Source organism: Capra hircus, chromosome 6, assembly GCF_001704415.2.
Source record: "Capra hircus breed San Clemente chromosome 6, ASM170441v1, whole genome shotgun sequence".
NCBI classification, from domain to species: Eukaryota; Metazoa; Chordata; class Mammalia; order Artiodactyla; family Bovidae; genus Capra; species Capra hircus.
The window spans coordinates 109,025,580-109,169,758 of NC_030813.1; the positions used below are offsets into that span (position 1 = coordinate 109,025,580).

Consider the following 144,179-nt stretch of genomic DNA (forward strand, 5'->3'; position numbering starts at 1 on the left):
CAGCACCGGTGCGTAATGCTATGCTTGTCCGTGCGTAAAAATCCCAACCGCCCAGCTCCACCACGCCGCCGAGGGAGGCCTCGGAGCACACAAGGGAAACCATTCAAAAATGTTAATAAGCTTATTAAAATAAGCGGCTTTACTGGCTCTTGTTTTACAGCGTGCCGCCCACCCTTGCTTTCTGGTGGACCACGGCAGAGAAAACACTTGTGCCATTAATTTTTTTTTTCTTCTTAACACCTTGCGTTTTCCACCCAAGGATACGGGACTCGCTGGAGCTCAGCGCAGCCACAGAAGCAGAACGGCCTCAGACCTCCTCTCTCCCAAGCTTGGTGGGTGGGGAGAAGTCCTCGCAGCAGAAAAGGCTGGACTTTTCAAAACAGCTGACCACCCAGGCCAGGACAGCAGATAAAGGAGGCCCCAAGATAATGACCTTGGGGAGGCCCAGATTCTTCAAACTCCCTCCCGGAGGGGAAGAAACCCTGCTCCCAAAGGGGGTGGCAGTTATTTACAGTAAAATATAGAAAGGCTTTGTCCTTCCTTCTACTTCTAGCTGTGGGTGAGTGTAGACCCTAAAGGCTATCCGGAAGCCTGAAGGAGCATCTCACAACTTTCTTTTCTCTATTTAATTTTTGAAATAGAAAGTCAGAAAAGAAATGAATTTCCTAAGACTCAAGGGAGCGGCAGAGCAGCTTCTCACCTGTGGACTCCAGGTCGGAAGGGCAATCACTTTAGACCTCTATGAGGCCACTGAGCACTTAACACCCTCTAGTGCGCGGCCGAAGAGAGAAGCCCTCACCTTGTGCATCCCACACCTCCAGGACCCGGGTTGCCCTAGGTGCTGGGCGTGGGTCCAAGTCCTAGGGAGCGAGGCTCAGCCCGAGGCCTGAAAATGTGGCTGCGGGAGGCACCCGGCCTGGACTCACCGACAAGCCCCGAGGCCTGGAGCAGCCCCTAAGCTGGATCCTCACGCCAGAAACTAAAGCTGCAATTGCAGAAACGGCAGGGAAGGCTGCAGGCGCTCGCTGGAGACGTGAGGCCTGTGCAGAGACCACGAGCTCTTGGCTCCGAGGGCGCATTAACGGTCGGGCTGCGGGCCGCACCCCGGACTGCGGGCGGGGCGCGGAACGAGAGAACCCCGGCGCCTGTAGTGGGGCGCGTGGGCCAGATCGCGGGCCTCGCGCGGGGGAGTGTGTCACGCTCACCCACTCAGACTTGGAGGGAACGTGGAGCCCAGCACCGAGCTTACCTCTCCAGAGGCCCCGGGGCGACGCCCCTGGTCCCGCAGCTACCGAATGTTCCCTTTGAACTTGACATTCCAGCAGGAACAGAGAGGTGCTGTTCGCCACTGCCGAGGTGCCGGGTCAGCTCCGGGCCGGTCCGAAGCCACGCTCTGGCCTTTCCCTGCCCGACTCCAAGCCAGAAAACTGCAACGGGAGCTGCTGCTTCGGGAGGGGTGCGGGGCGGCGGAATCAGCTGCCCAGTTCTTACGAATTGCCTTAAAAATGCGCTTTTTGATGCTTCCTTCCTTACTAGGAGGCACAACTTCAGATACATCTAACAGGTTTGAAATAAGTTCATCGTTCTCCTTAACCTGGATCCCACACCAGACTACCCGGATTGTAATTTTAAGAAAATAAATGAATACTCTAATAATTTGAACAACCCAATTTGTGTTAAATAACTTATATATGTGACTACAGGGGGAAAAACCCTAATTTATTACATGATGTAACCATTTACAATATAACACTTCTTTTTTGCAATCCTGTTTTGGCGTTTCTTCCTTGCAAAAACATATTTATCAGGAGACTCCAAAACTGGAGGAGGTCCAGAGTCTCTACCCCTCTGTGGGCCCCTTCCCTGAGCACTGCAGAGCACTTGGAACCCTGTGGAGGGTGCAGGAGTTCAAGTAAGATTGTTGCAGATCAGCCAACTCAGCATTGCCCAGAAGTTCATAAAAATATAATAATGGCAACAATAATAGCAGGTCCACACCAGCTGCACAGTGCTTAATGGATTTCAAAGCGCACCCACCCTCTTGTGAGCCAACCACATCCGAGGCCAAACCTGGGGGGTGCTGGCTCTGACTGCTGCAGGACAATTCACCCTGCTGCCTTGAATTCTAAAATATGCTTCTGAGCTTTGAATGACGCTGATTTGGCCTCTTGACATCTGTGACTTTGGGAGGGGCACTTTCCCCTCTGAGCCTCAGTTTCCCCATCTGCAAAATGGGGAGGTGATGTCCACCCAGCTAAAAGGCAGCCTCGGGGAACCACTAGTGGAGGGCAGGATGCAGGAAGCACTTACTCAATAATGATGCCCTGGACAAAAGGACTAGAATTAGAGGAATTGTTACTATGATTGTTGCTGCTGGTGGTATGACTGTTTGGCCGCTCCTCCCGCCGCTACTCTTGCTTCTTTAGTGGCTCTGGGTGTGGCCTGACTTCTTCAGCAGCCTTGCAACACCCACGGGCGCCTGAATCTGCCCTGCCTGCCCTCAGCGCTTTCAAGCATTTGCTGTGTCCAGGGAGCTTGGTGTGGTTCCTAATGAAGCCTGTTAGCAGAGGGGAGCTGGTGGCCCGCAAGCCTGAAGCCCTGGAGTGCCTGCAGAGGCCTGAGCCCCAGCTCAGGTCTGTCTCCCTCCCCTCCTCATCCTCTGAGCCCAAGGGTTTCTCCGCCACTTCACTGGTTGCCAGGAATGTGTGATTCTCCCAGCTTTCCCCAAGGCAGGAGCCTTTCTATAAGGCAAGGTGAACTCCGTGGAAGGCCAGATTCCAGCTTTCTTCTGGTGATGAAAGGTGAGTGGAGGCCATTGAAGTCCTCGCCCCGTGGACGTCTGCAGGCCTGGGACGAGGTCCTGCCCCGGTGGAATGCTAGGGTGACTCTATCACACTCAGCCAGTTTCCTGCTCCCCCAAACGCCACTCCTCCAGCCCAGCCGCTTGGGGTTCAGGCATGACTACCATGACTCTCCGAGACATTTGGTCATCGCATTTGAACTCTCCTGATCTTCTCCAGTGAAGTCAGATTCCCCGTCCTTTGCTAAAGTGGAGAAGTGGGGATTCTCTGAGGCCTGGGAACCCTTTACTTTCTGAAAGGCAATCCATCCCCAAACTTTCTCTACTGTTTGGAGATACTCTTGGGAGTCTGGGAACCCCGCAAATCAATCAGTTGTCTGAGTGAGATGTTGCTTGGGACTGCCATAGTCGTCAACAGGTCCCGGAGTTCAGGTTAAACACACATGTACACATTCACCAGTGACATCTGGTAGCCTATCATCCCAAATTTGCAGCCCTGAGCAAGATTTGTAGACTCAGCCTGATCCCTTGGGACTGATTTCAGCACAGGTCACAGCATGTTCTGCCTGCTTACCCAGCCACAGCTCCCATCTAAGTGTGTGGGTCGAACCCAGTGATCTTTTCACCAGCTCTGAAATTCACTAATGGCCGAAAAGGACTGAGAAAGGTGAAGTCAAAAGGCTCCAGAACTCCAGCGACAGCTACTCTTGATGACCAGGCCCTGGCGAGGCCCAGAGGGTTCGGTAGGGCCCAGGGTCACAGGGAGTGGATGAGGGAAGATCCGCTTGGACAGGAAGTAGGGCAGGCAGAAAGCAAGACTGACTTTCTCGCCTTTAAAGAAAGGGCCGGGGTGGGAGTTGAGAAGGAAAAGGAAATAAAGTAATTCCGAAAATCTCCAACAGAAAAGCCACGTCTGCGGCCTGGGGCCCAGGTAAAGACATCCATCTTGGGTCGTGAAATGTGGTGGGAAATCGTCGGAGGGCGGGCTGGACCCGGAGGCCGCCTCCGGCTCCTGGAATCAGATCTTACGGCCTCGCGCCAACGCCAGCGGCGGGGCAGCTGACTGAAACTGCAACAATTCGGGTCAAACTGAATTCGTTTGAGTCAGGTTTCCCGGGCGACTCGAGCCAGCCCAGTAGAACCGGCCCAGGCCAGGAGCCCCAAGAGCCTCATGGAAGGGAAGGGGGCGACCCCGCCTGCCTAAGAAACTCCCCAGTCCTCTGGACTCCAAGTTCGCCAGGATGCAGAACAACTACAGTCTCAGGACGTGGCCACAAACTACTGAGGTTTTCAGAGGGAGGGGGAAAAAACCTCCCCTCCTCTCCCAAGATCTCTGGAGAGCAGAGAGGAGGTTCTAGCATTATCGGAAATGTTCTACTTTTATGTAAGGAAAAGGCATTCAGGATTAATGACGCGATTAAAATGGAATTTTTTAAGGTATCAAAAAGAAACCAAATGACCGCAGGAACCCTTTGGAAGGGAGCCAGACTTGGGGGCCAGGGCGTGCATATGCTGAGGCCCTTTGCTTTTTCCTTGGCGTTTCCCTGTTTCCAGAAGCAGGAATCGTTTTTTGTAAAACCTTCCTTCGAATCGCTGGCACTGCCGGAGGAGGGGTGGCAGAAGCCGAGGCGTGTGGGTGCCTAGGTCGGAGGGTCAGAGGCTGGGAAAGACCGCGGGCAGGGGAGGAGAGTGCGCTGGCCTACCCGCTCCGGGTGAAATTGAAAGCTAGCCTGGCCTGGGTTTCAGCGTTTTCCCAGCTGGGCCGCGGACTGAAGGCCTTGGCGCTTGCAATGTGGCATTAACTCTTCCTGGCTCGCCCCGGCGTGAGGGGCGCGTAGTGGTGAGCGGTTGGCACCGGTGAGTCCTTGGCATCTGGAGTTATTCTGGGGAACGCTGGCTGGGCGCAGTTCATCTCTAAAATGCAGCAATAAATAAGCGTTGCCCTGCCCATCCTCTGCTCCCTTGGTGGGCTTCTTCGCACATCAAATGAAGATGTGTCCTTGGGGAAGTAAGTTTTGGAGCAAGGTGCAGAGTCATTTGCACCCGGCAGGGGTCTAAGTGCAGGAGACACCTTTTTAGCTCTTCCTTCGCCCCTAATCAGTTCAGATTTCCAGCGAGAGTTTTTGCTAGCCTAGTCTGGAAATGAAATAATAATAGGATCACTTGGAGCAAACTCTCAGAAAATCGAAAGCAGACAGGATACCGGCAGGTGGACAAGTGAACAGGTTGGATTGGGGCAGGCATGGAATTTGGCAGCGGGTTCAGCTCTGGAGAAGCTGGCAGCCCACTCCAGTATTCTTTCCTGGAGACTTCCATGGACAGAGGAGCCTGGCGGGCTACAGTCCCTGGGGTCGCCCAGAGTCGGACAGGACTGAGTGGCTTTCATTCAACTCTGGACGCTTCCTAGGCTCTGACACACTAGTGCCCATGGGGGCGGGGGTAAGGGGAATCAGGCATTTGCTCTGGATTCACTGGGATTCCTCTGTGACTCCTGCAAAGTCCCAGAAATAGCGATTCCCTGAGCCGTGTGGGTTTAAACCCTTCCTGGAGGTGAGGAGCCAGGTGGCTTCCGTGGTGGGGGAGAGGACTTCTGGAAAGGACTGAATGGGAGACTGAGCCCATGTTACCGGTTCCCCCAAAGCCGGACCGAGAGAGGCTCAGAGAACACACGGCGTCCAGGAGGGCATGTTAAACTAAACGTTTATAAATTAAAAGGGGAAAAAAATACAACGAATAGAGTTTCCAAATTTCACAAATCTTTTTAAAGTTAATACTCTAGTTGAGTGCACAATGCCCTTAAGGAGGCGACAAGCGGCGAGGTTGACAGGGTCACCTGTCTGAGGGACAGGGATGGGAGAACCCGGATCGGAGGCAGGAGTCGCAGAGGGTGGAGAGGATATTCACATTGAATACAAAAATAACCGTCATTTGAATACAAACAACTGCAAAGTGCTACAAGTTTTAACCTCCTTAAAAAAGAGAGAGAAAGAAAAAGAAAGGAAAGTTCTCTGAAGGACTCCTGGTTTGCTCTTTCTCCTGGTTCAGGGGCTTCCAGGAGCTGCCGGGGTTGGTCATAGCCCCGGGACTCCGAGAGGGAAGACACCAGGCCGGTGCCCTGCCCAGTGCCCAGAGGCTCCCTTCCATACATTCAGCACCCAATCAGGCGCCCCCACCCGAGCTGCGACAGCGGGGAGGGATGGGGCAGAGGGCCCGAAAACCAAGCACTTCACGGTTCAATGAACCCCTAGCCTGGGGCTCCTTGGGGACTGCCCGTGTTCTGTACCCCTTTGTAACAAATGCGATTTCCAAAAATAATAGATATGTAGATATACATAGATCGGTAGCATGGATACCATGAACTAGTGTGGCCTAGCGTACGAAGCTCCCGCAGGCCTGACATGCTGGGATTCAGGCTTCCGTGTTTTCCAGGAGCTCTCTCCGCTCTGGGAAACGCCATCCCCACGCAGACACAACCCAAATCCAACAGTGCGGTGGTAATAAATAGTGTCCGAGGGCTTCCCAGCAGGTGGGGACGAGGGGACGCTGGGTCCCTAGGCCATAGGATGCCTCTGTTCCAACTAGAAAAAAAGGCGACCCCCTCTGGGTAGACCCAGTCCCCGCGGCCAGGGCTCACGTCCTAGAGAGAGGAGCCGGGCTGGATTTCATCCTCCACCTGCCGCCCCCTCGGCGGGGCGCCCCTGTACCGGGCACAACCCTGCAGGGCCATCGGCGCCCGTCCGGAGCTGGGGCACTGGGATCCTTCGCGGCCTCACCGCAGGCCGGCTCACTGGGTGCCCGCGGCGGCCGCGCACGTGGAGAGCGCCCAGCCGGGGAGGCAGTAATAAGGATAATAGTAGGAAGGCTGCAGGGGCAACAGCGAGGGCGGCCGCAGCACCTCTCCGGGCAGGTACTGTCTCTGATCGTCGCGGACCAGCACCTTCACCGCCACCTTCTTGGCGGCGGGCGCCGAGGCCAGCAGGTCGGCAGCCATCTGCCGGCGCTTGGTCTTGTAGCGACGGTTCTGGAACCAGATCTTCACCTGCGTCTCAGTGAGCTTCAGCGACGCGGCCAGGTCTGCGCGCTCCGGCCCGGACAGGTAGCGCTGGTGGTTGAAGCGGCGCTCCAGCTCGAAGACCTGCGCGTGCGAGAAGGCGGCGCGCGAACGCTTCTTGCGGGGCTTGGGCGCTACGGGCCCTTCCTCCTCCTCCGCGCCGCCCGCCGGCCTGCCGCCGCCGCCGCCGCCGCACAGCGTGGGCACGCGTGCGCCTCCCGGGCCAACCCCGTCGTCCTCGGCCCTCGGGCTGCGGTCGCCTGCGGACCCGGTGGGAACAGAAACAAGAGTGTCAGCGCCGCCGAGGAGTGAGGTCTGGCCTCAACCGCTGGCGTGGGGGTTGGGGGTTGGGTTGGGAGGCGGATATACACTTTGATCCCGCCGGAGTGGTGGGGTGGGCCTGGAAGCCGCGGTCCGGGAGGCGAGTCTTACAGCTCTGCCCCAGTCTCTTCCCGCCTCTTTCTAGTCTTGTGAGCCGGCAAGGAACTCAGCCGCTGTATCAACGCTGTGCGGCCAAGATCCAGCTCCCTGCCTTCTCTGAGCTCCTCCGGGCGCTTCTCAGCAAATGGGGACATCGGGCCTGAGCGTCCCCCAAAACCTTATCCGCTCTCAACCCTAGAACCCTGGGACTCTCTCCCTGGGTTCACCCGCCACCTCGCGCGCGCACACGCATTTCAACAACACACACGCGGGCTGTGGCAACAGGCTACTGCCCAGGCCGTGGATAGGTTTCTCCCTCGCCCTTCGAAAAGGGATAAAAGGAAGGCTGGGGATTGAGGGGTGTCCCTGCTTCGAATCCTTAGACTCTAATCCGATGCCTGCTCCTGGGTCCCTTCCTTGTTCCCCCGGCTGCACCCTAGCAGAGGTCCAGCCCTCTGGCCTGGAGCAGGTACTGTTCGATTGGAGCCAACGCTGAGGCCTACACCGTCCAACCGAAAGGGAAGGCACGGGGGTCTTTCTGACCAAAGGGCGTGCCAGCTCGTGGCTGAGGAGGGCCCTCCCCCTTCTCGGTCTGGGATGACCTAAATCGAGCCCGGCTGCCTTCTGCTGGCTTCGGCGTTACTCCAGCTCTTGGGTCTTCAGCCCAGCACAGCTCTCTCTAGCCTGGGGTCTGAGAAAGCTACATAAACCCTCTTCCCAAAGCTCTGGCTTGGTTGGCTTCTGGCCCACTTGAATGTTATCCCTTGCTACCTATCTTTGAGCTGCCCATCCAGGCTCTGGGACCTCAGGCTGGGAGCATCTCTGATCTCTGGGCCTTGGAGAAGGAAATGGCAACCCACTCCAGTATTCTTGCCTGGAGGATCCCATGGACAGAGGAGCCTGGCGGGCTACAGTCCATGGGGTCATAACGAGTCGAACAGGACTTAAAGGAATAAACAATAACTGTTCTCTGGGCTGCTGCCTCTTCTCTTTCCTTGATTTTAGGGATTTGGAGACAGACTCAACCTAAGGCACTGGCGATGGACTCAAAGCTAGGATGCAGTGGTTCCCTCCCACCCGGTTCTAAAGCACACTGCCCGAGGTCTTCCTCTGAGACTTCACCCCATCCGCCCTCTCTATGGCTCAGTGGCCGGAGGGTTAGAGCAGCCCTCGCCAGCGCTCAGAGCTAAGGGTTTTGGCTAACGCGGGGGGCCCAGGGCGCGGGGTGCTCACAGCGCGCCCACCTCGCTCTGCACGGTTGCCCTCCTTGCCCAGCCCCTCAGCCCAGCCCCCTTTCCCAGAGAAGTCTTGCCCGAACCTGAGACGCTGGCCGACATCTCACTGTCGCTCCGGCCTGCGGCTTCCTCCTCCAGGTCCTTGGCGGCGGGCAGCTCGCAGACCGGCTGGCCGAGGCCCAGGGTCGCCCCTGCACGGCAGGCGCCGCTGGCCCCCGGCGGGTCCGCGCAGCGCCGGCCGCCCTCGTTCTCCTCGCTCAGCGCCGAGTCCGAGTCCCAGCCGCCCGGGCTCTCCGCGGTCCGTCCCGCAGCCGTTCTGGTCCCCGCAGGCGACGCCAGCAGAGAGTCCTCGGCGCCCCCCAGCGCGCCCGCGTCTGTCTCCGCAAAGAGCCGCCAGCAACAGACAGCGGGCGCCGAAGCCACTGACACCGCTGTGCCCCCGGGTGCCGAGCGCCCCTCGGTCGCGGGCAGCCCGCCGCGCTCCTCTTTCTTGTTGAGGATCGCCTGGATGGAGAAGGGCGTCAAGGTGTTGGCGCCGCGCACAGCCATCAGCGCCGCGGGCCGGAGCGGCCGGCCGGGCGGGCGGCTGGGGCGCGCGGGCAGCTCCGAGCTGGATGGAGCGCGCGGGGGCCGCTGCAGCGCGAGTGAGCCCGGCGCGCGCGCGAGGCCCTTGCAGCCCACTCCTGCGCTGCCTAGCAGCCTCCTCCCCCCCACGGGCCCCGGATCAGCGCCGACCCTCACCCCCACTTCCGAGGCCCACCCCACCCAGAGACCCCCCTCCCCCTAAATCCAGCGCCAGAAGTTCTCCTTTTCGCAGCTCGGCTGGATTAATCTCCCTTAGGGGTGGGCCGGGGTCTGGCCCTCGGAGGACTTGGGGTGGGGAGGGGAGGATCGGCGAGGCCCCCCTCCGCGACTGCAGTCCCCTCTCCAGCGCCTCCGGGACGCACGGCCCGAGTCACTTTTTCTTTGCGCCTCTGGTCTCTTCCTTCCCCGCCTGCAGGATTTCGCTCCTTGGATCGTCGTCTCCAAGCTCTGCTGGGCCGGCTCTTCCGGAGCCCACCCCCGGCGGCGGCGGCGGCGGCGGCGACGGCCGCAGGATTCCGAGAGGCGCGGGGCACCTTGTTACCCCCTGTCCTGGTTTTATCTGTTTCTTCTCTCTTTCCTTCCCCAGCGTTCCACCGTCCACCCCCCCTCCCGCCCGGGTGTCATTCCTCACTACTGAGTGACAGCATCAGGCCACGCCCCTTCGGGGGGCGGTCCCGAGCCTTCCCGGCCTCCCATTGGTTGGCTCCTCCTGGGCGACGTTGACTTGAACCGACAAAACTGGGCACGTTGCTCGGAGAAAGTCAGGGTCTGACTTAACCCCTTTTCTCCCAAGTCTGGTCCTCGAAGCATCATACTCTAGCCGCAGGGGCGCTCAGCCACCTAGACCAAGGCTTCTTACCTATTCTGGCACTTTTATGGAACGCGATGTTTAATTGAGTCCGATCTGGGAGGGAAACCCAAGTTAACGCAGTTCCTTAAATCGTGCGCTTAGTTTCTGTTCTCTAGGGAGGTTTATAGATTCGAAGAATAAATTGCTGCTTCTTTTCCCCTTCCAGTTTCGCGGCTTCCTCACGGCTCATTCTTTTCTCTGAAATAATGAATGAACCAAAAGTCACTCTAGAAATAGTTTTCTTTCCTCACCGGATTGTATTTGATTCAGTTTCTGGAGAGGCATGAAAAAAGAAAAGATGGGTCAGATAGAGCTAAAGTCAGACAAGAAATTGGAGGGCATCTTTGGGAGTTTCTGGAAATTCAGCGATCATTTCCCTGGGCGGTCAATACTGAATGTACTAGTAGTTTGTACAATTTTACACGAGGAAGAAAATTGAAGTTTTCTGTTCGTTCTTGAAATATTCTGCTACTTGTGAGTTGAAAAACATTTTTGTTTAAAAGAATATCTGGGAATTGCCAAAGTTCAGGATCCTGAACTGATGACTTTAATGCTCTTTTAAAAAATGAGTAGTGAATTGCTTTATGTAGTAGAAGCCAGGCTAAGAAACACAAATATTGTGGGTATGTCAAAACATTTGTCACTGTTTTCATTATTAATTTTAAAATAAATACTTTACTCAAGGAACACACTTCATTGTCTGCTATAAATTTTTGCGGGAGGTTTAAAACCAAATACACAATTTGAACCATTAAATAAGCTTAAAGAGCTATAATTTTATTTCAGTGATTTTAATTTAATTGAAATTGCTGGGATTGGTATTTTGGGTACTCTTAAAACAAATAACATTCGCCCTTGTTAGCTTTCTTTTTTTGTGGTTCTTGTTCTGCACCGCAGGATGAAATCCTCACACTGGTAGTTTGCAGGGCCAGTGGAGGGCTTCCCAGCATCTATACTTTCCAGCATTTCAGCCACGTGATGCTCTTTCGAATCCCAAGCACACTCCAGTGCAGATCCTGTGGTGTTTGGGGAGGGAAGGAGGAAGAAAACCTTACCCTTGGAGAGGTCATTGCCCTTTAGTAGTTCTATACGACTACTTCAGTTTTCTGGGAAAGGTGTTTCAATTTGGTGTCCATTGGCGGCAAGTGTAAGGAACAGGACGCTCTTCAGGGCCGGAGGGGCACAGAACAGAAGGCACAGGATGTTTCAAAAGAAAACCATTCTTTCCTTCCTCTCGCTGACCTTGATTTACCCTTTAAGTTACGCCCCCCTCCCACCACCTTAGACAATTTGTTGTTCCTCTCTGGGGGCAAGTTGAGGAGGAGATGGACAAGAGTGGCCCAGAAGGAGAGAAGCGAGCAGGTGTGAACTGTGTCTCGCAGACAATCATCCCTTTGTGGGGTTAGGACTTGATGGAGACAAACACGCAAAGATGCTGGGGGGTTGAATGACCGAGTGTTATAGTGAGTTTGGGAGCTATACAAAGACTTACTTGAATATATAACCACCACTTAGTTCCCCCCTCCCAATGTTTTTTTAAAGAATCCCAAATCAAAGTAGCCTATACTCCGTGCTACAGGCTTGGGTAGAGATTTTTCAAAGCTTAGAAAGATGTAGTTCGGTGACTTTGAGCTCTCTGGTTTTTTGTTTTGTTTTGTTTGTTTGTTTGTTTTTTGGTGTGTGCCCGGGGTATAAGAGTCTTCAGGAAGCGCACAGCGAGGGATGGAGTCATCTCGGGCCACTGCGGCGGCCAGTTAACCTTTAGGTCCAGGGAATGCCTGCAGACAGGGCCGGGAGTGTTGGCGGAGAGGTCTGGAAGCTCGCAGGTCTGGAACTACAAATAGAAGCTGATGGTGGGTTTGGGTGGGAACGAGGAGGCTTTGGGGGCCGGTGAGCTGAGGTGGACGGATACATAGAGGTTTCCCGGGTACATGCCCTGCAGAATCAAGGCCGGCGAGAGAGGAGGAATGTGTGTGGCGAGGGCGCAGCAAGTCAGCGCTTGTCGCTGGGCTGGAGATTGGGGGACCGGGGTGCGTCGGCGCGGGCTCACGGGGGCCCCGCTCGCAGCCCAGAGAGGGCGATTTGCTGAGCGCTTGACCGTGAGCTCCGGGGAATCCACGGCTGCCCGACCGCGCCCGAGGTTTGATCAGTTCCGAGCTCCGGCCCGGGCCGACCCTGGGAATCTGCGGAGCCCGGGAGCCCCCGGCAGTCGTCGGCCGGGCTTCGGGGAGGCGCTTGGCTTGCTCTGCGCCCTCCCGGGCCCCTCGCCCAGCTCTGTCTTCGTCTTCTCTCTCTCCTTTCCATCCTCATCCTCCACCACCCTTCCTCCTTTGCAGTTTGGTTCCGGCACGCCGCGTGCGTGCCGTACCCTCCAACCCCGAGCCACCGAAGCGCCGTCGGAGGGTGAGGCTTCCGTGGGCCCAGGCGCCGTGCGCAGTGAGGGTAGGAGAGCCGTGGGGTCGGCGATGGGGGAGAAACCCCAGCTCTCGGACGGGCACGCGTCGCGAGCTGCCGCTCACGCCCCCGCGCTCCCCCGGGCCAGCGTCCGCCGGGATGTTCCCGCTGTACCCCGCGCGCCGCGCCCCTGCCGCCTTCCACCTGCGCCCCGGGCAGGATGCGGGGAGACGCGGCAGGCGCGATGGCCAGCGCGGGAGGCTGCTTCGCAGTGGGAGACCACGCGGGTCTCTCAGACGCAGTGGCCATGGCCGGATTCACCTGCCGTCTCTGGGCCAGGGTTTCCACTCCTTTAACCCTGAGGGTTTGTACCAGGTTCTCTTCGAGGCCGATGCTAAGTTGCGCGGGCTGACGCGCCGGGAAAGGGCTCCGCGCAGGACTGCCTCGTTGGAGCCAGATTCAGGCAGCCTGAACCTGGGAATTACCCCCCTTTCCCCGTCCGCAGGCTCTGGAGGTTACTCCACGCGACCGAGGCACCCTGGGCATCAAACGACAGGCCACTTGCCGGCCAGCAGACCCTGGCTCCTGGGTTCCTAAGTCATCCTCATTCAGGCCCGCAAGGATTTTTCACGCACGTGGTCCAGGTGTATTATCAGACTATGGGCCGAGGAAGTTTCATATTTAAGCAATTGCTGCTCACCAACAATGTGCCAGGATCGCAGCTTATTGTTTAGTTTTATCTACATTTCCCTGAGGGTGGAAAACATCATTATCCCTGTTTTACAGATGAGGAAACGGAGACTCATGGAGTGAGTTTAAATGACTTCACCATCAAGATTCAGATCTGACTTTGTAATGCCAACCCAGTTGCGTTTTGATTCTAACAGCTCTCCCCTCCCCATAAACCTTCACGTTTTCTTCCCATTGTCTTCCTTATTTATCCCTGTGCTACAGTCATCAGGAAAGGAGCTTCAAACTTAAGGAAATTAAAGAATTTAGGCAGTCACATCTTAACCATATTTTTTCTGTTTGGTACTTTTGAAAATAAAGAATGCTAAGGTCTGTAGTGAGGTGAAGTATTAGTCGCTGGCTTAGGTGCTCAGTCATGTGCTCAGTTCTGTCCGACTCTGTTGAGACTCCATGGACTGTAGCCTGCCAGGCTGTAGCCTCCTCTGTCCATGGAATTTCCCAGGTAAGAATCCAGGGGATCTTCCCGACCCGGGGATTGAACCCGGGTCTCTTTCATTGCAGGCAGATCTTTACCATCTGAGCCACCAGGGAAGCCCAAGGCCTGTGGATCTGAACCTAAACCTTGTTATGAAGAAAGAAAGAAACACGCCATTATTATTCTAATCAACAAACTAAATCATGTGTTGAGGGGAGACAGCCAGGTGATGAAAGTTCACTAAGTTCAAAAATATGGGGACCTGAGTTTTGCTCGAAGCTTTGAGATGATGCGATACGGCGTCATGAAAGACGTGTTTCCTTTGGAGCTACTTTTCTTACCTGTAAAAAGCCAGAGTTAGAAATCACCTCTCAATTTTACAAAGAAATGTACGCACTCCCGACCCGGCCTGGGTACAGTGGAGGACGAGCGCCATCTAGCGGACACCTCTGATGGATGTGCGGGTACCAATGTAGAGAAGCGTGGTTGCTGCTGCTAAGTCGCTTCAGTCGTGTCCGACTCTGTGCGACCCCATAGACGTCAGCCCACCAGGCCCCCCCAATCCCTGGGATTATCCAAGCAAGAACACTGGAGTTGGTTGCCATTGCCTTCTCCTGGAGAAGCATGGTTCAGTTTAGTTCAGTTGCTCGGTGTGTCCGACTCTTTGCGACCCCATGAATCGCAGCACGCCAGGCCTCCCTGTCTATCACCAACTCCCGGAGTTCACTCAAACTCATGTCCATCGAGTCGGTGATGCCATCTAGCCATCTCATCCTCTGTCGTCCCCTCCTCCTCCTGCCCCCAATCCCTGCCAGCGTCAGAGTCTTTTCCAATGAGTCAACTCTTCGCATGAGGTGGCCAAAGTATTGGAGTTTCAGCTTCAGCATCAGTGGTTAACTAGAGCCAAAAGAATGTTGGTTTCATTAACATGGAAAGTTTTTATGTTTACGCAGTCTCATGTTATCAGAGATATAATAGCCAAGGTGTTGCATTTTAAAGCTCACCCAGACACCAGCTGGCACCCCACTGAAGACTCACACCTTCACAGGCAGGGGGAAAAGATGGGGGTGGGTCGGGTGCAGTAGGGACTGGAGACCTCCTGGTCTAACATCTGGGTTCTTCTCTGCTGCCTCTCTTGCGACCTGGACCCAAGCACCCGCTGGATGGCGATTTAAGGTACATACAGTCTATGTGATATACCGGGGTCATAGGCAGGTTTTTCTTTTTTTCCAGAACTTAACTTCTTCATAAGACTAATGGGGGTGTTTCACCCTAAACACCAGCAAGTTCAGGCATTGCAAACAAGCCTGTCTTGTCTCTCGGATTATATTTTTCTTTTGGGTTATCAGACAGTGGATGGATGGTGGTGCTGTTTGGGCAAGGGTTATGAAGGAGAAGCAGGTGATTGAATAAGAGGGATAATGCTATGTGCTGTTACTTGTACTGAGCTTGAGATACTTGTGAAATACCAAGAAACCCTTCTGAATCTGTAATTTCTCTCTAAGTAACTCTTCTGGCCGCCTTCATGGTATTGTGTCGGGTTCCCCTTACAAAATTTTCCAACCAATTTCCCTTCCTGAAGTTTCTATCATTCACTTAAGGTTAAACGAGTGTTTGCTGAGTGCTTCGTGTGTCTCAGCACTGTTCTAGGTACTGGGGCTCACCACCCCTGTAAGGTGCTACTCTTAATAGGCTAACATTTGGGTGGAGAAATACCATCAAGAAAACAGTGCTTGCATAAAGCCGGTGAGGAAACAGCAGATGTGAAATTAGAGTGATATGACAGAGGGTGATTTGGGCTATTCATTAAAATCTTTCTTTTTTTTTCTTTCTTTCCTTTTCTTTCTTTTTTAAACTTATGACTTTACATAAGTAGAGTCATTAGTTTCAGATGTATAACACAGTGCTGGTATTTGTATATACTTTATATAAAGTGATTATGAAATATTCATTCTATTTCCTGTGCTGTGCATTACATTCTTCAGTTCAGTTCAGTCGCTCAGTCGTGTCCGGCTCTTTGCGACCCCATGAACTGCAGCACGCCAGGCCTCCCCGTCCATCACCATCTCCCGAAATCCACCCAAACCCATGTCCATTGAGTCAGTGATGCATCCAACCGTCTCATCCTCTGTTGTCCTCTTCTCCTCCTGCCTTCAATCTTTCCCAGCATCAGGGTCTTTTCAAATGAGGTGGCCAAAGTGCTGAAGTTTCAGCGTCAACATCAGTCCTACTAATGAACACCCAGGACTGATCTCCTTTAGGATGGACTGGTTGGATCTCCTTGCAGTCCAAGGGACTCTCAAGAGTCTTCTCCAACACCACACTTCAAAAGCATCAATTCTTCGGCACTCAGCTTTTTTAATAGTCCTACCCTCACATCCATACATGACCACTGGAAAAACCATAGCCTTGACTAGATGGACCTTTGTTGACAAAATAATGTCTCTGCTTTTTAATATGCCGTCTAGGTTGGTCATAACTTTCCTTCCAAGGAGTAAGTGTCTTTTAATTTCATGACTGCAATCACCATGTTCAGTGATTTTGGAGCCCAGAAAAATAAAGTCTGACACTGTTTCCACTGTTTTCCCATCTATTTGCCATGAAGTGGTGGGACCAGATGCCATGATCTTAGTTTTCTGAATGTTGAGCTTTTTTTTCCTTCAATTTTTTAGAATTTATTTATTTTAATTGAAGGTTAATTTCTTTACAATATTGTATTGGTTTTGCTGTACATCAACATGAATCCGCCACAGGTATACATATGTTCCCCATCCTGAACCCCACTTCCTCCTCCCTCCCCGTACCATCCTTCTGAGTCATCTCAGTGCACCAGATCAATGGAACAAAATAGAAAGCCCAGAGATAAATCCACGCACCTATGGACACCTTTGACAAAGGAGGCAAGAATATACAATGGATTAAAGACAATCTCTTTAACAAGTGGTGCTGGGAAAACTGGTCAACCACTTGTGAAAGAATGAAACTAGAACACTTTCTAACACCATACACAAAAATAAACTCAAAATGGATTAAAGATCTAAAGACTAGAAACTATAAAACTCCTAGAGGAGAACATAGGCAAAACACTCTCCGACATACATCACAGCAGGATCCTCTATGACCCATCTCCCAGAATATTGGAAATAAAAGCAAAAATAAACAAATGGGACCTAATTAAACTTAAAAGCTTCTGCACAACAAAGGAAACTATAAGCAAGGTGAAAAGACAGCCTTCAGGATGGGAGAAAATAATAGCAAATGCAGCAACTGACAAACAACTAATCTCAAAAATATACAAGCGACTCCTGCAGCTCAATTCCAGAAAAATAAACGACCCAATGAATGTTGAGCTTTGAGCCAACTTTTTCACTCTCCTCTTTCACTTTCATCAAGAGGCTCTTTAGTTTTTCTTCACTTTCTGCTATAAGGGTGGTATCATTTGCATATCTGAGGTTATTGATATTTCTCCCAGCAATCTTGATTCCAGCTTGTGCTTCTTCCAGCCCAGTGTTTCTCATGATGTACTCTGCATATAAGTTAAATAAGCAGGGTGACAACATACAGCCTTTTCCTATTTAGAACCAGTCTGTTGTTCCATGTCCAGTTCTAACTGTTGCTTCCTGACTTGCATACAGGTTTCTCAAGAGGCAGGTCAGGTGGTCTGGTACTCCCATCTCTTTAAGAATTTTCCACAGTTTATTGTGATCCACACAGTCAAAGGCTTTGGCATAATCAATAAAGCAAAAATAGATGTTTTTCTGGAACTTTCTGGCTTTTTCCATGATCCAGCGGATGTTGGCAATTCGATCTCTGGTTCCTCTGCCTTTTCTAAATCCAGCTTGAACATTGCATTCTTGTGTCTTATTTATTCTTCACCTACTAGTTTGTACCTCTTGATGCCCTTCCCCATCTTCTCCCTTCCCCATCCCTCCCCCCACGGGTAACCACTGCTCTGTTCTCTGTATCTGTGAGTCTGTTTCTGTTCTGTTCTGCTATTTGTTTATTTTCTAGATTCCACATATAAGTGAAAACATATAGTATTTGTCTTTCTCTATCTGATTTGCTTCACTAACCACAATGCTCTCCAGGTTCATCTGTGTTGTTGCAAATGGCAAAATTTCATTCTTTTTTTATGACTGAGTGATAGTCGTGTGTTTGTGCGCAAGTGTGTATCACGTCTTCCTTATCCATTCATCTGTTGATGGACACAGATTGGTTACTTACCTATTGTAAAAATGCTGCTGTGAACATGTATCTTTTCAAATTAGGCTTTTTGTGTTCTTCATTTGTATAGCCAGGAGTGGAATTACTGGATCATATGGTAACTATTTTTATTGTACTGGCCAAAAAGTTCATTTGAGTTTTTCTATAAGATCTTATGGAAAAGATAGTTATTTGAGGACGTTTCCTGGTGGCCTAGCAGTTAAGATTCTGGGCTTTCACTTGCCATGGCCCAGGTTCAATTCTTGGTTCCATATCTGAGATCCTGTGAGCCAAAAAAAAAAAAAAAAATCAATATATTTGAAGTTATTTGAGGAGCTTCAACATAACTAATTATTTGTGCTTAGTTGCTCAGTCGTGTCCAACTCTTTGTGACCCCCATGCACTATAGCAGGTGGAGACCAGTATCTTGTTAAAATAGCACTATCAGAATCAGTCAGTTCAGTCACTCAGTTGTGTCTGACTCTTTGCGACCCCATGGACTGCAGCACGCCAGGCCTCCCTGTCCATCACCAATTCCTGGAGCTTACTCAAACTTGTGTCCATCGAGTCGGTGATGCCATCCAACCATCTCATCCTCCGTCGTCTCCTTCTCCTCCCGCCTTCAGTCTTTCCCAGCATCAGGGTCTTTTCAAATGAGTCAGTTCTTCACAGCAGGTGGCCAAAGTATTGGCGTTTCAGAATGTCAAAATGGCCAGCACCAAAAAAACAACAAATGACGAGTATTGGCAGGTATGTGCAGAAAAGGAAACCCTCATACACAATTGGTGGGAATGTAAATTGGTGTAGCCACTGTGGAAAACAGTATGGAGGGTTCTCAAAAACAAAAAAATACTGTTGCCATATGATCCAGCAGTCCCACTTTGGGACATACTCTCAGGCAAAACTATAATTTGAAAAGATACATGCACCCCAATGTTCATTGCAACACTATTTATAATAGCCAGGATGTGAAAACAACTTAAATGTCCATTGACAGATGAATGGATAAAGAAGATGTAGTACGTATATACAATAGAATATTCCTCAGCTATTAAAAAGAATGAAATAATGCCATTTGCAACAACATGGACGGAGCCAAAGATGATGGTACTAACTGCAGTAAGAAAAGGACAAATGCCATACGATATCACTTATACGTGGACTGTAAAACATAGCACAAGTGAACGAATCTACAACACAAAACAGACTTATAGACATGGTTGCCAAGGGGAAGGTAGGTGGGTGAGGGAAGGATTGGGAGTTTGGGATTAGTGGGTGCAAACTAATATCTATAAGATGGATAAGCAACAAGGTCCTACTGTATAGCACAGAGAACTATATTTCATGTCTTGCGATACACCATAATGGAAAAGAATATAAAAAAGAAGAATGTATACAAGTGTATAACTGAATCACTTTTTTGTAAGCAGAAATTAACATTGGAAATCAGCTACACTTCAATAAAAAAAATTTTTTTTAATGCTTCTTTGTTTAATTCATTCAACAACTGTGAGGCAAGCTGATCACAGAATGGGGCCAGGACGATTCAGGAGACAGAGGGAAGGTGTGAAAAGCCACTGTTCCCCCGCAACAATGGGCGGGGAAGAAATCAGGGTAGCGATATGGAGCAGCTGAGCAGGAGTGAGGGTGTGTTTGAGGTTCATGTCTGTGACCTTAAAGCGTGACTGGTCAGCGCAGGTGTGTGCATTTCTCCAGCGATATCCCCCTGCTCAGGGAAACACAGACACACACACACAACCCCAGCATAGGGTGGGCAGACACTTGAGCTACTCCGTGTCCAACATTATGGACCATTAACAACAACAGCCTGGGAGTTAAGGCTGTTGGCAGGAGAGGGTTTAGCATCATGGAACCTAAGCTGAATCAGGGCAAAAATAATGACTCAAGGAAAGTGATTGATCAGTTTAGGATCAATGGGGTTAGAAGTTGTAAAGAGTACAACATTTGCTGGAATCTGTCCCGGATGTGAGTTGGAAGGAGGCGTGGTCAGTGATTTGGGTCAAATTCCAAGAGGCCCTCAGGTTATCAGTGACACTGAGGTGAAGGATGATGGCAGAGGCAGTGACTTCTGGAGGTGTCGAGTGACTCCCTGATGTTCCTCTGAAACTTCTCAAAACTTTTGCTCCTGTTCTTCTTGCCTGCATGCTGTTCTATTCCTCATTGTCAAGACCCTACTGACCCACCAGGTCCAGCAAGGAAAATGGAAACAAGAAAATGTGCTATTTTTAACACAATACTGTTCTCCACCTGCCTAGCTCAGCTCGAACATTCCTTTTGTCCTAAGTCCTTCTGGGAGTTTCCCATTCCCTACCTGTTGTGACCTGTTTCTTCTCAAAATGAGGAAATCCACTATTTTTTTTTAAATTTTTATATGGCCAAGAATCTGCCTACAATGCAAGAGACCCACGTTTGATCCCTGGATTGGGAAGATCCCCTGGAGAAGGGAACGGCAACCCACTCCAGTATTCTTGTCTGGGGAATCCCACAGACAGAGGAGCCTGGAGGGCTACAGTCCATGGGATCTCAAAGAGTCAGACATGACTGAGTGGCTCGCACACACACAGATAGCTGATTAACAATGTGTTAGTTTCAGGTGTACAGCAGTGATTCAGTTATACATATATCTAATCTTTTTCAAATTCTTTCCCCATTTAGATTGTTATGTAATATTGAGCAGAGAAAGAGTGGAAACCCACTATTTTAGAATGATATATCTGTGTCCCCAACTTGAGCACTTGTCTTTAACTAAACTGACTCATCTAGGCAAGTTGCCACTCAGTGATGATTAAAAAATAAGTGTGTAATTCAAAAGAGTGACTTTTTTAGAGTAGCATTTCTTAAATTGCAACCCTTTGCAAACTCTTTTCACATTTTTGTCCTCTGCACATATCCATCTATAATCTGTATTTCTTTAGTGTGTGTGCATGTAAAGTTTTCTTTAGTCATGTCCAACTCTTTGCAGCCCTATGGACTGCAGCCCACCAGGCTCCTCTGTCCATGGGATACTCCAGGCAAGAATACTGGAGTGGGTTGCCATGCCCTCCTCCAGGGGATCTTCCCAATCCAGGGACTGAACCCAAGTCTCTTATTTCTTCTGCATTGGGAGGTGGGTTCTTTACCACTAGCGCCACTTGGGAAGGCTTTATTTATTTAATATCTTTATTTAAATGACTACTTTTTAAAAAAAATGACTACTTTCTTTTTAAAATCAAGTACAGTTGATTTAAAATGTTGTGTTAATTTCTGCTGTACAGAAAAATGATTAGTTATACATACATATGCATTTTTATATTATTTCCATTATGGCTAATCACAGGATATTGAGTATAGATCTCAGTGCTATATAGTAGGATCTCATTGTTTATCCACTCCATATATACTAGTTTGCACCTGCTAACCCCAAACTTCCACTCCATTCTTCCCCTATCTCCCCTCCCCCTTGGCAACCACAAGCCTGTTCTGTAGTCTGAGTCTGAGTCTGAGTCTGAGTCTGAGTCTGATTTTGTAGACAGGTTCATTTGTGTCCAAATGACGACTTTTTAAACTTTAAAAACAACTCATTTAAAAAAAATTAAGTTTGTATAAGTAACAAATAAATAGGTTTATATATAAATACATACATACATGGTGCATTGATAATCTCTTACCAAATATAATCTTTCAAAAATATGCGTATGCAATGCCAATAAAATGATGTTGGTAAACTGACTCGATATAATAGGATGCTGAAGGCTCTGGGCCTGGGCTTGGCAATCTGTCATAATGACAGATGGGCCAGAACTAGGGAGACATTACAGCACACCAGCACCAGCCTGAGACTTTCCCTCCGACACAGTCAGGAAGACTCAAAGGGAACTGACCCAACAGAAATGTGTAGGAAATTTCCCCAAAAGATGTGTGCTAAAATGCTCGTAGCCTCATTTTCCGGTTTCCAAAAGCCCAGCAAATCTCCAGGGTTCATCAAGAGGAAGATAAGGCAGGTGTGGTACATTCACAGCATAGGATGCGAGTTAGTCATGAGCATGAGCCACTCCAAGGCAGCTGTCGGGATGAGCCTCGCGAACACTCACCCAGGCATCCCCAGGGCCTGGGATGGGCCTGGGATGGTGGGCTGTTTGTTGTTCAGTGGCTCAGTCATGTCCGACTCTTTGCAACCCCATGGAATGCAGCATGCCAGGCTCCTCTGTCCTTCATGTCTCCCAGAGTTTGTTCATTTTCACGTCCATTGCGTTTGTGATGATATCTCACCATCTTATCCTCTGCCACCCTCTTCTCCTTTTGACTTCAATCTTTCCCAGCATCAGGGTCTTTTCCAAGGAGTCGGCTCTTCCCATCAGGTGGCCAAAGTTTTGGAGCTTCAGCTTCAGCATCAGTTGTTCCAATGAATATTCAGGGTTGATTTCCTTTGGGATGGACTGGTTTGGTCTCCTTGTAGTCCAAGGAACTCTCAAGAGTCTTCTTCAGCACCACAATTTGAAAGCATGTCTTCGGCGCTCAGCCTTCCTTATGGTCCAACTCGTAGCAGGTATTTATTGAATGAGTGGTTTCCTTTTATCCTCACACAACCTGAGACCAGAGGGACAGGTATGAGAATTCCCATTTACAGATGAAGGCTCTGAGATGCAGACAGGCTGAGTGATTCACTCAAGAAGCGGCGCCTGTGCTGGGGTCCCTGCTAAGTCAGCCTGCTTGCCATCCTCCTCACTGACATAGCTGCTCCCTCAGCCTTTTAACACAAATAACATATTTCAGTTTCTTTTGTTGTTGTTAAATCATCTTCTGAGGCCTAACTTGGAGATGTTTATTTCCATCGTGGGATGTTTTGGACTGGGTTTTGAAGGGGAAAGGCCCCGAAGACTGTGCTTTCAGAGAAAGGGGGTTAGACTGGGGCGGGGGGAGATGATTTATGTCAAGGCTTTACAGTAAGTTCTGTCATTCTGTCTGAGGGAGTGTGGCAAGAGACAGGAAGAGACGAACAGGATCCGGGGGCAGCCCTTGCGCTTAATGGAACGTCGAGTGAACAGATGGGCCCGAGCGGCCCTGGCGACTGTCAAAGGGAGAAGCAGCGCCTGAGCACATGCAGGGCTGGGGCTGGGGACACATGGGGACATTCAGAAAAGGGCTCTGAGTCCAGTTTCAAAAGCCCTCTCTCTAGAATCCATCCATGTTCAGCTTGGGAGGAAGCAGGAGTCCTGGAGGTGGAGGGTGGACAGATTTATTGGACTTGAATTTCACTTAAGGGCTAGATTTTCTTTTTAATTTTATATGAATGTATTTACAAAACTCACAGAAAGAGACACAGACTTACGAAAACAAATTGATGGTTACCAAAGGGGAAAGGTGGGGAGGGGAGAAAGGATCAATTAGGAGGTTGGATTAACATATACATACTACTATTACATATATTACATATATATAATTTATATTATATATATATATAATTTTTTGGCCATGCTGCATGGTATGTGGAATCTTCCTTGCCTAACCAGGGATCAAATCTGTACCACCTAGAGGGGAAGAGTGGAGTTCCAACCATCGGGTTACCAGGGAAGTCCCTACACACTACTATATATAAAAAAGGTCATCAAGGACCTACTTGTAGCACAGGAAACTCTACTTAATATTCTGTAATAACATATATGGGAAAAGAATCTGAAAAAGAACAGATACATGTATGCTGCTGCTGCTGCTGTTTACTTACTAAGTCATGTCCAACTCTTTGAGACCCCATGGACTGTAGCCCTTCAGGCTTCTCTGTCCATGGGGTTTTTGTAGGCAAGAATACTGGAGTGGGTCACCATGCCTTTATCCAAGGGATCTTCCTGATCCAGGGATGTGTGTATGTCTAAGTAAATGACTTTGCTATCCACTTGAAACTAACACAACATTATAAATCAACTATATTCCAATATAAAATAAAAATTAAAAAAAAAAGAATCTGAAATGACCACTTATATGTCCTTTTAAATTCCAAGAATGTTTACTGGGGAAAGAATCTCTTTGAAGGACCAGAGGACCCCAAAATAACAGGGATGAAATGAATAACAGTGTTTGAGGGGAAACAGGGACACACGAGCCCAAAATAGGGAAAGGCAAATTCTTGATGAATACTTACTTTGGGATGAAACAAAAATGTTATTTGACTCTTTCAAGTAAGACTTGTTGAAGACTGACAAATTGGTTTTAGCAAATAAACAGAACTTTGAGCCTTGATGATACACTTATTTTGAAAAGATGACATTTGAAAAAAAAGCAAGGCACAGATTCTGCCCGTGGTCACAGAGACACATTTATTAAAAGCTAATGGAGAGGCTGATCCTTCAGGAGATAAAAACTGAGTGGATGAGAACATAGACGGTTTCTACAGAGAATCTGAAAAGTTAATATAGAGTTTCCACTTTAGAAAGTATGGCATATGAGGTATTTGTCAAGGCTCCAATGCAGCAAAGCATACAGATGTTAGACTAATTACAAACTTGAATTGCATCCTTGAACTGCAGTGCTGAGCTTGCTAGTGAATAAAGAAAATCCACAAGCCAGTTGTTCTTATACTGAAGCTGAAGTATGTGTAGAAGAGTGCTGGTTACTAAGCTATTGTCTGAATTCCAAACCTACCTTCTGTATTTCCCACCGTGGTGGTTGACCTGGGACTCTTGCAAACCCCACTTCTCCTTAGCCAGCTGGCCCTCTGGCTTCTTCCTGCCAATTGTAGGTACTAAGCACAGACTAGGAGGCTGGAGATAGTGAAGGGACTTGCTTCCCTTTGTCAGGTCACTCTTGTTAGCCTCCCCCCAGCAGTGGTTCTGCACTCCAGCAGTAGCAGCTGATGGCAGCCACAGTGACTTCAGTTTCCCATTTTGTCTCCCGCTCTAGGAAGAGCCGCGATGTCCTGTCTCGGGGGGCCTGGCCCCACCCTGACCACACTCCTCAGGGGTCTGCTCATCACCACTGCTTGGCTTCTCCTTCAGTTTCCTACCAAACTCAACCTTTCTGTTCCCCAAGCTGAGTGGGGATAATGGTTGCTTTCTGAAGTTACTCTGCATCATATCAGTATTGCCCTTTTGTTTTTGAGTTCTCTAACAGGTATTGAAATCAGCTGCTAGTATTAATACCAATAAATAACTGATATGGTTCCCAATAGCTGGACCATAACTTATACAGGTCTGAAATCATCTCTTGTAACATCATAAGAAGAATATGGTTTGCATCAGGCCTTCAAATCCAGCACTGAGGGGCTGCTTCTGAGAAAGACAGGTGATCTGAGGTTAAAAATTCTTATACATTTGCTAGTGATTGGACTCCAGGCAAACAGTGAATGGTGTTTGCTAGTGGGAGAGCTGGTACTTAGGAAATGCTTTCAGCAGGATGTATCTGGTCTCTCCAGGGTTGCTTATAGCCACAGCACCACACACACACAAAACCCTCTGAAACCCATTGATTTATGGGGCGTGGCTCCTGGGAAAACATCACACAAGCTGGGCAACCATCTAGGTAGAGATGCTCCATAACCAACATGGCTTTTTCCTGTGTAAGTACTGGAGGTGCAGGTGTATTTTTAGAGGCTCCATGTGTTGATCTGTGCACATTAGTGCCCGAACAAGAAAGGGAAGTACACTGGGCTGTCCTCAATCCCTATGCTTCACTGGTGCTGAACAACTACTTATGTCCTTGAAATTGCTAGCAAAGATTGGTGCTGGCTAAGATCTCTGATGGGTCTGATTTGACAGTTTGTCCTTTCTGTTAACAGAGAGGCCATTTCTCAGGATATACTACAGCTTCATCAAAATACAGCGGCAAACAAGCAAGAGAAAGATGTGAAAACGGATCTAGGAGGATCCCAAAGATGAGAGTGCAGAAGGGCATCCCCGGCACAGTGGTGAGAGGAGACCCAGGGCGAGACAGCAGCCAGCTCAGGACAGAGGAGTGACTCAGACAACTGAAAGGCTGAGAGCTGTTTTCAGCCAGATCTTTCCGGCCTCGGAGTATCTTTTACAATCGAGCAGTGACTGCGAGAGTTTGGCCTGAATTCTTTTGTAGACTTGGCTTGCCTGGGTCATGGGCTGATATAGCTCTTGCTTTCTTCTCCGTAATCTAAGCATGGGAGGCAAAAACCTCAAAACTTTTAGGAGGCTAGCTAATTGCTATTGAATCTTAAGACATCAGTTCAGTTCAGTTCAGTCACTCAGTCATGTCTGACTCTTTGCAACCTCATGAACCATAGCACGCCAGCCCTCCTGTCTGTCCATCACCAACTCCCAGAGTCCACCCAAACCCATGTCCACTGAGTTGGTGATGCCACCCAACCATCTCATCCTCTTTTGTCCCCTTCTCCTCCTGCCCTCAATCTTTCCCAGCATCAGGGTCTTTTCTAAGGAGTCAGCTCTTCGCATCAGGTGGCCAAAGTATTGGAGTTTCAGCTTCAACATCAGTCCTACCAATGAACACCCAGGACTGATCTCCTTCAGAATGGACTGGCTGGATCTCCTTGCAGTCCAAGGGACTCTCAAGAGTCTTCTCCAAGACCACAGTGCAAAAGCATCAATTCTTTAACACTCAGTTTTCTTTATGGTCAAACTCTCACATCCATACATGACTACTGGAAAAACCAAGCCTTGACTAGACGGATCTTTGTTGACAGAGTAACGTCTCTGCTTTTTAATATGCTGTCTAGGTTTGTCATAACTTTCCTTCCAAAGAGTAAGTGTCTTTTAAATTTCATGGCTGCAATCACCATCTGCAATGATTTTGGAGCCCTCCAGAATAAAGTCAGCCACTGTTTCTACTGTTTCCCCATCTATTTCCCATGAAGTGATGGGACCGGATGCCATGATCTTAGTTTTCTGAAGACATAACAAGATCTAATTACAAAATGAAATTTATACTCAATTACATTAAAATTAACCAAGAAGTATTGTAAAGAAAGTGGCAAGATAAACCCTTGTTGTGTGTGTGTGTGTGTGTGTGTGTGTGTATTTGGCAGAGTGGTATTTGCAACAGGTTTACATGAAGGTTTATTGTGCAATACATAAAGACATGGGCTTCCTTGGTGACTCAGTGGTAAAGAATCTGCCCGCCAAGGCAGGAGACGTGGGTTCAATCCCTGGGTCAGGAAGATCCCCTGGAGAGCCTGGTGGGCTACAGTCCATGGGGTTGCAGAGTCAGACACAACTTAGCGACTAAACGGTAGCAACACCAATATAAAGATATTTTCAATATATTTATAACTTTATATAAAATAGTGCATAAATATATATCTTTATATTAAATATATAAAGGGCTCCTACAAGTTGGTAGTAAAAACACAAAGAACCAATTGGGAAAATGACGTGAACAGGCCTATCACGAAAGAGGAAATAAGGATAGAAAAGAAACACATGAAAAGATGTTCATCCAATGCAACTGGTTGTAAGCAATGCAAATGAAGGCCACAGTGAGATATTTCACATCTACTCCATAGGCGAACATCAGGAAGTCCTGTCTCACCAAACATCAAGGGAGGGAAACACACTGCTCGTAGGAGTCCAACATAGTAAAAGCATTTGGGAAACAAACTGGCGTTATCTTCTAGGAGTCAGCTGTCAGGCACTGGAGCAGAAAGCTGGGTGTGTCTCAGCGCGGAAAACGGGGACATATATTAACCCTTTAGCCTCTGAAGTGGCTGAGTGGCCTCTGGTTCACAGGCTAGTGGTCGCCTCAGGCAGCCCCCGGACTGCTCTTCCTGCTTTCCTTGATGTGATAGTACATGTCATTTTCTATGTGTACAATGATGAGTTTGAGAGGTTCTGCCCACAAAATATCATAGAATATTCACAGAAGCAACCCAAAGGCCAGTAACAGGCAAATGAACAACTTAGTATATTGTGATGCAGTCTTTCAATGGAATACTATACAGCCTTGAAGATCTACTAACCGGAGCTATGCACGTTACTATGGATGAATTTCAAAGCACAGCATAGAAGAAGAAAGCAACTCAAATGACCTTTAAAATAGGATTCTATTTACATAGCTTAAAAGTGTATTCAAAGCTTATAATATTGCTTACAGATGTGTGTGTGTATATATATATATAGTAATGTGATAAGCTTGTGTTTAGAATGGTGGTAACCTTGGAGGGCTTCCCTGGTGCCTCAGAGGTTAAAGTATCTGCCTCCAACGCGGGGGACCCGGGTTCAATCTGTGGGTTGGGAAGATCCCCTGGAGAAGGAAATGGCAACCCACTCCAGTATTCTTGCCTGGATTATCCCATGGATGGAGGAGCCTGATGGGCTACAGTCCACAGGTTCGCAGAGTTGGATACGACTGAGCGACTTCACTTTCAACCTTGGAGGCACGCAGGAAACTGCCAAGGTGTTAGTTGATAATAGTATTGGCCTATGTTTTGAATGTGTTAGGGGCTGTAGCTGCTGTATTAAACTGCAAATATACAGATTACAACCTGCTGAACGAGGCAGCGTAAATTACCCCCGTGGGGTTAGCAGTAGCTCCCCCGCATCGGAGCTCCCACCCTGGGGAAGTGAGAACCCCTGGGTCCCCTTGATCGAACACGTCCTGTGGGGCCAGACAGCAGCCCAGTGCCCTACAGCTATGTGCCACATGTCTGGCCACCCTCGGGGTTGTAGCTCACACCTGTGGCCCCAGTGCTGGGCGAGGAGCAGCGCAGACGTGCATCTGCCCTCCCAGCGGGCCCAGTGGGAAGACGCTGTCTACACAACCATCTCCTTTCCCCTGAGAAAAATGCCTCTGTCAGGGTATGGTCAAAAAGTTCTTGTTCTTGATATGGCTGCACACAAATAGCTCAGCAGCAGTTTTAGGAAATGGAAGATGCTCTTGCACGTGGAATGAACAGTGCAAAAAAACCAAATGAGAATCAAACCATCGAGGGGACCTCCCTGGTGATCCAGTGGTTGATTTTGTGCTTCCAATGCAGGGGGCATGGGTTGGTTCAATCCCTGTTTGGGGAACTAAAAACCCACATGGTGTGTGGTGCATGAAAAGAAAAAAAAAGTAAAACACATACACACATTATTGGGCTGGAATCAGCTCCCACCCCCCTCAGATCAGGTAGGTTTTATCAGCGTGTTGTCTGGGAAACTTCCACTGTCTCATGGTCTGGCCATCTGTCAGTGAGCTGCTGTGGAGGTAGGAAGACCTGTCTTCCCTCCCGTGGGGCCTGGCAGAAAAGAACCCAAACCCGGGGTTAGAAGACAGGAGGGCTGTCCCAGCTTGGCCGCCACTGTGAGATCACAAGATGGCTGTTTCTAATGGGTGGCCTTGGCACTCTGGAGCTGGTAGGGTCTAGTCTTGAAGGGGTCCATGTGATGGCGGTCTAGCAGGATCACCCCAAGGAAGGAGGCCTGAAGCAGGGTGGCAAGGGCCAGCTTCTGCTGCAGGGGAATTGGCCACGTCACTTTCACTCTGGGACAAGCTGCCCCTTCGGGACGCCTCGATGGATGGGCCCAGCCTCATGTCAGCTCCTCAGATGGGCCACTGTTCAGGCTCTTTATGGAGGAGCAGGGAGGCATGGGGGTCGTCACTAAGCTGAGACCAGGGAAACGTGAGTTTGAAGTGGTGTGCCAGGGTTCTCAGGGGGCACTCAGGGGGCAGCCCCTGGCATCTCGGGCTGTGGGGTCGGGGGCTGTCCTGTGTCTTGCAGGGCGCGCGGCACTTCAGACCTCCTCCTTTCTACAGACGTGGACCAGTGTTGCCAAACATCATGATGCCAAGAGCCACCTGTGTGCTTTTCTAGAGCCGCTCAGGGTGAAACACAGGTTTCAGAACTGCTGGAGCTGAAGTGGCCCAGCTGAGTTCTCCAGCAGGCAAGTCCTTATGTAGCGCTCATGTCTGCTTTCAGCTTTATTAAAAGAGCTGCACCCACTTACCGCCCAGCTATGCCCTCTGGTAAGGCTGGGGTGGGCGGTCCTAAACTGAGTAACACATGGAGAACACCTTGGGTAAGCAATTCTGGTGAACCAACCTAGAACCATCGAGTGCAAGGATGGTTCACCTAGGAGTATGGAGTCTTGCAACCCGGTCTGGCTTCTTATCCTTAACTAACTTTAAGACAGATCACTAGAATTTTGAGCTTTGGTTAAATTCAAACATATCATGTTCCTTGTCTCTGAAGCCCCTTTCAGATATAACATTAATTCTACTGAGAGAGGCCATCGCCAACTCAAGTCTGAATGTGAAAATGGAGTAAATAAGACCAATTATTTAAAGAGATGAAACAGCTTTCACAGGGAGACATTTTAAAATAGGGGGAAAAAAAGGAAAAAAAAAATCTTAACACTCAAGTTTTGGGAAACATTTTATAATTTATATATAAAATCTCAGTAAGAAACAATGTAAAATGACAGAAATATCCACCTTACATTAAGAGTCAAAAAAAAAAAATTCACACACACTGAATGTAAATTTTAATTATAAAACAAGAATATGAACAAAACATTTTAAAATAATGTCAATTATTTGGCAACTCATCACATCATTGCTAGAGACAAATTTGATCTTAAGAAAAGTTTAATTTTATGAAAAACTTAAGTTGGACAGTTTGCTCATATGGGAGTTAAAACATGTTTAAAAAAGAATCTGGCAATAAAGCCAGGTTCTACCTTGAAATAATTGTGTATAAAACAACATATAATCCTGAAGCTCAACAGACAGGGGTGACCTAATCTTCAATGCATTACTCTTCGCTGAAAAAGACACTGTGGGAAGGATGCGGGGTAGCACAGAGAGACATGGGTACCGACGGGGTTTCTGCTACAGGTGACGGACCCAGAACCCCTGACACCAGAGGGGCTGGTAGTAAAGTCACAGATGTGAGCATCACCTACAAACAAGTTACATTCTTAAAAAACAGAGTCACAGCTGTGACAGGAAAAGCAATGGAAACCCTTTCTTGAGCTAACCTACTTTACTCGGGTACATGCGAGAAGCGTCTGTATTTCCTGCCAGATGAGATTCAGATATTTACGGGGGAGGCAGAGTCCTAGAACATCTCTACTGATGACTGCATAGCATTTAAAACCCTCCTTTTTATTAAAAAAACAATAATAACAAAATAAAATAAACAGATATATAGTAAAGTTCACAGATAAGTTTTCTCTGTAAAATAAATAGTGTTCATTGATTAGCATCATACATAGAGTAAAATACAACCTATTTTTACATGTTTATATACTGTACACAGATTACCAGTGGGCAGCCTGGTGTCTGATGGGCTGGAAGGGTTTACATGAGTGACATGTCACATCGGGAAATCCCAATTTCGAATGTTAAAATATACAACTACTTTGTTTTGAGTTCAGATACAAAGTAAACTTATTTTCCTTTATCTGAAATTAATGTACATAATACCTCTATGAACAATAGTTTATAAAGCTGTTCAGAACGTAACAAGAAAAAGCTTGCACCTAGGTACTTGGCGCACATGCACGGCCTTCCCCCGGTTAAACGCTGCGGCCCATGGCCCCGAGGTGTGTCCCTCTTCTCGGCCCCATGGCCCCGGCGGACCGGCTGGGGTGGCCACGGTCCTGTTACCGCTTTGCCTTCTTCACTGGGGTCTCCTCCACCCTCTGCTGGCCTCTGGTGCGTGCCCCGGGGGGGCTGGCTTCTCTCTTGCGCTTGGCAGAAGGGGAGAGCTGTGCCTTCCATCTGCAGGAAACAGAGGTCAAGGCTGTGATTAAGACTCGATGAAAAGGACCTGCTTCAAATAATTTGGGAATTCTTCAAACACTGGAAGGTTTTTGAACTTGAGAGCCAAGAAGAGGAAAGCTGGATAAGGGCTACATGGGAAGAGGGGACCCTGGAAGAGCCTGTGCTGACTGGCTGTCTGCCGACAGCCTCACACCTAACAGGCCATGAGGAGGAGTCAGGAAGCCCCAGCTGAGGTTCTGGGTGGGTGTTGACCTTGGTCAAGTTCACTTTCTTCTCGAGCACCTAGTGCTGGTATCTATACAGTAGAGACATCAACAACCAGCCCTGCGTTGAAACAATCATGAACACAGCAGGATGGCATGATCTGAGCACATGCACACCCGCGCTCACAGGATGCTCCCAGAAAGCTGGCAGTCTTGGAGAGGGCATGGGAACTTGAGAAGAGCTCCCCATCCAGTCTCCTGGCCAGCAGCCCAGCCCAGCCCTGCTCTCCGTCCTGCCTGCAGAATGACTTGTCGGAAATGTCAAGTTAATCACATCCATGTCATCATCTTGTTCATCTCCATCCTCAGGCTCCCTGATGCCTTCAGCGTAGGACCATCCGGAGCCCAACAGAGTCCCTTACCACCTGCCCGGGATACCGTCTCGGACTGCAGCCCTAACACAGCAGCCTCGTGCCCTAACACGCAGTGTTCTTTCACACTGTCTACTTGGGCAGGTAATTTTTTTTGGCTTCCCCGTGACTCAGCGGTAAAGAATCCGCCTGCAGTGCAGAAGACACAGTAGACACAGGTTCGATCCCTGGGTCGGGAAGATCCCCTGAAGAAGGGCATGGCAACCCACTCCAGTATTCCTGCCTGGAGAATACCCACGGACAGAGGAGCCCGGCGGGCTACATTCCATAAGGTCACAAAGAGTCGGACACAACTGAAGCACGCACGCAATTTTTAAAAATACTCCACACCTTCTATCTGGCAAACTTCATTCTGGAGCCTCAGTTGAAAAACAACTCCTTCTGGGAACAGTTTCTCATCACAGAGCAACCTGCCCTTCGGAAAACCTGCAGACAGCACTTTCTGTCTCTACCACTGCACTTCTGGTTGTTCGTTTGTCCACGGGGGTTTTTCAAATTGCAGGTTATAGCCTTTATTTTAAAACAAAGTATTAATAGAACACAATAGAAAATACCATTGTTGCCATGTCTATTCAGTTTGGGCATTAAAATTTTGTTTCAGTGACAGAGGCAGTATTGCAAAAGACATTCTTCCTATGAGCCGCCTGCTGTCAAGGGAGTTTGAAAACCAGCTACACACACGTCCCCCCAGTTAAGACAGGATGTTTCTCCAGGGCAGCTGCAGAGGTTATTCATTTTCCTTTCTCCAAGGCCTAGTACAAAGCCCAATCTGTGTATTCGAGCAATAAATGTTACACCAAAGAATGAAGAAGCCTGGATAACTAAAATGACAGGAGATGGAGAAATGGGCCGTCACTGATGTGAAGACCTGTCTGCTCGCTGCTCCTTTGACAGCAGAGGTAAATATGCTCAGACTGACTCAGATAAAGCTGAGTCAGGTACTGTTGTATACGATGCAGTTTTAGCCTAACATTACCTACGCATGTGTTGAGAACAGCTAACAAACAGTTGCTTGTCAATATCCCATTTCAAGCCATGTCCAGGGAGAGCCACCAGCCAGAGTGACCAGCTGTTTACCCAGGAGTGGGTGTGTTGCCAGCATAGTGCTGACGCCATGCAGCGGAGAACAGAAGCTTGGCGCAGTGGCTTCTGCCCATGGGCATGAGCTCGGCCCTCTCTTCCCGCCCAGAGGGTGGCCTGTGCCCAGCGGCCCTGGCAGCACCTGGGAGCTCATCAGCAATGCAGACTCTCAGGTCTTGCCCCAACACTACAGCATTGGAGCCTGGGTCTCAGCACATTTGAGTTTGAGAAATAACAAACCAGACCTTTGTGAGAGTCTTCTCAAATACACAATAAAGATAAATACTATGTTTTACTTACTGAGGAATAATGGGAGAGAATCCACGTGAAAGGTGCCTGGCATTCCAGGTTGCTTCCCTTTCTGTCATGGGGGAATAATAGTGCGCATGCACACACACACACACACACACACACACACACACACACACACACACACACACACACACACACACACACACACACACACACACACACACACCACACACACACACACACACACACACACACACACACACACACACACACACACACACACACACACACACACACACACACACACACACACACACACACACACACACACACACACGCTGTGAAGACCTAACGTGATTCAAGATACCTAAACGGCCTTTGTACATTGGGAAGTCTTATTTTTTGATGCTGAATAATAGTGCGCATGCACACACACACACACACACACACACACACACACACACACACACACACACGCTGTGAAGACCTAACGTGATTCAAGATACCTAAACGGCCTTTGTACATTGGGAAGTCTTATTTTTTGATGCTATCATGTACAGAAGGTAAGTCAAGTCCCTGACCTCAAGGAAGAAGCTCATAGACCAGGGAGGAAGACAAAACGAAAACCCCCGAAGCAACGTCACATGCCACTGCCCACGGCACAGGCTGGGTTGGAAGGGCAGAGGACGGGGATGCGGCCGGGTGGAAGCAGGCAGGGGGTGTGTGTGCAGGACGAAGGACCTGGTGATGGGGGGCTGGTGGCGAGGGTGCTCCTCAAGGAAGAACTGGCACAACCTGCAGGATGCGGGAAGGTGACTCGGGCGGCATGAAGGTGCCTGCTGGCCCGCGGCTGTGCCTCAGGCGGGTGCCCTCCTGCAACCCCATCACCTCTCCAGCGCTCTGTGAAAAAGAGCTGGCTCTGGCTGTAACCCGCCCGACCACGCTGCACTGCTTTAACCCAGCACTCAGCGCTGCGCCCACTTGAGGAGAAACAAGGTGTGCCTTTGGTCCTGGGGGGCAGGAGCTGATGGCAAGGAGCACAGGATAAAGCCGGTGCAGGAGTGCTGTGAGGCAGGGAGGACTGGCGAGGCCACTGAGACTCCCTCTGGGAGTCCCTCCCGCTCTGTCTAGGGTAGGTTTCCACTTGGGAAGCTGAGGACCCCCACAGACAGCTGTGTGGCAAGCCAAGACTCTTAAAGAAACTTAGGGAGAAAGTATCAGTGCACCACAAAAAGCTTCAGGGGGTTAAAGATGACTTCAAGTGTCAGCAGGGACTTTCCTTCCTAAGAGGGGAAAATTTATTAACTTCTTCACTGGCAGATAATTTTTCTTTTGCTAATTTTTGGTGATATCTAGTAGAAACTATTCCTGGGCTCCCAAGTTTGGATGCTGTGCATGTAGACAGCTCTCCATGCTGCTTTCTGAAACAGATGACAGAAACCCTGGGCGATGGAAGCACTGAATACCCCAGTCCCTGAGACTAGAAAGGGCAAGGCTCCTCATGGGCAGGGCAGAGGTGGGGATGAAAAGCAGGAAAATGCCTGGTTCTGTGGGTCTTGGCTGATGAGCAGAACTTCATGTCACACAAGACTAACTGCTTCCCTGACTCCAGCTTTGCTTTCACTATGTGGGATACTTGACCATGACTGAGAGAAAGATGAACCCGTGATAAACAGAAAACATACTGGCTGATGAAGCGAGATCCCACAGTGCTCACCAGAGTAGAAGGTGGGCCAAGATGGATGGAAGCACAGTGTGAAGGCCCGGGGACCGGGTCTAAGCAGCGGGGCCCGCACAAGCAGCAGGTGAGAGAGGGTGTGCCTCATGGGGACAAGGGACGTGCTGAGCTGGTACGCAGCCCAGGCTCAGGGAGCCCAGCAAGCTGGATGCAGGCTGAGCTTGGTCTCTAGGAAACAAGGCGGACAGTCCTCTTCTGGATCCGTCAGCGCACACCTGGAGTCAACATTTGCTTCGTAAAGAGAATAATCAATGGATAAACTGATGAGAACAAACAGGATGAGGAGGCGCCCAGTGCAAGAGACGACCTGGAAGCTGCCCTCCGGTGTTTAAGCCAAAGTGGTACAGGAGGCTCTGACAGCAGAAGCTATGCGGAGGCCAGTGCCCACTGCACATGGAAGAAAATCTTTCCCACCCAAGGTAACGCGCAGAAGCAGAAAGACTCTTCAGAGTGGCTGGGCACTGTGATCAAGATCCACAGAGACCGCAGGCGAGCCTGAGGACCTGGGAGACGACACAGGCGCCAGAGCCTAGAGCCAAAGCACCGGCGGGGAGGTGTCTACAGGGAGGGGCCGCGTGGAGACTGCAGGCTGCCACAGTGCCGAGGAGAAGCACCGGTGATCCGGGTGATCCCAGAACCGAAACACAATGCACCGTGGAAGAATGGATTTGGGAAGGCACACATCTCAGCTGCTGCAGACGCTCACTCGAGGCTGCCTCGGCGGCCCGCAGCGCGTCCTGCGTCGGGCCCCACTCCACTGGGTGATCTCCCGTGACGCACAGAGGGCGCGGCGGCGCTGGGGGTCTGCATCTAGACGCGCACCCACCCTCTCAGTGCACGGTGAGGTGCACCTCTCAGTCAGCAGGTATCCTGGTTTTGTGATTTCTAGTTATCCGAGCTGCCCCGCCTGGAAAACCTTACCTTTAGCCCTGTGAGCTCCGAACATCTTTTGGCTCTAAAAATCTGACCAGGGCACAGATAGCTAATGATGTCCAAGTTTAGAGAAATTAGAAATAGGCTGATTTTAAGTCTTTACATAAACACATCAGCGTCAATGTATGGCAAAAACCACTACAATAAAGTAATTAGCCTCCAATTAAAATAAATTTTAAAAAAGGCAGGCAAATAAACACATCAGAACTACTGTACTACAGTGACAGATATTAATAAATGATACTCTTGAAATCAATATTCCTCAACTTTCTAATCTTGGATAATGAAATTATAGAAGAGGGTACTAAGATTAACAGCTTGTGAATCACATTAAAAATGGAAAATATTCATGCTTCAGAAGTTATAAAACTGCAAAGTGATAAAACATTTCTCAAAATGTGCTGTGGGAAAGGTGTGCTGATTGATGCTACCAGGTATAACGACACAGGGAGAGGGGGTGGCAAAGTGGAACTGACAAAGCTGGGACAGGTTTCCCTCCTCAGGACCACGCCAAGTGCACTATAGTGGACACTGTGGCTCAGAAGAAGGGGAACTCACGGGCACTTCCCAGACTCACTGAGCCCGGCCTTCTTTTCTCCAGAGGCTTCCGGCTACGTGAGGGCGTGGGAGCACGCCCCGTGGGGAGCGTAGGACGTCCCCAGCCGTGTGCGTGGAGAACGGGGCACTCGGGTGGTCTCCTGTGAGGGACCTGTGACGCGGCACTGGGAGGGGCACCGACGATGGGGACGGGGCTGAGCCTTCTCCCTCACGGCCGCTAAGCACGCTGCGCACGTGGATCATCCTGTACGCGTCCGTTTCCACCGACCGTGCTCAGCATGGCCTCTGAGATCTAATTGTACTTGATAAGTATTCATAAAGGAACTGAATAGGTTCCACCAAACGGGCATCGAAGCCTGGCAACGATTCTAAAGGGCTCCTGGAAAATGGTTTCAGAGGGAAAACGGGTTTCCCCGGGGGAAACTGAGATGTCAGAGGGCTGGGAGCACGTGCTCTCTCTCTGCTGGGGCTTGTGTTTTATGCAAGGAGAGGGCTCACTCTGTGGCATGAGTGAGGCAAAGAGATGCAGCCCTCGCTGTGGTCTGACGGAGAGCCGGGGAAAGTTCTGGAAGCTCCCTGCGGCCCCATTACCTCTGAGCCTCTGATCTGGTGCTGGACCTTGTGGTGGCTCCGGAGGGCTCCTCGTCCTCGTCTTCCTCCTCCTCCTCCTCAGACTCCTGGTCTTTCTTGTCCTCAGTCGCTTCAGAAACTGATTTCTGACGTTTGCGCTCTGGCTCTGAGGATTCTGTTCAGACAGAAGGGAAACATCTGGACTGTACAATTCCCAAAGACACTTCCAGAGGACAGAGTCGCAGTTTAGAACAAAGGATATTAGGGACTTGGAGGCAGAAGAAGTGGTTTTCCACTTCCTTTTTGTTTCAGCACTTGCAATTCACAACTGTTTAACTTAATCTCAAACACATTTGGGATAGTTTACTTAGGCAGTTCACAGCCAGCATTTGCGAAAAATTCACATGTGCTCAGAAAAGCATCTGGAATGTGCCATTTCTGACACAGGATTACAGCCATTTCACACATATTTATGTAGCATTAATACTAGCGGGACCCCACTGGATTTTTCCTCATCCAAAGAAAAAGTCTTAAAAAGGTGACTCTGACATGATAAGACCTTGCCAGTAACATACCAGCATCATCTGACAGAGTGAGCGAACGCTTGGGCTTTCTTCCTCTCCGACGTACACTTGCCACAGATTTTTCTTCACTATCATCCTAGAAGAAATAAAGTTAAAGTGGAAAGGGTGGTCACTTGAGCATTTACTAAGTTTTATTTCTAAAGGACATGCCTTGATCATAAAGTTAACACTTACGTTGCTTCCACTTCGTTCTTGAAGGTTAGGGGTTTCTTTACTGGCTTCATCTTTAAGAAAAGAAAGATTTCTACATTAATATTTTATTAGTGTCAAATTAAACTTCAACAGTTTGTTGTCTGTGAATGCACCTAATTAGTGCTAATTACAGTATCATTACACAATTCATCATTGCTTTCTTGTATCAGCCAAACAAAGATTGAGATGGAATATCTGAGCAGAGAACACATCAGAATGAAAGTCAGGACACCAAAGTCTGCATCTCAGACCTGGCATGCCTGCCATGAATAAGCTATGTCATCTGGGCCAATCACTTACATTCCTAGAGCCTTGGTTTTTTATCAGTGAGAAGGAGTTGGGTTAGAACGCCTTCATGGTCTCTCTCTTTCAGCTCAAATATCTGAATCTGGAAAGGGAGGAGGAAGAGGGTATCTAGGGAGCCCCCAACACAGCAGGAACTACAGTTCAGGATTACAGACTTCACTCAAATCGTAACATAGCTCTCTAAATAGTTTTCCAGAGTCATGTACAGATGTAAGTTGGACCATTAAGAAGGCTGAGTGCCAAAGAATTGATGCTTTTGAATTGTGGTGTTGGAGAAGACTCTTGAGAGAACCTTGGACTGCAAGGAAATTCAACCAGTTAATCCTAAAAGAAAGCAACCCTGAATATTCATTAGAAGGACTGATGCTGAAGCTGAAACTCCAATACTTTGGCCACCTGATGGGAAGAACTGACTCATTTGAAAAGACCCTGATGCTGGGAAAGATTGAGGGCAGGAGGAGAAGGGGACCAGAGGATGAGACGGTTGGATGGTATCACTAACTCAATGGACATGAACTTGAATCAACTCTGGGAGATAGTGAAGGACAGGGAAGCTTGGAGTGCTGCAGTACATGGGGTTGCAAAGCGTCAGACATGACTTAGGGACTGAACAACAAATAGTACAAGCACCATTTGACAGGGAGGAAAATGAGGCTTGAGCAACTTGGTTAAGTACTTTGTTCAGAGTTCCATAACCAGTACATGGGGTGGGAACTGGATTCTTAGGACTCCATATACTTCCATGATGGGATCTAGAAAAGTATACTGGATAAGTCTATTTTAGGTTGTGTATACCTATTTTTTAAGTATTTGTTTCCTGTAGACGTTACCATTTTCTGAGAATGTATCTGGTAAGAAAAGTGAAATTTACTTCAATGCACTGTTAGAAGCCAAAATTATGAACATGTTGATTAGACAACTCAACAACCCAGAGGTGAACTTATCAGTAATGAAGATTGTATAGCTGCCCTTTCTGAAAGTTCACTATACGAACGATGCCAGAGTTAAAAACCAAGAAAAAGGCCCACAAAGAAGAATCTAGTCTTAAACTGGTCATCGTTACCCAGATTCAGAAAACTACTGCTGAACAATAGCATTAAAACATAATTATGCAGCTTAAAATAGAATCTTTAAAGGGCATTTAAGTTATGGAGATTTCTCCTTGTGTGGATTTAAACATACAATTATGGATAAAAAGATGGTTAAAAACAGAACATTCTTTTTTTTTGTTAAAAAGAAAACCTTAACTTTCAAAGAGATAAGAAAAAGTAAAGTATGATCATAAGATCCCACACATAGTTAAATGTGGAAAAATTCTCAAATACACATTTGCTGTTATCTTGCTGATCAGAATATATATTTCATGATATCACCATGCTATTTATTTGATCCAAAATAGCTGACATATTTTTTTTTTTCCTCATCAACACTTAAAGCCCACCAATGGCTCTTTTTGCTTGTATGTAAAAAGAAAAATTTAAACCATGAAATTAAAATATACACATGGTAAAAATTCTGGAAAATGCAGGCACTAGTGAAAATATGAAATCTTCCTATTATCTCACCAAGGTGGCTCAGAAGGTAAAGAATCCTCCTGCAATGTGGGAGACCTGGGTTCAACCCCTGGGTTGGGAAGATCCCCTGGAGGAAGGCCTGGCAACCCACTCCAGTATTCTTGCCTGGAGAATCCCTATGGACAGAGGAGCCTGGCAGGCTATAGTTCATGGGGTCACAAACAGTCAGACACGACTGAGCAACTAAGGACAGCACAGAACTAATCATTACCAACTTTTTCTCCTTGGACTGAGGACAAAAATATCTCAACAAAACAATTTTATCTCTTGCATCCTAGCTCTGTAAGCAGCACTAGCTGCTTCTGCTGAAAACAACAGGCTCTTGGGCTGAAATCTTACTTCCTGATAAGAGCTCTCAGTCCCCAGGTTCATCTGTTTTTCCCTTAAACAAGTCCAAGAAAGTAGGGTCTGGACGTGGCCATGCTGCCCCCCTCCTCTTTGAGGTTTCCTGGACTGACAAAGACAAGAACGACCCAGATCACAGGAAAAACCAGCTACTAGAATCTCTCACGGCTACAGGGGCAGCTGCTTTTACCAAGGAAGCCACTCACTTCATTGAGAAACAAGGACATCCTAAACCCTCCGCAGCCTGCGGTTCCACCCGGGCCGCCCCCCTTCCTTAGATCACACACAGAGCGATGCTTTCAGGTACACACCCGTTTGCATGACTTTCAGCTTGCCGCCAGGTGGAGATTGTTCTACCTAAGTTGAAACAAGGAGAAAAAAGAGAAGTCACTGGTTTGTGATCATCACACAGGAAGTCAATCAACAATGTGAAGAAGGTTCAGGACCTCTGTTTATTATGTAGGCAGAATATCTGTATCCCACTTCCTGAAGTGGATTAAATAGACCCGGCAAATATGGATGGCTATGAATCTGAACTCACGGGTCTTCCCACAAGGATCAGGGTGCCACATGCCTCTTCCCCAGTCGTGCTACTGCGGCTGTGAGCACTGGAGGCGACAGAGGCCTGCAGGTAGCACCCCCAAAACTGGCAAGCCATCTTCTGTGTGCTGGTAAAGGCACTCACACTTTTACACGTGGCTCTTTGGTTTAGCTGTCTTGGATGAATTCTAGTGAGAGAATGATTTCTTCGTATCCAAGGAAATGGGAATCTGGAGAGGGGCATGTGACTGGCCCCGTGTCACAGCATCTGGGAGCAAGCCATCAGTGAAGACACATCTGTTCTCTTAATAGTGCTATCACTGAAACTCATGCAATGAAGTCTTGGTGCAATGATTTTGCTGGGTACACACTTCAGGGTCAAAGATAAAGAACGGTAAAAAAGATCAAGTCTTACTACAGACTTTCCTGCACTGAAACTAGTGTCCATTCTAATAAAAAAGGAGCTCCATTGAAAGTAGTAAGACAGACACTTTGGAGGGTTCCATAAAGAAGCTGTTACCTAAAAATCATATAAAACAGCTATTTTCTATGTTTTAATCAAGGATGACAAGAAGATAAGTCCCTAGATAATTTTTATACAGCCGATCTGACAGGTGAGGACAGAGTCAAACTAAATTACAATGAATATAATTATGTTTATATGATGTTACTAGTAATTAAAATATTATCTGAATGGTTATTTGAGGTTTCATTTTAAAAAGTTTCTTTAAAGCTTTTCAAATACTTTAAAAAAAAAAGGCTATTTGAAAATGCTAATATTGCAGTGTACTCTTTCAGGTCTAGAACAGCCAGTTGAAGAGTTCTCATCTTTCGCAATTACTTACCGTGACAAGGCCAGCATCTGTTTTGCAGTCATCTTCTGAAAAACAGGAAATAAAAATCCCACTTAGAAAATCAGTTTGAAAATATCTTGTGTGTGAACTGAAAGCACACCAAATACCTACTTGTTTTTAATGTTTCTACAGGGTGTTTACGAGGTCTTCCTCTTTTCCTTTTAATAATTACTGGTTGATCTTCCTAAGGGGGAAAGGGAAAAAAAAAGGGAATAAAAAAGTCCTATCATCTATTACACAAATAGGTTGCTTTCTCAAAATGGAATTTAGAGTTCCCTCCCAAGAGCGTTCAAATCCCAGCTTTGTCTCTTAAGAAAACACGTGACCTGGAGCTCAGTGGTTCATTTTTCTCAGGGCAGTCGGTTTGAATTCACGGAGCCCCGAGGACTATGAGGTAATGAGGTAATGGGAGTGCTCAGGGTCAGCTTTTACTTCTGTAATAAATATGCACGTCCACTTCGTGTGGATTTATTCCTGGTTACTTGTGATCAAATGCCATCCCTTACAAAAAATAAAGGAGGCCCGCGAAGACAAACATAACTATTAAAAAGCTGTATCCGGACAGGCAAACTTGGCGATGGCTACCTAGAGGATCTGGCTGGGGCACAGCTTGTCTCCCTTGACTTATGGGCCTGCACCTCAGGTCACTGCGACTCTGTGTCCCACTGGGTTGTCTGCAAATCCCAAGGGGCCTGGAGCAGCAGAATTGGAGGTCTGCCTCTCCTGGAGCCTCTCAGGAGTCCCTGACCTCACCCCGTCAGGCTGGATCCTGGCTGGCCCTCGAGGCCGGCACTCCGCACAGCCTGCCACTGCTCCCGTTTCATCCCTCGGGACCCCAGGGCTCGGCAGCCCCGTTCTCCACGCTGAGCTGGAGCCTGGCTTGGCTGTGCTAAGCTTCCCTGTCAAGAAGGGACATGGACACTGAGGTACAGATCTGGGCTGAACCCATGGGGCTGACAGAAGGAGGTCTCATACAAATGTTGGGAGAAAATGAAGACACAGAGGACAAAATACATCAAAATGACACTGATAAAGTGCTCTGCGTGAAATGCTGTCCGCTGCACTAAAAAAAGAGCTACTTCAAAAGCATTTAGGAGCAACTCCGGGTAAGAGCACACTGATGCACTCTGTTTTTAGTACTTGAAAAAACCTGAACAAATAAACATGAAAAACATCTCTACCTGAGATTTTACGGTGTCATCGTCATTCTGCTCTGCCTTTTCACCGGCAGCTTCACTGCTGCTGGATTCATCTGCAGAAAGAGCAGAGCTCGTTCACTGCCGGGGCCACCCTCAGCCTCAGTGCCAGGACGCCCACCAAGGTGATCCAAGTCATTTGCGTGCACACAGACTCCATTCTCAGGTAGACACACTAAAGTGCATTAGCCAGAGTCTGGTTAACCAAGAAGCAGCACACTTAGTGTAGAACAGGACCTCAATTAAAAACAATCTCCAGGCCCTGTAACACTCAGCACGACACACTGTGCTATATGGAGGGAAGAAAGATCAGCAAACCGCAGTTTCAGCTGGCGAAGCCTGGGGAGAGAGGTGCTAACTGCTTTGAAGGATTAGTCTCTCTCAAAACAGTTTAACTGCAGAGATGTCTTACTCACCTTTTTCTTCCATGGCCCTTGAAGCAGCGCTGTCTGTCTTAGAACTTGCTTTAGATAACTCTTCCAAATCTCCAGAGTTCTCTTCCTATGGAGAAGTTGAACAAGACAAGAAGCTCCCTTCTCATACCCATTTCAATGTAATTACTTCAAAAATAATTTCCTAGCCTGTTTGTTGGACATTTTTTTTTAAAAAGTAACTATTTTGCTGCTTGGCAGACTGTACAAAAAGACTCAAATTCTGAAGGCAGAAAAACACAAGATAAGGTTATAAAGCAACAAGGCCATTATTTTTACCCCTGCAAAATAGAAACTGCTCTTTTTGCTGACCCTGGACTTTTCAAGAGAAACTCCAAAGAAAGAACTTAAAGGAATTTCCAAGAGATATTCTTCTCTTTGCTGGTGGAAGGGAGGGACCAGAAGAAAGGGATAAAGGAGAAGGAGCCAAAGAGAACTTCTGGTGTCCAACTGGGCTGATTTAGATAAATGGTCTATCAATGGTTATATTATCTGCCCTTAGTTGCAAAAAAGTTTTGAGCATGAAATAACCAGTTGTTTATACTACAGTATTAATATAATGTATACACAAAATTATACAAAATAAATTTAAAATCAGAGGCCTGTTTTATACATGGAATTTTTAAATACAAATAATTAAGTCAGAATATATTTAAACTTAACATTAAAAACCTTACATGAAGTTAAAAGTGAAGTGAAAGTCGCTCAGTCGTGTCCGACTCTTTGCGACCCCATGGACTGTAGCCCACCAGGCTCCTCCGTCCATGGAATTCTCCAAGCAAGAATACTGAAGTGGGTTGCCATTCCCTTCTCCAAGGGATCTTCCCAACCCAGGGATTGAACCCAGGTCTCCCGCACTGCAGGCGGGTCCTTTACCGTCTGAGCCACCAGGGAAGCCCTACATGAAGTTAAAGAGAAACTTAAAAGCTACCCTTTAATCTGCCTCGCTCCAAATGATGGAGTACTGTCTCGAGATTTTTGTTCTCAATAGGTCAGGGGAAGGAGTGGGCTTTTGAAAACCTGTTTCTTTCCTTGACCATGACCAGTTGAAATTCATGACAATGTATGACTTCACCTCTTTGGCTGTTAAACTTCTTTTACTACTTTTTACTTAGTATATCAGTTACTGGGGGAAAAAAGGAGACTATAAACTGGCTTCAGTGGGCTGGAAGTCAGCTGAATATATTTTTGGAAGCTGACTTAATACTTCTGTAACAAGCTGGAAAAAAATAGATTAGGAAAAGAGGGAGAAAGAGAAGATAGAGGCAGACTGGAATAGTCAATAAGTATTGAGTCTCAGGAATGTAAGAATATCTATGAAGAGGAGAAACCTGGCCTAGAACAAAAGACAGGATAAGAACAGAAATAAATATTTGTGAGTTACTTCCCCAAGGCACAAGATGAAAATGAGACCACGGGAAAAAAGGGCAATGAGTGAGGCCTCACCCTGGGACAATCTATGTATTAGGGGCTGGAGGTAAGGTAAAGAGAAGCCTGTGTGTTAAAAATTTTAAATCACATGTATCACTGTATTTCACTGTTCTGACACAACTATATCTGTAATAAAGCTTATTATACTTGGGAACAAAGGACCTGAAACTCTAAAGAAGTCAATAATACCACTGAACAAAAACCTAAGCAATGATTATATCTAAACTGTGATAGTAATACAATCTTGTAATTTATGATTATAAAGTGTAACATTTTTCTGAGAGAGTCTAAAAACTATACACCTTTTACAATAAATACACAAAATACATATACACAGTGATGTAAACAGGCTATCCCTAAAACTTAAAATTTAATATGTGGAAAAAATACCTTTGTATCTTGTGGCTCAGTTCCAGAACACTGCCTCTGTGCTGTTTCTATTTTGGAATCCAGGACATCTGGGGTATCGTCTGTAAATCAGTTTAAACAGAATCACAAAGGAATAAAAGCTAAATGAAAAATGAAACGCACAGTTCTATTTCAAGACAGTTTGAGACTTTTCTTAGGCTTATGATACAGTGAAGCCAAAGTAACCCTAAATGTATTTATAATGTCATGTGACATGAGCACTGAGCACTGGCCTGCTGCTGCTGCTGCTGCTGCTGCTGCTGCTGCTGCTGCTAAGTCGCTTCAGCCGTGCCCGACTCTGTGCGACCCCATGGACGGGAGCCCACCAGGCTCCCCCATCCCTGGGATTCTCCAGGCAAGAACACTGGAGTGGGCTGCCATTTCCTTCTTCAATGCATGAAAATGAAAAGTGAAAGTGAAATCGCTTAGTCGTGTCCGACCCTTAGTGACCCCATGGCCTGTAGCCCACCAGGCTCCTCCATCCATGGGATTTTCCAGGCAAGAGTACTGGAGTGGGGTGCCATTGCCTGGGCCTTAGCAAAGCCAAAAAATAAAATATCTACAAACGCTTAAACAACTCCAACAAAACAGGAGGTTCTGTGGAGAGGGCTTAGGGCATAGTTTCTAGACATACTTTTTAACTTCCTGAACAACTTACCATCTAAGTGGTATGGCTTAGTGATGAAGACCATAATCTTGGGAATCAGATTTACTTGGTAGAGAAAAAGTCATAATTTCTCAAAATCTTAATTTCTTTATTTATAAAACAGCAATATCTGACTCACATAGTTATTGGGGATGTGTATAAAGTACTAGAGACGGTACCTAGCTTTGGTATGAACTCAATAATTACTAAACATGTTCCAAACCAAATAAGTAAAGTATGTAGCTATCCATTTTCTTCTCACATATTATTTAACATGTTATTTACTGAGTTTGCATTTTGTGTCAGGTATTAAAACTATAAAAGTCTCTGCAGTGTCCAAAATGGGAGCCACTAGTCACAATGGCTCCTGAAATTTAAATTAATTAAATTCAAATACAACTAAAAACTCAGCCTTTCATTCACAGTGACTACATTCAAGTGCTCAATAGTTGTGTGCCTCGTAGCTGCCAGCAGACAAGGCAAACATGGAGCGTTTCCACCTCTGAGCGAGTTCTATGGGCCGGCACTGTTACGGACAGCCGCAGCATGAAGCACAGAAGGGTCACTACTGCACGCCCGTGACTAGAGTGCTTCTCTAGTTCTGTGCGGCCTCCGTTCACGACATAAAATGAGCAACTCCAGGGCACCCGGAGCCCAGGTGACAGAGGGAGCCTGGGTTTCTGTGATTTCTGAGGGCTGGGTCTTCGCCGGGAACAACCTAGCTTCTAGATCAAGTCCGGAAAGACCCTGGAGGAGTCAGGCTGGTCTGCAAACACACGAGACTCAAGATTTGTAAACGACTACTACTCTCAAGAATTTTCTATGCTACTGGCCCACTATTTGGATGTGGAAATAATAAGATTTTCAGAGACATTTAAAACAGGAACATGTATATTCTAGATACCCAGTTCATCTTCTGAAGAGAGGTACTGCTTCTTTCTTTTTCTTTTAGGTACGTGCCTTTCTTCCTCTTCAACCTGGAATTAAGAGTGACTATATTAAAGGCAGTAGAACCTGGATCCAATTCTACTTAAACAGGAGCACACTGTATTAGTTTCTAGTCCTTGAGACAAATTTTTTGAAAAATCTAGAATGATACTTCTGTCATCTACATTCAGACTAGAGTCATTCGTAAGGTTGAGTCTTTTTAAAGATTTGAATATAAACCCATAAAAAATATCCAAATCTATTTTTCACTTCATAATGTATTTCAACAATTCTAAAATGTTAAAAATATCCTCATTTTACCACTTCTGAAGTCAATCTATGTTTTATAATTGATGGCACGTCATAAATTAATTGGCAGCATTTTTCTGCTCTCTTGGTAGCTCATTAAAAGGCTGATGAAAGGAAGTATATAAGAAAACAGTGTCAGTTCAGTTCAGTTCAGTCGCTCAGTCGTGTCCAACTCTTTGCGACCCCATGAATCGCAGCACGCCAGGCCTCCCTGTCTATCACCAACTCCCGGAGTTCACTCAAACTCATGTCCACTGAGTCGGTGACGCCATCCAGCCATCTCATGCTCTGTCGTCCCCTTCTCCTCCTGCCCCCAATCCATCCCAGCATGAGAGTCTTTTCCAATGACTCAACTCTTTGCATGAGGTGGCCGAAGTACTGGAATTTCACCTTTAGTATCAGTCCTTCCAACGAACACCCAGGACTGATCTCCTTTAAGATGGACTGATTGGATCTCCTTGAAGTCCAAAGGACTCTCAAGAGTCTTCTCCAACACCACACTTCAAAAGCATCAATTCTTTGGCACTCAGCTGTCTTCACAGTCCAACTTTCACATTCATACATGACCACTGGAAAAACCATAGCCTTGACTAGAAGGACCTTTGATGGCAAAGTAATGTCTCTGCTTTTTAATATGCTCTATAGGTTGGTCATAACTTTCCTTCCGAGGAGTAAGCGTCTTTTCATTTCATGGCTGCAATCACCATCTGCAGTGATTTTGGAGCCCCCCCAAAATAAAGTCTGACATTGTTTCCACTGTTCCCCCATCTATTTCCCATAAAGTGATGGGACCAGATGCCATGATCTTAGTTTTCAGCATGTTGAGCTTCAAGCCAACTTTTTCACTCTCCACTTTCACTTTCATCAAGAGGCTTTTTAGTTCCTCTTCACTTTCTGCCATAACGGTGGTGTCATCTGCATATCTGAGGTTACTGATATGTCTCCCGGCAATCTTGATTCTAGCTTGTGCTTCTTACAGCCCAGTGTTTCTCATGATGTACTCTGCATATAAGTTAAATAAGCAGGGTGACAATATACAGCCTTGATGTACTCCTTTTCCTATTTGGAACCAGTCTGTTGTTCCATGCCCAGTTCTAACTCTTGCTTCCTGACCTGCATATAGGTTTCTCAAGAGGCAGGTCAGGTGGCCTGGTATTCCCATCTCTTTAAGAATTTTCCACAGTTTAATGTGATCCACACAGTCAAAGGCTTTGGCATAGTCAATAAAGCAGAAAGAGATGTTTTTCTGGAACTCTTTTGCTTTTTTGATGATCCAGCAGATGTTGGCAATTTGATCTCTGGTTCCTCTGCCTTTTCTAAGACCAGCTTCAACATCTGGAAGTTCATGGTTCATGCATTGCAGAAGCCTGGCTTAGAGAATTTTGAGCATTACTTTACGAGCGTGTGAGATGAGTGCAATTATGCGGTAGTCTGAGCATTCTTTGGCATTGCCTTTCTTTGGGATTGGAATGAAAACTGACCTTTTTCAGTCCTGTGGCCACTGCTGAGTTTTCCAAATTTGCTGGCATATTGAGTGCAGCACTTTCACAGCATCACCTTTCAGGATTTGAAATAGTTCAACTGGAATCCCGTCACCTCCACTAGCTTTGTTCGTAGTGATGCTTTCTAAGGCCCACTTGACTTCACATTCCAGGGTGTCTGGCTCTAGATGAGTGATCACACCATTGTGATTATCTGGGTCTTGAAGATCTTTTTAATACAGTTCTTCTGTGTATTCCCGCCACCTCTTCTTAATATCTTCTGCTTCTGTTAGGTCCATGCCATTTCTGTCCTTTATCGAGCCCATCTTTGCAAGAAATGTTCCCTTGGTATCTCTAATTTTCTTGAAGAGATCTCTAGTCTTTCCCATTCTGTTGTTTTCCTCTATTTCTTTGCACTGATCGCTGAGGGAGGCTTTCTTAACTCTCCTTGCTATTCTTTGGAACTCTGCATTCAGATGCTTATATTTTTCCTTTTCTCCTTTGCTTTTTGCTTCTCTTCTTTTCACAGCTATTTGTAAGGCCTCCTCAGACAGCCATTTTGCTTTTTTGCATTTCTTTTCCATGGGGATGGTCTTGATCCCTGTCTCCTGTACAATGTCACGAACCTTCGTCCTAGTTCATCAGGCACTCTATCTATCAGATCTAGGCCCTTAAATCTATTTCTCACTTCCACTGTATCATCATAAGGGATTTGAGTTAGCTCATACCTGAATGGTCTAGTGGTTTTCCCTACTTTCTTCAATTTAAGTCTGAATTTGGCAATAAGGAGTTCATGATCTGAGCCACAGTCAGCCCCCAGTCTTTTTTTTTTTTTTAAATTTAATTTTTTATTTTATTTTTTTACTTTACAATACTGTATTGGTTTTGCCATACATGACATGAACTGACTGTATAGAGCTTCTCCATATTTGGTTGCAAAGAATATATTCAATATGATTTCAGCATTGACCATCTGGTGATGTCCATGTGTAGAGTCTTCTCTTGTGTTGTTAGAAGAGGGTGTTTGCTATGACCAGTGCGTTCTCTTGGCAAAACTCTATTAGCTTTTGCCCTGCTTCATTCTATACTCCATGGCCAAATATGCCTGTTACGCCAGGTGTTTCTTGACTTCCCACTTTTGCATTCCAGTCTCCTATAAAGAAAAGGACATCTTTTTTGGGTGTTAGTTCTAAAAGGTCTTGTAGGTCTTCATAGAATCGTTCAACTTCAGCTTCTTCAGTTTTACTGGTTGGGGCACAGGCTTGGATTACTGTCATACTGAATGGTTTGCCTGGAAACGAACAGAGATCATTCTGTCCTTTTTTGAACTTGCATCCAAGTACTGCATTTCAGACTCTTCTGTTGACCATGATGGCTACTCCATTTCTTCTAAGGGATTCCTGCCCACAGTAGTAGATACAATGGTCATCTGAGTTAAATTCACCCATTCCAGTCCATTTTAGTTCACTGATTCCTAGAATGTTGACGTTCACTCTTGCCAACTCCTGTTTGACCACTTCCAATTTGCCTTGATTCATGGACCTGACATTCTAGGTTCCTATGCAATATTGCTCTTTACAGCATTGGACCTTGCTTCTATCACCAGTCACATCCACAGCTGGGTATTGTTTTTGCTTTGGCTCCATCCCTTCATTCTTTCTGGAGTTATTTCTCCACTGATCTCCAGTGGCATACTGGGCACCTACCAACCTAGGGAGTTCCCCTTTCAGTATCCTATCATTTTGCCTTTTCATACTGTTCATGGGGTTCTCAAGGCAAGAATACTGAAGTGGTTTGCCATTCTCTTCTCCAGTGGACCACACTCTGTCAGACCTCTCCCCCATGACCCATCCGTCTTGGGTGGCCCCACATGGCATGGCTTAGTTTCATTGAGTTAGACAAGGCTGTGGTCTGTGTGATCAGATTGACTAGTTTTCTGTGATTATGGTTTCAGTGTGTCTGCCCTCTGATGCCCTCTCGCAACACCTACCGTCTTACTTGGGTTAGAAAATAATATGGACATGTCCAAGTAATCCTGCTACCTGCTAAATTACCTAATCTTACAAAAGCATAAACAAGTAACACAGACATAGAGAACTCTTAATACCTATCAATACATTTAATTTCTCATCTATACAGAGAGCTAAAAGCCCTTAGCACAGGAGAAAGCACTATTCATAAAACACGAAGTGCTTGAGTTTCCTACGAAAACCCACCTCTTTAGGATTTGCTTCGACACTATGACATCTTATGGTTTCTGTGTTGTCTTTTCCACCATTGGATATCTCTGAGTAAGAAATACAAAAGAAAAAAGAAAAAACAAACCCCCTTAAGTATTCACTCCAATACTTACTTTAGGCACATGTGTGGAATGGGAAAGGAAAAGAGGAAGGAACTTGACAAGCAATTGTGATGTGATCCTTACACAACTACGTCAGGTTAAGTTCCATGACTTTCATTTCTAGAATGAGTGAGCAGGGTTCAAGGGGGGGACAGCCTCACTGGCATTTACACGGCAGACCTCAAGGCCACTCCCCCCTGGTTCCTGAGCAGCAGAGCATGAGCAAGTGTCCAAGGAACACAGCACACCATGCATACAGCTCTCTTTGGAACTCATGGACAAGTCACACTTGCACGCTAAATGTCCATTAACAGAAGAAGCAATACAAATAAAAAATAACTGTACAGGGCATTAAGACCCCTTTCTCCATTCTTGGAACAGGGAGTGAACAAAATCAATAGGAATAAATACAATACAATTCTGAGAACAGAATTGTTCCTCTGGAGCTGGCAGTCTCTACAGGTTGCGTGGAGTAATGCCTGACTCCCGGGCAACGAGCACATAAATGTGCCGGCCCTGCTCTGCTATCACACTGAGGCTTCTAGTCGGAAGGCAACACAGTCAACTACACAGCACAGAACCTCTCCTATGAGACAAACCACAGGGGACTATACATTCTGTACTTACACTGGACAAACCCACTGTGAGGTTCCTGGCAAACTCTAGTTGTTATTTAAGGCCAGGGACCATTTATAAGCTTCATGACCTTGAACGAGCCACTGGCCCACTCTCTATGTCTGTTACCTCAACTACAGGTGTGATGCTGTTGTGAACACACACTTTACTGGATTATATGAGTTACATGATAAAATTTTCCAAGTAATTATAATTAGCACAGGGCCTGCCACATAAAAGGCATTCAACAAATGATAATTACAACTAATATTAAAATTATACTATGAAATTCATTAACTTACCTTCTTTGCTATAAAATTTCCCATGAATTTCAGTTGCTTCTGAGCCTGCATTTTCGACCTAAACACACAATAGAAAAGGCTATTTATGGATATTCTCACAAAAATCTTGAATATCTAGAAAATAATCTGGCCATTTGTAAGAACACTTAAAGGGGCTGGTAAACATGTTCTTTTAAATTTCACCCAGTTCAAGAGTAGAGGACACTTTCTTTTTGAAGAAGTTTCATTTTAACAAATTAGCATCCTACTGGGTTTATTCTCCTTGTTGTTAAAGCAGTTATGGTAAAAGTAAGAAACAAAGAGAGAAAGAACTTTGGAAATTCTCTCCCCATCCAATGATCCTTCGTGATTTCCCTTTTAAAAAATGTTGAGGGATTTTGTCAATCTGTTATAAGGTTTCCCTCAGGCAAACCTTGCCAATTTTACTTTTTTTTTTTTTTTTGAGGGAAAGCCTCTGAATATTCCTCATGCATGCTCAGTCACTTCAGTTGTGTTCGACTCTTTGCGACCCCATAGACTGTACCCGTCAGGCTCCTCTGTCCCTGGGATTCTCCAGGCAAGGACATTAGAATGGGTTGCCATTCCCTTCTCCAGGGATCTTCCCCATCCAGGGACTGAACCCAAGTTTCTCATGTCTCCTGTATTGGCAGGTGAGTTCTTTACCACACTAGTGCCCCTAAGAAGCCCCCAGAATATCCTACAACATTGTAAGCCCCAGCTACAAAATTTCCTATTTGGAAAGGAGAGACATGCTCAGATAGGAAAAAGGCAGCTGCTGGGGGCTTCAGGGAAACAAGGCAGAATGCAGCACACGGCGGGGCAGGCCTGGAGACACGGCCACATTTCGAATCCTTTGAGCTCTTAGATCTTGAACAGAACCAAGTGGGGCTCTTCTCTCCCTTTCACTCAGCAGACTGGGTGTGAGGGTCTAGATACAGCCTGGGATGTCTCAACAGGGGGAGGTAAGCCCCCTGACACCACGGGTGTTTGGTGGGAAGCAGGGCTCTTCTGAGTCTCCTAGTGACACGGGAAAGAATGTGACTATCTGTGATTCACAAGCATTTTACAAAATGTGCTCTTCTCTACGCATTAAGACAGACCCAAAAAAAAAAAAAATTTCCTTCAAGGACAAAAGGGATTATGAGAACCACAGCTAGGAAAAAAATACGTATTCGTGGCAATTACAGTTTAGTGGATTCACAAACACTTCTAAAGATATACAGTGAAGTTCGTAAAGTCGGTTTGGTCTATAGCACCGGGATAATTTAAAACACCACAGTCCAATTTGCAGTCCTATTATAGTAATAAAAAATAGAAAGCTCCCAATTCTTCAAAGAATTTCATTAAGATTACCAGGGGAGCTCCCGAGTCTGAGGGATCTGGACCTTTTCCTATTTCCTTGGTTCTGTCTCATGATATTGGCCTAAAGAGCTACTAGAACACAGGGCTGCCGAATTCAGAGTAACTCTTTTGTTTCTGAGAAAAGCAACTAAATTTCCTGACATCAGTGGATAAAGTTGAACATGAAATTAAAGATGTGACTAGGTTGAACTTCAGTGGAGAGCACACTACCAATGGCCTCATCTCCTAAAGAAACACGTGGCCAGCCCCTCCCCTAAATGTAATCACTTTCAAAACCTCAAACCAAAATAATCCCAAGTGATAACAACAAAATCCAAACAATTATGGTGACTTACATTTGGTGATTCAATCGCCAGCGAAGGCTCCCTCTGCAGTTCAACTGTTCAAAGACAAAAATGAGAAATAAGGAAACTGGAAACTGGTTCTGAACTACAGAGAAACAAATTGAGAGCTTTTTAGTTAAGTGAGACTATGTCACTAAATGGCCTAGCTGCCTTTGTGAATTATAAATTTTGGACCAATTATTTTCTATCATACCATCTATGTTCTGTCACATGACCAGAAAAACAACAAAAGTAACGTTCCCTGCATTTTTAGAGTAATGGCAGTGATCCATTGGATCATTTCAGTGATTTAACCATGTCGGCGATCTGAGGCTTGGAAGGAAGGTGAGGAAGGCCTGTGCTGTAACCGTTAGGTGACAGGGTAACACTGGTTCATTTAAAAATAATCCCATCAAATGAAAAGTTAGAGCCTATCCCCTCAAACAGCAAAGGTCTATTTATATTCTTTGGAAGCCTGGAGTACAAGGCCTACTGTTTCTACTCAACAATGACAGAACACACATTTTTCTTTTAAACAACTTCCTTTTACGTAAGTAGATCTCTTATTGAACTGTACCTAAACACAGTCTGAAATACAACTCTGGGAACAAAGAACTTCAGAATCCAAAAATGTTACCTTCTTGACAATTAACAAATGGGATATTAATTATGTGTACTATAATACATACACAGGAATTTTAACTAGTACCATCTATCCAAGTTTTGGGAAGATTAGTCATCGTTAGGGTTTTAACATGTCAGGACGAGTGGCTTACCAGGTCTTGGGGTGGTCTTCCAGGAACCCCTGGTATTTCTGCTTATAAGGTTCCTGTGGTCACGTACTTCGAAGGCTGCCCTTTCAGATGGTTTGCCTTGAAGGTCCCCACCCTGACAGCCCCAGATAGCCCTGGTTGAGGATTTATACACACCACTCCTCACACACTGCCTTTCTCTTTGTCTGGTGCACCAAATACACACCTACTTGTTCTTCAATATTTGTCTCCAAATTAGGGGGAATAGCAAGTGCTTGAAATGAAAATTTAAACGTGTGTGTTCTTTGACCTCTCGGTTCACTTTTTCAAAAAAAATTGGAGAAGTACATGATTACAGACATATGGAAGCTCACTGCAGCGTTATTTGTAACAGTGAACACTACAAACACTGGAGGGCACTCAGAGACCCAACAGCAGGGGGGCCGTGTGTTGCACACCACTACTGAAACCAAGGAAGCCGGTCTGCATCCGCTGACAATGAAGGACGCCCACAACATACAGCTGAGTTTAGAAAGAATTCTGAAAATGTAACTCAGGCACCTAAACTGAATCACAAGTCTCAGGGCTTCGGCCACGAATGACAGCACAACGTATCTTCCTAGAGGCCAAGAATGGGAAAGCGATTACTTCTGCTGGGGATTAAGAGAGAAGGTAAGAAATCGGGCCTTTGAAAGAGGTCTCTGCTCCTGGATCATGCTTTGCCTGAACTCTTCAGTGTTTTGAATGCTACAGACTGGATGTTTGTGTCCCCTTCACAATGAATATACTGCCACCCAGCCCATCTATTAAAAATGCAATCCCCAATGTGATGGCGCTGTAGTGAGGGTCTCTGGCAGGTGGTCAGATTCAGATGAGGTCACGTGTAAAGTGGTCCTGAGACCGATGTGTTTGAGAGCTGCTGTCCTAACCCTGTCTGAGGCTGAGACCTTTCCCTTCACACCTTTAGTGGACACTGAAGACTGGTGCAGAGAGAGACTGAGAAGAGGCTCTGCAAGCGGGGAGGAGCTTCAGTGATGCAGCAACGGCCAGACCCCAGGGGTCAAGAGCCTGAGGTTAAAAGAAGTGGGCACACAGGCGCAGACTAGCCTTCTGGAAATGAGCTTGTGATGGCACCTGGAGGGACAGGGAGGGCCATAGAGACATACTTGTGGGCGACAGCAAGGGTCTGTTCCAAAGCAGCTCGTTTGGCCACAATTATTTGGAGACATCAGATTTAAACAACAACCTTACGTGATTTTGACTGATGTTAATGCTTTATGAAGAAAAAGTGCAAGTTAAAAATGAAATAGCAAAGAGTTTTCTCTATGTTAAAAAATGATAGGTAAATCCATATAGCCTGTCAATGTTTTATTACATATTAGCTATAAATTTTAAGTGGTAATAAAAGATAAACCCACACATAAGGAAAAAAAAAATGTGAACAACTGCTAAAGGAGTTTACCTGTTCCACTCAGCTTTCTCCCACCTGGACTTCCTGGTGGTGCTGGCATCTCATGATTTTTCTCTTCCTCTGATGGCACAAATACCTAAAAAGTCCAAGGCACCATAACAAGGTAAATGAGCTTTTTGAAATAAGCAGGTAAGTTTAATTCACCTGAAGGGAATTAAACAAAACACTCAGCATCCTGTCAACCTTTAGGAACAAAAAGGTAAAACTAATCTCGTATTTCATCCATCAGTGGCTCTCCTACTGCGCTAAAGTAAAATACTGAGTACAACACACAAGCCCTTCCTGACCTGGTCCCATTTCTTCAAGAGGCTTGAGGTCTCAGCGCAGCTCATCCCTGAAACACTGCAGTGCCCAGGACTCATGACTGGCTCTTCCCTTTCTGTGTCCTCGGGTACACTTCGATCTGTTTGCAGAAGTCCACTCCAAAGTCCTCCTGCAAGCCATCCCCTTCCACCCACTGACCCTGCTGTGAGTCGAGGCTCCTCTGCACTGCGTTCACAGCCCCCATGTTTACCACTATCTTGTCCCGTGGACTCGGAGGCGCCAGGAGATCAGGCTGGAAGGGGGCATGGAGACTAAACTGTTTAAAGCACACAGGCTGTGACAGAAGAACCAGAAAACCTCCTCCCAAACTAGATTTTATTCTAAATGCAATGAGAAGTCATTGGAAATTTCAAGCAGAGCAATGACATGACCTAATTTATGTTTTTCAAGCTAACTCTCAGGGCTGGGTGAAGATTGGAGGAAGGGCTGGAGAGGAAGCAGAATGGGGACACTACCTACTGGGGTAGAGGCTCAGACTAGGTGGCAGCCATAGAAACAGAAATAGGTGGATTCAAGTCACATTTTGGGAATGGAAACTATGAGAACCAGCAATAGATGAAACGTGGGGTGACTGAGGCTGACACTTGGCTTTCTGGTTTGAGTGGATGGAACTGACGGCGGTGCTAAAAGCTGAGACTACTGAGGTTCTGAGCTCTTCCCTCACACGACGTGTCAGTAACAGAACTGAAATAGCTTCGGTACAGTGAGAGCCGGGGCTGCATTCTGCTTGTGTACATGTATCTGTACATGGTGAAAAGGTATGTACACCATTGGCAGTTCAGCATAACTGAATGATCAGCCATACCTCAGGTTTCAAGTTGGTTTTCAGTCCCAATCTTCCCACAGCATTTGATGGAGACTCTTTGCTGCCTAAAGAAATGCAAACCATTCAATCAGCTAAGAATTTGCTTGCAAACTACATTTTGAATCAAAAGGTAACAGAATGTCGTCTAGTTGTTATCCGGACATGCTACGCCCTCCTCCGTCCTGTTTTAGTTTGCTGTCAGTAGAAAACAATAAAGGGGAATATATCCGAAAATTCTCAGATAAAAGGCAAGGGGTCATTCACTCATTTCGGGGGGATGGGATGTGTATAAAAATGTTTCTGGCTGTTATGCTGGCTGGCCACAGAGAATGATATGCTATCATTTGCGAGGACGTCTTATGTCCAAGTATTTTTCTATAGATATCTATATCAAGCTTGTCCCTAAAAGAAAACATTCAAGGCCACTGAGATACTTTCTTAATGAAGATGGTGATTTGTGAACAGATTCACTTTACTTGCTTGTGCTGACACAGCAAAGTTGAACACAAAGTTAAAAACTGTGAAACAGATAAAAAGGGAACAGAATTTTCCCTGGTAGACTCAAACGTATCCCTTTCTTTCCTTCTCTCCTCTGTCCTGAGACTTGTTCCTCTCACCTGCCCACACAGACGCCTCCCAAGAAAACCCTTCCTTTCTCCAGGAGGCTGTGGGCTTACTCCTTGCTAAAAGTCCTTCTATTTCTGCTCCTTCAGAGGGAAGGAGAGGCAGGAGGCAGAAGGAATAACAGACTGTAGCAATGGCTGAGTCATGGAAACTTCCAGAGCATTCAACTCACCCTAAATTAAAGTCAACAGAAAAATTTTAAGTCATTTATTTCAACCCTTGGAACATCTCTTAGTGTCTCCTAAGTCCCCATAAGAAACAGGACTAAATCTACTGGCCTCAGCCTCCAGAGTAGCACTTAGGTGATATTTCAGCTTAAAAGTGCAGCTTGCTCCCATTTACACAGAGTGGAGAGGAAGACAGCATCCCTGCTCGCTTCCTGTCCAGCCCATGTACCCTCTCCGAGTTCTCATAGCATCCTGTTAAGCCTGTCCTAAGCACCTGTCACAGTGCCGTGTCACAGCCTAAACACAATACGTAGCTGGATTCACAACCATCTTCCCATCATCTCTGAATCCACAGCGGTACCTGATATAACGTGTCTAAAGTGGGTGGATGAATGGTAATCAATGACTGAGCTCCAAGCTTACACCTTTGAAAAGTACCAACAAGTTTCCAACAAGACTGGCATTCTCTGGAATCTAGCAGGAGGGAACACAATTCTTTTCTTCTTCAAATACTAAACCAGAAACTAGCCTATTTACATGAACAATAAACGCTGCTAAATAAAACATAAGGTGCTTCCTCAATGACAAGCAGCCAGCTAGACTGAACTGACACATACCTGGAATCTGTAATAAGTCACATGAGGGCTGGAACGGGGCTTGTTTTGAGCTATTGTCCCCTTCGCACACAACAGAAAGCTGAGGCTCAGATGTGATTTTTTTTTTCCTAAGAGGCATCCGAGTACAGTGCAAGTTATTTAAACTCTTTGAACTTTCATTTGTAAAATGAGGGTGATTTAAAAAAAAAATGCTCATCTCATACACTGCTGTAAGGTGCCTTCATTTTGATTGCTAAGAAGCCTGAAGGCCAAAGATGTTTAGTAACTTGCAACAGTCTTGCGGACAACACTTGTCCAGCCGATGAGACAGCTGGCAGCCTCCTAACTGCCCATGTCGCACATGAGAAGTGGGTCTAAGACTAACCGTTTAAACATGATTTCAGAGAAGCCTGGCTCTCAAGTTGGATGACAGTGATTTTGCTATATTCTAGAATCAAAACCTCTCTGGTGGCTCAGACGGTAAAGTGTCTGCCTACAGTGCAGGAGACCTGGGTTCAGTCTCTGGGTCAGGAAGATCTGGAGATGGAAATGGCACCCCACTCCAGTGTTCTTGTCTGGAAAATCCCATGGATGGAGGAGCCTGGTCCATGGGGTTGCAAAGAGTAGGACACGACTGAGTAACTTTACTTTCACAACCAAAATCATCTTAAATGTCCTCTACATACAATTATCTTTATAAAACATGAAAATTTGCACTTAAGAATCTCACCTCGATCACACAAATTTTCTTCAGAAGAAACAGTGACTTGAAGACCTTCTTGCTGGCAGGATTTGGTCACGCTGTTATCTTCTCCTGTTTTCTCAGTGGATGCTGGGACAGTGCACTGGCCACGGCGGTCACTCCTGCTAGTCAAGTTCTGCTCCTGTTTAGGAGCTGAGAGCGCTACATTGTAGGCGGTGGCGGTGGGAAGGGATGCTGTGTGGGAAGGAGCCGTTTCTGACTCCTGGCCATTAATACACTCAGGGGTGGTGGTTTTCAAGCGCCCCTCAGGCCCCTGCTGGTCATCAGCTGTTTTAGCACCAGGATTGACTGCTGTCAAACAGCGCACACTGACGGAGGTGCCCTCGGGCCCCTGCTCTGGTCCCTGCGGGTCGACAGGCGAGTCCCTGCTCCCCGCTGCTGGCCACCTCGCTGGCGTGCTGCCCCCTGATGTCCCTGCCTCGGGCCTTGCATCTTCTCTCTGAACTCTGTCTGCGCAGTCCTTGCCAAGCCTCTCGCTCTCTGCCACAATCCCGACACTCGCAGCAAGCATACTGACCGACGCCTGGTCATGCCCTTCCCCGGAGCCCCCTGCCACCACGGAGCCCACTTCTTTTCCCCCTGTGGAGGGCCCAGAACACTGACACTTGTCCTTGGCCATTAGGCTGGACAGAGGGGCCTCAAGCTTGCTCATCTTCGTGGCTGATGGGGCATCCTTTCCTTTGGGGCTGCCTGCGCTCAGACGAACCCCTTCATGCCTGTTGAGACCAGCGGGGGCCAGCAGGCATTCGGCCGTGCTGGTGGAGATGATAGCGGCATCGCTCACGTCCTCTGTGCCCGTGCCCGCAGGCAGCTCCTCCTCCTGCGGGACGGCGCCCGCCATGACCGCCTCACAGCCTTCCGAGGTGCTGGTGGAAATCATGGCCGCATCGCTCGCCTCTTCCGCTGGCGTGACCGAGGCCTGGGCGTCCCCTCGAGCGACAGCACTGGACACAGGGCCCTCGCAGTCCTCTCCCGAGCTTGTGGAGATGATGGCACTGCCATCCTTCTCTTCCAGGACGGGTTGCTCACGCTCCCTTTCCCTAGCCACACCACACACAGAGGCTTCGCAATCTTCCGCGATGCTGGTGGAAATGAGCGCACATTCGTCCTTCTCCTCCTTGCTGGTTGAAGCGAGGGGGCTCTCGGCTTGCGCGGGCGCGCTGGGCGTGGGCCCCTCGAAGTCATCGGCGCTCACTGGGGCCAGCCCTTCGGCTCTGCCTTCCATGGCTGCCACCGGCTGCGGACTCTGGGCACCATGGAGGGCTGTTGCGCTGGAAATGGGCACTTCGAACTCCTCCCTGATGCTCGTGGAAATCATGGCACACTCGTCTTTCTCCTCGTTTCTCGCAGCCATGAGTTGGCTCCCGTCACCCGACGCTGCGCTGGGCATGGGGGCCTCGAACTCCTCCATGTTCACTCTGGGGCCTTCTGCGCTCTCTTCAGGTCTAGAGGCGCTTGAATGACCCGCCCTCATGTCTACCACGGTGTTGAGCTGTGGGGTGAGATCATCTGTTGTGCTGGTGGAGATCACCAAGCCCTTCCCTTCACCTGAACCCCCAGCCACACCAGCCTGGTTGGCGACACTGTTAATGGCCGTGGCAGCCGCAAGGCCGTCACAGTCTTCGTTTTCCACGGAGGTGATGACACCCTCATCTTTTTCGCTCGGTGACGTGTGAGGAGGCTCATGTTCTGGGACAGCAGCAGACACAAGGCCCTCGTAACTGTCCCCCACCAGGCCGGTGGAAGGCGTCGTGTCGTCAGCTTTTTCCTTTCTGCTGAGCTCACCGTCCCTGCAGTCTGAAGCTGCGCTGGTCATGGGCCCCTGGCGACCCTCGGGAGCGGGAGCCGCCATGCCCTCCCCTGCAGCCCCGCTGCTCACGCTGCTCTCCACGACCCCTTTGGCGCTGGAGCAGATCTCCGCGTCTTTAGTGTCCTTCTCCGCGCCGCTCACGCTGTCCACGGTACTCTCATACGCATGCGGAACGGCACCGCCTACCTCAGCGTCCACACGCCCCTCCGCAGGGCCGAGCTGAGCGTCTCCTCCTGCACTCTCGCAGACCGACACCCCTTCGCTCTCCTCCTCCATCCCTGTGCACGTGGATGCGTGCCCAACCTCGTTCCCCCGGCCCGTGCTGGTCACCACGCCCTCCCCTTCGTCCTCGTCCTCCTTCGCGCCCGTGCTGGTCACCACGCCCTCGTCGTCGCAGGGGCCGGGGGCCACCACTGGCGCATCAGTGGGGTCTTTGGCTACCGTGCTGTCCATGGCACTCTCTTCGTTTTCTTCGGATTCGGAACTCAGGGCAAAGCCTTCACCGCTCCCCTCCGAACCTGCGCAGCTGGCCAGGCCCTCCCCGTCCTCCTCGGTTATGCCGGTGCTGGTGACAGCACTCTCACCCTCCAGGCCGTCCATCACGGAACCGCTCTCCTCCTGGGCGGCGCTGGCCGCGGGTGTGGGGGTATCTACGGGGCCCCCGGGGACCCCCGTCACCCTGCGCTCCTCCTGAGGCCCCACGCCAGCTGCGGAGCACAGGACGTTGCTGTCTCTTCTGGCCCCTGCCCCTGTGCACGTCACCGTCCCCTCGCTTTCCTTCTTGGGACCTGATCTCGGCGGGCTTCTCCGGAATCCATCCAACTCTTCGTTGCTTAGGGACCCCTCCCTGATGTCCATCCCCGCACTTGTTACTGCTCCGTCGCTCTCAACCTCACTGATAAACCTGATCGTTCCTTCCACGAGGTCCGAGTCCCCACCTGAAGACCCATCGCATTTGCCCTCAGAACCTGCGCTGGTCACAGCATCGTCCTTCTCCTCGGTCGCTGCGCTCCTGGCGTCAGCCTCGGTGGTCCCCGCGGGGGCCGTCGCGGGTTCGGCTGCTCTTTCTTCAGGCTCGGCTATGGCGCATTCCCCACTTTCTCCTTCTTTGGTGCTTGTGAGGAACGTTTCGCTTTCTGCAAATCCTTCTGTTACGACACCCCCACCTTCCTCGGCTGCGGCAAAGACGGTGCCTTCTCTGGCTTCCGCCCCGACGTGAAGAGGGTGGTTTTCGGAGCAGGTGCCCGTCGTGAGGCCTTCGTCCGCCTCGATGCTTGTGCAAGGCACGGCCACCCCACCCTCCTCCGTCTCTGCAGATGTAGTTGTGGCAGTCCCGGCCCTCACCGGGTTTAGGGGAACACTGCTGTCCTTCCCCTCAGTGCTGCTGGCGATGGAAGCCTTTTCTCCTCTACTAGGCCTGGCTGTCGGCATCTCAGCTTCCCCGCTCCTCTGATGTAGAACAGAGGGCACGGCACTGCTCTCAGCACTGGTGTCCACCTCACTGGGTCCACGCCTTCTGTCAGCATCAGCTGGTGTGCTTTCGACTTCACCTGGGCCTCTGCTCCACTTAAGTCCAACAGTATCTGTTTCTGTACTCATGCCTACCACCTGATCAACAGCAACACCAGCCTTGTGGCCATTTTCTACAGAAGCTCTAAGTGTCTGCTTCGAACTTGAGTTACTCCCTTTCCCATCCACATCCATCGAGCCACCTTCCTTGTCAACGTTTTCATTGTCCACTGTCCTGTCCGCTGCCTCACTGCCAACAGGCGTGTGTGCCTCCCCTGATCTGCGGCGCAGCGCGAAGGCCTGTGCTGCTTCTGGAGGGCACCTTCTGCTCTCCAAGCTGGCTTCTGCTGGTGTGCCCACTGTGGAAACGGCATCGCCTTTTCTGCTGCCACCTGCCCTAGGGACTTCTGGTTCCTCAAGAGTCCAGCTTTGCTTAGGGCTTTCAGAGTGGTGGACGAGTGAGGTGCTGGCGGTGGCACCTTCTGACCCACTTCCTCTGTCAACTAAAGGAGGCACCCCTGAATCATGAGACTGTTTCTGAGGCCCAGCAGTCATGGAGCCTAAGGACGGGGCGGGATCTACCTTTGTGGAATGTTTAAGAGTGGGGTCTTGGACAGCAAGGCATTCTTCGGTGGGCCTGGTGATGGTTTTCAAATTCTTCTGTGCCCCGTCACTTTCTGATGGGGCATGGGGTAACAAACAGTGACTCGTTTTGGAGTCTACATTCATTTCGTGAGTTTCTTGTTGAGCGGACTCCTTCTCCCCAGAGTTAGGTTTGGACACAGAGCTTTGGAGATGCATTTTCTTGGTCAGGGTGCTTCTATGGTCGGCGTGCTTTTCGGAATTACCAACAGCTCCTGTTCCACGCCCTGATTTACAGGCCGGAGATGCTGTTTTTGACTCTCCCATGGGAGCCTGTAACTCCTCCTTTAGGACTGCAGTGGCAGTTTTTTGTTTCGTAACATTTTCTGAGTCAAGTTCTTGCTGAGAGCTACTGCTGCCGTCTTGGGTTTTGCGGACTTCCGCTGCATTTTCCATGGCTGGCTCGGGATCAGTTTCCATTGGCTCTTGTTCGGGCATCAGGGCAGGATCACAACTTTTTTTGGGTCTCTGAAGGGAGGAACTACTGGGAGCACCTGAAGGGTTTGCTGCCGGTTTTTCTTCTCCTTTAGCTATTTCTTGGGATACGCTGCCCCTTCGATTTTCACACAACCTTCTAGTTAACTTCTTTTCTATGACTGAACTACTTCCTCTGGGCTTCTCATGACTGCCGTCGACTTCTTTTCCATCCTTGTCTTCTGTTTTGCTGTCTTCCTTCTTTTTCACGTCCTTACTACTGTGCTTTAAGCTCCTGCTTTTGTGCCCGTCTGACAACTTTCTCTCGAGTCTGGTGGAGCTTGACTCTTTCTCACCCTTGCACCTCTCCTTTGCTAGTGGCAACTTCGCTCTGTGACTAGACTCTCTCTGCATGCTATGTGCTGAAGGGGCCACACTCTCTGACGTGGGTTCCACACCGCTTTCCTCAGAAGGTCTATCTTCAACTCTGGACTTCCGCTGTCTCTCTGGCTCACCTTCTTCAGTGTTCTTCTCCTTCTCTGGTTTTGGAGTGGTCGCCAGTTTTGTGGTATTTTCTTGTGATTCTGTTTCAGATGCTTTCAACTGTTTGCCTTGGCTTCTGGACTTAGACTTCAACCCAAGTTTCTCTTCCAACAAGCTCTTGGTTCTTCGCCTCTCCTTGTGAACCGCCTCTTCTGGTTTTGAATTACTATCTGCGTTAGTCAAGTCATTATCACATTTATCCTCGGAGTAACTTTCGCTTCTTCTCTGTACTGTGCTTCCATGTTGCCTGGAGCTCAAAGAGTCCTTCTGAATTTTAGAATCACTTGATCTTCTTGATTTGTGCTCTGCCTTGGTTTTGTCGGCTGACCCGTGTCTCTCTTTCTTATTTTCTTTACGAACATTCTCGTCACTTTTTATAATATACTCAGAAACTGGTTTGCCATCTTTACCCAAAACTGACAATTTCCTTTCATTCCGGTGTTTACTTCTTCGCTCAGCTTTGTCGTCTGATGAGAGTTTTGGCTGCTGACTCGCCTTCTGCGTATTCTCATCTTTCGAGCCCTTCTCGGGAGAGTGAAGCTCGGGCTCATCCCCTGCCTTATGCGCACCGTCACCTCTGTACTTATGTTTTGTAGACGGTTTGTCTTCTGGCAGAGTTTTCTCTTTCTCAGGCTTTTCCTTGGAGGATTTCGCCTCTTTCTTAGGCAGGCTTTTTAAATGTGGTGTTTCAGAATCATCTTTCTTTAGGTGCTTTTCGTTTTTAAGCGTGCTCTTCTGTTTCTGGGCTTCTTCTGTGCCACTTTCTGAGCGTTCCACTGGCCTTTTTCCATCCCTTGTGTCAGTCTCTTCCTGCACCCCTTCCACCACAACAGGGGTAGAAGTCCGTCTTTTGTGTTCCCTTTCTATTTTGGATTCGTTTTTGTTTTCATCAGCTGGATGCAAAGACTCTGAAAGTCTCCGAGCAGGTTTACTTGGTTCACTCTTTGCATGAACATGCTTCAGATCCTTTGAAGAAGATGCTTTTTCCTTTTCACAATGCTGTAAGAAAATAAAAGTTAAAATATGAGACCTACTAAGATTAGTTTTTATATTCAATTCTAAAATTTGGGTGCGTTTAGTATGCTGAACGTTGTAACACGCTTGCTGTTGTTGTTTAAGTTCCTAAGCCATGCAACTCTTTGTGACCCCACTGACTGTAGCCTGCCAGGCTCCCCCGTCCACGGGATTTCTCAGGCAAGAATACTGGAGTGGTGTGCCATTTCCTTCTCCAGGCAATCTTCCTGACCCAGGGATCGAACCTGCATCTCCTGCATTGGCAGGTGAATTCTTTACCACATGCTACACCTTTCTTGTTTCACCTCTGCCAGCAGCGCATAGGTATTATTAACTTATTTCTATGCATCAGGAACCTGAAACTCAGGATGGTTCAATAATGTGACACCTAGCAACGAGTTCAGATAATTTCATTCCAGGTCTAATACTCTTCCCACTATATAGCAGCATCTTTATAGAGAGTAGTTCTTTCTCCTGAGATATGTCCAAGCATTTGGAGGCATTCTCAGACGTTAAATTGCTAAAGCCCAATAAAGCCCAGTGGTCACTAATAAATAGAAGTTGAAAGAATAACATTAGTTTTTTTTAGTCCAAAGGCTTAATACCCAATGAAGGCAATTAAAAATTTTACAATGAAATAAAGTTTTCTTACATTTTAATTTAGAAATGCAAATTACCTATGAGAACTTCATGAATTTAGGTTACCTGTAAGACAGTTTATTTAGGAAGCTTCAAATGCACAGAGAAACTCATGGTAACTAAAGTAATCATATCATATACATCAGATGTATATGTTCATACCCAAGGGAAGATACCAATAGACCAAAGCAGCCAAACCTTCCTCCTGATCCATAGTCTGGCACTGACTGGACTAATGTTAATGACCAATGACACTTATTATAATAAGGACTCATGAATTAGCTATAATTATTCTTATTCAAACAATGGGCTGAATTGTGTCTCTGGGTCAGGTTATCACTGCACCTTTTTTATACTTTAACATGAAGATTAAAACACTATTACTACAGGGACTGGGACATAGTAAGATCTTAAAAAAATACTTTGAAATTAAACTCCACAAATTAAGAACAGGGATGCCATCAACCTAATTTTACAATAAGTTCTAACGAATTAATGTGAATACAATCTTACAAGATCATTTTCCACAGGAATTTCTCATTAAATATTAATAATATGACATTAGGATATCAGAATATACTAAATGACTCTAATATCTACATAAAGACATCAAGAATATTTACTGGGTATGAATAAATAATTACTAAATAATTACTGCTTCCTTTAGAAGTGTTAAGATATTCAATAGTTCAGCTATAGAATTATAAATATGAAAGCATATAGAAAGATTAAAACCCAGTGAAAACAGAAGTTTATCACAAGTAAAAAGGAGAAGAAATGTACTTACTGAACATTTTGAGGGTATTTTTATCTACCTACTTTTACTATTTAAAATGATCACATCTTAAAAAGCAGTCTAAGTGTTCAACTATAAGGAAATGCTTAAATTACAGTATATTCATTCAATGTAAGCTATATAATCATCAGAATATATTAATTAGGAAGTTACAGTGTGAACTGAGTATGGGGGGATGTTAAAAACACTATGCAAGATTACATTTGCTCTACAAAATTATGAACATATGTGGGTGAGAAATGGAAAACAATGATAATTTGTTAGTGGAGGGATTTTAGCTTTTTCCTCTTTTTCATTATTATTCCTGGCTATTTTATTATCGTCAATTTAAGAACAAGAGGTGGGGGATTTGGGGGAAGAGAAAGGAGAAGAAAAGTAACTATTATCCAGATAAAAGATCACAAGAATCAACTTGCCAAAATGAAGAATTTAGACCATAATAGGATGGCAGTGCTGGAATGTTGAATGTAAAAGACTTTACTCAAAGTAGGAAAAAAAAAATCAGACTGCATTTGTTTACTACAAATAACTGAATGGCTTAACAGAAGAGCATTTGACGTGGGGTTTTACTAATTAAGACATACCTCACTTGTTTTGAGTGTTTCTCTGGAATCTTCTTCAGATTGCTGTTTCTTTTTAGAGTTCTCATCAATGTTCCTAGGTGGGGCAAAATGTGAAATAAGAACTTTGGACCAAAAAATGTGATTTAAATTTCTCAGGAAGATTTTAAAAAAAGCTTAGCTTTTCTTTACTACAAAACACTTAATTTGTACTTAGAGACTTGTGCACTTCAAATTAAATCCCGTTCTTGGTTGACAGTGAAGAGCTAAACCCCAAATGTGAAGTGGACCACTCTTGGTCCTACAGGAAAGTATTCTTGAAACAAAAATTTGTGATTTGTCGCTTAAAGATGAATATGACATAGGCTACAATTTCATTTTGAAAGTCTTATCTTCTGAATAAACAGAGTAGTTCTATTTATTCAGATCGAGAAGGCTAAAGTCTGTAAGAAAAATGAGAGCCACCTCCTCTCACTAAGTTCTGCAGATTATTGGCTCAGCTAAAATCACTGATTTAGTTACCTTCAAGTCTAAGATAAAGTTACAGAACTGCATGTTGCTGGTAGCCCAATAATGCTATAGCCCACGCCTACACAGCCACCCTGAGTCTCTTCAGCTGTGTAATTCTTACAGAATTAACCGTGATCACGAGGTGCTAAAAACAACGTCTGGCTTGGAACGCTGGTTTACGGGGAGAAGCCTGAGATACTAGTGAAGTGTGTGGAAAGACTAGAGAATGGAGGCAGTGCCGTCAGCAAGAGGTGACTGAATGTCCAGAAGGGGACTGGCTCCCGCGTGCTTCCAGAGGGTCTACACACTCTCTGAGACTCTACGGACAACTCTGTGCTTATGCACGTGCATTTCTCTGGGCAGAGAGTCCAGTGGTTCCATCGGATTATCAAATAAAGTCTGCCCCCACCCCCACAAAAGAAAAAGATTAGTACACGGTGTTTTGAAATATCATAGCTATTAATACAATGAATTATGATACTGAAAAGAAAACCCTATTCCATGTTATTTCATAAACATGGAATAATACATACATTCAAGGTCTGACTCTTTCCTGTCATTTTCAATGCCTCTCTTCTGGAAGCTTGTCGAGAGAATATTATAATGTGAATGTGGCCAAATAATACGTACCTGGAATCCTTTTTCCTTTTTTTGCTTAAGGCTACCTTTTTCTCTAAAACTTTCCGTTCTTTAAGGACTTCTTTAATTCGGGGGGCTTTGGGTTCCAAACCTTTTGTTGATGATTCTTCTAAGTCTACATTACCTTTGCCTGGGGAAGAAGCAATCAACAAACTATGTTTCAGAACACAGTTTTATAAACAGTATAATCTTTATTCTTCATTAAGATTTTCTAATCACTGTAAAAATAAAAAATAGCTTCAATATCTCTAAGTTGTATTGGAATAAAAACATTTTATGTAGATGGAGAAGTCTTATATTTTTAAAGTGCTCATACATGTACATGTGTGTATTTTACATCAAACAAGATGAGTGTCCAGAGGAAGTTCAATTTTGTCCAGTGAAATATTCCAGATAAATGTTTGACATTTTAGTTAATGTAAGTATAGATGAATTCCATTAATATCACTGCAAGGCTTGAGGACTCACAGGTTAACAATAAATTTTCCAGTGATAACTCATTCCATAATCACTGGGAAATAAACTGCTATTATGTGAGTTGTGTAATCTGGTCTGTGATAGAATGTTTAACTTAGATATAGAAATATAATAAACAAGTGACTAAAGACATCAGATTAAAAAGGAAATCTTAAACATCTTAAAATATATAGTTTAAAAAATCTAAGATACAATTTTTATCACTTTATTTTATAATCGTATCTCATAAGCTGTCTTGATATCTAGAAGTCAATGAGGTAAGTACGTAGTTTAAAATATTGAAAGTTAAGATCTCTTATACCTTGAGTCTTAGCTTTTGAATACTTTGTCTTTTCTGCTTTCTGTTTTCGTTTCTCTTCAAGTTTTTCTCTATTAATTTGCCTTCTTAAAAGTCTCTCTTCTTTTTCTTTAGCCTAAAACCACAAAATATTCATAATTATGCTGGCAGATTCTCAAGTAAGAGCAAAAACACCCTGAAATAAAATATGCTTGCCCTTCAGATGTTCTTACAAATTAATGGGCTCTGTAACAGTGCACACATACCACTATAAACACATCTATGTGTGCGCATGTGTTTCAAAAGAGGCAGAAGGTGACATTTCTCCCTTACTAACTTTCAGAATGCCATCAATTTAAAGGTATCATTTGGGGAAATGGTGGTTTAATAAAACTGTTATTCCAATTAAAAGGCTACCTATAAAAATATCTATGAACATCAAGTGTAGAGGTAGGTCTTTATAATTATCTGATTTTCTCAAAGAAAGCTGAAATGCAGATTCAGGTAACAGGATGGTCCTACAATAAATGTTACTTGCTAGCTATACTCTCAGGACCCAGGGTTTGGGTGTGGGACTTCCTGTATTTGTATTTCAAACCTGGGAGGATCCAGTCATTGTGTTACTTTACCATCTCTTTCCTGCCCGGAACTCAAAGCCTCAAAGTATCAAATACCCTAAGCATAAGCCTAACTCCTGATCAACTAACCTCTTAAGAGAGAAGCCACCATTAACATTTCGGTGCGCTTCCTTCAAATCATTTTTAATGGAGTAGTATTTCCTTATTCTTTGTTTCACAACTTTTCACATTTTAATGTTTCTGAAATTGTAAGCCAACTTATTAAAACTGATGTATACATACAATGAGGTAGCAGTTTCTCTAAAAAGCTGTTAATAATTCAGTGCTACATCTTAGAAGTACTATCAAATGAAGGAAATATGCGGATGACTGTGCTTCCCTCCTAATAATATGTTAACGGCTGATGCCATCTCTCTTTATGGCTGGATCCATACTCGGGTCAAACATTTCCATACTATGAAACAACAAGGGTGTTACCAGTTTTTCACCAATCATGATGATATGAACAGCTCCATCATGTTTTTATCTATTCTGCCTAAATGACAAGGTTCCTGAAGGTGGAACCTATAAGTCACCATTTCGAATGCTCACCAGTAGCCTGTGAACAGACTAGTCAAGTTATGCCAACCTGATTTAATAGGTTAACATAACAAGAGCTCAAATCTGACTTACGATAGACTGCCGCCGTTGTTCCACAGTAAGTTCGTCATCAGAATCACTATAATACTTTGAGTAAAGATATGGTTTGTGAACATAAGCATGCCGCACATTTTTTGCTTTTCCTTCACTGGGATCATTGGTTTGAGTTTTCGTTTTGTTTTGCTTGTTCTTCTCTTCATCTGGAAGAAAGTCAGTAGAAAGAAGAGCTTTGCTGTCAATCAGCAATTAACATCAACATCAAGTGGCAAAAGCTATATCAAAGTAGTTTAAGGGTATTTGTAGGTCCAACAGGAGAAGTATCAGTATGTGAAAATTCAGAAAATTTTAAAGGCTATAATTCATATCTTTATTTATTTAAATTTTCTTTTGTTTGCTTCTTTGGCCATGCCACATGGCATGCAGAATTTCTCAGGGCAGGGATCAAACTCATGCCCCCTGAACAGGAAGCACAGAGTCTTAACCAATGGACCACCAAGACGTCCTCCTGATTCACATACTGTTTCTTTCTTTCAGCGTCTCACATATCAAAAAGAAAAATTAGACCTTAAGAGTTACTTATGTTTCCTGGACAAATAGTTAATCCTCATTTGTATGTCAACAGACTTGGCATGAATACTTTACCAGTATTAAGCTGAACAAATTCCCTTCAAGCCACACTTTAAACTTGAGATTTTAATGACCATTTATGATCTTTCGCTTATGGAAGAGGCAAGAACCAATAATTGGACCTACAGCAAGTATATACTAAAACCCCTCTACCCTGGGAAGGAAGAAAAGTTTCCCATGACACAGCAAGAAGCAATGAAGTGGTACTAAGTATTGCTTAGTACTCTTATAAAAGCAGTCTTCTTACTTTTGGATCCCATACACAGAAAATCTAGCTCTGTCCAGGAAAAACCTTGAAAAGACCCAATAAAGCATCTAGAAGTAAGATTTCCGTTCTGTCGGAGAAAGTGGAATGTTCACAGGATAAGAGCATTCTTCTTCCATCAGTACTCAGAAATGACCTCATGAGGATAATTATGAAGAGTGAGAAGTGCTACCCTTGCATTTTGGAGGCTACTAAGTCAGTTTTTTAAATGAATACTAAGAAAATGATGAAAAATGGGAGCAACTGAAAAATATTAATGCATTTACAGCACTGAAACTTCCTACTTTTTTCTTGCCTATGATTTTCTCTACAGATATCCTAATTCAAGTATGTGTTAAGTCGCTTCAGTTGTGTCTGACTCTGTGCAACCCCATGGACTGTAGCCCACCAGGCTCCTGTCCATGGGATTCTCCAGGCAAGAATACTGGAGTGGGTTACTATGCCCTCCTCCAGGGGACCTTCCTGATCCAAGGACTGAACCCATGTCTCTTATGTCTCCTGCATTGGCAGGTGGGCTCAATTCAAGAGTCAGTGGCAAATTTACCAGATGCTATCTGCAGGCAATTGCAAATAATGTTCAACATCTTTTACTTTTCAAAAAATCATAAACAAATATTTAATCACATGTTAAAGAGCAACGTAAGGTATTAGTTAGAAGCCCGGATGTGGGTTTCAAATGGTACTGTGCTCACTAGCTTCATGACTCCTGGTGACTATGTCATTCCTGGTGACAGACGATATAGCCTATTGCCTCTCCCCTTGGCTGATTTTAATGTGTCCCTTAGCTGTAAGAAACCATAAAGTGAGGGCAGTCTTGTGGACTGTGTCCCTCCAAACACTACCAAATATGGCATGTTCAAACATGATCTCATCCAACTCTTGTGACAATCCTAGGGAGTGGAGGTAAGAGATGGAGAACCTAAGCCTGTTGAGGTTTAGTAACTTACCAAGCTCACTCAGACAGACAATCTTGGAGCTGGGACTCAGAAACAAATCTTCCAACTAAAAGTCCCAAGCTCCTGCCATGGCGCCACACTGTCTTTCACGACACAGCCATCTGAACATACAAATACTGCTCAACAGGAAGCTTCACAGAGGCTTTACTAAGTAAAATGCTTTACCATCTGATGTAATCTCTCCTTCTTCCATGCTCTCAGACATCACAGCCTCCTCCTCAGTGTCTTCTTCAAAAGACGAAAGGTCACTGGTGTGGACGGAGCTAACTGTGATGTCTGTAAGTCCATCCACATCAGAATCTATCAAAGAGAAATCTACAAGAAAATGAAACATAGAAAACAAATCGTCTTGTGGTAACAACAAAATCAGCACCCGATTCCTAAAGTACATTAACATTTTTCTGCTTTAACTGCTCAAAGAACTTCAACTTCAGAAATAATCTCTCACCATTAGTAACCAATATCAAATAAGGTAGAGCTGTTTTCAGAAAACAGAAAGGCAAGGTTAGCCTATAAAACTAATAAAACTGACAATTCATGATGTGAATGATATACAAAAAGCAAATATTATGTAACTGAAATATTCACTAATATTTTAAAGATTAGGATATACAATTAATTGGCTTAGAATAATGTATGTGAATAAATTATGAGTTAAATAATAAGGCTTAGAGTGTCTCTGTTCATTTGCATTGTCAACTGGCACATGAGAATGAAAGGAAATATACAAATGCTTAATGCTCATCTTTCAGCAAAGAGAATATAAGTTTTCAGGATTTTAAAACACAAGTAGCAAATATATTTACAAAACTTTGAAGGCAAGTTTGATGTGCCCTCAACGGACACCCTTTGTTCTTTAAACTGCTGTAGACTTTTCCAAGTTTTTACCTTCTTTTGTTCCTTCACCGGTTTTAGCTTTACTGTTGGTTTTTTCTGAAGGAAGTTTTGAACATTCTACTTCTTTATCCTTTGCTTGTTTTTCATCTTTTGCTCTTTGCACATCTTCGCTCCTTTTTGAGTGATCGGTTTTCTTTTCAGTCTTTTCCTTCTTCTCTTTCTTTCTTTCTGCCTTTTCATTGCTGTCTGGCTTCTTTTCACCTTTATCTGCTGATTTGCTTTTTTGGTCACTGCTTTCTTGTTGAGCATCCTTATTGAGCAGAACTGAACTAGTGCTTTCTCTTGTGTGATTTTTCATTTCTTCAGCTGGACAAGGGGGATCACTAAGTTCTTCAGACCGAGGGGCAGCTTCCTGCCCTTCCCCTACAGAGTCGGGTGTAGATTTTTCTTTATCAGCTGTGTCCTCTGAAGTCCTCTCTTTCTCAGCACTAGCGTCAGTGCTTGCCTGAGATGGGGTTTTTTTGGACATTCTCTCACTGGTCTTGGCATTCGATGTCTCTGTTGAAGCCCTGGCAGCACTAGCTTCTTGGTTGAGAGACGTGATGGTTTCCAAGATGGACATGGCATCACTGGCCACGTTTGCACTGGGCCCGGGGGCAGGGACACCTTGGAGGGAAAGACACGTTTTAGAACAAATTTGTGCAGAAGGTAAAGCCCTCTGCAGATTCAAGGCCACCTGCCACCGTCAGTTTTATGTGACACACACACACATACACTTTTGGTCTTTCAGGTACTGGTGCTGAGACTGAACACACTCTCAATTCTCTACCTCTGTAATACAGGATCTTAGGCACTATGCAAATGTGGGAACAGTCTAGTTCCCAGAAGAAGAATATGTTCTCTAATTATTGTAATTATTGCCTCTACTGAAACACACACACACCCATCCACTACATTATTAAAATAACTATTATTTTTTAAAAAAAGAACTGTTATGCCAGTTTAAGAATCTGGGTGATAATTAAAATAACTACAGATGAATGGATAAGAAAGCTGTGGTACATATACACAATGGAGTATTACTCAGCCATTAAAAAGAATGCATTTGAATCAGTTCTAATGAGGTGGATGAAACTGGAGCTGATTGTACAGAGCGAAGTCAGCCAGAAAGAAAAACACCAATATAGTATACTAACGCATATATACGGAATTTAGAAAGATGGTAACGATAACCTTGTATGGGAGACAGCAAAAGAGACACAGATGTATAGAACAGTCTTTTGGACTCTGTGGGAGAGGGAGAGGGTGGGATGATTTGGGAGAATGGCATTGAAACATGTATAATATCATATAAGAAACGAATTGCCAGTCCAGGTTCAATGCATGATACTGGATGCTTGGGGCTGGTGCACTGGGATGACCCAGAGGGACGGTATGGGGAGGGAGGTGGGAGGGGGGTTCAGGATGGGGAGCACGTGTACACCCATGGCGGATTCATGTTGATGTATGGCAAAACCAATACAATATTGTAAAGTAGCCTCCAATTAAAATAAATAAATTTAAATTAAAAAAAAATTACAATTTCATGAGAGTGGCCAAAAAGAGAAATATTTTAACAAACTAAATACCCCTGACGTGGTAATCAGCACAAGAAGAAAAGCAACGGAACTGGCCAAGAATGAAAGCGAAGCACCTTGTGTGACGGTGGAAGAGTCCGGTTTCTCATCATCAGGGGCTGTGCTGCTACTCGTGTCCTCCTTATGATTGAGTGTGGCCAGAAACTCGTGCACAGCTTTCTCCACCTGAGGTCTGAATGTGTGGTTGATCTTTGGATCCACAACCTGAGAAATAATTCGGTCAATACCAGACTCCAACATTCCTGATCTGAAACACAGGATAATTTACAGAAAGGTGAAAAAACAAAAACGAAAATTAAGGTAGTATTAAACAATCTCCTTTTAAGTAAAGCTGTATCAATTACATATATGTTCTTAAACTGCCTTCTCTCCATTCTCCTTGGATTACAAGAAGAGTACACAACAGAAAATGAGATTCACACTACACTGGCATTTAACAAAGGATACTGCAAAAAAAAAAATTACATGAAACATGTCACATCTCCACTGCGTCTAGTGGAGATACTAAAGCAGACAGAACACAAGCAAAACAAAACGCCTTTAGGACGAGACAGAGCACAGTAGCTAAAGGCCAGGCTTGTAGGTGGCGCTTATCTTACCTCAATCCTGCCCATGGCAGACAGGAATAAATGACCACTAGAGCTGAATTCTAGGCCCGAAATAAACCTATGGATTCTACAACTTTTTTTTTTTTTTTTAAACGGAAAGATGTAAGTCTCTCATAAGTATTAGTGTGTCCACGAAAACTGAAGAATACACACCAAGTGCCATTTCCCCAAACTTACAAAAAAGAAAAAAAAAAAAGGAAAACTTTAGAAGAACAAAAACAAAGCTTAAGACTTTTGGCCTTCTTATTATCTTCTTGCCTTAAAGACTAAACGATTTATTCATTCAACAATTATGTTCTAAGTGTCTTATACACAACAGGCACCACACTAGCTACTGAGCCACTGCAAATCAGACCTGGTCTCTGTTCTGGTGGGGGTGAGAGACACAAAACACAACATGACAGCCGCTGGGACATACAATACACTATGAGAAAAGAATATTGTCATTATTAGCGATCCCTGAGATGACATGCGAATGCTTTACAAAGGAGAAGACATTTAACCTGAGTCCTAATTTCCAAAGAAGAGAAGGGAACAATGTGTTCAAAGAAATATCACATGTAAGAGACAGAGGAGCAAAAGGGCCAACAAAGCCTGAAACACGAAGAAAACCACAGAGGCCTCGGAACAAAATAGGAGGACATGCATTTATTTGAAGAATCGCACTTGTTTCTTTCTAACAGAGGAGCTGAGCGGTCACAGTTCTCTGGACAGTGTTGGGAGAGCGGGTTTGAGGCTTCCAGCTGTCCCTGCACAGGGCTGAGGTGTCTCTCTCTACTCCCTGCAGGGCTATGTCTGAGGGCCGTGCTGTCTGCAGTGGAGGATGGATGCAATTCGCCTTTCCCGACGCACCTCGCAGCCCTGGGATACTACAATTCCATTTATGTGGGCCATAGAGAAAAATGAGACACCATTGCACAAAGTAGGTAACCTGCTTTCTAAAGTTCTAAGATTACTAAAAAAAAAAAAAAGCGAATCCTCTGAACACCGTTACATCTTAGAGGTGTCTTTAAAATGTAGCAGGTGGAAAAGAAGCGAGGACAAGCAATCTGAAAAATGTTCTAAGGTGCAAGCACAAAGGCACAAAATAAAACACACCCTTCAAGTGATTGCTTCAGTCTCTTTCCCTGATGCCTATGTTCTGGGCCTCCGTGTACTTATGTCCTTGCTCACTCAGAGGTCCACTCTGATCTCAGAAATGGAGGCCCACACTAACAACCACACTGCTCCTCGTGGGTTCATTTCAGTGACGTGTGGGTGCAGCCGGGGCTGCCTCACCAGAGGAGGGGAGAAGTCATAGCTCCAGGTTCAAGGGCAAAGCCAAAATGCCAGCAGCTGGCACTGTCTTGGTTAAAGCTACTTTCTTGTCTTCCTTTAAACACTGTACAGTTCAGGTCATCATTTCTGAGCTCCCTTGCATTTTAAGGTTCTGTTGTACAAATGAATGCATAAACAGAGTAAAACTTTTTTTAAACTATTGAGCTGGCAGATTGGTTACTGAACCATGCAAAATTGCAGACATTAAACTATCTTGTCTTATGAAAATGGCAACTGTAAACAGTTCAATCTGAGTCAATTGAGTATTTCTCAAAGTATATGCAAAAAAAAAATGATCTGAAATTATATTTATAGGTGCAAATACGTTTCTATACCATTAGTAGTTGTCGTTGTTTAGTCGTTAAATTGTGTCTGACTCTGTTGCAATCCCATGAACTACAGACGCTGGGCTCCTCTGTCCATGGGATTTCCTGGGCAGAATACTGAAGTGGGTTGCCATTTCCTTCTCAAAGGGATCTTCCTGACCCAGGGATCAAACCCACATCTCCTGCACTGGCAGGTGAATTCTCACACACTGAGCCACCAGGGAGGCCCTATACCATTAGTTCAGTTCAGTTCAGTTCAGTCGCTCAGTCGTGTCCGACTCTGCGACCCCATGAACTGCAGCACGCCAGGCCTCCCTGTCCATCACCAACTTCCGGAGATCACCCAAACCCACGTCCATTGAGTCGGTGATGCCATCCAGCCATCTCCAGACACAACTAAAAGTTACCCTTTCTTTAGAGTAACTTAAAAATGTTATTTAAGAGACATAAATTTACTAATGTAATTTAAATGAAGGAACAGTTCAACTAAAAATAAGTAAAGTAGCTGGAAGAAAATGTACAGATGTCCCAGTAAGAGCAATGCCTAAACTACCCAAGCGACGACAATTCGCCCGCTCTAGTGCATAGAGGAGGGTCCTCATCACCCACAGGCAGACTGCCCTAGTGTTAACTGCCGACAGTCACAAGCACCCGCTACTGCAGTGCCCAGCAATCCCTCACCAAACAAGGTTCTGTGAAAACAACGTCATATGTTGGTACAACAATTTTAAGCGCTTGATTTTACATGGGCAAGATTGAGTTTAGCTCTTTAAAGAACAGAACAAATGACTGCTTCCCAGCTGTAAAGGTTTTGCTGTGCTAAGGAGTCAATTTCAAGAAATGTGCCTTCCATTCACTCTCTTAACAAATGAAGAAAAAGACAGAATCTAAGACCCTCCCCTTTCCAAACACAAAAAGAGAATCTAAGACCCTCCCCTTTCCAAACACGCTTTTAAAACAATGTTATTCTTTGTGAAAAAGGAGGCAGCTATGCACACGGTTGCGGGCTGGTGCTCTGTAACTGTGGATAATGTCTGTGAGCCTCCTGCCACCGCCACCCCCCACCCTTGGCCCCCGACTGACCCCTGGCCTCTGACTTGACCCCTAGCGCCCTACCCCTTGTTTTGGTTACTGTTCTCCTGCAGGGCTGGAAATGAGGAAGCCCCTAGGCCTGCTGCCCAACAGGAAAGGCCTTGACTTCTCCCCAGAAGCCATCAGATGCAGCCTTCTAATGGCGTCTTGTGATCTCACCTGGACTCTTTCACAGGTTCCTGAATATCTTTTAAAATGTAGACAACAAACCTACTGTCAAATTTCCCTCTTCCCTTCTCTTATTTACTAGGACACGCAGTCTGAGCCCCAGGTTCCTGGTTTCTAGGATTACCTGTGGCTAAATGGGTCTTTGAATCAGAGTGTAAAGTTTTATTTGTGGGGCTTCCTGTGGGTGAACTATCAAGGGAGCAATACACTAGGTAGGTTTGCAAGGTTCCTGAGGGACAAGAGGGAATTGAGGGGCAACAGCTATAAATTGTGCTTCCCTGGTGGCTCAGACGGTAAAGATCTGCCTGCAATGCAGGAGATGTGGGTTCGATCCCTGGGTTGGGAAGATCCCCTGGAGGAGGGCATGGCAACCCACTCCAGTGTTCTTGCCTAAAGAATCCCCATGGACAGAGGAGCCTGGCAGGCTACAGTCCATGAGGTTGCAAAGAGTCAGACACGACTGAGGGACTAAGCACACAACTATAAATCACATTTGTTTAACTGTTTAAAAAGCCACATTTCATCCCAGCAGATGAACCTGAACATAAATATTTCTCAAGGCAGGAAGAATAAAGCATTTTTAAAATAATGCAGTCAGCTTTTCTGGGGTGTGAGGCAGGGAAAGAGGGTTCAATTCTTCTAACCCTGGTGAATACTTACATTCATGGACAATATTGTAAATCTGCTCTTTGGGGGAACAAATATGATCTTTTTAGGTCCATCTAAACATTCTGGCTTTTCTCACTCTCTTTGTGTTTGCCAAGAAAAGGACTCTGACAGGTCCAAATGACACCATTCCCTTTCTGGTTATATCATCACTGAAACCCACAGGCAAAATCACAGGAAAATTAAAAACAAAAACAAAACAAACACAAACCAGGAAAGTCCCTGGTGGTCCAGGGGTTAGGACTCAGCGCTTTCACTGCTAGAGCCAGGTTCAATCGCTGACAGGGTAACTAAGATCTTACAAGCCACACTCAGCCAGGAAAAAGAAAAAGAAAAAAAAAGCAAGCAATTGTATTAGAACATAGAAGACACTGTCTCAAATCAGGAGAAAATGTTTCAATTTCAGTCATCTTTAATGTCTTTATTTGTAAACCAGGAATAATAAAGCCTACTCTTTCAGGACCAAAAAAGTAACTGTAAATGTAACTGTATAGGACACACTGACCAACCTGGCATTTGCCATCCATTCACATCAGATCTAGAGGGCTTTTTTTTGAAGTCACATAGTCACTCCTTCACTATTTCCAAAGGTCTATAGGAACAATCAGACTGTCAAATTTATGAGGGAAATGTGAAGCGATTTAGAGTCTACTCTAAAATTACACTGTATCATTGTATGAAGTAGCCACACTAGACCTGACAAAATTATCACAAGGTGAACAAACTTCTGCAAATGTCTCTGCTTTCAGGTAAGGCACACTGACATTCTCAAGCCTTCCTAGGAACTCTGCAGTTCTGAGACTTACTTGAGCACTTGCTGGCGAATATTGTTTCTAAGCTGGTTCTTGTTGAGGTGGGGACTCCATGTATGAGTTGCTAAGTGGTTTGCAACAAAGTTGTCAACACGCTGTCTCAGATTCTGATAGGCAGGCTAGAGAGAAAGAAAGATATCAATGTTAAAAACCTCACTGTTACACAATATCAACACTAATATCCATAGTCTCAGGAATCTGAGTATCTTTAGCAGTGTTAACATTTCTCACAGCATCAATGTGGCAACAAAGTTTCATAGTTTGACAACCTTGTATTATCCTTCTGCTTCAGGATAATACAAGACATTCAAATACCATTTATCTAAAACAAAATGTTTACAGATCAATACAAAGACAGATATAGCTAATTACAGACAAGAGACTAGAAGATAAGATACCAAGAAGTGTTACTGTTAGATGATTTGGAGTGAAGACATGGAGAAGAGCAGACAGGAAGTGAGCCTTCATTGAGAATAGGGCACCCCAGTTAGACCTTCAAAGTTTCACAACACAGCTGGGACAAGGAAAGGTGGGCTGCACAGGTACAGGGAGCAATGTCAGAGCAGGTGGATGAGAAAACACGGAGTCAGGAGAGTTGGGGAGCCCCCAAACCATTAAATGCAAAACAGAGAAATGAGACTGGAAACATAACCTGGAACCAGGGTTTGGAAGAATTTGGGGACTCATATATGAAGCCTGGAATTATGGGAGAGAGAATGGGAACCCACAGCACATAAGAGCAGCATGATATGTGATAGTTGACCTGATATTCCTACGGTGAGAGAGTAAATAGACTCAAGATATTTGCAGGAAAGCAGGCAATAACTAGAAGAATGAAAATCTGTACTGGAGTGGCAAAAATGGGCTGAAAGGCATGGATCCAAGAGAAATCAGGAAGGGACAACTGCTGGAACCAGGTGTTACATTAGATATAAGGCACTGGTTCCTAACTGGAAGCAATTTTGCCTCCCCCCACTCCACCCCCACCCAGGTGACCCCTGGCAATGCCTGGAGATATCTCTGACTGTCACTGCTGAGGGGAGTTGCTAGTGGCATCCTACCACGCACAGGACAGTCCCCCCCCACAAAGGCCTATCCAGCCCAAGATGTCAGCTGTGCTAAAGCTGAGCACTACTGGTACACAAGAAGCAGGACAGAGGACCCACACTAACAGGCCATTTCTATGCTGCCTGGAAGGACTGTCTGACTGCACGCTTCCTTCCTACAAGCTGTCCCCACCACGCGTGCTCTTTACATCTTTTATGTGACTTTTAATGTAGATAAGTCTGAGTATTCCGGAATGACTTTTAAGCAAAACTGTACAACCTCCGATTCTGCTGTTTGCTCCCTTACCCCTCAAAGTTTACTCTTCACAAGTTCTCATTATTTCAATGGTGTACACCTACCACTCCTTCTCCCTGTCCATCTGGCAAATTTCTCGCCTTCAGAGCTCACCTAACCCGTAAAGCCATCCTGACTCCCAAGGTAGACTTCCATGGCCCTTCTCCCATGTACCAACCGTCTCTGATACACACTCTCATTCAAGCAATTCTTGTGTTGTATTGTATTTTAGGGAGGGGGGCATATTTATCTCCTTACTGAAGTGTAAGCCTTCTCTCACTCTTTTAGTCTTTGTTTTCACACTGCTAGGCAGATAAGCAATTAAAAAATAGTTATCAGATGAGATGACTGGGTAACCATCTAGGTAATGGAGATGAGAAAGATTTTATCCCTCTGTGACACCCCTTTACCCCTTCCAATTACCAGAATTTTGCTAATACCTATGTTCTATCCTTTATATTCTATCCTCTATTCTATACCTATATTTAGCTGGGAACAATTAAAGGCAAAGGAGAAGGGGGTTGCAGAGGATGAGATGGTTAGATAGCATCACCGACTCAATGGACATGAATTTGAGCAAACTCTGGGAGATAGCAGAGGACAGGGAAGCCTGGCGAGCTGTAATCCTAGGGGTCGCAAAGAGTTGGACACAACTTAAGTGACTGAACAACAAATATTCCATCTGACCAAAACTAGTCTCATGATCATTTCTCATGTTCCTCTCCATTTATCCAAAATTCATATGAACAAAACTAATTTTCTCCCCAATGATTCTAAAACACAATTATTCTTCCCAATATTCCCAAACCTCAGAAACATTAGGCTCAAATGTCACAATGTATTTAGCACTCTACTTGCTTATAAAACAACCTTCAACTTGAACTATAAAAGTTAAATCTCTTGGTTTCTAAGTTCTCGTTTAGGTAAAAAAGCCTAGTGACTGCGATAATATTTTGGGCTCCATTACTCTTCTGGGGAGAGCTATCTCTTTTTTCCAGTCCAGTTCAGTTCAGTTCAGTTGCTCAGTCATGTCCGACTCTTTGCGACCCCATGAACTGCAGCTCGCCAGGCCTCCCTGTCCATCACCAACTCCCAGAGTTCACTCAAACTCACGTCCATCGAGTCGGTGATGCCATCCAGCCATCTCATCCTCTGTCATCCCCTTTTCCTCCTGCCCCCAATCCCTCCCAGCATCAGAGTCTTTTCCAATAAGCTCCTGGCCAAAAGCCTTCACATCGTCATGACTCCTTCTCTTCCACTCCTCACCCGAAACAGCAGCAAATCCCGCCGGCATTAGCCTCAGAATACAGCCAGAACCTGAGCACCTCCCATCCCCTCCACTGCTACCACGCCTGTCCAGAGCATCCTCCTTTCCTGCCCAGATTACAGCTGCACACTGGCCTGCATCTAGTCTACCCTTGCTGTCTGAAGTCTGTTTTCCACAGTGCAGCTCGTGCCGATCTTCTAAAGTTAGGGGGACCACGTCATTTACTGTCCAAACCACGTCACGTCTGAAGTAAAGGGGGTACTGTTAATGGCTCCACAAGGTCAAGCCATCTAAGATGGAAGTCAGATCGCATCCTTCTTCTGCTCTAACACCTGCCAGTGGCTTCTCAGCTCCAGTGAGTGCCAAACTTACCAGGGCTCCGGCAGCTCTGTAAAGGGAGGGTGGCAGGGGGCTCCTACCTCAGTTTCTAGCCCTTCCTCCCTCAGCAGGCTCTGCCTTAGGCCTCCCGCTCTCGCTGTGCTCCCCAGCTGGCACCTTCAGCCCCCACCACTGGAGAGCTCCTTCAGCGATGGCTCAAATGTCATTTCATTTGCTCTTGCCTGAACAACTTAGGCAAAACACACCACCAACCCCTTCCACCCTCATCCTGCTTTCTCTCTCCCACAGAACCTCTCACGAGTGAGATTTACTTTCTCTTATGGGCTTCGAGCTTTACAGCAGCAGGGACTTTCTGTTCACTGCTGTGTCCCCTGGTACCTAAAACAATGCCTGGTGTATAGTAAGTTATTTGTTGGGTGAATAAACTTACATTATTTCTGTCTCTGATGTTTCTTTTAAATCTGAAAAGAAATAGACAATAATTATGGTGACCAGGAGCCATTTCCAGCTGAGAAAGTATCCAAAAACCGGCCTTTACGACCTGGAGTGAAAGGGGCCACATTCACTTGGTCAGGGAGCACCCTGCTGAGTCCCAGGAGGTGGGTCTGCCTTGATTTTCCCTTCTCACGTGCCACTCGGTGCACAGGGGTCGGAATGGCTTTGAAACCTGGCTCTGGGGATCTGGAGACCACAGCAGAGGTCAGCATTAGCTGGCTTTGGGGCTGCATGTTCATGTCAACCTGTGTACTTGTCCTAGTTATCATTAGATTGTCAAACCAATGGTGCTTCTTTCTTTCTCCCCAAGAAATGTTTTAGGACTCTACTTTGAGAGGCTCTCGCAGGACTATTACAGGCACAACAACAATATTCAGAGGGAATTTGGATGCAGAAAAAGTTGAGCCTTAAATACTATAGCTCCCCACCCCCCCCACTGCTGGTGTATTTGAATTTTCATCTGCATACACAATGATGACACATGGATTTGTAGGTTTCTAAGGACAGCAAAGTGAAATCTCTACTTGCCAAATTAAAAAAAAAAAAATAGCTTTACTTTTTGACAGCTGGGTAACATTTACTTCCCCGTGTCCTGTGGGGAAAAAAAAAAGGATGGAAGGAAGGGAGAGGGAGGAAGAAAGTCAACTGCATTCATTTTCAAACAGGCAGTTGCGCATATTCCCTAAAATGAAGTGAGCAAACTACTTACTACCTACATAAATAAATATCCCCAAGAAAACTGAATTTCATGTGGTTCAGAAACTCCAACACCCCCAAAAGGCACATTCTATTTCTGGTCTACAAGGTGGGCCAGAGTTTTTAAAAGGGATGTCCCCAGACTGTCAGAAAGGTTTCCCCAGAGGAGACAAGGGAATGGTGTGTGCTTCACCTCAAAGCCCTTTCCTCAAAGAAACAAGTTTCTTTAGAAGAGCTGAACATGTTATGTGAAAACCCTGACCCCACCGAAACTCTGAACTAATGAACCAAACCAGATCTAAATTTTAAAAAAGTTTTTCCCCAACTGTTTCCAACCAAAGCTTCCTGCTGCACTTGCTTCTAGACCTACTGGGTTTCCATCCATCTACTGAATGCACCTTCCCGTTTTCTCTACTCAGCCTTTGCAGAACCACCCAAGTTGACCCGCTCCTGCTAACCCCTCTTCACTTTGACACTTGGTACATACTCCTTTTCCCTTCCCAGCCCTGCTCTTTTTGTACAGGGAACCTTTCCCCATACACCCCTTACTCTTCGCAACTCACTCTTTTGCCCAGTCCTTCTTCCACTTCAGTGTCTGCCGTCACCTCCTCCTCCGTCCTTTGCTCAGTTTCCTCTACCCCTCCCCTCTCATCCCTCCTCCCTTCTCACTTTAGAGACATTACTTGGCCTGAGCGACTAAATCAAGAGTCCCTGGAGGAAACAAAAGCCCCATCTCCGTACCCCACCTTTCCATCGCCCCTCACCGCATCGCAACACTGCAAACAATTCGATTCATTACCATTTAGCGCTTTCTCCGAAGGACACAGACCTGATGCTTACCAGCAATCTTCAAAAGAGAGACGCCAAAAATAACTTGGGACACAAAGTAAATCCGGGGGGCGAAGGGCGGGGGGCGGGGCGGTGAGTGGAAATCATAGATGAAAGCGCCGTTAGCCTTAGTACAGACGAGCCTCCAAAAGAACAGCAACTCGGTGTGGCTCACCCCTATATTCCCAGCACCTAAGGAGTGCCTGGAACGTAGGAGATGCTTAACGCTAGTCTGTTAAACCAACGAAAGGCTGAGCGAATGAATGAACACAGCGAGCCCCGCGCAGCGCCGGGCACGAAGCGGTCCCTCAGAGAGGAAGCGGCTGCGCAGGGAACTCCGGGGTGGGGAGGCGGCGCGCTCCAGAGCAGCCCCGGGGCTGGGGACGCCGAGGCAGCCGCCGGCCCACCGACCGATGGCGGGCCACCGACGGCCTGCCCGGCAAGGCGGCAGCCCGCGGGGTCGTCCCCGGTCCCCGCCCGCCCGCAGCTCCCCCGCGCGCCCCGCACCTTGGTGTCCACATCGGCCAGGCAGTCCCTGCGGAACTGGTCGAAGAGCCCCTGGCTCTTGAGGTGGTTCACGATCATGGCCACGAGCTGCGGGTCCCCGGCGCCGGCGCCCGCTCCCCCGGCCCCGCCCGCGCCCGGGCCAGTCCCTGGGCCAGGCGGCGGCGGCGGCGGCTGCGGCTGCGGCGGGGGAGGCGGCGGCGCGGGAGGGGGTGGCTGTGGCTGCGGGTTGGTGGCCATGGCAGCCTGGGCCCGGAGAGGAGCGCGGTGAGCCCCGGGCGGGCGGCGCTCCTGGGAGGCGGCGGCTGCACCGGTCCCGCCGCTTGAGGGAAGCCAACGGGATGTTGTTACGGAACCAGCGGATCCAGAGTGCCCCGGAAGTGAAAGGGAACTCCGGTGGGGGGAGGGGGGAGGAAGGAGGAAGGAGGGAAAAAAAAAAGCGGTGACAATGGTAACAGAGGCGCGTCTACGGCGGCCGCGAGGGGCCAGTTCCGGTCTTCGCTGAGTGCGGGCACCTTCGCGAGGCTGGGCTGCGTGGGAGTCGGCGGCCTGAAGCCCGGCTGCTCAGACAGCGAGCGGCGGGCGGCCGCCTGGGGCCTGGTTCTGGAGTCCTGGGCGGTCGGGCGTACGACTGGAGCCACGCCCCGGGGCCCGAGGGCCGACTGGGTGCCGGCACGCGGGGCCGGGCCGGCCGGGGCGGGGGAGCGAAACCTAGGACGGGTTCCAGCCGCGGTGGCGTTCAAGCCTGACACTCTTGTTCCTGTTTCCCAGAGCGGTTGAGATCCGTAGACATTCCCGTGCAAACGCGTGGGTAGAACTGCTTACTCTTAACTCTCCCAGACCTCCTTGTTCTCAGCCTGTGACCTCCCAGCTGCCCGCCCCATCCCTTTTTTTCCTGGAGCATCCTCCGTTGGGTCTGTGGCCAAGAATCCGATCCCTCCAGCGCCTCCTTGCTACCCGGGAAGACAAACCCTCACCCCCACCCCACCAGGCTTTCAGCTCTCAGGGTGTTGCTTCTGATTAGTTTGATCATTTGGCAATGCTTATAAAGCACGCTCGCTAGGTGCCAGGCGTGGCATTTGGTTTAGATGCATGAATTCACACAGTCTTCCGAACAGTGGTAAACTAGCTCTCAGTTCAGTTCAGTCGCTCAGTCGTGTCCGACTCTGCGACACCATGGACCGCAACACGCCAGGCCTCCCTGTCCATCATCAACTCCCTGAGTTTACTGAAACTCATGTCCATCAAGTCGGTGATGCCATCTAACCATCTCATCCACTGTCGTCCCCTTCTCCCGCCTTCAATCTTTCCCAGCATCAGGGTCTTTTCAAATGAGTCATTTCTTCTCATCAAAGTGAAAGTGAAGTTGCTCAGTCGTGCCGATTCTTTGCGACCCCATGGACTGTACCCTACCACGCTCCTCGGTCCATGGGATATTCCAGGCAAGAGTACTGGAGAGGGTTGCCATTTCCTTCTCATCAGGTGGCCAAAGTATTGGAGTTGCAGCTTCAGCATTAGTCCTTCCAATGAACACACAGGACTGATCTTTAGGATGGACTAGTTGCATCTTCTTGCAGTTCAAGGGACTCTCAAGGGTCTTCTCCAACACCAGAGTTCAAAAGCATCAATTCTTCAGCACTCAGCTTTCTTTATAGTCCAATTCTCATATCCATACATGACTAGACTACTGGAAAAACCATAGCCTTGATGGACCTTTGTTGACAAAGTAATGTCTCTGCTTTTTAATATGCTGTCTATGTTGGTCATAACTTTCCTTCCAAGGAGTAAGTGTCTTACAATTTCATGGCTGTAGGCACCATCTGCAGTGAATTTGGAGCGCCCCCCCCCCAAATAAACTAGCTCTAAACTAGCACTAAACTACTATCACTCATTTCCACATCAGGAGACTGAGATCTAAGAAAGATTAATAGTCCAAGGTTATATAGCAAACCAACTGATTCTGGACTGAGTCTTTTAATCTTTAAAATAGTTATTAGTATGTGATGGAGGGCAGAAGGAGAAAGGGATGACAGAGGATGAGATGGTTGGATGGCATCACCGACTCAATGGACATGGGTTTGGATGAACTCCGGGAATTGGTGATGGACAGGGAGGCCTGGTGTGCTGCAGTTCATGGGGTTGCAAAGAGTCGGACATGACTGAGCGACTGAACTGAAAGCAAAGTGAATATTGCACGTTTATAATTAGTTGATAAAATGTTAAAGTTATGGGAAAGTACATCTTTTGGTGAAATGGATATTGTTGCTTTTTAAAACCCATAAATCTATGGATGAATATGTCTTACTGCTAGAATGGGAAGGACTGAGCAACAGTTTTCTTCATATTTCTAGTTTCTGTAGCTGTGTGACCTGAGAAATTGAGTTCATATAAACATGTACTGTACCTGGAAACAAAGTTTTATTATAGCGATATCACTCAGTTCTTGATCTCAAAAAATTAAATTTGATGATCTTTGCGAGCTTTTTCAGTTAGACCCTGTTTCAATTTTGCTGAAAGTCAAGACTTGAAAACCACCCAACTTGCCAAAGGGTTACCTAGTCCTTATTTTTTCCACTTTTCAGTTTCTGGAAAATATACCATATAGGCTTTATCAAGACATCAGATGACAAGCAGTTAAAAAAGCAGCAAGCAGTTAAAGAAGAAAAACAAAAGTGACATGAAGTGACTATGAATTAGACATTAAAGAGTCGGACACGACTGAGTGACTGAACTGAAGAAATGAGATGTATGTGTCCTGTTTAACCTGATAGTAGTCAAACTGGGAAATATCTAAACATGGTTCATTTGCATAAGCAGTTCTGGATAAAATGCCCCCCCCTTTTTTTTTTTTTTTTGGTTACAGGTGGTTCAGTTTTGTTTTTGTCAGAACTTTGCAGCTAATAAAACAGCTCATTAAAGTTGAAACTGTCAAATATAGGAAATATTTGTTATTATAACCTAATCAACAGCTGTTTTCATCATCAGACTAGCCCAATAAGCCCCACTGGATTTACTTTCTGTCAGAAACAGTTTGACTTCATTGTTTCAATTCAAATAAAGTGTTCATTTTGAGGAGTATAATGAAGATTTGTTGTTTAATGGCTAAGTCTGTCTGACTCTTGTGACTCCATGGACTGTAGTCAGCCAGTCTCCTCTGTCCATGGGATTCTCCAGGCAAGAATACTGGAGGGGGTTGCCATTCTCTTCTCCAGGAGACCTTCCTGACCCAGGGATCAAACCCATATCTCCTGCTTAGCAGGCAGATTCTTTACCCCTGAGCTACCAGGGAAGCCCATACAGGGTATAGAAAATCCTAAATAGTCTAAAACATAATAAAGTGAGAATTAACTATAGTTTAAATAGATAATTCACACTAGGTCTTATAAAATGTATGTTAGCTATCTTATTGAGTAACACACTTAATCTAAAAGAAATAAGAATATTTGTATCCATGGATTTGTTACACTGGGTACATACATACTGGATACAGCGTAACTTTGAACAATTTTTTTAGCCTTGGAAACCATTCTAGTTCCATTGGAAAGAATCAGGGTCACTGACTGCACTGCCTTAGCTGTTCCAGCCTGCTCTTCTTTCCACTTGAAGACAGGTCCTAGGGATGAGTACTGTGAATGCATGAGGTGGAAGTGGGGTGACATGTAAATCTTTTAAAAAAAGAAAAAAAGCTGTTTTAAGTGATCATCATTTCTTACCAATGGCCTTGTTGTTTTGTTCTCTACTCTTACAGTTTCTTTAGAAACAGTAATATAATTTTTGATAATAGTGGGAGTGTATGACCTCTTGGCAAGGTCTTCAGAATAATTTGCCATTGCTCTCCTACCCCACTGTATGTATGTCTGAATTCAGAGTATCTCAACTAGAATCAAATACTTTATCCCTGAGTATGACTGAGCTTTCATTTGGTTTCCCATGTCTGATGCTCAGGTGACAGTTAAACAGATTTTGCAAACACTTTGGGAAAGAGAGGAACCACGGTGGGTTATTGGGCAGTCCTTTGTATCCTTGGGCACCAGACGGCTGCCAACTATCCAACTCCTGTGGTTTCTTCTCTTTTTACAGTTCAGCAGGCCCTGCTACACACCCCTACCCAATCCCCCAAACCCTGTTTCTAGGGGCTAATCCTGTGAAAGTCAGACATCGCTCACAGTGGTGATCTAACCCCGTGGAGTCTACCTACTCATTCGGCAAAGTGGCTGGATCTCTTGCCCTCACATCCCCAGGCCCCACTCCCAACTAGGCCTCAGGTCTAGCCTTCCATGATCAAAAGGCCAGTGAATATCATTTCCTAAATGACTTTCCATCAGCTCAAAGTTCAGTTGAAATCTTGAAAGTCTGAGAACTTTCACCTGATCTGGGATGAGCCTCCCAGTGCCATGGGACAAACAATGGTCATGAAACGTCTCTCAAATATTGATCAAATTTCGGGCCATGGAGAGGGACTGTGAAGCGGACTATTTCCTGCCATGTCAGTAAACAAGAGTGTCACAGTTGTTAGTGACTGCAGCCCTCCAGTGTGGGCCCTAAGGGAATTCAGGAAAGACAAGAATACCTGCTATGTAACAGTTACCACACTGTAGCTGCTCCCTATGGTGAACCCCGAGGTAAGGAGACTCAGGATGTGAAGACAGGATACTGGTCTCAGATAGGTGAGGTACGCATGAAAGGAATGATTCCAGTGAGCCCAGACTCTTGCATCTACACATACAAGGAAAAGCATGAAATTCCGTAAGTTGAGATACCTGGTTTTCCTTAATTAATAAGAATATTTTGATGTTCAGACTACCTGCCCCTTATTGCAAACCTCCACATAAGCTATCTCCTCCCCCTACCTCCTCGGAACAGTTCCCTCAGGGTCACTTGAGATGCTATCTCCCGGGCTTGAAGTCCTAAAAATTCCCACCAAATAAGACATAACTCTCAACTTCTAGGTTGTGACTAGTTTTTAAAGCAACACCTTTTTCAATGATAGCAAAACACATTTTAAGGTGGGATTCAAAACACTCCCATTGATGGTTTTTGTAAGAGGAAGTGAAGAGGATAATATGAATCATTAATATTTGTCTTTCCAGAGTGAACCCTGTGGTCACAGCTAATCTCTTATTTCTGTGCAGTATATAATACTCAGGGAAGATGGAGTGACATTAATAGTTGGGAAGAACATTATAAAGTGTTAATTTGAGGGGAGAATTGCTTTTTTCCTTTTTTTTTTTTTCCTGAAAGAATTTGAAGGGATTGTCATGACTTGTGAAACAGGAGGGAAGGGGGCAGGGCACTCCCTTTAAAAGAATGATATAGCCATAGGACTTGAAAAATCTTGGTTAGAGGGAATTCTCTTGTAGAGCAGTTAAGAATCCATACTGCGATGAAGGGGGCACATTGATCCCTGGTCAGGGAACTAAGATCCCACATACTGGGGAACAGCTGGGTGCCTATGCCACAGCTGGAGAGTCCATGTACCTGCAATGAAAGATTGAGCATGATGCAATGAGGATCCTGTGCGCTGCAACTAAGACTTGATCAAGCAAAAAAAAAAAAAAAAAAAAAAATCGGTTAGAACCAATCAGGTCCAGGATGGTGGACCTTCCAGTGGACCATGAACCAAATCAAATGCCCCTTGTAATACATTGACAGAAGCTAAGTGACACACCCACCAGGACCAGGATGGTTCTGAGACTAACAATAAAATGCCCCAAAGTGGGTGGTGGCCCAATCTTTGCCTATTCCTCCAAATAATTGGAATAACCCACTCATTAGCCTATGAAATCACCCAGCCTGTAAAAACTAACCACACCATATTTTGAGGCTGCTCTTACCTTCTGAGATGGCCCACGCTTTGTTTGTGAATTTGTATGTGTGTGTGTGTGTATATCTGTGCTCAGTCATTTCTGACTCTTTGCGACCCCGTGGTCCAGGCTCCTCTGTCCATGAAATCTTCCAGGCAAGAATACTGGAGTGGGTTGCCATTTCCTCCTCCAGGGGGTCTCCCTGACGTAGGGATTGAACTCGCGTCTCCTGTGTCTTCTGCCTCTGACAGGTGGACTCTTTACCACTCACACCACCTGGGAAGTCTGTGGAGTGTGTGTCTCTCTAAATAAACCCACTTCTTACCTATTAATTTCTCTTGACTGATTCCTCTGCAACAAGACATCAGGAGCCTCACATTCACCAGGAACATTTGGAAGTGAGAATAGCACAAGGGGATGGCAAGGTGGCGAGGAGGAAGGACAGTTGGGGACACTATTCTGCAGAGGTTGGAAACCCCCTCATTCCCTGCCAGGCTAGGAGTGGCCAGGAGCACCTGGATGAGCTGCAGGACTAAAGAGGACAACTGAGTTCTAGCAGGTGGGAATAGAGGAGATGGGTTTGGGACAGCAAGATAGCAATGACAACAGAGAATGAGGACTGGACTTTGGAGCAGGAAACCCAGAGGAGCAGAAAATTCGTGATTTGGGGGTAGGGTGTGAGTGATTTGGGGAAAGAGTGGGAGAGAAGTTTTCTGGTGAAATGGGACATACCGATCACCTTAGTTATTCATACTTGGTGTGGGAGAGTCCTGTATGAATCATCAGGAAGCTTAGCAGTGGCTCTCAAACTTTCAGTTCAGTTGCCCAGTCATGTCCAACTCTTTGGACTGCAGCATGTCAGGCCTTCCTGTCCATCACCAACTCCTGGAGCTTACTAAAACTCATGTCCTTCAAGTCGGTATGTCATCCAACCATCTCATCCTCTGTTGTCCCCTTCTCCTGCCTTCAATCTTTCCCATCATCAGGCTCTTTTCAAATGAGTCAGTTCTTCACATCAGGTGGCCAAAGTATTGAAGTTTCAGCCTCAGCATCAGTCCTTCCAATGAACATTCAAGACTGATTTCCTTCAGGACTGACTGGTTTGATCTCTTAGCAGTCCAACGGACTCTCAAGAATTTTTTCCAACACAACAGTCCAAACTTTAGTGAGCATTAATGACTCTCTGGGAGGACTTTTAAAACTGCTGCCACCACCCCCAGAACCTCACTTTTGATAGATGTAGGCCAGGGCCTGTTGTTCAGTTGCTAAGTCATGTCCCCATTGACTGCAGCACAACAGGCTCCCCTGTCCTTCACTCTCTCTTGGAGTTTGCTCAAATGCATGTCCATTGAGTTGGTGATGCCATCCAACCATCTTACCCTCTCCTGCCCCCTTCTTTTTTTGCCTTCAATCTTTGCCAGCATCAGGGTCTTTTCCAATGAGTCAGCTCTTCGCATCAGGTGGTCAAAGTATTGGAGCTTCAGCTTCAGCAACAGTGCTTGCACTGAATATTCAGTGTTGATTTCCTTAAAGATTGACTGGTTTGATCTCTTCAAGAGTTAACAAATGCCCATGGATCACCATTTGAAAAACAAGGGACTAGACTATGTCTCACATAGGCCCTTATCTGTGTTACCTGCTTTTAGAAATAAAGTTTTATTTAAACCCCATTCAGTTTGCTTTTTCCTCCCATTGTCTGCGTCTGCTTTTGCTGCAAGGCCAGGGCTGAGGCAACGACTACATGGCTTGCAGCACTGAGAAGATTTACCACCTGGCCTTTTATAAAAAAGGTTTGTCAATTCCTGGAATAAAAGGAGGCAGCGAAGTTGTGATTGTGACCCTTCAGAGTTGGGAAGCCTGTATTCAAGAACTTCTGCCTGTCACTAGATAACAAGTTGCTTCTCTGAACAATGAAGATAATGTCTAGTTCACAGGGCTGTTGTACGGCCAAGCCAACTCACACAAATGACAATGTGACGTATATCATTTTGTCACAGGACAGTTTGTCATATGCTGCCCAGATGAAATGGATTGTTAAGAATGAGTGGAGAGACTTCCCTGATGGGCCAGTGGCTAAAACTCTGTGCTCCTAATGCAGGGGGCCCGGGTTCCATCTTTGGCCAGGGGACTAGATCCCATGTGCTGCAACTAAGATCCAGCACAGCCAATAAGATACTAAATAAATGAATAAAAAGAGTGGGTAGGATTTGGACAAAGAGAGGGGGAGATTCTGCATGCTGAGGAAGGAGCACGTTAAAGAAAAGTGTCCAAGTTTGCCTTTATTAAATGGTACTGGGGGCACAAGATGTGCTCACTAAATGCTCATTGAGTTAGTATCATATATTTATTTCATTTTTGTCAGAAATGTTCTGTGCCATAGCCCAGCCAGTCAGTGCTCCGTTGTGTCTGACTCTTTGAGACCCTGTGGACTGTAGCCTGCCAGACTCCTCTGTCCATGGGAGTTTTCCAGGCAAGAATACTGCAGTGGGATCTTTTCGACCCAGGGATTGAATCTGTGTCTTCTGGGTCTCCTATATTGAAAGGTGGATTCTTTACTGCTGAGCCACCAGGGATGGAGCCCATCAATTATCTGAACTGTCTGTGAATGCACAGGCAGATTTGCTACAGCGTGAAGAAACTGCTCCTAGCTTTGGGGGAGGAGGTATGACAGGAATGCGTACGTGCGGGCTCAGTTGCTCTCGGTCCGACTCTTTTCGACCTCAAGGACTGTGGCCTACCAGGCTCCTCTGTCCTTGGGATTCTCCAGGCAAGAGTACTGGAGTGGGTTGCCATTTTCTTGTCCATGGCAGGTATACTTAGACAAAATTCTAAAATACAAATTTTCTCATCAAGGTTTGGGAAACTCTGAAGGCCATTTGTAGCCCCCTTATGTGATTGGAGAAGGAAATGGCAACCCACTCCAATATTCGTGCCTGGAGAATCCCATGGAAGGAGGAGCCTGGTGGGCTATAGTCCATGGGGTTGCAAAGAGTCGGACACGACTGAGTGACTTCACTTTCACTTTCACTTTATGTGATTGTTGACCTTTTTGTCCCATTTTTATTCCATGTTTTCTAGTTTTAATGTGTTTTTGTTTTCAGAAGGTAACATTACTTTTTATGCAGGTAACATTACTTTTTTCATATTTCTTTGCTTTCAAGATTTACATCTAGCAGCTATAGCAACAAAATATATAAAAAAAGTAAGATTAATTATGAAGTTAAGAAGCCGTTGTCTATTAAAGTTACTGAATTGCTAGCTGTTTTGACAACTGAAATGGCAGTTTATCAAATGGCTTGAAATAAAAGGTACTCCTTTACATGCTTATGAAAATGGAAAGGAATTTTGCATTTAGAAGAGTTAGTCTTCAATATTACTGTTTTAATTTTAAAAATAGCCTTAAGGGGTTTGAGTGTGCATTTATGAATATTCTAAATAATAGTTGGCACCCTGAAAACTGAAAGTTACACCTCCTGGAATGAAATTAGAAAAAAGTAGAAATGAAATAAGATCTGTAGAAACGATGTAATATTATCTGAATTACCTAATTCCAATCCTGGTCTTCTGGGTAGAAATTCTGAGAGGAATGAGAAAACAATGATTATAACCAAGAAATTGTATACCTAAGTGATGAAAGCATTCTACCTCTGAATAAAGAATCTTTTCAGAGGGGAAATGGCTGGAATGTCATCTATGAAAGCGATGGATCCAGTGTCTGGAACTGACCTTGTTTCTACAGAAAGCATGCATTTGCTAAAGGGCAATTGCCACTGAGGTCATCTAATTCATTCCTCTCTGACTCTGTGATCATTAGACAAGCTTTGAGTCAAATCTGGCTTTATATTTAACTTTGCCTCTAGGAAGAAAAATTACTGATCAGCAAATATAGTAAGCTCTTCACTTGGCGCTAATAACACTCCCCAGGAATGGTTTTTTACTCTTTTTTTTTTCTTTTCTTTTCATTTTTTTTTCTTTTCTTTTTATTTTTTTTTTAATTTTTTATTTTTTTTAAATTTTAAAATCTTTAATTCTTACATGCGTTCCCAAACATGAACCCCCCTCCCACCTCCCTCCCCACAACATCTCTCTGGGTCATCCCCATGCACCAGCCCCAAGCAAGCTGCACCCTACATCAGACATGGACTGGCGATTCAATTCTTACATGACAGTATACATGTTAGAATTCCCATTCTCCCAAATCATCCCACCCTCTCCCTCTCCCTCTGAGTCCAAAAGTCTGGTATACACATCTGTGTCTTTTTTCCTGTCTTGCATACAGGGTCGTCATTGCCATCTTCCTAAATTCCATATATATGTGTTAGTATACTGTATTGGTGTTTTTCTTTCTGGCTTACTTCACTCTGTATAATTGGCTCCAGTTTCACCCATCTCATCAGAACTGATTCAAATGAATTCTTTTTAACGGCTGAGTAATACTCCATTGTGTATATGTACCACAGCTTTCTTATCCATTCATCTGCTGATGGACATCTAGGTTGTTTCCATGTCCTGGCTATCATAAACAGTGCTGCGATGAACATTGGGGTACATGTGTCTCTTTCAATTCTGGTTTCCTTGGTGTGTATGCCCAGAAGTGGGATTGCTGTGTCATAAGGTAGTTCTATTTGCAATTTTTAAAGGAATCTCCACACTGTTCTCCATAGTGGCTGTACTAGTTTGCATTCCCACCAACAGTGTAGGAGGGTTCCCTTTTCTCCACACCCTCTCCAGCATTTATTGCTTGCAGATTTTTGGATCGCAGCCATTCTGACTGGTGTGAAGTGGTACCTCATTGTGGTTTTGATTTGCATTTCTCTAATAATGAGTGATGTTGAGCATCTTTTCATGTGTTTGTTAGCCATCCGTATGTCTTCTTTGGAGAAATGTCTATTTAGTTCTTTGGCGCATTTTTTGATTGGGTCGTTTATTTTTCTGGAATTGAGCTGCAGAAGTTGCTTGTATATTTTTGAGATTAGTTGTTTGTCAGTTGTTTCATTTGCTATTATTTTCTCCCATTCAGAAGGCTGTCTTTTCACCTTGCTTATATTTTCCTTTGTTGTACAGAAGCTTTTAATTTTAATTAGATCCCATTTGTTTATTTTTGCTTTTATTTCCAGAATTCTGGGAGGTGGATCATAGAGGATCCTGCTGTGATTTATGTCTGAGAGTGTTTTGCCTATGTTCTCCTCTAGGAGTTTTATAGTTTCTGATCTTACATTTAGATCTTTAATCCATTTTGAGTTTATTTTTGTGTACGGTGATAGAAAGTGATCTAGTTTCATTCTTTTACAAGTGGTTGACCAGTTTTCCCAGCACCACTTGTTAAAGAGATTGTCTTTACTCCATTGTATATTCTTGCCTCCTTTGTCAAAGATAAGGTGTCCATATGTGTGTGGATTTATCTCTGGGCTTTCTATTTTGTTCCATTGATCTATATTTCTGTCTTTGTGCCAGTACCATACTGTCTTGATGACTGTGGCTTTGTAGTAGAGCCTGAAGTCAGGCAAGTTGATTCCTCCAGTTCCATTCTTCTTTCTCAAGATTGCTTTGGCTATTCGAGGTTTTTTGTATTTCCATACAAATCTTGAAATTATTTGTTCTAGTTCTGTGAAAAATGTGGCTGGTAGCTTGATAGGGATTGCATTGAATTTGTAAATTGCTTTGGGTAGTATACTCATTTTCACTATGTTGATTCTTCCGATCCATGAACATGGTATATTTCTCCATCTATTAGTGTCCTCTTTGATTTCTTTCATCAGTGTTTTATAGTTTTCTATATATAGGTCTTTAGTTTCTTTAGGTAGATATAGGAATGGTTTTTTAAAATTTATTTTTAATTGGAAGATAATTGCTTTAAATGTTGTGTTGGTTTCTGCCATACAACAAGATGATTCAACCATAAGTATACACATATTCCCTCCCTCTTGAACCTCCCTCTTAGCTGCCCCATCCCACCTCTCGGTTGTCACAGAGTGTGAGTTTGAGCTCCCTGTGTTATATAAGACAGTAGCTGTCTATTTCACACACAGTACTGTTCCGGTTCTACTCTCTCAATTCATCCCACCCTCTCCTTTCCCTGCTGTGTCCACAAGTCTGTTCTGTATGTCTCTGTCTCTCTTCCTGCTCTGTAAACAAGGTTTATCAGTACCATCTTTCTAGATTCCATATATATGTGTTAATATACGCATTTGTTTTTCTCTTTCTGACTTACTTCACTCTGAGCAGGCTCTAGGCTCATCCAACTCAGTTCAGCTGACTCATACCTGTCCCTTTCTTTGGCTGAGTAGTATTCCATTGTATATGTGTACCACAACTTCTTTATCCATTCATCTGTTGATCCATGAATGACTTTTATGCATAAAGCTCTAAGAGCTTGATTAGTGGTGAAACTATGTGGGATTCAGGTCCATTCTTCGTGTACTGATAGCCACCTTCTGACCCTGCAGGACGGAAGACAGGACCCCACACTGTGGTGAACAAATTGAGGTGTTGCTGAGGAACCGTTCCAGATGTGTCTGTCTCAGGTAACCTCAAATTTTCTTGGCTACATTTTAAGTTTAAACTCCACAGTTTCCTTGTAGAAAATGAGGGCAACACAGTTTATTGACAACAGCTAATCATCTAGAAATAAACCCTTGATATAAGCTGCATCAATTAGAATGTCGCCTAAAAGAAGATGCACAATGTTGAGAGTGTGAGTTAAGTTTATTTGGGGCAAAATGAGGACCGCAGCCCAGAAGACAGTGATAGCTCTGAGAGACTGCTCCAAAGAGGCAGAGGGGGAAGGTCAATATATGTGATTTTGGTGAAGGGGGAGTTCACACAATCAAACACTCATCTTAACAAAAAGTTTTCTGGTAGTCACAAGGAACTGGTGTCACCATGAAGGGATTTAGTGCTTTTCTGGATGGGGGGAAATGCAAGGATCGGGATCAAGAAATCAGTTTCTGAAAATATCTAACTATCTAAAGACCTGTTCCACCAGTTTTCTTCGCTCAGAGTGTCTCAGTCTCCACGCTGAACTCCCTTCAGGGTGTATCGAAGGTCAACAGCTGCAGCAGAACAGAGCTCAATCTCTGGAAGAGGCAGATGGCAAATGCCCTTGGCAAGTGCCAATTTGTAGTTGACTAGACCTATGCCTGGGGTTTTTGAAGTCTCCTTCTCCGGTGGCCACATTATAAGCAGATGTCTGGAGCCGCCAACCACCAGGCCCTCTGCCGTATGGATGGAGCCAGTCTGCAGAAGAAGAAGAAGAAAAAAATCTGACAACCTGCAGAGCAAAGCATGGGTAAGAGATGCTCTGTCCTCCTGAAAGGGAAAGGTTAACATTGTACATAACCTCCTGCTCCTTCTGCCTCTGTAACTCAGCTTGCTCTTCGTAAAGTCTGGATCATGGAGGTCATGTAGTCTCAGAAAGTGGGAATTCATAATACTCTGAACTGGAGTTTATCTCACTTACCCTTGTCCTGCTCTTTGTAATCGTCCAGCCCCTGCAAACTCACAAACCCGCTTAATCATGCCTGTCCGTGTATATAAACTCTGTAACCCCTTTGTTCAGGGCTCAGAGCTTGGAAAGTTAACTCCTCTGGGCCTGCTGGTGTAATAAACCTGAGTTCTCCAACTGTCCGGGTGTGGTGCTTGGTTTCTCAAGGACTGGTTTCTGCAACACTCCACTTGTTCCTGAGGCCCAGCTGTACTTGTTCTTATCCATCATTCGATTATGTGAAACAAATACCACAAATTTAAAGTCCTATTGCTTAATATGGAATACACCTTGTTGCAATGATGAGGAGGGACCCAAATGGAAAGGGATTGTGAAAAATAATGGCATGCGCTTGGAAGCCTGGTGAATACCAGCATTTGCCATCATGTGCCCCCTTGGTGCACTTCCCACGTGGCTCAGTGGTAAAGAATATGCCTGCCAATGCAGGAGGTGCAAGAGAGGCGGGATCGATCCCTGGGTCAGGAAGATCCCCTAGAGAAGGATGGCAACCCACTGCAGTGTTCTTCCCTGGAAAACCCCATGGACAGAGGAGCCTGGCAGGTACAGTCTATGGGGTTGCAAAGAGTCGGACACAACTGAGCACGCATACCCCCTTGGTAAACTGAGGAACTGGATTGACCCTTACTACTAATTCATACTGGCCTACATCAAAACATCAATACAAATCTGATATTCTTCAAGCCAAATGGCTTGCTTTTTTTCGTATTCATGTCTCGTTACATCAGGGAGACCATGGATCGAGTGGGGCTAAGTCACTTCTGTCATGTCTGACTCTATGTGACCCATAGACGGCAGCCCACTAGGCTCCTCTGTCCCTGGGATTCTCCAGGCAAGAATACTGGAGTGGGTTGCCATTTCCTTCTCCAATGCATGAAAGTGAGAAGTGAAAGTGAAATCGCTCAGTGGTGCCCAACTCTTAGCGACCCCATGGACTGGAGCCTACCAGATTTCTCCGTCCATGGGATTTTCCAGGCAAGAGTACTGGAGTAGGGTGCCATTGCCTTTTCCTGGATCGGGTGGGGACAACTCTTTAAAAGTGTGGCCAAATGCCAAGTTCATGTGCCCAACGCAAGGTGAGGCCAGACAAATGGAAACATCAGACTGCGGAGCAAAGAAAGGTTTATTGCAAGGGCCAAGCAAGAAGGATGAGTGGCTTGAGTTCAAAAAACCTAAACTCCCTGATGGCTTTCAGGGAAGAGGTTTATAGGCAAAATTTGGGGTGAGGGGGCTTCCCTGGTTGTCCTGCCAATGCAGGGGACGTGGGTTTGATCCCTGGTGCAGGATGATCCCACATGCCATGAAGCAACTAAGCCTGTGCACCACAAGTACTGAGCCCCCGGCTACAACTTCTGAAGTCCCCGCGCCTTGAGCCCATGCTTCAACAAGAGAAGCCACTGCAATGAGAAGCCCACACACCACAACTAGAGAAAGCCCTGGCACATCAGTGAAGACCCAGCACAGCCCATAAATAAATAAATGAAATGTTGTTTAAGAGACTTTCTTCTGATTGGCTGGTGCTGAGGTTAACAGGGTGTTGTTCCAGGAATCTTGAGCTTAGCCTTCCATTTGGGGTGGGGGTGGGGGGTGCTTAGGTCCTGCAAGAGAACTCAAGGGTATATTTTGTGTATACTCCTTGGAGAGGAACCAGGACCCGGCTTTATTGCTGCACCATTGTTTCTTGACTGCCCCTGCATTGTTTTGGCATTCTGTCCGGTCCCTAGTAGGTTACCATTTGAATCTGCCCTTTGGAACTCAGGGAAGGTCTAGGAGGCCTAGGCCTTTTCTCTACCAAAAAGGAAGAAGACATGGAAAGAGAGCCCTTGCAGAGTCCTCCTTGATTTCAAAAGTGGGAGCTATTTGATTAGAAAGATCTGACTCAAGAATGATGTCTAGGACTTTTCTGGTGGTCCAGTGATTAAGAATCTGCCTTGAAAGGCAAGGAATGCAGGTTAGACTCCTGGTGAGGGAATCCTGGGTGAAGCCAGAAAAAGAAAAACAGGAAGGGTGAGGGAAGAAGCTTGTGTTTGCAGGCATGATGATGAAGAGATAGAATGTGGGGCATTTGGAGTCACAACTGGCTTTGTATTCCGGCTTTGCTGTTTTCTTTCTGCAGGATTCTGGACAAATCCATCAGCTTCTCTGTGTCTTGTTGTTTTATTTGTAGAATACAAAGAGTAATAGACCTGCCATAGGGTTTTAGGGAAGACTGATTGAGAACATTCATTTATTCACTGCAAGGAGATCCAACCAGTCCATCTTAAAGGAAATCAGTCCTGAATATTCATTGGAAGGACTGATGCTGAAGCTGAAATTCCAATACTTTGACCACCTGATGTGAAGAACTGACTCATTGGAAAAGACCCTGATGCTGGGAAAGATTGAAGACAGGAGGAGGGGATGACAGAGGATGAAATGGTTGGATGGCATCACTGACTCTATGGACATGAATTTGAGTAAACTCTGGGAGTTGGTGATGGACAGGGAAGCCTGGTGTCCTGCAGTCCGTGGGATTGCAAGGAGTTGGACATGACTGAGCAACTAAACTGAACTAATTCCTTAACCAGATATTCAAAGCGACAGTGCTCTTCAAGCCACGTGATTTCCCAATAATTTTCAAACCAGGCATTCCTCTTCTAAAACTTTAGTTGAGTGGTGTTTAAGTCACTTTTGGTTTCTCCTCCAAAAGAAGTCTTTGAATTAGCTTCTCTTTCTAAAAATCTTTCCCATTGGCAACAAGCTTGGGCTCCTACTCGGTTCAGTTCAGTTCAGTCTCTCAGTCATGTCCGACTCTTTGCAACCACATGGACCGCAGCACGCCAGGCATCCCTATCTATCACCAACTCCTGGAGTTCACCCAAACCATGTCCGTTGAGTCGGTGATGCCATCCAATCATCTCATCCTCTGTCATCCCCTTCTCCTCCTGCCCTCAATCTTTCCCAGCATCAGGGTCTTTTCAAATGAGTCAGCTCTTTGCATCAGGTGGCTGAAGTATTGGAGTTGCAGCTTCAGCATCCGTCCTTCCAGTGAACACACAGGACTGATTTCCTTTAGAATGGTCTGGTTGGATCTCCTTGCAGTCCAAGGGATTCTCAAGAGTCTTCTCCAACACCACAGTTCAAAAGCATCAACTCTTCGGCACTCAGCCTTCTTCAGAGTCCAACTCTCACATCCATACATGACTACTGGAAAAACGATAGCCTTGACTAGATAGACCTTTGTTGACAAAATAATGTCTCTGCTTTTCAAAATGCTGTATACGTTGGTCATAACTTTCCTTCCAAGGAGTAAGCATCTTTTAATTTCATGGCTGCAATCACCATCTGCAGTGATTTTGTAGCCCAGAAAAATAAAGATGGCCACTGTTTCCTCTGTTCCCCCATCTATTTCCCATGAAATGATGGGACCAGATGCTGTGATCTTAATGTTGAGTTTTAAGCCCGCTTTTTCACTCTCCTCTTCCACTTTCATCAAGAGGCTTTTTAGTTCCTCTTCACTTTCTGCCATAAGGGTGATGTCATCTGCATATCTGAGGTTATTGATATTTCTCCCAGCAATCTTGATTCCAGCCTGTGCTTCCTCCAGCCCAGCGTTTCTCATGATGTACTCTGCACAGAAGTTAAATAAGCCAGGTGACAATATACAGCCTTGATGAACTCCTTTTTCTATTTGGAACCAGTCTGTTGTTCCATGTCCAGTTCTAACTCTTGCTTCCTGACCTGCATACAGGTTTCTCAAAAGGCAGGTCAGGTGGTCTGGTATGCCCATCTCTTTCAGAATTTTCCACAGTTTATTGTGATCCACACAGTCAAAGGCTTTGGCATAGTCAATAAAGCAGAAATAGATGTTTTTTTTTGAACTCTCTTGCTTTTTCGATGATCCATTGGATGTTGGCAATTTGATCTCTGGTTCCTCTGCCTTTTCTAAATCCAGCTTGAACATCTGGAAGTTCATGGTTCACATATTGCTGAAGCCTGGCTTGGAGAATTTTGAGCATTACTTTACTAGCGTGTGAGATGAGTACAATTGTGCGGTAGTTTGAGGATTCTTTGGCATTGCCTTTCTTTGGGATTGAAACGAAAACTGACCTTTTCCGGTCCTGTGGCCACTGCTGAGTTTTCCAATGTGCCAGGAAATGTTCTGGGAGTGGGAGAGGATGCAGGTGAGCTGGATAGATGAAACCTTGCCATCAGCTCTTCCATTCTAGTGGAATTAGGTGATCAACAAAGAAATGCATGAATAACATATCAAGCAAAGATAAGTATTCTGCCTGAGATGAAGTAGAGGGATAGAGTGGGGTTTGACTGGACAGCAGCTCACAGGTTAGGGAAGGTCATTCTCAGATCTGAATGTCACAGTGAAGCCAGCCATGAGGAAATAAGGAGTAGTCGATGCAGGGAGAACAGCTAATGCTGGAGTCCTGGGGCAGGAATCAGTGTGATGCATTTGAGGAACAGAAATATGGTCACTGGAGCTGCAGGATATTGGGAGAGAGTAGTCGCAGATGGAATCGGATTATGTGGGGCTTTGACCACAAGGAGAGGAAATGTGTTTTGTCTTAAGTGCAACAAAAAGCCTGTGGAAAATTTCGAATTGGCAGATAACATGATTTCATAAGGGAGGTAATATGTTCACCACTGGTCCTGGCACAGGAAAAACGCTGAGTGTGTTAGCTGCTGTTGCCGTTTTATTTAATCCTCACACCACCCTATGAGATGCTCACTGTGAAAGGAAATCATTCCAAACCTCATCAGAGGCAGAACTTTGTGGGCTGGGGTGATTTTCTGCCTCTTTGGGAAGGATCTAGGATTCCTAATAGAGCTCCGGACTATTTTTCTGATGGCCTTGAAAGAAATTTAGCTTCCTTCTGGGAAGTTAGATTGACTCGACTCTGCTCTTGCTGTTTAGGTGGGCCTGGTAACCCTTGACCAGATAATCAAAGGTGCAGGGTTCTTTAAGTTTCATGACTTCCTAATAACCTTCAAGCCAGACATTCCTCTTCTAAAACTTCAGTTGAGTGGTGTTTAAGTCACTTTAGTTTCTCCCCCAAAGAAAAATCTTTGAATTAGCTTTTTTATTTTTTTTTTCAAGTCTTTCCTGTTGGCAACAAGCTTGAAATGAAATGTGGATAAATGTTTATACTCAGTTCATCCCCCAAACTGCTTTGACAGTATCATTAATATCACTATTCCACAGACAAGGAAACTGAGCCTGAGAAATGTTAAGTAACTTGGGCAATGCCACAGATTTCCACCCAAATGTTATGCATTCAAGCACTCTACTGGGCTCCTCACAAGGAAGACCAAACTCAACTTAAGCAATTCTGAACCTGAAGGGCGATCTGGTCCCCAGTCATCATATTTTCTTTTGTTGCAATTCCACTGCTATCAGTTTTATTTTATATTAATTTTTAAAGGTATTCTGTGACTCATCGTGACCTCTCTTTACTCCCCCAAGATATATATGTGTAGTTCATCTCCATTCACACTCTGCTTTGCTTTTTGATTTTTAAGTCTTAATTTGCTATATATATATATATATATATTTTTTTTTTTTTTTTGTCTGTTTCATGTGGCATGTGGGATCTTGGTTCCCTAACCAGGGATCGAACCCATGACCCCTGCAGTGGAAGCATGGAGTGTTAACCACTGGACCACTAGGGAAGTCCTAATTTGTTCTTTCACTAATTGAACCCAATCCTAACTAGAATGGACACTTTTCTCCTGTTTGTCAAGAGTCACAAAATCCATTTTTCTGGTTTAGGATGTCTCTTATTTGAATCTTCTGTGCATCCAAGCCCAGAGATGCAAATCATTACTGTCCATGATTCATGCCAAACATACAACCAGATTGTATGTCTGCCAAGCTGAAGTAAACGATGCAATAGCCCTGGAGAGAAAAGTCCTGAATGAGGTCACTGAAGGATGCTAAAACCCTCCAGATCATCTCGGACTGGAGGACGGGGGAAGTCCCGATGTATAACCAATGAGCCTCATTTTCTTAGAATGAAATTGATTCCATGGGTGTACTGGAACCAGTTTAAATAAGCTCATGTTAAATTTTCAGGAAATTTGTGGAGTAGTTGGTGCCAAGTTGGTAGCTTGAAATTGGCCACAGAGGGAGTATTTATACCAGAGAAACTGGTAAAAGCCACAAATCAGGGCTTTCATACCCCATATAGCCAGTTTTTAAACCCTCAGCAGTAACCACTGCAAGCGCCCTTCTGGCTCCTGTTTTTCCCTGCCTAGTTATAGAACAAGAGGACGTGGAGAAACAGTGGGAAGGCTTCCAGGACAGGTTTGTGCTGGCATCTGTTTTCTTGCATGCCTTTCTCCTTCTCATACATGCTGTCAAGAGATCTGTATGCAGTCAAACAGACCCCTAGCAGAAATGCAGTTCACTGTTATTTCCCCTCGGTTGAATCCCGGATCCCTTACTACTGGCTGGTTAGTTATCCACAACTCTGGACCCTTTTCCTCATTGCTATAACAAGGGTAATATCTCAACCTCATAGTGTGCAAGTTATACATGACGGACAAGGGTACTGAGGAAAGGCTCTGCTTAGAACTTGATGCATTCTAAGCCTTCAATAAACAATGCTGCTGCTGCTAAGTCATGTCTGACTCTGTGCGACCCCATAGACGGCAGCCCACCAGGCTCCCCCATCCCTGGGATTCTCCAGGCAAGAATATTGGAGTGAGTTGCCATTTCCTTCTCCAATGCATGCATGCGTGCTAAGTTGCTTCGGTCATGTCCGACTCTGTGCGACCCTGTGGACAGCAGCCCACCAGGCTCCTCTGTCCATGGGATTCTCTAAGCAAGAATGCTGGAGTCAGTTGCCATTTTTTTCTCCCTAATAAACAGTAGCTCTAATTAAAAGTGTTATTATTTACTAGGTATTCACAGACACTCAGAGGACTCCTGCCCTCTTTGCTGTTATTGTTGTTGTTCAGTTGCTCAGTTGTGTCTGACTCTTTGCGACCCTATGAACAGCAGCACCCCAGTCTCCATCTTCCACCATGTCCTGGAGCTTGCTCAAATTCATGTCCATTGCATTGGTGATGCTATCCAACCATCTGATGCTCTGTCGCCCCCTTCTCCTCCTGCCCTCAATCTTTTCCAGCATCAGGGTCTTTTCCTAAGAGTCAGCCAACATACTGGAACTTCAACGTCTAGAGTCTAGACCTCACATCTCTGGTCCAGAGCCCTGAACCAGCCTGGCTTGCACCAACTCTCCCCACCAGGTGGCGCTCTCCTCCTGCTTGTGCTAGATAAGGCCGGGAGCCCCTCAGAGCTGTGATTCTCTTATCATCCCAGTCACACCAGCCACACACATTTTCTCCTTTTCATTCAGCGACTGCCTCCCAGTGATGCCTCAAGTGCATCGAGCTTCACAAGCTTCTTGGCTAGAAAGAAGTGGGAGAGAGAAACCTCTCTTGAAACATGTTGATTTGGCCTAGATAGCTTTTCATTGACATACAGAAGAAATTTTGTGACTCTGTGCAAAATCTTTTGATTCACTGCAAGGGTGTTTTTAACTGGTAAGAAGCTTAAGTCTTTAGGGGATTCTTTCTTATTGTTTTTGGCTGTGCTGGGTCTTTACTGCAGCACACGGCTTTTTTCTTCATTGCTGTACATTGCTGTAGCGTGCATTAGTCTAGTTGAGGTGAGCAGGGGCTCTTCCCCAGTTGTGGTGTGTGGTTTCTTGTTGTGGAGCAAGATCTGAGGGCTCTAGCATGTGGGCTCAGGAGTTGGGGGGCACTGGCTTAGTTGCTCCATGGCATGTGGGATCTTTCCATACCAGGAATTGAACCTGTGTCCCCTGCATTGCAAGGCGGATTCTCAACCCCTGGACTACCAGGGAAACCCAGGGATTCTTTCTGTCCTCTTTTGTCTGTCTTGGTTCCTTTTTCCTCATTCCCAGAATCCTTAAGGCCACATGATATAGTGGTGTCAATATGGTGTCAGCAATCAGACAGACTTAGATTTGACATATGTTTCTGACATATGTTTGGAGAAGGAAATGGCAACCCAATCCAGTATTCTTGCCTGGAGAATCCCATGGATGGAGGAGCCTGGTGGGCTACAGTCCACGGGGTCGCAAAGAGTCGGACACGATTGAGAGACTTCACTCACTTCTGAGGCTTATCCATTGAATGATCTTGGGGTACTTACTTGAATTTCTAACCTTCAGCTTCCTCATCCACAAAATGGGGATATCTATCTATCTTATCTACTATCTATCTATCTTATCTCTCTCTCTCTGTGTCCTTCTATCATCTGTCTGTCTTGGGCTAGTCCTGTACTTCACAACTGCCAATACATTAGATTTACCTACAGAACTTCTCAAAAATAGATGTTTCCTTGGCTCTAATCCAAAAGACTGATTCAACCGGGCTACTTTAGAACTTCCTGGGGGATTCTATGTGCAGTGAGGAGGGTTCAGAAGGGCCGAGACCCTGTTATGAAACCTCTCTAAGCCTCAGCGGCCTCATATGCTCAGAACCTGCAAGTCCCAGACCTCAAGAGCTCACACAAATGCAAAATGAGTCTCTTGGCCAACAGCCACTTTGTGCATGCTGTCCTTCACCTGTTCAGATTAGCAGGCAGTGCAATCTCTTCGACACCCACCCTTTGTCTTCAGCGGCCTTTCCTGGGAAGCCTAAGAAACTTTGTCGTTGCTCTTCAGGTGAGAAAAACAATACTTGGGGTCCTTGGCCCCTACTGAAGCTGGGCAGAACCTGTAGTCAGGAGAAATGTCAGCTCTTGCTGCGGTTCCACAGAGAACAGTGGGGGATGCTCCTTCTCCTGGGCTACCCTTGGTCAAGGATACTCTTCCCTCCAATTGGCCCAGGTGGTTAGGGATGTGGCCAATCAGAGATCTCCTCTTTCATTTCATATCAAAAGCAACCATAAGGCCCAGCCCATCACCCAAAAGCAGTATCATGAATTGAACAGCATCCACTCATTTCCTGGAACAAGCTGCTCCGTTAACCTTTGTGCAGTTGCCTGGTCCATACTCCTCCTTCTTGATGAGTTTCCTCTTGGAGGTCCTTCTTTTTCTTCTCACCATCTGGCCGCAGGTAGGTCCACCCGTGTCAGACATGTTCTAAAAAATACCAGAAGTAGATAAATACCTACTCCTTTCTCCCAGAAGGCTCCTTGGCCCACCGTGTAGGTTCACATACGTAAACAGTCCATGAGAAAGGATTCACTATCGATTTGCTTATCAGCCTCTTTTAAACTCAGGCCCTTTCCAAGCCCATCTCTACTAAAAGTCCCTTTCCCCAAACCAGCGGGTAGGAATGCGTTTACTTTGCACATGTGTAACACAAGGGGACTACTGAAATGATTGTTTCCAAGATAAAGGACATCTTGCCTCAAAAGTAAGTTCAGATTTTCACCCTGGAGCCCACAAACTAACCAAGATGGTAGTTTTCTTTTCTTTCCTTTTTTTTTTTTTTTTTTAATAAATATTTATTTGTTTATTTTTGCCTGTGCTGGGTCTTCATTGCTGCGCAGGCTTTTTCTCTAGTTGAGGCTCACTCCTTAGTGGTGGTGAATGGGCTTCTCATTGCGGTGTCTTTTCTCCTTATGGAGCACAGGTTCTAGGGTCCCATGGACTCAGGAGCTGTGACTCCCAGGATCTAGAGCTCAGGCTTAGTAGTTGTGGCTCATGGGCTTAGTTACTCTGTGACACATGGGATCTTCCTGGATCAGGGATCAACCCGTGTCTCCTGAGTTGGCAGATGGATTCTTTACCACTGAGCCACCAGGGAAGCCCCAAGATAGCAGTCTTCTTAGTTTCAGCTAATTCTAGGATTTAAACTCCTCTGGGCAGCCCGTGAGATGTACAGGTAGTTGATATGAATGGCAACCTTGCAGGGTGGCTGAGAATGACAAGGGAGATGAAATGTAGAAAGAGCAGTTAGTAATGGATTGTTATTACCCGTTTCTGTTACGCTCATCAGCATCTAAGCAGAGTTGCCCCTAACGGTGGGTACCCCAGGACCAAGTTATCCCTGCTCTTCTTCCTACCTTCTTACAGTAGTCAGTGCAGGGATCCAGAGCCCTGACCGATACAACTCGGGGGTCCCAGGTTCTCACCCTTATCGCCGATTTGCCAGTAAGATAATTTCAGTAATACAGCCTGTCCTCTATTTTTTTTTTTTAGCCTGTCCTCTTAAATGCAGAGCTGTGGGCCCAAGTGTTACTTGCTGTCTTTCCCTTCTATTGCAAGAATTCAAGAAAGCAACTTTTGATCAGAAGTTGGTTTGAGCTGGTTTTTGAGCTTTCCTCCTCCTCCAAATAGACCCAAATGTCAGCAAGGGGTTAGGAGAAAATTGGGGAAGGCCTGGTTTGAGCCATGTTATTCAACATAGCAAACCCAATGCCCTAAATATGGAAGCTTCCCTGATAGCTCCGTTGATAAAGAATCCACCTGCAATGTGGGAGACCTGGGTTCAATCCTTGGGTTGGGAAGATCCCCTGGAAAAGGAAAAAGCTACCCACTCCAGTATTCTGGCCTGGAGAATTCCATGGACTTGGGGTCACAAAGAGTTGGACACGACTGAACAACTTTCACTTGCAAATATGGAAGCTATCTGGTACTTACCTGACCTTTTAGGAGGGTACAGTCCTGGAGCTTGAGTCTCACGTGGCTCCTTGGGCCTGCTGCCCATTTCTCAGAATCTGCAAGTGAGGAGGCTTGTATTGAGCTCCCATAAACCTACAAGAATTCTCCTGTTTGGAAGGCTAAACACTTCTACCTCAGGGTTTTAGTGCCTGCTGACATTTTAAGAAATGTGTGCTTGTTTGTCAAAGGAAGGTCTATTTGGGGGTCTTGCTGCAGTTGCTTGCTATGGCTGATGTGGGCTCAGTTACCTAAGAGGCTGGCCATGCCTCTCTTGTGGATGGTCATGAGACAGATTTTGGAAATGGTGCTGACTTGGCTCAGTGGTTGACTGGATGAAGCAGGAAGGGAGAGGAGGTTCAGGTGGATAAGTTTCCTCTAGAATAAGTATTAGCCAACTATAGCCCAAGTGGCGCTACTGGTAAAGAATCCATTTGTCAATTCAGGAGATGTGGGTTTGTTTCCAGGGTCAGAAAGATACCCTGGAGTAGGATAACCCACTCCAGTATTCTTGCCTAGAAAATCCTGTGGACAGAGGAGCCTGGTGGGCTACAGTCCACAGGGTCCCAAAGAGTTGGACACAATTGAATATGAACATGCAACTATAGGCAACAGGTCAAATCTAGCCTGCTGCCAATTTTGGTTTTTACCTCTTTATTTTGAAATAAGCTAAGACTTCATGGCCACCGATTTTGTAAATGGCGTCTTGTTGGAACGTTACCTCACTTATTTGTTTACAGATTGTCTATGAATGCCTTCCTGATATTGCAGAATTGAGTCATCTCAACAAATGACATAGAACATGGAAAGCCTAAAGCCTGTGCCAGCTAGCTCTTTGCACAAAAAGCTTGATGATCTCTGTGCTGGAGTCAAAGATGCTTCTCACAGAAACGCCTCAAATTTCCTCCTTGCTGCCACCAAAGGCCTCAAGATCCCTGTTGAATCAGAGAACTCTAGAGTAGGCAAGGGGCATTAGTGGGCAGCCAATGCAATTTCTCCTCTGAGACTGGAATCTCCCAAGGATATCTTCTCAAGAGATCCCTTGGGGATCAGACACACCATTGCCTGAAGGGGTTAACTCACCCTCTTTGGGAAGTTGTGGCGGTTGGAAAATGATTCCTTATATTGAGCTAAAATCTGGAGGAAAGAAAAGTTGTTGAAGCTGTATTATTTATGATGCCATCTGCTGCTTTGGAGGAGGAAGGAAGACTATTTTCAGCAAGATGGGCTGTGATGCCTGTCTTGTGTGGAGTGGTCTGATGGGTGTGGAGGAGATGTGTGGAAGTTGGGGTGCTCTGAGCAGGCGAAGATGCTGGCTGCTTCTATTAATAGAGAGAAGGACACAGAGAAGGGATGCTGGAGAGGCATGGCTGGACAGTAGCGGGTCCTCCTGGTTCTCCACTGCAAAGAATTCTTTTGTGTCAGAGGACAGCTCTGTGTTCCCACTTCTGGTCTCTGATGAGATACATGAAACCAGCAGGAAAGAAGACCAAACTGAAAGCAAGAGAACAAGTAGGACTGCAGAGAGCGGGCTGCTGCTCTTCATCGGATTAGTGAAGGTGACCTGCTCCATTAGTGGAGTCCCTAATGGGCCCATGCTTGAAAAAAGGAAGTCTGCAGAATTAGCAGCCAATAAATTGTTAGTCTTGCGCACTGTCGATTCTGTCTTGCTGTTTTTGAACCATCTGACTTCACTTATTTTTATTTACTTTTTGACATGAGATCATTTTTTTACATTCTCTTTTTAACTCACTCCTAACAGTGTAATGCAAGTCTTTTTTCGCATTCTGGGTTCTGGATAATTCATCCACAGTTATCTATTTTCTGATGTTAGACGTGCATTGCAGGTCCAAGTTGATGAAGCATGACGTGCTACGGTGGACAGATCTTGGGCATTAGATGGGCAGACCTGGGTTTCAACCTAGTTTAGCCACCTCCGATGTGTGGGTTGGTAATCCTTGCCTAAATTAGTTTGGTTCTTAATCTCTTTGATTACTCAAGAATTATGGTTCTTTCATGTAGGAGTTTAAGAGGTACTGTTAAAAAACCAGACCAGGGACTTCCCTGGTTATCCAGTGGTTAAGACTCTGTACTTTCAATGCAGGAGGCGTGGGTTCGATCCTGGTGGGGGAACTAAAGTCCTGCATACCTGTGGTCAAAAAACAAAAACAAACAACATATAATAATAAAGTGTCGCTTAAAAAAATGAAACCAAACACCTGGTTGAGTGTGTTCGGTTTCAGATGCTATAATAACTAAATATTGATTATTTTCCCAGTTTTCACAAGCTTGACCAGTCTTTATATAAGATGCTCCAGATAAGGCAAAGATGAATGTGATGCGGGTCAGGATAGCAGCTAGGTTTTATTTCATACGCCAGCTCTCACGGAGAGTGCTGCTTCAGGGAGAGTTGTGTGGAGATGGATTTTAAGGGTCAGTAGGAAGAGTGTCATAGTTGATTAGCCATGTCCTTGGGCTCGGGAGCAGGCAGAGGGGGACAGGAACGTTGCTGACACAAGCCCTGCTTTGGGGAAGTCAGACCTAATGGGGCGTGAAACTCCTGGAGAAGCATGAGAGCGATGGTAACACTTCTACATATGTTATGTCTGGAGCCCTCTCGTGAATTATTATTCTCATTTTACACGTGAGGACATGGAGGCTCAGACAGGCTGAGTAATTTTCTTACTATGTAGAAAATGCTGGCAATGAGATCTAAACTCAAGTCTGTTTGACCTCAGCGGCTTTTGTTTGCAGCTAGTAACTTTTTAAACCGGGGCGTTCAAATTGAACTTCTTTTTGAAAAATGAGGTCAACTTTGGATACTTTAAGATTTGTCAAAGTGTGGTCATCTTGTGCCCAGCTTGATGAATTTCGATTACACCTGGATCATTTAAATACCCCAGTGAAACCACCAATTAGTGTATTTGGCTCTGTCTGGTCTCAGTTGCGACATGTGGGATCTATTGCAGTGGTGTAGTGAAAAACTTATTGTATATCAAAAGTGAGTAAGAATGACTTATTTTTGTATTTGAAATGGCGTTGGGGTCTAGGTTGAGATAACCTTTTCAACAAGAAGAATCTTTTGTGGGATAGACAGGGCATGAAGCCTATTCTTCATTGGACAGGATTATCTCAAGCTTCATTTAGAATGTCTGCTCTTGTTGGTACTCAACCCTGAAATGCCTTTGTGCATCCTCTCACCACCGTGCCAACTAGTCCTGTAAATTTCCACAATATCCTTGAGGATGGCATCACTCCCATGAGAATCATGGTTCTAACTCGACTCCCTCATTTTACAGATGAGCGAATCACTTTCTTGAAAAAGGAGGAACTTCTTCCCAATTCTCACAGGGACTTAGAGATTAATCATGAATTGCAATCTCCTGACTCTTTATTCTAAATCAGGAACCCATCCATCCACAGCAGGTGCAGCTGGAGCTTCGAGTCAAACAGATTTGGGTTCAAATTCTGGCTCTGCTTTTAGGCAAATGGCTTCATCTTTCTGAGCCTCTGTTTCATCTTCTGCAAAAATTGGGATTAAAAATAGCAGTTCCCTTAAAGACTTGGTATGAGGATTCAGCAGGGTTATTTCTATACATTCCTGGCACATAGTGAGATCTCAATATACAGTAGCTATTATTTGTTGTTGTTCCAGTTGCTAAGTCATGTCCAGCTCTTTGCAACTCCATAAACTGTAGCTCACCAGGCTCCTCTGTCCGTGGGGTTCTCCAGGTGAGAATACTGGAGGGGGTTGCCATTTCCTTCTCCAGGGGATCGTCCAGGATGAAGGATCAAACCTGTGTCTTCTGCGTTGACAGTGAGAATCTTTACTACTGAGCCATTGGGGAAGCCCAGTAGACAGTATATTACCCCTTTAAAGTTCATTTATCTAAGTGCCCGCAGAAAATGGTGTATTGTATGCTGGGAGAATTTCTCCATTTGAACTTTCCTCTGCAGAGAAACATTTGTCTTTATCTTTTGTTTCCAAAGCTTCAAATTGTCCTTTTCCAGAGCAAAGCATCCTACTAATCCCCTCCCACCACAGCTGTCCTGCTGCTAACATAGTTAAGGACACAGTATCTTGGCCTAAGTAGCTCAGAGCATTCTGACAACTTAGCTCCTCACTTAAAGAGTGGAAGGAACTTTGGAGCTGCAGCTGATGTGAAAAGAATGAAGAAAGAGGATGAAATTTGTGCCAGGTGCACAGTGAATGGTTGAGTTTTCTCATTTTACCAACACCCCATGAGGAGGGAATTGTTTATTATCACCTCCGCATTCAGTTCAGTTCATTCGCTCAGTTGTGTCCGGCTCTTTGCAACCCCATGGATTGTAGCATGCCAGGCTTCCCGGAGTTTTCTCAAACTCATGTCCACCAAGTCGGTGATGCCATCCAATCATGTCATCCTCTGTCGTCCCCTTCTCCACTTTACACCTAAGAAAATAAGGAGCTGAGCTGTTACAGCCCTTTGTTGAAGTCACACAGAGACAAGACAGAATCAGGTTTGCTGGACGTTCTCTTGATGCGATTGCTTTCAAAAGCAGATCCTGAAATAAAGATTTGGGTGCAAACATTCTCTTTGGGAGAGGTTTTTGTGGTTGTCTTATTGCCTCTCGGCTCTGATGCATCCTTCAATATGTGAGGGAAGATCCCCTGGAGAAGGAAATGGCAACCCACTCCAGTACTCTTGCCTGGAAAATTCCATGGATGGAGGAGCCTGGTAAGCTACAGTCCATGGGATCGCAAAGAGTCAGACATGACTGAGCAACTTCACTGCTGATAAAGGAATTTCTTTTAAGTATTTCTTCTTTAACAGGAACATGTTGCCGAGCTTTCTCAGACAAGGAAGCTGGAGGGGTGTTCCTGGAGGGGGAGGATCTCCTGCCATTTCTGTGCTGTATGGGGCTCAGTTATGGGTGTGGGGGCATTCAGTGGAACCTGCCCATGGGTCAAAATGTGGTCCTGCTGCAACTTTGCAGCCTCAGTGTGTGGATAACCTTTGTGCAACCCTCTCGGTCTGGAAACTAGAGTCAGAAGCACAGCTCACGTGCTCTGATGGACTCCTGTCCCCGCTGACTCCCACACTCCACATCTCCACAAATCAGGTGGTGCTTGACTGCTCCCCCAAAAGGACTCTGGAGGGTGGTTTCTTGCTTGCAGCCCCTCCAGACCAGCTCCAGCCTAGCCAGAGCCACAGACTTCTCTACTATCCCGTGGGCTTTCCCAAAGAAGCTTGAATGTCCCCCATCTTTGCCTGTGGGTGCTCAGCCTAAGCCATAGGGTGCCTTATACAGTTACTCTTTACCACAGATAATGGTTCCTTGTGTTACACTTCCTCTGGTTAAGTCATGGTGTATTCTGTCTCCTGATCACTGTCATAGCACGTGATCACTGGAAGAAGGCGAAAGAGTAGGGAAGGGGAAAAAGCCAATAAGAAAAGTATTAATGAGTGGATCACTATTATCAGTACTTGGGATACAATCACACTTGTGTCCTTTGAGACTCTAAGTGCCCCAGCAAGAGGCAAGAGGACTGCATATTTATCTACCAACTCCTGTCTCTCATTGATTGAGGGTTGCTTTTGGGAACTTTAATTCCCTGGCACTTTGGTTCTGCCCTGCATGCCTGAACTTCCCAAGGCCTATTTTACTTGTGTAGTTAGAACACGCCCTCAGGTAGAGAGAAACAGGTCCTTGATGGCAATATCCCTGTGAACATGGGAACTTCCTGTGATGCTACAGGTGACCTCTAGGGTGGACCAAGGCGATGGGGGCAGCCATGGTGTAGCTACTACATACTTGCTGGGGGAGGCTGGGTGGCAGATGAATGGCTCAGACTGATTCAGGGTGAAGTTTCTGGAAAAGTCCAGTGGTAGATGATCAAATGCTTTCCTGACTGGTAGAGTTTAATTGTATGGTCAGTGTTTGCTCTGGATAATTGGGTTTTCCTTTGACAGTCTCACTGGCTTGCTAGCTGCCTTGGAAGACACTGTTTTCTAACCATTTCGCATACAAAAAGCCAGACCTGGCTTCCATCCATGGCTGGCAGCCCTGCCATTTTCAGAAGGTGCTGATGGTTGTGGCATCCAAGAGGAAAAAGGCAGTGGTGTTTGTATTTTCCATTTTGCCCTTTACAAGAACATTTCAGCTGAAGCGGAAGGCTTTTTTTTTTCCCTTCACCCTGGGTGTTTTAATAGAATTCTTGGTGACATTAAGCCCTTTTAATTCTGAGTACCAGCTTCTAAAGTTCAGTGACGACGGAGCTCTGTTCAGCTGTGGAATGCAGTGGATACCAAGGTGAGAGTTTTTAATCACCAGGAGGACCAGAGTGAAAATACAGCCAGGAGGCAAGGTTATTACAAAAGGCCATGGACAATGTTTGTCTGTGGGAAAGTGTGGGCTGAAGGAGGTTACTTTTATATTGAAATTTTTAAATCATTCACATTTTGCAAGATGGTAATCAATGTAGAGGGTTTCAAAACCGGCAATGTGTTCTTTCTATATGTAAAATAGTCAGTGAAGAAAAAACAAGGAAACTTACTCTGTCCTAAAATGAAAAGATCTCTGAGACACATGACAAAAGCAGGAAAATACTGAATAGTTAATTGCTGCATGAGAAAGAAAGGGGAAAAATTATACAGTCACCTTTGCTTGTATGTATATAAAAATCTAATAAAACTATCTATGTATGGTTTAGCAGGGCAAAAACAAAGTGATTTTTTTTCAGTTTATAACTTTTATGTCATTTTCTTTTAAAAATCACATCAAAGTATTTTCTGTCCAGATAAATGAAACCAAAGCCCAGTGAAGAACACGATCATTGGAGGACATGTTTCTGTTCTTTGATCATTTGTACAAACTTTGAAGGCAGCTTTGGATGAGAAAATGCATTCCACAAAGTCAAATATCTGTGCATTAGTTCGGTTCAGTCAGTTGTGTCCAACTCTTTGTGACCCCATGGACTGCAGCACGCCAGGCTTCCCTGTCCATCACCAACTCCAGGAGCCTACTCAAACTCATGTCCATCGCATCAGTGATGCCATCCAACCATCTCATCCTCTGTTGTCCCCTTCTCCTCCTGCCTTCAATTCTTCCCAACATCAGGGTCTTTTCAAATGAGTCAGCTCTTCGCATCAGGTGGCCAAAGTATTGGAGTTTCAGCTTCAGCATCAGTCCTTCCAATGCATATTCAGGACTGATTTCCTTTAGGATGGACTGGTTGGATCTCCTTGCAGTCCAAGGGACTCTCAAGAGTCTTCTCCAACACCACAGTTCAAAAGCATCAATTCTTCGGTGCTCAGCTTTCTTTACAGTCCAAGTCTCACATCCATACATGACCACTGGGAAAACCTTAACTTTGACTAGATGGACCTTTGTTGGCAAAGTCATGTCTCAGCTTTTTACTGTGCTTTCCAGGTTGGTCACAGTGATTCCTTTGCAAACATTGTGGGCGTGTGTGTTTTTACTTGATCATGGAAATTTTTTTGCATCTATGCTGTTATTTACCACACAGGCAGCAGAGGGCAGTGTTTCCCTGTTTTCCTTTGTGCTTTTCCCCATCTCCACAGCCTCAAAGGCAAAACCAACCAAGATAATTCAAATCTATGATAAAATGTACCACATTTTCTAGGTTTGTGTTGTTACTCTCTCAGCCCCAAAATGGGACTTGAAGCTTCCAACAGGCTGCTTAATGATTATTCAAGAGGGGCTGGTGATTGGGTTTGCTGGGGTGGTTTTGTTTTCCTCTGTCTTTCTCCCCTTTTGTCATTCCGCTCAGCTCCCATCCATCACTTTCCATAATCAAGTCATAGAAAAAGACCCTTAGATTATGAAAACTCACAGCCTTCTCTCTCTCCCTCTCTCTTTTACTTTGCAGATAAGACTCAGAATTTGGAAGGCAAAACAAATAAACAAATAAAAAGGGAGAATTTTGGACTTCCATAAATAGTGCTAACGTTGTGGGGAAAAAAGAAAGCTAAAAGGGGACGAGCCTAAGCTGTGTCTGAGTGGTTACCTGTGTGCCTGGCTGGGGGCGCTCCTGGGGTGAGTTCTCACATTCACTACAGCGAGGACGTGCATGAGCCATTTTGAAAAGGAAATGAAAGCTCACAGGTGATGGACAATGCCCAAATTCATGCTGCTGTAAAAAGATAGAATTGGGAGGCAGATTGCATCCAAAGCTGGGCAATTGACACGTTTTTTTCCCCTGCACCATCCTAAGCAGACAGAAGGTGTTGTAGCCACGCCTTCCGGGAAACAAACTCACTCAGAAGGACAACGCAGATACCGGAGTGCTGTTTATGACACCGGCGGTTGCAAGGCAGAGTCGCCTCTTAGCCAAGGACTCTGACCAGCTTTTGTGAAAACCTTATATACCCTAAGTGTATGTGCTCAAACCCACCTCCCCAAATTCTCTGAAACTAATTTGAACATAGGAAAAGAAAGATGCAATCAAAGTTAACCCTTCATTCGTCTGCCTTGAGCCTAGGTAGTTAACAGTGGACAATTATCAGAAGGCCTGTGGTCATACCTCAGTAAGCATAATAGAATGTGTGATTGATTCTATGCAGTTACACAGATAATTAGGGTATTCTTTTAGGCGATGGGATAATCTAGGTATGAGCCCTAGGGCTCTTCCTTCTGCGGGCCTGATTTTCCTGTTGGCATGTCGTTTCCATAGATACTGGGCATACAGCTCAAAGTCCACAGTCCAGCCATGATGGAATCCTGCTTTCAAGATGGAGTCTGTTCTGTTTCCTTCTTCAAAGGCAGTGCTGGCCCTTCGGCTCTCTCTCTGGCCGCCCCCCGCCCCCCGTCTTCCCCAGGGCTCCGTACTCAACTCTGACACAAGCACGCACCATCCTTTCCACACGGTGTCTGGAAGGAGACAAAAGGGAGAAGCGGAAACCTCAGGAGCTCCCCTGTGTTCAGCAGACAATCGTCTTTGTTGTACCCGGGCAGAGCTTCCTTCAGCAAAGGCAGCAACATTGGACGGCCCAAGGCCAGAGATTCCTTGAGCTGTGTGATGCTGTGGACTTGGGGAAGTCTTGTGTTAAGTAACACCAGCTCCCCCGGAGACTGGTGGCCCTTGCCCATGCCAAGTGGGACAAGGAGAAGGTCTCCATGGGGGTAAGCATGGCTTTTGCAGGTTTTTTATTTTTATTTTTTTATTGTTTTGGCATGCTGCTGTGGCATGCGGGGGTCTTAGTTCCCTGACCAGGGACTGTACCTGCGCCCCTTACAGTGGGGGTGGGGTCAACAGCACTGTTTCCAAATTGTTTTGGAATAGTGTGTGTGTGTGTGTGTGTGTGTGTGTGTGTGTGTGTGTGTGTTTGTGTTTGTAACCAAAACCCTGGTAGCAGGACCCTTCGGGGCCTTCCCAGGACAGGCCTTCCCCTTTCTCTCTCGATTTAACTTCTCTTCTAAGCACCTAGATAATAGTATCCGATGCAAATTTCCTAAGTTGTTTTGCAGGTGTGGCAACAGGAAGAGGTTAACTACTTGATGACCTTGAGCACAGGTCAAGCCCTGGGGCTCCTGGAGCCTGAGGACTGATCAAGTTAACCCCTGTGACACCACCTGTTCCCTCACCAGCTGTCAATCAGAGAACTGTGCACGGTCTGATCATTTACTCTGCGACCCTCTTCCCTCACCCGGCTCTTAGAAATGCTCTGCTAAATGCCTGCAGGGAGCTTGAGGCTTTCTAGGGCCTGAGTCACCCCCTCTCCTGGCTCGGCCCTGCAATAAGGCATTCTCAGCTCTGAACTCTAATGTTGCAGTTTGTTTGGTCTCACTGTGAGTCGGGCCGAGAACTTGGTTAACACAGTTTCTAAGTGCTCCTGCTTTCTCATCCCAACTTCCTGGCAAATGCCCGCAGATGAAGATGATGGTGAAGATGCAGAAATGGACAGTTCGGAGCAGTTGTTGTTCAGTCGCTCAGTCGTGTCCAGCTCTGCAGCCCCGTGGACTGCAGCAAGCCAGGCCTCTCTGTCCTTCACTATCTCCCAGAGTTTGCTCACACTCACATCTGTTGATTGAGTCAGCATTGGATGGACTAATTACAATAGCAAACAAAGGACAGTGGCGAAGCACATTTTACCCATAGTGGAGGTCTTTGGAATAGTCTTGGGTGGCGTCCATCCCCTGTTTGAGCAACACCAGCTCTCCTGGAGACTTGTGACCAGTGCTAAGTAGGATAAGGAGAAGGTCTCCTTGGGGGTAAGCATGACTTCCGCATGGTTTATTTTATTTTATTTTATTTGGCCTCCCTGCTGTTGCATGTGGGATCTTAGTTCCCTGAGCAGGGATTGAACCTGCGCCCCTGACAGTGGATGTGTGGAGTTTTACCCACTGGACAGCCAGGGAAGTCCCCTCTTTTCCCACATTTTAACACTTGCTGTGTTGCCATTTCAACAAAGAGGAGCAAACAGCAGACTGAGGTCCTTGTGGGGACAACAGCAGGCAGCTAGAATATTTTTAGGTTGCCTTCTTAGTTATATTCTGTTCATGGCAAAAGATTATGATCTTCTGTTTACAGAAGTAAAACGTGTCCTTTGCAATACATTTTGATTAAAAAGTTAACCTAAAAATAGATGAGCCCATATAGGGTACCTGGCATGTATGTGTAGCAAAAGTGATGAAACGGTTTGAAAATGAAATATGGAGATGCTGGATAGAAATAAAGTGTCTTCGATCTTAGTCAACCGATGACTTTGCATCATTAGAGAATCACGGGAAAATCAGAATTGGGCAATTTCAGAACTTTCTGGGGATCATCTAACCCAGTTTTCTTGCTTTATAGTTGATGAGAAGAGGCTCAGAGGGACGTGACTGGCTCAAGGTCCCCCGGTGCTCTGTTGGCTGATAATCTGTGTGTCCAGTGTGTGTGTAGGGTTGGGGGGAGCTGGATGATGGTCTAGACCAAGGGCTGCTTTAAGTAACTCAGGTTGTCTTGGGCGGGAAAGAGGGTAGAGGAAGGGAAAGCAAAACCGCTAGATAACAAGTGGGAAGATCCTTAACATCTCCGTTTTTGCTGCAGCAGCAGCAACAAGAGCTGGCTGGTTTCCCCTCAGTAGACGCAGCAGTCCTTTTTTTTTTTTTTTTTGCTGCGGAATGTGGTGTTAAACGCAATAGGTCAGCACTAAGCGACTGAAGCGACTTAGCAGCCGCAGCAGGAAGCTTGAACACAATGTGATGACTGATTCAGAAATGAAGGAACGGTAAGTCACAGCCGGCGAGTCCTAATTATGATATTGCGTATCAACGCGCTCCCCCCACAACCTCAACACCCGCCCCCCCCGCCATCCCCCCCCCTCCCGTCCAGGAACAAACAAAGCTGAAGGAGGGGAAGCTGAACCCAGAGGTCCTTGTCCTGGGGACACGTTAATTCTCGCCACGACAGTCATCTGTGAGGAAATCCGGGGTTGCAGAACAGCTTCAAGCGGGCTGCGGGCGCTCTCGGGTGGGCGTCATGGTCCCCTGCGCCCTCCTTCCCGTGCATCTTGCTTTCCAGCGGATGCATTGAGATGATCAAAGAGGGATGTAGTCAAGGATTAAAGACAGCTCCCCCTCGTGGATGGGCCTGGGAAGCGCAGGGCCTGTCCAGAGCAGGCGTTGAGCATATATTCACTCTGGATGGTCCAGAAGGCTGGATCAACAGGCCTTGCATGGTGCCTGGCCTGGAGCAAGCCTGCTCCTCACTCACATTCCTGGATGGACAAATCACTCTATTTTTTTTCTCTGTCACTGTTTCTTCATGCCTCATGTTTAGATAAGGCACTGTGTCCTACAAATATGTGTTGAGATATGAGTGATGGGTCGAATGAACGTGGTGGTTGCCTTTTCACCGACTCACTCACTAGTTTATTCATTAAGCACTTAGAGGGAGGATAACTCAGGCCTCCCCTTGTAGATTAAGATCTAATCGGGGACTTCCCTGGTAGTCCAGTGGTTAAGAATCCGCTTGCCAATAAGGGGACACAGGGTCCATTCCTGGTCAGGGAAGACTCCACATGCCGCAACTAAGGGGCAAGTAAGCCTGTGGGCCCTAGAGCCCATGCTCTGCAGCCAAAGAAGCCACCGCAATGAGAGAGCTGAGCACTGCAGCTAGACTTAGCCCCTGCTCGATGCAACTAGAGAAAGCCAGTGTGCAGCAAAGAAGACCCAGTACAGGCGCAAATATAAATTAAATTAAAAAAAGAAAAAGATCTATTGGGGAAGCAGACAACAATTTTGTAAATAAGTAGGTTACCAAAATAACGCTTGCTAGAATATCACACGTGCTAGCAGGCGCTAGTGGTAAAGAGCCTGCCTGCAATGCAGGAGACCCCCAGGTTTGATCCCTGGGTCAGGAAGATTCCCTGGAGAAGGGAATGGCCATCCACTCTTGCCTGGGAAATCCCGTGGACAGAGGAGCCTGGTGGGCTACAGTCCATGTGGTCGCAAAGAGTCAGGCATGACTAACACTTAACACTATATGATTGTGTTTCTGAGTAAAGGCAAACTGTGGTTCAGATAGGTTAAGTAACTTGTCCCAACCACCTGTCAGCAAACACTGGGGCTGCAATTTGAAGGCAGACCACGTAGTCATGGGGTTTATCTCTTCATCCATAATGCAGGCGCTTAACTGCCTCATGTCTGGGTCCCCAGTGCCCAGGTGTGTGTTGTGGACCGTGCATAGACTTCTGCGACTTGTCTCTGACAACACTTACAGTTTGTGCCATTTTTCATCGCATTACCACCCAAAGCCATTTCAGCCTTAGGACCTCAGCACTGTGAGCCTGTGGGCTCCCCGCACCCGCCACTGACTCCCGGCCCCTCCCCCACGGTCCCTCCCCCACCCCTCCCCCCAGGTCATCCCCTCCAAGGTTCTCCTCTAGAACCCATTAACCCCTCTTTTCCCTCAAGAGGTACTGGGGGATGAGGTTTTTTTTTTTTTCCTTTTCGTGCCTTAGGGGTATGTGTTTCTTGGAGGGTAGGCTCTCATTTCTATGAATACAGTTGGATTTGAAATTCAAGTTGTAAAGGTTTCCTGTTTTGTATTTTGCCAAATGTTCATACATAAAGCTCTTTCCTAAGGAGACAAAGTCTTGGTCCTCTCCCATCTCTGTGCCAAGCTGTAGCTTTACGTTCGCTTTGCTTCACTGCAAAAAGAATTTGTGTGTGTGTGGCTCTGTGCTTAGTGACAGGGAGAGGGCAAGTTGAGAGGGATTCAGGTTCTGTTTCCAGGTCACTGGGATGGGACAGAGGGACAGATGATGCTTACTGGAAGTTTTCATCAAGGAGGTAGAATTTTGGCCAACCTTTGAAAGATGTTTGGATTTTGATAGATGAAGGAGAAAGGCAAGTGCATGAATCTGATAAGGGGTTAAGCCACACAATATATGAGTAACTCAAACAACCTCCCTGATGGCTCAGTAGATAAAGAATCCACCTGCACTGCAGGAGACACAGGAGACTCAGTTTCGATCTCTCGGTTAGAAAGATCCCCTGGAGTAGGAAATGCCAACCCACTCCAGTATTCTTGCCAAGAAAATCCCATGGACAGAGGAGCCTGGTAGGCTACTCTAAAGGGATGCAAAGAGTCAGACATGACTGAATGACTAAGCACGCGCACAAACAACTCAGCAGCAGAAAAGCACATAACCTGGTTAAAAAATGGATGAAGAATATGGATAAACATTTCTCCAAAGAAGACATGCAAATGGCCAACAAGTATATGGAAAGGTACTCACCATGATTAGTCATTCAGTTCAGTTCAGTTGCTCAGTCGTGTCCGACTCTTTGCAACCCCATGAATCGCAGCACGCCAGGCCTCCCTGTCCATCACTGTCTCCCGGAGTTCACTCAGACTCATGTCCATCGAGTCAGTGATGCCATCCAGCCATCTCATCCTGGGTCGTCCCCTTCTCCTCCTGCCCCCAATCCCTCCCAGCATCAGAGTCTTTTCCAATGAGTCAACTTTTCACATGAGGTGACCAAAGTACTGGAGCTTCAGCTTTAGCATCTTTCCTTCCAAAGAAATCCCAGGGTTGATCTCCTTCAGAATGGACTGGTTGGATCTCCTTAATTAGTCATTAGGGAAATACAAATCAAAACCACAATGAACTATCACCTCACACCTGTTACAACGGCCATTATCAAAAAGACAAGAGATAACAAGAGCTGGCAAGGATGTGGAGAAAAGGGAGCCCGCTGCACTGTTGGTGGGAATGTAAATTGGTACAGTCCCTCTGGAAAACAGTAGGAAGATGTCTCAAAAAATTAAAAATAGAGAGGAAAAGAATCTGAGCTTAATTAAGAGTTAGAAGAAACTTGTTATGTGGATGACAAATACAGTCTTAGCCCTGAGCTTAGTATTCTTTTATTACAGAAGATAAGGGGTGATTAGGCAAGCAACTCCAGTTTGTTTCATATTATTTAATATAAATACATGTAATATACAATCTCATGAAGTAAAACAAAAGAGAAATATTAAAAGAATACCTATAGGTTAATAGAAACATTGGGGCTTCCCTGGTGGCTCAGAGGGTAAAGAATCTGCCTGCAAGAGGGGACATGTGGGTTCAATCCCTGGGTCAGGAAGATCCCCTGGAGAAGGAAATGACAACCCATTCCAGTATTCTTGCCTGGAGAATTCCATGAACAGAGGTGCCTGGTGGGCTAAAGTCCATGGAGTTTCCAAGAGTCAGACATGATTGAGCGACTAACATTTTCACTTTCAAACAATATATAAAATTTCACTTTTGTGAGCATAATGGTTGTCTGAATTGAATATTGCATTGTGATTACAAAGAAAAAAATAGAACTACCATATATAATCCAGCAATCTCATTTCTAGGTTAATATATTAAAATAAAAATGATATTAGTATCTTGAGTAAAGACCTGTACCTCTTGTTCATTGTGGCAGTGCAATAGTCAAGATAGAGAAATAATCTGTGTCTGTTGATGGATGAATGGATAAAGAAAATGTGATCCACACACACACTTATGTATATATATGTCACATATGATCGTGTGTATATATATATATATTTTTTTTCACGTATAAAAGCAAGAGAGTTCCAGAAAAACATCTACTTTTGTTTTACTGATTACTCCAAAGCCTTGTGTGGATCACAACAAACTGGAAAATTCTTCAAGGAATACCAGACCACCTGACATGCCTCCTGAGAAATCTGTATGCAGATCAGGAAGCAACAGTTAGAACTGGACATGGAACAGCAGGCTGGTTCCAAATCAGAAAAGGAGTACATCAAGACTGTATATTGTCACCCTGCTTATTTAACTTTTATGCAGAGTACATCATGAGAAATGCTGGGCTGGAAGAAGCACAAGCTGGAATCAAGATCACTAGGAAAAATATCAATAACCTTGGATATGTAGATGACACCACCCTTATGCCAGAAAGTGAAGAACTAAAGAGCCTCTTGATGAAAGTGAAAGAGGAGAGTGAACAAGTTGACTTAAAACTCAACATTCAGAAAATTGAGATCATGGCATCTGGTCTCATCACTTCATGGCAAATAGATGGGGAAACAAAGGAAGCAGTGAGAGATTTATTTTCTTGGGCTCCAAAATCACTGCAGATTGTGACTGCAGGCATGAGATTAAAAGACATTTGCTCCTTGGAAGAAAAGCTATGACCAACCTGGACAGCATATTACAAAGCAGAGACATTGCTTTGCCTACAGAGGTCCATTTAGTCAAAGCTATGGTTTTTCCAGTAGTCAGGTATAAATATGAGAGTTGGACTATAAAGAAAGCTGAGCACCAAAGAATTGATGCTTTTGAACTGTGGTGTTGGAGAAGACTCTTGAGAGTCCCTTGGACTGCAAGGAGATCCAACCAGTCCATCCTAAAGGAGGTCAGTCCTGGGTGTTCATTGGTAGGACTGATTTTGAAGCTGAAACTCCAATACTTTGGCCACCTGATGCGAAGAGCTGACTCATTTGAAAAGACCTTGATGCTGGGAAAGATTGAGGGCAGGAGGAGAAGGGGATGACAGAGGATGAGATGGTTGGATGGCATCATCCACTCAATGGACATGGGTTTGGGTGGAGACCGGGAGCAGGTAGGCCTGGCGTGCTGTGGTTTATGGAGTCTCAAAGAGTCGGACACGACTGAGTGACTGAACTGAACTAAAAGGCCCTTTCTCCAAATATAGTCTCATACTGAAGTCCTGGGAGGCAAGTTAGTGCTTCAGTGTATGACTTTGAAAGAGACACCATGCAGTTCATCACACAGACATCAAGCTAGATTTTTTTTCCCCAATCTTGAAAACTGCTGAAGCTTTTATTTTAAACTTAAAAAGGTTTTTTTTTTTTTAAATTTTATATTGGAGCATAGTTGACAAACATTTTAAACATTTTGGTATCCATGATAATTTGATGACTAGTCTTACCACCCTGTCTGGCCACACGGAACAGGACTGTATTCATGATGAGTATATTTGGGGCGTGGCCAAGGACCTGTTCTACCTTGCTGTCAATTCCTCCTGGTTATGTGTGGAAGAATAACATCATCAGGGCATCAGGGAAAGGTCTCCATAAAGATGGAGAACTTGAGAGCATGAGCAAGTTTTCATTGTTTCCAGAGAGACATCTCTTAAAATTTCATTTTTAATTGGAGGGTGATTGCTTTACAGTATTGTATTGACTTCTGCCACACAACAGCCTGAATCAGCCATTAAGTACACATATGTCCCCTTGCTCTTGAATCCTTCCCCCTCACCCTTCACCCCATAGCAGCCCTCTAGATTGTTACAGAGTACTGCTGCTGCTGCTGGCAGTCGTGTCTGACTCTGTGTGATCCCATAGATTGCAACCCACCAGGGCTCCTCTGTTCTTGGGATTCTCCAGGCAAGAACACTGGTGTGGGTTGCCTTTTCCTTCTCCAATGCATGAAAGTGAAAAGTGAAAGTGAAGTCGCTCGGTCGTGTCCGACTCTTAGCAACCCCATGGACTACTGCCTACCAGGCTCCTCTGTCCATGGGATTTTCCAGGGAAGAGTACTGGAGTGGGGTGCCACTGCCTTCTCTGGTCACAAAGTACTACTTAGCCATAAAAAGGAATACATTTAAGTTGGTTCTGGTGAGGTGGATGAACCTATAGCTTGTTATACAGAGTGGAGTCAGTCAGATCCACATTTTGCTCTTGGGAGGGAGTGGCAGATTAGGGAGAGGCCAGGTCAGCTGTATAGATTGGGTTGAATAATGGGAGAGGCATCCTGAGCTAAAGATGAGACAAGGATCGTTATTTTTTTTTGAGTTTCCAAGCTTTTTATTTAATTTCTGATGGCTACAGATAACATATGTGCTCTGTCGTGTCCAGCTCTTTTGTGACCCCGTGGACTGTAGCCCACCAGGTTCCTCTCTCCATGGGATTTCCTAGGCAAGAATACTGGAGTAGGTTGCCTTTCCTTCTCCAGGGGATCTTCCTGACGCAGAGTTGAACCCAAGTCTCCTGCATTGGCAGGCAGATTCTTTACTGTTGAGCCACCTGGGAAGCCTACGTTTTGTTATTATTCTGTTACCAAGTCTAGTCTGACTCTTTGCAGCCCCATGGACTGCAGCTTGACAGTCTCCTCTGTCTTTCACTATCTCTCAGAGTTTGCTCAAATTCATGTCCATTGAGTGAACATGAAAGTGAAAGTCGCTCCACCATGTCCGACTCTTTGTGACCCCATGGACTATGCAATTCTTGGAATTCTCCAGGCCAGAATACTGGAGTGGGCAGCCTTTTCCTTCTCCAGAGCATCTTCGCAACCCAGGGATCAAACCCAGGCCTCCCTCATTGCAGGCAGATTCTTCACCAGCTGAGCCATAAGGGAAGCCCAAGAATACTGGAGTGGGTAGCTTATCTCTTCTCCAGGGGATCTTCCCGACCCAGGAATTGAACCCAAGTCTCCTGCATTGTAGGTGGATTCTTTACCAACTGAGCTGTGAGGGAAGCCAGCTGAATAGATGATGCTATTTAACCATCTCATCCTCTGTCGTCTCCTTCTCCTCCAGCCCTCAGTCTTTCCCAGCGTCAGGATCTTTGTCAGTGAGTCAGCTCTTCACATCGGGAGGCCAAAAATTTGGAGCCTCAGCCTCAGTCCTTGAAGTGAATAGTCAGAGTTGATTTCCTTTAGAATTGACTGGTTTGATCTTCTTGTAGTCCAAGGGAATCAAGAGTCTTCTCCAGGACCACAATTTGAAAACATCGATTCCTTGGTGCTCAGCCTTCTTTATGGTTCAACTCTTATATCTGTACATGACTGCTGGAAAAACCATAGCTTTGAATATGTGGAATGAAGCCTAAATGTCTAACCCTAAATGCTGCCCACTGTATGCAGCTCCCTGAGCAAACTCAGCTACTCTTTTTACCCAGGTTTACTGCTTGTTTTCATCCTTAATTGTCCTTCTTGCCATCCTTGTTGGCCTGGGAGACAAGGAGACCATGGTATATTTAAAAGTTATCTATTTGAGAACATTTATGGTTTATACTTATATTATTTTGTTTTCACCAACAGGAAATAATTTCTTGTAGAGTTGACTTGTTGACAATTTAGTCCCTCAGTCTTAGTCTGAGGAAGTTTTTATTTCTCTTTCTTTTTTGTCTGTACAACTCTAGGTCATCAGTCCATTGGCTTGGCTTGTATTGCCAATGATGTAGTTATTTTGGTTATAAGCTACTCATTTTCCCTAATGATAGATTATGTCTTATTCCAAATTACGTGTGTGTGTGTGTGTGCAAGAGAGAGAACGAAATGGCTGAAAAGTTTCTCAAGTATTGACAAATGTCAAAACATACGATGAAAAAGCTCAGAGAACACAGCATGGGGAAAAATTATTTATTTTGGCCATGCCTTGTGGCTTATGGGGTCTTAGTTCCCCAACCAAGGATTGAACCTTGACTATGCAGTGAAAGCACCAAGTCCTAACCACTGGACTGCCAAAGACTGCCAAGGAATTCTTTGGGTTGGCTTTATTCCTTAGCGTGCAGCGCAGGTTATTTGTTCCCAAGTGCAATTCCATGGAAGGAACCTAGCAGAACCTGGCAGGCTACAGTCCATGTGATCACAAAGAGCCAGGCTTGACTGAGTGACTCTTTCTTTTTGGTCTCCCCAGATGTCGCAGTGGTAAAGAATCTGCCTGCCAATGCAGGAGACACAAGAGACCCAGGTTCAATCCCTGGGTAGGGGAGATCTCCTGAAGGAGGAAAAGCAACCCACTTCAGTGACTGGAAAATCCCATGGACAGAGGAGCCTTGTGGGTTACAGTCATTGGGGTGACAAAGAGTCAGACTGCGTGCTTTGCAATATCCTAGCAGCTGACTGAAGCTCAGGGATGCAAAGTGAATTTCAATTGTGTTGTGAGGTTGAATTGTATCTCCTCAAAAAGGCACGTGGAAGTCTTAACCCTGGTACCTGTGAATGTGACTTTACTTGGAAATAGTATGGTTGCAGATGAATTTAGTTAAGCTGAGGCCATACTGAGAAGCTTCCCTGGTGGCTCAGACGGTAAAGAATCTGCCTGCAACACTGGAGACCTGGGTTCGATCCCTGAGTTAGGAAGATCCCCTGCAGCAGGAAATGGCAATCCACTCCAGTATTCTTGCCTGGAGGATTCCAAGGGAGAGGAGCCTGGCAGGCTACAGTCTGTGGGATCAAAAAAGTTGGACATGAGTAAGTGAATAACACATACTGAGTTAGGGTAGCCCTACATCTAATGATCCATACCCTTAGAGGAAGGCCATTTGTAGACACAGAGAGACACAGAGGGAAAAGGTGGCTATGTGAAGATGGAGACGGAGACTGCAGTGATGCTTCTGCAAGCCAAGGAATGCCGGTAGTACCAGAAGCCAGGAGAGAGGCACGGGACAGACTCCGCTCCATAGCCTGCCAAGGAACCAGCCTTACAGACCTCCTGACTGTGTACTTCTCACCTCCAGAACCACGAGACAATACACTTCTGTCATATAAAGCTGCTGGGTTTGTGAAACTCTGTTAAGGAAGCCTAGAACACTATCATAGAAGCAGAGGGAGAAACATTCATAAAAATAACTGCTTTGGAGGATAGTAAGTGTGACTCAGAGAGAATGGGAGGTGCAGGATATGTCTGGGAACTTGGAGGAAAGAATTAGTTTCAAGGAGGCTGAGGATTATGGTTTCAGGATCTCCATACAAATGGCAGATTATGAGAAACAAAAGAAACTAATGACAAAAGGTGGTAGGTGTGATAGTTCAGAGTCACCAAGACTTGGGATGGGGTTTAGTACTGATACATGCTGAAATGAAAGATATAAACTATTGTGCGTCTGTGCTCAGTTGATTCGGTCATGTCCAACTCTGTGACCCCATGAACTGTAGCCCGCCAGGCTCTTCTGTCCTTGGGATTTTTCCAGCAAGAATGCTGGAATGGCTTGCCATTTCCTTTTCCAATAACCTATTGTGTCAGGACATAATTTGTATTAAAAAAAAAAAAAAGATGGGGACTTCCCTTGTGGTTCAGTGGTTAAGACTCTGTGCTTCCCATGTGGGAGACTCGGATTCGATCCCTGGTTAAGGAACTAAGATCCCAATGCTTCACAAGCACACTCCCCCCAAAATTCTTAAAAAAAAAAAAAAAGACAGACATGCTTATGGAAATCTGAGGGCCTGAGAGGGAAAACAGGCCAGCAGAGCACAGGGTGAGGAGATAAATAAAGATGCATGGAAGTTCTGGCTTTAAAGGTGTCATAAGAGCCATGTGGATTTTCGAGTACAGTGGCTGGATGTCTTGCCCAGGTGATGAAGTTGCTCAGGGCTAGGACATCCCCAGATATCGGCCACAAGCTTTATTTGGCTGAAAATGGGAAAGCTTGATTCATTTTTGTCTTGCTTTACTGATCATTTAAAGGGCTCGGTAAAGGACAGAAATGGTATGGACTTAACAGAAGCAGAAGATATTAAGAAGAGGTGGCAAGAATACACAGAAGAACTGTACAAAAAAGATCTTCATGGCCCAGGTAATCACGATGGTGTGATCACTCATCTAGAGCCAGACATCCTGGAATGTGAAGTCAAGTGGGCCTTGGGAAGCATCACTATGAACAAAGCTAGTGGAGGTGATGGAATTCCAGTTGAACTACTTCAAATCCTGAAAGATGATGCTGTGAAAGTGTTGCACTCAATATGCCAGCAAATTTGGAAAACTCAGCAGTGGCCACAGGACTGGAAAAGGTCAGTTTTCATTCCAATCCCAAAGAAAGGCAATGCCAAAGAATACTCAAACTACCGCACAGTTGCACTCATCTCACACGCTAGTAAAGTAATCCTTAAAATTCTCCAAGCCAGTCTTCAGCAGTACATGAACTGTGAACTTCTGGATGTTCAAGCTGGTTTTAGAAAAGGCAGAGGAACCAGAGATCAAATTGCCAACATCCGCTGGATCATGGAAAAAGCCAGAGAGTTCCAGAAAAACATCTATTTCTGCTTTATTGACTATGCCAAAGCCTTTGACTGTGTGGATCACAATAAACTGTGGAAAATTCTGAAAGAGATGGGAATACCAGACCACCTGACCTGCCTCTTGAGAAACCTGTATGCAGGTCAGAAAGCAAGAGTTAGAACCGGACATGGAACAACAGACTGGTTCTAAATAGGAAAAGGAGTTCATCAAGTCTGTATATTGTCACTCTGCTTGTTTAACTTATATGCAGAGTACATCATGAGACACGCTAGGCTGGAGGAAGTACAAGCTGGAATCAAGATTTCCGGGAGAAATATCCATAACCTCAGATATGCGGATGACACCACCCTTATGGCAGAAAGTGAAGAACTAAAAAGCCTCTTGATGAAAGTTCAGTTCAGTTCAGTTCAGTTGCTCAATCGTGTCCAGCTCTTTGCGACCCCATGGATTGCAGCATGCCAGGCCTCCCTGTCCATCACCGACTCCCGGAGTTCACTCACACTCACGTCCATCGAGTCAGTGATGCCATCCAGCCATCTCATCCTCTGTCGTCCCCTTCTCCTCCTGCCCCCAATCCCTCCCAGCATCAGAGTCTTTTCCAACGAGTCAACTCTTCGCATGAGGTGTCCAAAGTACTGGAGCTTCAGCTTTAGCATCATTCCTTCCAAAGAAATCCCAGGGTTGATCTCCTTCAGAATGGACTGGCCGGATCTCCTTGCAGTCCAAGGGACCCTGAAGAGTCTTCTCCAACACCACAGTTCAAACGCATCAATTTGTTTATCTATTTTATATATGGTACTATGTATATGTTACTCCCAACATATATTTCTTAATTTATCCTTCCTTCCCAAGAGTTTATTCAATGGTTTTTTTTTTTTTTTTTTGGCTGTGCTGCATGGGAGATTCCAGTTCCCCAACCAGGGATTGAACCTGCGCTATGGCAGTGGAAGAACTGAATCCTAACCACTAGACCATCAATGAACTCCCCCTAACCTAATTCCCACTGCACCAAGGTTTTTAAAAAAGTTTGGAGAAATCCTTTAGTTCTTGTTGGGGGAATAATGCAAAATTCTTTTTTTTTTTTTTTTTCATTCTTCCCCTTCCTTTCCTTTTCACAATTAGCACCATGTACTTCTGTCTTGTAAGTGAGTCTTTAAAGGGTATTGAGAATCCCATGGACAAAGGAGCCTGGCAGGCTACAGTCCATGGGGTCCCAAAGAGTTAGACATGACTCAGCGACCAACACTTTAAGGGGTGTTACAGTTTAACCTTTAGAAGTTGAAACTAGCCAGTCCTGGAGTTTGGGGGAGGCTGGAATTGGTGTTCAGCAGGAAGTCAGATAGCCTCATCACAAAGCTCCCATGCATGGCTGCATCCAGGCAGCTGGCACACCCCAGATATTCTGGAAGGACGACTAGTCATTATGCATCAGGAGGCAGTCTGTTGGTTGTGCTTTTAACCTGCTCCTGTTCATACATGTTAAATAGAAATGGCAGCTTGTTTTGTTTCATTGTTATTAATTTAGATTACTGCACACTACTAGACGAACCTTACACTGGTTTGTTGGCATCTTGTGGGGAAGAAAATGTTCGCATCCCTTGTGGTTTAAAGCTATAATTCTCTATTAACTGTATATTATGAGGTATATTACTATGAATTTTAATGTGAACTGGCCTGTTATGGTTAAAGCAAGGGTATACATCACCTTTATCACCTGCAAATGTTGTACAGAATACAGTTTAATGCTAACAATAGAGTCAGGCTGGTTAGTTTGAATCATGGTCTCATGCAAACTGTTTAAGCTTCATGCTGCATGCTAAGTCACTTTAGTTGTGTCCAACTCTTTGTGACCCTATGGACTGTAACTCGCCTGGCACCTTTGTCCATGGGATTCTCCAGGCAAGAATACTGGAGTGGGGAGCCATTTCCTTACTCCAGGGGATCTTCCTAACCCAGGGATTGAACCTGGGTCTCCCAGACTGAGGGCAGATTCTTTACCATTTGAGTCACCAGGGGCCGCCATAACAAGAATACACCCATTTATTTTCCAAATGGGTGGGAAAATGAGATGAAGGACAAATGAATGGTCTCTATTCATTTGCAAGCAATTTTTCTTTGCACTTTTTGTGGGCATCTGGAGGGGCTATGTTTGGAAAGTGTGAAAGTGTTAGTTGCTCAGTTGTGTCAGCCTCTTTGGGACCCCATAGATTGTAGCCCACCAGGCACCTCTGTCCATGGGATTCTCCAGGCAAGAATACTGGAGTGGGTAGCCATTCCCTACTCCAGGGGATCTTCCTGACTCAGGGATTGAACCCAGGTCTCCCACATTGCAGGGGAATTCTTTATTGTCTGAGCCACCAGGGCCTAGTCTTACTCATCCCCAGATCCCCATAATCTAAGTTAGCCTTTGATGTATGAACGGTGAAGTCAAGACCTTCTCATTGGTATTTTCAGTTACCCTGGTCTCTGCTGATGATGCTAACAATGTATTGTTCTGCTTGGGAACACCACCTGGATAGAATCTTTCTAGATTCCACTTTGAATCCAGTGCTACTTGAGTGAAAGTTATTGAAACTTCACAAGCTGAGGAATCCCAGTTGAACATCTGGAAAGTGTCATTTTCCACTAGTACTTCTTAAAATTCTTGGAGCTCACTGATGATAGCTTTCTCGTCTTGAAATGAACCTTAGTAATAGCCTACAGGTCAGGAACTGATCCAAAGATGTGATGTTATTTTCTGGAGCTTACTCGGACAGTCAGGGGTAGATTCCAGACTGGACACCAGGTCTCCCACACTGTCCTGTGTACCTTTCAATTGCATATAGAAGGAGAATTTGGAATATCACAGATTTTACAATATGGGCTTTGCTTATATGTCCCATAACATTTGGGTTAAAGCTGAAAAGTTCAAATAAATATTCATATCTTGCTGTTTAAGTTTTTTTTTAATTTAGTTTTTACTGGAGGATAATTGCTTTACAATATTGTGTTGCTTTCTGCCATACAGCAACATGAATCAGACATAGGTATACATAAGTCCCCTCTAGGTTGTCACAGAGCACTGAGCTTGAGATCCCTGCATAAAAGAGTGCACCCCACTGGCTGTCTATTTTAGGATGGCAGTGAATATGTCTCAGTGCCACCGTCTCCATTGTCCCACCCTCTCCTTCTCCACCTCTGTCTCCATTGCTGCCTTGCAAATAAGTTTATCAGGACCATCTTTCTAGATTCCATATTGTATACTGCTTTTTTAACAAATGAAAACTTTAAAAGGCTTTTTTAAACAATGAATATTTTCAGACTTACAAAGACATCTGTAGAATGCTCATAGACAATAAAACTGTGGTAGTATTGGTTGGCCAAAAAGTTGGCTTGGGTTTTTCTATAAAATGATACTTTTTGGCCACCCCAATATCACTTAAGGCACTCAGTGAAATCTCAGTGAAAGTTCTGTACAATTAATATATATATATATTTTTTTGTATACCACAAATCAAGTAAATATTCTACCGAAAACACTGAAGGGTATCATTTGTGGACATTTCTAAGCATCCATGAAACAAACTAGACAAACTCAAATGATTCCACTAATGGAAGCCTTAGATAAAAATGGTTTGAATCAAAGTTTGAATCAAGATCCATTAAAATATTACTTTAGCAGATAAGCCATTTGTGAAATTGGATTTTCAAACAAATGACTAATCTGTATTTTGAAGTGAGTGGCTTACAGTTCTGCTTGAAAAGGGAGAAATTTGTGAATTTAGGGGAAGGATAATTTCCTAATGACTATATTAATAGTGTTCAAGTATAACAATGATTATCAATTAATCAGTGTCAGACAATTACTCGATAAATGACCCAGATACAGTCAGTCGCTCCTTAGAACTATCTCAGTCTTTTCCACCTATTTCTATTAATAGTATGGCAATAATCACCCTGAAAGGGTAGGTAGCCTGTGACCTACTATGCGCAGGGACCATGCCGCTTTGTCTTTCTCCCTTCCTTCTTTCATTTTACTATCTTTCTTTTTCTCTCCCTTTCTCTCTCTCTCTTTCTTTTTCTTCCTTTCTTATTTTTTTCCCTTTTTCTATTTCTTTCTTATAGATGAGTTGAGTTATTCAATGTTGTTTTTTAGTTGCAAAGTAGTGTCTGACTCTTTTACAACCCTGGGGACTGTAGCCCACCAGGCTCCTCTGTCCATGGGATTCCTCAGGCAAGAATTCTCAAGTGGGTTGCCCTTTCCTGCTCCAGGGGATCTTTGCAACCCAGGGATTGAACCCAAGTCCCCTGTACTGGCAGGCAGATTCTTCACCACGCAGCCACCACTCAATACCATGTACGAAATGAGTGGCAGATGCAGAATCGGCACTCATGCTCTCCAAATTCTGTGGGAACAAATGGAGATCAAACAAAAATGAGAGCAGCAAAGGCTATTTTTTCTGAACTTACTCTAGCAAAGGGATTATATCATGCATTTAGGCAGAGACTGAAAGCAGTCAGGGGAGTATACAAACTGTATTTTGGAAAAAGGGAAGGCTTCATACACGCCTTAATTGGAGGCTGAAGCATGAGTAAGTGGTCAGGGTAACTGGAAGTGGTACATCCTGTGTGATTAGTTAGGGGTGAAGATTTAACTGTCTCTGGTTCATCCTAAGTTGGAAACAGGAACAAAATTTAGGCAAGCTGTCAATTGTTATTTGTTGAGTCCTGTCCCAAGGCCACAGGTGTGAGGCCTTGTACCAAGGCCACAGAAGCGGAGCCCAGAGCCAAGGTCTTCTCTGAAACTAAGTCCCTCTGTGATGGTTGCCAAAAGCTCCTGTGATTATCACCAGCAACTTTCATGACTTCAAATTAGGCAAGAATGCCCACCCCTGTAATCACCCAATAGCACCCTAACCAATCACCTAATGCCAATCTTCCAGCAGGAATTTATAGTTTTGAGGCTATAAACATTGGCTACTAATCCATGAAAATGGTCCAGTCTCCGCAGCCTGTAGGGAGGTGTCGGCCCACAATGCTTGCAGTGCCCACATTATCTCTGCTCTTTGTTCTTAATAAACTTGCTCCCTTCTGAACTGTTCTGTGTCTGGAAGTTCTTTTCCAACTCATTGTCAGACTGCCTCAATGTTAATCAAGTCCTAGCTGTTTGAGACTGAGAATCACAGGACTTTTTGTTTGATTTCTTGGACAAGTTGCTAGAGGTTGTGGTTTGACATCAAGTAAGTCTGACTTACAATTAACAGGTGGTGTCCTGAGCTGGTTACTGTTGGTAACAAGTTGGTTTCCTAGGCTGGTTGCTATAGATGGTGCATCAGAATTCACATGAGTTCGTGTGGTCATTTTTATATGTGGTCAGGCCAGTGTTTCTTTGTATACTCAGCCCATCAGTTCAGTTTTCTTTCTTCTAGATCAGGGGTAGCAAACTTTCTGTAAAGAACCAGATAGAAAGTATTTTCAGTCTGTGAGCCCTGCAGCCTCTGTCGCAATTACTCAGCTCTGACATTTTAGCACAAAATCAGCCACAGACAATATGTAAACAAATGGATTTGGCTGCGTTCCAACAAAACTTTATGTACAAAAACAGGCAGCATGCTTGATTTGGCCCTAGGGTTGTTGTTTGCCAATCCCTGTTCTAGGGGGAAGAGTTTGCACAAAATCAACAAATGTGCGAATAACAGCTGCCTCTTGGGTCATGACTCATTTCCTTTAGGCTGGCTTTTGTATTAATTGAAATTATGATCATTGTGGTCTGGTTTCTGAGTGATGTTATAATCAAGAAGCGTAGTTCAACAACCAAAAGATATTTAAAAATTCCATTATTTTTTCCTTCTTGTCGAAGGACATTATATGGTAGCCATTTAAAAGCTAAAGTGATCCTTCTTTTCTTTCTGTCCCCTTCCTCCATGGCCCAAATGCCATTTTTAGAACCTCTTATTTGTCAAAACCCCCAAAGAAACCCAAATACTCTGTCATGCACACAGTGAATCAGCACTGTGAACTATCATTTTATTTTGTAAAATTTATTTATTTTTAATTGGAGGATAATTGCTTTACAATATCATATTGGTTTCTGCCATGCATCAACACGAATCAGCGGTAGGGATAGGTATGTCCCCTCACTCTTGAATCTCCTTCCCACCTCTCACCCCATCCCACCACTCTAGGTTGTCACCGAGCACCTGATTTGAGTTCCCTGAGTCATACAACAAATGCCCATTGGCTATCTAATTTTACATGTGGTAATGCATATGTTTCAATGCTCCTCTCTCAGTATACCCCACCCTCTCCTTCCCACTGTGTCCACAAGTTTGTTCTCGATGTTTGCGTCTCCACTGCTGCCCTGAGATAGGTCCATCAGTCCCATCTTTCTAGATTCCATATAAATGAGTTAATATAGGATATTTGTCTTTCTCTTTCTGAGTTAATTCATCCTGTATAATAGATTTTATGTTCGTTCTTTTTATTTAAAAAAATTATTTATATTTCTCTGTGCCAGGTCTTAGCTGTGGCACACATGATCTTTGGTTGTGGTATGTGAACTCTTAGTTGCAGGATATAGGATCCACTTCCCTGACCCAGGTCCCTTGCATTGGGAGAGTGAGGTCTTAGCCCCTAGACAACCAGGGAAGTGACTCTTCTTCTGTATATACATGTCATCTGACAAACAAAAGTAGGTGAGAGCAACATTGTTAAATTGGTGAAGATGGCCTGTCCTGAGTCTGGCCCCCTCATGTTTGCGATGTGGCTGCCACAGTTCCAGGCATCACAGACAGAAAAGTATCTGGAGGAAGTAAAACCCATTTCTCTCTGCATCCACTTATGAGTAAAAGCCTCCAGACCAAGCTTCTTAGTAAACTCATCCTCATGTCTCAGTCACCCAATCACATCACATGCTCATGCCCAAGTCCACATTGGTAAGGAAAATGGGACCATCAGGACCAGCTTTGACTAGGCAGTAGTCACCTGCTGAAGTTGGGGGTACATTCTGCCTGCTCTGCTGCACGTGGCCTTCAATGGAGGGTGAGTGTGAATGAGTGCTGCTGAGGTTCTGTAGGAAAGACAGGGGAGAGGGGGGTCCATATTGAGAAGCCAATGAGTTGTGTCTTCAGCAAGAGGCAAAGGGGCAGGTACAGAACAATGGTTGCAGAGAAAATGCAGCTGAGAAGGGAGGACTGTGACGAGACCATCTCGAGGTTTTTAACATCTCCCAACATAGCTAGCTTCTCTGGTGTCTTAGATGGTAAAGAATTTGCGTGCAATTCTTGGAGACCCTGGTTCAATCCCTGGGTTGGGAAGATCACCTGGAGAAGGGCATGGCAACTCACGTCAGTATTCCTGCCTGGAGAACCCCATGGACAGAGGAGCCTGGTGGGCTACAGGCAGTCCATAGTGTTGTAAAGAGCTGGATAAGACTGAGCAACTGCACTTCTACTTTCAAAGTAGAAACAGTCCAGGCTTCCTTTTTGTGGCAGACAAAAGGCTTGAATTCCTTCACAAAGGGTTGTCTTTCATCGTCCCCTGAATACATCATGTATGAGGCAAGAGCAGGTAACAACAAGAGTGTCAAGTCAATAGAGGCAGTTTTTCTTCTCTGCAGCCCAATTTTGATGTCTGTGTTCATGCTTTCTAAAAATCTTACCCTCCTGTGTGTTGACTCTCTGGCACACTTGAGCAGAAGGGACTCTGTCTAGATATGGAGATGAAAAGACCTGGGCATGAACCTGGCTCTGCTACTTCCTTGTCTGTGACCTTGGACGAATTGCCTAACATGATGAGTATCAGTTACCCTGTCTGTACCATAGGAAGATGCTGTCCCAATGCCCTCCTTCCTTACTCAGTCAGATGTCATGAGGATTAAATGAAATTTTTCAGTGCCTGTGGCACATAGGTTCTAAATAGATATTTTCCTTTTTCTTTGGATTAACCAAACCGATTTACTCACTGCTCCCCAAAGTCACATGTTTGTTTTATAATTTTCTACCTTCACATGCCATTTCTTCTTACTCTTTCTCCCACCTCCCTCCAGTGCAATGCAGTTCCCTTCTTCTTCACCTTGGATCTGACCTGCTGTCTGAAGTCTGGCTTACCTCCATGCTGCTTGTGAAGTCCTATTCTCCATTCCAGACCCAGGGCTCCATTCTCTGAAGGACCCATCAGGGGCATCCTGGGAAATCCCTCATAGGGTCAGATAGGATCCCAGAAGGTCAGCACCGTCCAGAGGACACGTGGTCCTCAGGAGCATCACAGAAGTGGAACCAGGAAGATGCCTGGTTCTGAGATCAAGGGGCTATGTAAAATAATGGAGCAGGACTCCAGGGCTCAACAGAGAGAAAAATTATACTGGGAACCTTCAGTTGTAGTCCTTGTCCTTCCACATCTTTTTTTTTTTTTTTCAGGATAAGTTATATATTGTTATTTGAGCATCAACTACTCTGGTGGCTCAGATGGTAAACAATCTACCTGCAATGTAGGAGACTGGGGTTTAATCCCTGGATCAAGAAAATCCCCTGAAGGGAATGGCAACCTACTCCAGTATTCTTGCCTGGAGAATCCCATGGACAGAGGAGCTTGGTGGGCTACAGTCTATGGCAGAGGAGCCTGGTGGGCTCTAAGTCCATTGGGTCACAAAGAGCTAGTCATGACTGAGTGACTAACACATGCTTTCTCATCTTCAAAATGGAGTCCATACCTGCCTTTTCATCTGTCTTATCCTCCATGAGACTATAAACCCCAAGAGGCAGGGACTGTGTGTTATTATTTATTTATTTATTTTGGCAGCACCACGCAGCTTGTGGGATCTTAGATCACTGACCAGGAATTGAACTCGGAGTCACTACAGTGAAAGGGTCCTAATCATTGGACTGCCAGAGACCATGTTTTATTTTTAACTTACCAGTTCCATCCAGCTCACAGTATGTTAACTGGCACCCAGTAGGTGCAATACATACTCTTTGAAAACTAAAATGAGTGTAAAATAAAATAGTATAGATGTAAAGGTTTGTAAACTGAAGGTGTGATGCGCATGGAATACATTTTGTTCTCGCCACCTTAAGGTTAGCATCCATCTCTATGCCCAGTATGAATGCAGTTTGTGTTGGCTGATACATCGCTACGCAGTATAGAGCACACTATGAGGCTGTTTTAATAAATATGCAGGATCTTTTAAAGTGGAAAGACACCTGTCCTGTACCAGATCATACCTCTAAATGTTGTCTTCAGGTTCTGTAACATCTAGTGGCAGGTAGGTAACACACATGTCTCTCACCTGTCTCCTCTGCACTCGGGGAAGGCATTGCTAACTGATCACAATCCTTTTCCTCTGAGCCTGGATGTAGCTTCCAAATTCTTTTAAAACTATTTTTACAGGCAGCTGCTACCAAGTGACTGGAGCTGATCAGAAGTCAACTTAGCGGCTTCCTGGGTGGCTCAGTGGTGGAGAATCCCCCTGCCAGTGCAGGAGATGTGGGTTCGATCCCTGATGTGGGTTCGATCCCCGATGCGGGAGGGTCCCACAGCTAAAGCCCACGTGCCATAACTATTGAGCCTGTGCTCTAGAGCCTGGGAGCCACAATTCCTGAAGCCCATTTGCCCCAGAGTCTGTTCTATGCAACAAGAGAAGCTACTGCAACGAGGAACCCACACAGCACAACTGAAGAGTACCTCCTACTAGCTGCAACTGGAGGAAAGTTTTCGAAGCAGTGAAGATTCAGCACAGCCAATCACTCCATCAATAAAATTATTTAAAATATATAAAAAAAAGAAGTCAACTCAACTTGAAGTCTATTTGCTACCCCTGGTCTTAACTGAAGAGTTCTATTTGCTTGTTTGTTTTCTGGAAGATCTCCATCGACAGAATCTCCACCGTGTCCTTTTGTTGACCATTTCTTTGTTTTGTTTTTTCACTATCAGAAAGGTCTCATTCCCAAATGCAGTCTCTCTTGCTATAAAGATAAGGCTGTCCTTATCCTTCAACCCAAACAAATATCTCGAAGAAATACGGTGTGGTTTTTGCCTCTAGGAAATAAGCAAAATATCAAAGGAGGAATGAATCAGTCCACCTTGGGAAGATTACAGCGAAATTTAGTAGAAACACGCCCCTCCCCTTACACAGGCCACGCCTTGAACAACAGGTTTGAGTGCCCGGTTTAACTGGCTGCACTCGGCCGTGTTTTTTTGTCTTCTAAAGCACTTTACAAACATTTCCTAATTGATTTATTGCCCTGGAACCAGTTCAGAACACAGCAACAAGAGTGATTAAAAGGCCAAAAGAATTGACTTATGATGAAAGATTAAGAATGGAATATGATCTGAAACTTGACCAAACTAAGATCCACGGGCAGACATCTGAGCAGCCTGTAATTACTTGGCAGAGCGTGAACTCCAAAGCGAGAGACGAATTATTTCACTCTGCCATTAGGGGTTTCAAAAGAGTAAAAAGAGAAAGTTTTTTTTTTTTTTTTTTTTAATGAAGAAAAATTTAGTCAGGCATATTGATTCTCTAAGGGCTATGGCCTCTCCCAGTAAGGGGCAGACTCAAGGTTGCTGTAAGACCAAGGTCCAGAGCGGAGAATGCCTCTCTTCTACCGTCAGGTATAAAACAACAGCCTCCTAATTCATCCCAGATACACCATTGATGCTATATATAAAATACGTAACTAATGAGAACCTACTTAGGGACCTCTACTCAGTGCTCTGTGGTGACCTAAATAGGAAGGAAATTAAAAAAAAATAGGGGATCTATGAATATGTATAGCTGATTCACTTTGCTGTGAAGCAGAAGCTAATATAACACTGTAAAGCAACTATGGGGGAAGCAACTTGTATCTCAGCTGGTAAAGAATCCACCTGCACTGTGGGAGAGCTGGGTTCGATCCCTGGGTTGGGAAGATCCCCTGGAGAAGGGAAAGACTACCCACTCAAGTATTCTGGCCTGGAGAATTCCATGGACCAGTCCCTGGGGTCTGGAAGAGTCGGACACAACTGAGCAACTTTCACTTTCGCTTTTAAAGCAACTCTATTCCAATAAAAATTGATTAAAAATGAAAAAAAAAAAAAAGCCTCCTTCTGCCCCACTGTTCCCATCCTCTCCTTTCCCATGGTTCATTGTCTTTAGCATATAATTTTGTGTTTATGTGGAGGATGCTCCCTGCTAGAAAAGACTGTCTCTATGTTGACTGTGTGTACCAAAATGGATATGTGTGAGATGACTTCATCCAGGTTTTTAGCAAGCAACTCATCTCAGGTTTGTAGAAAAGGTACAATAATCAAATCAATGGAACAGCTCAGGGGCTCTTTATGTTTCAAAATAGATTTCTGGTTTAACTTTTATTAATTATTTTAGAAGACGCATGTCTCTCAACTAAAGATAAATATTTTTCTTAACTTCAAGTTATTCATTAACTAATAAGTGCTTTCACCTACAAAATGTTGAATGAGTGTTTACTATGCACGACGTACAATTCAGCAAACTTGGGGAGAGAGAAATGTTTGAAAGAAATTAAAGGCACAACCCCTGTCTGCAAGGAGCAGATTTAGACGCTATAGAGGCCAGGATTCCCAAACTCTTCCTGTGTACATTCTGTGGGGCTGGATTCTTCTCCTTGGTGACTGAGGCCTGGGACTCTGGCCAGAGTCAAGTTTGGAAACTGGGGTAGGGTGGGGAATGGTTCTTCCTGTTTTTGTCAGATACGGCCCAGTGGAAATAAATGATGCTGATTCAGGCAAAATTGAACTTAAAAACTACTGGAAAAAAATGAATACTTTCAGATCCCAAAGCATAGTGGCTGCAAAACGGGTTAGTTTGATGGAGTAAACAGTTTCAAAAGAATGGGTAGGCACCTTATCTTTGACAAAGGAGGTAAGAATATACAATGGGGAAAAGATACTCTCTTGAATAAGTAGTGCTGGGAAAACTGGACAGCTCCATGTAAAAGAATGAAATAGAACACTTCCTAACACCATACACAAAGATAAGCTCAAATGGATTAAAGACCTAAATGTAAGACCAGAAACTGTAAAACTCTTAGAGGAAAACAGACAAAACACTCTTTGACATAAATCACAGCAAGATCCTCTATGACCCATCTCCTAGAGTAATGGAAATAAAAACAAAAATAAGCAAAAGGGACCTAATTAAGCATAAAAGCATTTGCACAGCAATGGATATCATAAACAAGATGAAAAGACAACTGTCAGAATGGGAGAAAATAATTGCAAGTGAAGCAACTAAGCATTAATCGCCAAAATATACAAGCAGTTCATGCAGCTCAATGTCAGAAAAACAAACAACCTAATAAAAAAATGGACAGAAGACCTAAATACCAGACATTTGTTCAAAGAAGACATAGAGATGGTTAATAAACACATGAAAAAAATGTTCAACGTTGCTTATTATTAAGGAAATGCAAATCAAAACTACAAAGAGCTATCACCTCATACCAGTGAGAATGGCCGCCATCAAAAAGTCTACAAACAATACATTCTGGAGAGGATGTTGAAGAAAGGGAACCCTCTTGCACTGTGGGAATGGAAATTAATACAGCCACTGTGGTCATGTATGGATGTGAGAGTTGGACTGTGAAGAAAGCTGAGCACCAAAAATCGATGCTTTTGAACTGTGGTGTTGGAGAAGAGTCTTGAGAGTCCCTTGGACTGCAAGGAGATCCAACCAGTCTATTCTGAAGGAGATCAGCCCTGGGATTTCTTTGGAAGGAATGATGCTAAAGCTGAAGCTCCAGTACTTTGGCTACCTCATGCAAAGAGTTGATTCATTGGAAAAGACTCTGATGCTGGGAGGGATTGGGGGCAGGAGGAGAAGGGGACGACCCAGGATGAGATGGCTGGATGGCATCACGGACTCGATGGACATGAGTCTGAGTGAACTCCTGGCATTGGTGATGGACAGGGAGGCCTGGTGTGCTGCGATTCATGGGGTCGCAAAGAGTCGGACAAGACTGAGTGACTGAACTGAACTGAATTGATGGAGAACAGTATGGAGAGTTCTTTAAAAACTAGGAATGTAACTACCATAACATCCAGCAATACTACTACTGGGCATATGCCCTGAGAAAACTGTAATTGAAAAAGACACATGTACCCCAATGTTCATTGCATCACTATTTACAATAGCCAGGATGTGGAAGCAACCTAGATGTCCATTGGCAGATAAATAGATAAAGAACTGGTGGTACATGTGTACAATGGACTATTACTCAGCTATAAAAAGGGAGGAATTTGAGTCAGTTTTAGTAAGGAGGATGAACCTAGAACCTGTTATACAGAGTGAAGTAAGTCAGAAAGAAAAACAAATATCATATATTAACACATATATATGGAATCTAGAAAAATGGTATAGATGAACCTATTTGTAAGGCAGGAATAGAGACTCAGACATAGAAGACAGATTCTTGGACACAGTTGGGGCAGGAGAGGGTGGAGTGAATTGAGAGAGTAGCACCGAAATATATACATCATCATATGCAGAACAGATAGCTAATGGGAAGTTGCTGTACAACATGAAGAGCTCAACTGGGTGCTCTGGGACAACCTAGAGGGGTGGGGTTGGGGTGGGAAGTGGGAGGAAGGATGAAGGGGGAGGGAGCACATGTACGCTGACGGCTGATCCATGTTTGGTTTCAGGCAAAAACCAACACAACGTTGTAAAGCAGTTATCATCCAATTAAAAATAAGGCTTCTTTGGTGGCTCAGATGGTAAAGAATCTGCCTGCCAATGCAGGAGACCCGGGTGAGGAAGCTCTCCTGGAGAAGGGCATGGCAACCTGCTCCAGTATTCTTGCCTGGAGAATCCCGTGGACAGAAGAACCTGGCAGGCTACAATCCACAGGGCCACAAAGAGTCAGACATGACTGAGTGACTAACACACACACAAATTTAAAAAAAAAAAAAAAAAAGGTGGATCCAGAAGTGAACCTGAGGACTTAACAGGCAGAAGAGGGCTTCTCTGAAAGAGAGTTGTGGTCATAGTGATAAGCGGAAGCTTGCTATGAGGGATGTGAGGATGGTGGGAGGCAGACAGGTAAACAGCTGATTTAGAAGCGAAGGCTCAGTGCCAGTATCTTCCACAAGGCAGGGGGAGTCTTATTCTTACGGTGTTTGATGGGAATGGTGTCTCTGGAGTTAGGGGAGGCAGAAACACTGAAGATG

General features: G+C 45.5%; 2 protein-coding genes and 1 long non-coding RNA gene across 3 annotated transcripts; all 3 read right to left on the reverse strand.

Annotated features, from left to right (window-relative positions):
• NKX3-2 (NK3 homeobox 2) lies at positions 6,554-9,125 on the reverse strand. Its single transcript, XM_018049954.1, has 2 exons — positions 8,590-9,125; positions 6,554-7,111 (listed from the first exon to the last, which is right to left on the reverse strand). The coding sequence occupies exons 1-2, from the start codon at positions 9,053-9,055 to the stop codon at positions 6,585-6,587; spliced, it is 993 nt and encodes a 330-aa protein (XP_017905443.1). The 5' UTR covers positions 9,056-9,125; the 3' UTR covers positions 6,554-6,584.
• On the reverse strand, positions 30,019-85,015 carry BOD1L1 (biorientation of chromosomes in cell division 1 like 1). The gene is made up of 26 exons (XM_018049736.1): positions 84,649-85,015; positions 79,170-79,294; positions 74,243-74,433; positions 72,601-73,215; positions 71,878-72,027; positions 69,898-70,064; positions 68,672-68,783; positions 67,885-68,023; positions 66,769-66,841; positions 58,785-64,734; positions 56,668-56,732; positions 55,530-55,614; positions 53,328-53,371; positions 51,631-51,688; positions 50,589-50,659; positions 46,560-46,632; positions 44,992-45,071; positions 43,156-43,240; positions 42,725-42,795; positions 41,655-41,727; positions 41,535-41,569; positions 40,461-40,506; positions 37,907-37,956; positions 37,724-37,808; positions 37,170-37,323; positions 30,019-31,380 (listed from the first exon to the last, which is right to left on the reverse strand). The coding sequence occupies exons 1-26, from the start codon at positions 84,883-84,885 to the stop codon at positions 31,263-31,265; spliced, it is 8,952 nt and encodes a 2,983-aa protein (XP_017905225.1). The 5' UTR covers positions 84,886-85,015; the 3' UTR covers positions 30,019-31,262.
• On the reverse strand, positions 97,252-108,644 carry LOC108636286. Its single transcript, XR_001918253.1, has 3 exons — positions 108,567-108,644; positions 106,947-107,060; positions 97,252-97,685 (listed from the first exon to the last, which is right to left on the reverse strand). It is a non-coding gene; the product is annotated as an uncharacterized LOC108636286 (long non-coding RNA).

Excerpts from the sequence above, each read along its gene's own strand:
- NKX3-2 (XM_018049954.1), bottom strand. The coding sequence starts at position 9,055 with ATGGCTGTGCGCGGCGCCAACACCTTGACGCCCTTCTCCATCCAGGCG. Across the intron at positions 7,112-8,589 it reads GATGTCGGCCAGCGTCTCAG|GCGACCGCAGCCCGAGGGCC; the intron begins GTTCGGGCAAGA and ends CCGGGTCCGCAG.
- BOD1L1 (XM_018049736.1), bottom strand. The coding sequence starts at position 84,885 with ATGGCCACCAACCCGCAGCCACAGCCACCCCCTCCCGCGCCGCCGCCT. Across the intron at positions 73,216-74,242 it reads CTCTTCCACCGTCACACAAG|GTGTCCCTGCCCCCGGGCCC; the intron begins GTGCTTCGCTTT and ends TTTCCCTCCAAG. Across the intron at positions 45,072-46,559 it reads CTCTTCAGAAGATGAACTGG|ACGATACCCCAGATGTCCTG; the intron begins GTATCTAGAATA and ends ACTGATTTACAG.